Source organism: Diadema antillarum, unplaced genomic scaffold (assembly GCF_040938485.1).
Source record: "Diadema antillarum isolate AM-2024a unplaced genomic scaffold, OU_Dant_1.0 seq00000586_RagTag, whole genome shotgun sequence".
Taxonomy (NCBI): domain Eukaryota; kingdom Metazoa; phylum Echinodermata; class Echinoidea; order Diadematoida; family Diadematidae; genus Diadema; species Diadema antillarum.
In genome coordinates this window covers 2193908-2315803 of record NW_027271520.1, presented here as the reverse complement: position 1 = coordinate 2315803, position 121896 = coordinate 2193908, and the positions used below count along the sequence as shown (strand labels likewise).

At 38.7% G+C, this 121896-nt stretch overlaps 3 protein-coding genes across 3 annotated transcripts; 1 reads left to right on the top strand and 2 right to left on the bottom strand.

Annotated features, from left to right (window-relative positions):
• Window positions 1–16786: 16786 nt before the first annotated feature.
• Window positions 16787–40412, bottom strand: LOC139735598 (WSCD family member AAEL009094-like). The gene is made up of 4 exons (XM_071646354.1): window positions 40055–40412; window positions 21420–21599; window positions 17863–18066; window positions 16787–17157 (listed from the first exon to the last, which is right to left on the bottom strand). Exons 1-4 carry the CDS (start codon window positions 40410–40412, stop codon window positions 16787–16789), a joined length of 1113 nt encoding a protein of 370 aa, XP_071502455.1.
• A 10250-nt stretch (window positions 40413–50662) lies between these two features.
• LOC139735597 (PAS domain-containing serine/threonine-protein kinase-like) lies at window positions 50663–93594 on the bottom strand. Its single transcript, XM_071646353.1, has 21 exons — window positions 93569–93594; window positions 86211–86418; window positions 72173–72297; window positions 71537–71697; window positions 70636–70844; window positions 69524–69694; window positions 69112–69252; window positions 68243–68377; window positions 66937–67090; window positions 66454–66558; window positions 64021–64181; window positions 62698–62959; window positions 60820–61767; window positions 59785–59963; window positions 58627–58803; window positions 57806–57931; window positions 56729–56863; window positions 56029–56228; window positions 55366–55499; window positions 53962–54118; window positions 50663–50836 (listed from the first exon to the last, which is right to left on the bottom strand). The coding sequence occupies exons 1-21, from the start codon at window positions 93586–93588 to the stop codon at window positions 50665–50667; spliced, it is 4080 nt and encodes a 1359-aa protein (XP_071502454.1). The 5' UTR covers window positions 93589–93594; the 3' UTR covers window positions 50663–50664.
• Window positions 93595–98114: 4520 nt separating this feature from the next.
• On the top strand, window positions 98115–110730 carry LOC139735624 (uncharacterized). Its single transcript, XM_071646378.1, has 8 exons — window positions 98115–98293; window positions 99286–99418; window positions 101611–101683; window positions 104229–104322; window positions 104927–105045; window positions 105937–106127; window positions 107747–107823; window positions 109106–110730. The coding sequence occupies exons 1-8, from the start codon at window positions 98141–98143 to the stop codon at window positions 109334–109336; spliced, it is 1071 nt and encodes a 356-aa protein (XP_071502479.1). The 5' UTR covers window positions 98115–98140; the 3' UTR covers window positions 109337–110730.
• Window positions 110731–121896: the final 11166 nt, after the last annotated feature.

Sequence of the window (121896 nt, the reverse complement as noted above, 5' to 3'; positions counted from 1 at the left end):
TGGTTGAATAACTTCAGAATAGTGATCAGTTAAATACTGGGATTTTGAGCCTCGGGCATAATTGTGTTTGAATGAAAAACTGGAAATTTCATAATTTTACGTACAAACTATATGGCAAGTTGTGAGGGGATGACATGCTAATTTTGCTATTTGTTTATTCATATTGACCGTTCAAGAACTGTTTCCTAAAAAATTAGTGAAACTTCAAAATGTTCTATCTTCCTTATTTCTCACCCGATTTCGACCAAAATTTTACCATTAAACTCGTAATATTTTACTCTTTCTTATCAAACTAACTTATATTTGGACCGGATTTCCCCTTTTAATGGCGCGTGCCACTTTAAGATTTCAATTTTTCTTTTTGTGATTTCCTGGTTTCCATTCACAAATTTTTCCAGTTGTAATCTGCTTTCATTTTATGAAGTCGAAGGGGATGAACTGTGTTAATATGGGGGAGAAAATTCAGCACTCCAATGTACTCAAATCGAGTCGCAAAGAACATTCACAAGACTATAAAACTATGACGATAGTTTGGGGCATTGTGGCAGAGTGGATAAGTCTCCCGACTCCCAATCGTAGGACCCGAGTTCGATTCCCTCCCAGTGCTTACGTCCTTGGACAAGATGTTTTTGCCCACCATGTCCCTCTCGACCCAGGTGTACAAATGGGTACCTGGCAACGCTAGGGTAATTATAATAGCAGGGCCCTCTGGTAGAGCAGTAGCAACACTGAAGAGGTTACCCTGGATAAAGAAGATCATTAAGTGTTTACCTCCGCTAAGGGAGGAGGTTATGTTTTCGTTACCGTTGGTTTGTGTGTTCGGTAGTTAGTTAGTTAGTTAGTTGGTTTGTCCGTGTGCAAAATAACTCAAAAAGTAGTCAACGGATTTGGATGAAACTTGCAGGAAAGGTTTCTCCCCCATATTAACACAGTTCGTCCCCTTCGACTTCGTGAAATGAAAGCAAATTTAATGATAAAAGGCGACAGGCCACGCCTTTTTTTAGGATCTCTTTGTTTCACCTTGTTTTTGGATATCTCTTTCATTTCAAAACCGATTTTCATCAAATAAACTTTTGATTCCCCAAAGAATTGTATGCTCTTTGACATCTCATAGAGTGGTTTCTGAATATCTCGCAAAACATTAAAAGCTACATCCTCATCTCAACCAGAACTGTACGGTCCCTTTAATGTCCTTATACGCCCCGCAGATGCTCCGCGTGAGGGCGTGATATCAATAGAATTTTCTGAGCTCGGCGACGACGCAGATCTGCAGAAGAGTCTTCTTATCTCGTGCAGCGTGGACTCCAGCGACCAGCCCAATCCCCAAATAGACTCATACGTGATTGCCGTGGAGGATACTGTATTGTCGTCATCATCATCGAGATCGGCAGCGATTCTTCCTCGGGTTCCCAACCGATGCATAGACGTCAGCTGCTCTGGGACAAACGGCATTGGAACATCAACTACACACACGACTTTTTGTCCACAAGGTATGCTGATAACATAACACGCGCTCTCTCTCTCTCTCTCACACACACACACACACACCCGCACACACACACGTACACACGTTCTCAAATCACGTCCTGACTTTACGCGAGGACTCAAAAATAAGTGAAACAGGTCAAACTAGACAATCTTAACTTTTTTTTCATATTTTCTGAAAGAGAATTTCTTCCCCATAATTCTTACTCTACAGTATTTTAAAGTTTGGAATTATAAAACGAATGGGAAGTTGTTTTTTTAGCAGTTTTTCCAGGACTTTATTTATTTTTTTTTTTGGGGGGGGGGGGTAGAATAGTGTAATTAGGTATCTTTCAACTTTTGAAAGGATCGTGCTACTGCTTTGAACGTTGGTATTGTCATGAATAGAACGTGTTAGAGCACTAATTCGTTCATCGTTGTTTCCATGTCGTTTTATATCCTTTCTTTTTGTCACATTCATTGCTCAGTTAGCACCACTTGATTTAAGCACTTGAATCTTGATCTATGTATGAAATTGTGTTGGAAGAAAAATAAATCAAACAAACAAACCAAAAAAAAAAAAAAAAAACTTGAATAGACTCTATACGTCAAATCCCCTCTTGAATTAAGACTTTTGCAAAATGTGTACTTTCTTTCCATTATTTAGACAGGTTAGGAGCCAGGGTCCAGTTGTACTGAGTTAAAAAAACATTTTAAAGCTTAGAGTCTGCACGTTCTTTCAGAAACTGTCCTTAACTAAAAATCCATGTCTGGCGACTTTTTACTGGTTTTGTAATACACGGTCAGGATGTGATACATGTGATGTGCAGCTTGAGTCGTCTCTTTACTGTCATTAGGGCAAATTGCTATAGGGAGCTTTAGATTTGTGACGCGGACGTTCAAGACGACGATTGCGTTGGCCGTTCTCCTCTCTCCCTGCGTCGTGTTAGAAGGCCGTTCTTGCTCCCTGTATCGTTTTGGAAAGCAGCTTTATATAACCCTAGGACGCAAAAAACAAAATGGCGCTCCCATAATTGTGATCAGTGCATCAAGTATAGCTCTCTGCGTCGTAAATTGAGCAGACGTAAAAATAGCCCAGAACGCGTAGTGAAAACTTAGACGACGCGAGGAATAAATACAGTGGACTCCAGTTATAACGAAGTCCTCCGGATCCGCAATTTTCTGTCATTGTATCGAAATTTCGTTATAACCTAACAAAAAACAATAAAAGACATACAGCGGATAATAGTGCGACCTTTCTCTTCTTTTTTTTTTTTAACTTCGTTGTAACCAGAAATACGTTATAGTTAGTGTTCGTAATAATGGGGGTGCACTGTAGATCGATTTTGATAAGAGGTTTTGCGAATGCGCAGAACAGGTTTTTTTTTTCTTTGAACGTCCGCGCTGCGAAAATCAAAAGCTCCCTTATACTTCTTGCTTTAAAACAAATCTAGAAAGAACGAAGCACCTGCCACGAGTATTATAATTATTTAGAAAAAAAAAATCCTAATATTTCAGGTGAACCACCGGCACCCGGTATAATATCAGTCGGGATCGGAGAAGAGCTGCAGCAAGTAGACTCCCCAATCAACATATCTGTTACCTGTCACGTGGATCCTTCTGACCAACCACATCCTCGTATCGATGCTTACGAAGTGAAGGCGGATGAACTGACGTTACAGGCACCACGCGATCAACCTGTTGTCACGATAGCGGCACGCCGAAACATGTGTACCAATATCACGTGCATCGGTCGAAACCAGTACGGGTCGACGTCATCATTCGCAATCTACTGTCCGGGAGGTAAGGATAAGAGTACATGATAGCAATCAACACTCTGAGGTGTTTTCAAAACCTGTGCATATCTAATATTATAATGGACGGCACGACTTCAAGCATTATATAGTAAATGTATTACTTTACAGCGAATTATCTGCTTTCTGCTGAAATGTTGTTATCTAAATGTATTGTTTACCATTGGGAGCAGTGATTTTTGAAAAAAGTTCGAGTTATCACATTTGATGAATATGTAGGTCAGTTGTATCACAAAACACCCTGCCATATAAAAATTTCGCAATAAAGCCTAAAATATAAGGAGATGTCACTATTTTTCTCTCTAAACCATAATTATAGACGGTTTAGTCTAGAAACAATTTTGTGGTAACTATTGTTCACATTTTGTTTATTTAACAATACTCAGCATTGACTACGATGATTAAAATTTTAACATTGGTTGTTTCTATCCCTAACTCACATTTTAGAAGTATTTATAAGCCTAAAGCTGGTTTTTGTTCCATATACGAATGGTGAATAATGCCTTTAATTATGTTCGTGTGCGTATGCGCTTGTGTGTGTGTGTGTGTATGTGTGTGTATGTGTGTGTGTGTGTTTGCGTATGTGTGTTAGCTGCCCTATAAAGTTTTAAAGCGAATTATGCTTGAAGGATAATATTTATGAAACATGCCATGTACTCCACAGGTCCGCCAGCAGATAACATCACCGCGATCCAGTACGAATTCCAGAGAGAAGGAAACCAGACTTATAACATGACGATCACTTGCTATATCGATCCTAACGACCAACCAGCCCAACTCCCCGTCGATAGTTTTACTATCGAGGTCGATGATGTCATCGTTTCGTCATCACGTGATCCTTCGGTAGTACTGACGTCACACTCGGACAAGTGCATCAACGTGATGTGTGCAGGGAGCAACGAAATGGGTGTAACGACTGCAGCCGATATGTTTTGCCCAAGAGGTGAGTTACAACATTCGAGAGCATATTTATGTCTCCGCCAACGAAGTGGCCGGAGGCATTATGTTTTCGGGTCGTCCGTCCGTCCGTACGTCCGTCCCGTTTTCATTTTGTCGATATCTCAAGAACCGTGCGGTGGTTTTGCATCAAACTTGGTATGAGGGTATATCCTGGGGGGATTATACTTTGTTTGGATTTTAGGGTCACGGGGTCAAAGGTCAAAGGTCACAGGTTATTTTGTGAAAAAAAGGTTGAAATTTCATGTTTTTCTCCATATCTCGCAAATGGTTCAAGGTATCTTCATGGAACTTAGTATATATGCATGTACCGACGGGCAGTTATTATCTAGGGAAGTTGGGGGTCATGGGTCAAAGGTCAGGGGGTCAAAGGTCAAGGTCAACTCCTCAAAATATCACTACTTTCCTTATATTTATGCAATGCCTGAAGGATTTTTTTTTAAACTTGATGTACGCATGTATAACCCAATATATATTCTGTGGGAAGTTTCTTGCCAAAAGGTCAAAGGTCAAAACGTCAAAGGTCAAGTGAAAGTGCTAAATTGCCCTTCTTCCTCCATATCTCAAAAGTAACTCAAGGTATTATCATGAAACTTACATATTTATGCATGTTCTACCTAACAGTGATTCTCTTTGGAACTGTGAGGTCAAAGGTCAAAGGCCAGGTTTAGATAATACTATTTTACCATTTTATACTGAAATTATACTTTTTCTCAATACCATGAAAATTACTCAATGCATAAACTTATAAAAGGTTCAAAAGTCAAGTAAAAATCATCAGTTCCCCCAAATACCTGCACTCTGACGTTTTAATCATTCATCCAATTGAACCTAGTTCTAGGAAAGTGAACATTCAGCACATTTGTGGCAAACCTGTCATTTTAATATTTTGCCAATTGTGTGAAACTGTCATCACACATCGTCAAGACATTGTACTATAGACCTATTAGGAGAACCATGCGTTATGGCGGAGGCATACACCAGTCGCCGTAGCGACATTTCTAGTTTGTTGTTGCAGTCTTACTTGAAACAGAAACGAAGAACACTCATGATCATATTTTTTATACTGATGATCAAAGACAATAATCAGATTGAATATAAGGATTATCTCATCGTGAATGTCGTATTGTCTCTTTGAGTTCGATTTTCTTTCTCTGTTTCACAAACGAACACAAACATATGCACTCTCTCACTCTATTCCCCATCTATCTTACTTCTATACCTCCTCTCTTCCTGCCCCCTTCTCCTTTTTTTTCCCTACTATATTCTTCTTCTCCCTATCCATCCCTTTCTCCCTCCCTATTTGGTCTATCTGTCTATCGAATTCCTACTATCCTGTCTCTTTTCTCTCTCTTTCCTCTCTCATTTTCTTTAATTCTTACCTCCTATCCCCCCCTCCCCCCCCCCCCCCCCCACTCCCCTCTCATTCACCTGCTCTTTCTCCATTGTGCAGATGATGTCTTAGATATCGAGTTCGAGGAGCTGGTTGGTGAAGACTACCGGATCATCCTCACCATATCTTGTCACATCGACGAGCGGTACCAGCCACACCCACCAATCAATACCTTCTTCATCACAGCTAGTGATAGAGTACTGTCTGCATCAAACTCCTCTACAGTGACCTTTGACCCCTCTCCTGCGAGCTGCACAAACGTGACGTGTACAGGTCAAAATGAGTTCGGATCAACGGCCGTGTCACGAAGCTTTTGTCCACAAGGTAAAGACCCAAGTCAAGAGACGTTACATGTAGGGCAGGGGAGGGGGGGGGGGGGATTCGGGTTTCATGAGCTAACAAGCAAAACAAAACAAAACAAAACTAAACTAAACAACATAAAATCGTTATCATTCCACTTCCGGGTTTCTTCAGCTGACAAGCAAAAGCATAACCTTACCGCGCTCACACTTCAAGGCCTCTATCTATTTCTATCTAATGCCACTTACGCCCTTCCGGCAGAAAAAGTGGGGGCCCAAAGTGGTGACACCTTATGTATTCCTTTGTATGGTGAACAAAAAGTGAGGGAGGGGCCCGAGGCCCCGGTTCCCGGTTCTGCCTGCCATGTGTAGTTCAGATTGATGCTGTAACGTCACGTTCCATAGAATGTCTCTTTATGCAAAATGTTAAAGGGGCATTTCAGACAATTTATGTGATTTAATATTCCTGTAGTAATCTACCTGCATAATATCATGTCGATAGCTATACCATGTATGGATTTGTGAAAATAATTCATTGTCGCCCCCAATACTCTTATTTCCTTCTAGGGGCCAATGATTCTATTTTTAACATAAAGATTAATAATCCTGAATGAGGAATGAGCTTTCAAAACATGTAAGGATTTCGGGACTTTGATCCCGAGATTTGATACTCTTTTTGTTTCATTTTTAAGATATTTCACAATCCCTTTTTGGATAGTTCAAGATCAAAAGAGAAAGAGATATAGGAATAGAGAGAAAAAAACGCCTCCGGTTTAAAATGAATCTGTGGGCAAAAATTAAAGTACGCCCCCTGTTTTTATATTTCTCGGGCCGGATTTTGCCACGCAAATAGAACCTCTTTACTGGAGATTTAGGCAACTCACATGCGGTGGGGAAGAGGGTTGCTTGCTAAGAATGCGTTATAGAGTAGTAGATCAAAAAATAAGTGCTTCTTACCATAACCACGAGTATAGTTGAATATTATCCTTAGTTGAGTCATTTGTACAATCAAAATTTTGTGTTTCAATGATGAAAATATTTATCCCCTGAAAACCCATTAGGAAACACTTCCTACCAAAGTTTGTTCTTTTGGCCAATTAACCTAGTGTTGGATAATGTTTCCCTCTGATTGTTCGATCAGTTATATTTCTCCTCCAGAGTCTCTGACAGGTGAAAAACTTTTGACAAGATTTTCCTTTGCCATGGTAATTTCCACATTCCAAACTGTGATGGTAATTTTGTCTACCCACCGTATAATTCATCGTATCAATATGTTAGAGGGCTGGTTGTTGCTATATTTGAAGCATGATTTCATGTTTATTGGGTGTTTTTTTTTCAATCAAAATGTCACAGGCAAGACAGATCTCTTTCGGCAGACCAAGGGATTCATCACACGATTATCGACCACCACCACTTTGTGCATCATAGCGGTCATTCTCTCCGTACTCGTTTCAATTATGGCCTTCTTGAGGAAGAAACAACGTTTTCGGTACTTCGTCTAGCGAAGTCAATTGAGTGAATCCAAGTCAAATCCGCAGTTCACCGTAATCCAGTACACAGAGGAGTATCCAAAATTCCGAAATGCGATCAGAGACCATTGTGTTTAAAGTGGAAATCCAGTCCAAATATAAGTTAGTCTAATCTTACGAGTTCAACGGTACAAATTTGACTGAAATCGGATGAAAAATCAGAAAGTTATGACATTTTGAAGTATTGCTGATTTCTGCAAAACAGTTCTTGTACGGTGGATATGAATATGCAAATGAGTGAGCTAATATGTCATAACCTCATAATTTTCCATTGATCCTGTACAAAAATGACGAAAATTCAATGTTTCAGTCATTGAAGTCTGAAACATGATGTCATTCCTAATTGAATAACTTCAGAATAGTGAACAGTTGTGGATATACCAGGATTTGAGCCTTGGGCATAATTGCGTTTGAATGAAAAACTGGAAATTTCAAAATTGTATGCGCAAAATATAATATGGCAAGTTGTGAGGGTATGACATGCTCACTGTGCCATTTGCATAATTGACGTTCTAGAACTGTTTCCTGAAAAAATGAGCGAATCTTCAAAATCTCATAACTTCTTTATTTTTCACCCGATTTTGATCAAACGTTTATCGTTGAAATATTTGACTCTTTCTCATCAGACTAATTTATATTTGAACTGGATTTCCCTTTAATAGACAAAGACCACTTGAAATACATCATAGACCCCTCCATGGCGGACTAAGTTGTAGGTCAACGTGTCATTACTCAGAGATACCACTAGAATAACTTGCAAGCTCACATAGATTATGTACTTGCCGAGTTGCTGTCGTATCATCTACAATCATAACAACTTTTTATAAGTTGCTAATAAAGAGATAAGAATGCACTCTTTATGCATGAAATAGCCCCCAATGTGGATAAAGGTATAGGACGACCCTGTTTTATCCAGTGCACATTAGGATTTTGTTGAATTCCTACTGGGGCTTAGTGAATTGTCATGATAAATTGGTCATGATAAATCAGTCGTTTTTATAATTATCATAATAATATCTTTTCGGATACATGAAAAGACTACGACAGTAAAATGTGATTTTTTAAAGAAGAAATTCACCTCAAAAAAATAAGTAAATTTCAAAACAAAGGGAAAATGTTCTCTGCAGAATGATACAAAAATGACAAAAATCGGATAGGAAATAAGGAAGATATATTTTGAAATGTCCCTTTTTTTCGGAGAAATATTAAGTTTCTTGACCAGTCCTTATGAATATTCAAATGAGCGAGCAAACTTTGTCATATACTATATGCTATATATGAAATTAGGTACTACTATTATCTTTAGCTGATACAAGTATAGAAGCATGTTCACATACCAAAATAAATTATTTTGTTCTTTTTTTATTTTACGTGGTTTTAAGACAGGTTTTATATCTATACAGCTGAAATATGAGACTTTTGTCATTTATTATGGAATGAATAATCAGGGGCGGAACCAGGAATTCCGTAAAGAGTGGGCGCGTTTACAAAATTAAAGGGGGGCGCATCCACCCCTCCCTCCCCCATTTTTTTCTTTTTATTTCTTTTGTTTCGACAAAAAATAAAAGGGGGGGGGGGCGTGCGCCGGTTGCGGTCCTCCCTGGATCCGCCCCTGAATAATCAGTCAGACAAATGAGTTTCCCTTTTGATGCATGCAGCTTCAGCTGGTGTAAATAAAACATGGAAACAAATTTTGACCTCGTGCAGACAGACGTCCGTTGGTATTTAAATTTGGAACCTACATCTAAGCTGCTCTGTCTGGAGTTGTTCAAATGTTGCATGTGATTTAAAACAAACATGCCAACGATATTGTATATAATACGTCAAACAGATAGGTGCCAGGTAAGAATGTCAGAGGTAAAAATGTCAGAAGTAGAAATATCAGAAGTTACTTCTGACATTTTCACTTCTGACACTTTTACCTCTGACATTTTTACCTTTGACATTTTTACTTCTGAAATTTTTGCATCTGACATTTTTACCTCTGACATTTATACCTCTGACATTTTGACCTCTGACATTTTGACCTCTGACATTTTGACCTCTGACATTTTGACCTCTGACATTTTAACCTCTGACATTTTTACTTCTGACATTTTGACCTCTGACATGTTTACCTCTGACATTATTACACCGAACCAACAGATACGCCCATCTTCTGTGTCTGTTTTCTCTATCCTTTATTTTTAACCATGAACCATCAGATAATCTAACACGCCTGCAAGTTCTTGCTAGTCTCGAGTAGCACTGTTTGATCGTGGTAATAAGCAACAACAAATATTCCTCCCCTACTCCACCTCTCCAATTCTTCTATTTCGTTCTCTTTCACCCCATATCTGTCCCCCTCTCTTACTCTACTTGGCACCTATCTTCTTTAAACAAAATTAATCAGAGATTATCTGTTCTCATACTAGTTATGCCTTCCTTTTAAGCAGAGAATAGTTTTAATTAACCAGGAAACTAAGTGATCTTCGTGAGGTTAATATATGGTCAATAAAGAGTTTCTTATCAACAACAATTCTTATCATCCCGTTTGTGCTTATGTGTTGGTTTCCCATACTGAAAGCGTGATGATTTACTCTAATCATTATATTTATCATCATCAATCTATTGGACAGCAGAGAAAACCTCCTGTTAATCCTTTAAAAAAAAACTTTCAGCAATAAAGCTGGTTTTGATTTCACCAATCAGTCTTCAGACAATGTCCGACATTTATTCTCTATAGGTTTCAAATAACCACGCGGAAACACAAATAGGGCAGTAATCCTATAATAATTCATCTAATTAATTACGCCATCAGTCAGTTACCATTCAGTGACTGACTGGGGAAGCACAGGGTGCACGTCACGAGACAGACACCCACGAGTCACAAAGCCCATGAGTTCGACACTAGGCAAATAAAGCCCATGAGCTCGACACTAGGTAAAAACAGCCTGCGAGTTCGACAGACACAACACGGGCCTTAATGTGTGGGTTTCGTGGGCCTTGTTAGCTTTAATAGTGTCGAACTCATGCCATTGGCTTTATTTGCCTAGTGTCGAACTCATGGGCTGTATGACTCGTTGGCTGTATGACTCATGGACCAGTGTTTTCAATGTCGAACTCTTGGGCTGTACACGAAGCGAACCGGGTGCTCGGCCATTTGGTAAGATCAAATGCTCCATAAAGTGTCATATAAGACAGGCAGCACCATCCGTTTCGAAGACCTTTTATATCATTAGACAAACTCGTGATCATACGCCATCATTTCTCAATTGGCACCTGCCCATTCAGTAGTCAGAGATGGACACCTATTGAAAAAAAAAATGTCTGTTAAACCCATTGTTGGTTGCGTGATACAGGGAGTAGTAATTTAGCAACTATTAACTTATACTCAACACGCTGCGTGATTTATTTAGATGATATAATATGATATTATATACTATAGATATGTATGTATACATTATGTACATACAGGTATATATATATGTTGTTATGATATTTACAACTTGTACTGCGCCAAGTCCATATGAAATGCTAAAGACATACTGGAAGATAAAAACATATTTTAGGGTAACATAGAAAAAAATGGATTCTATATGCCCCATTATAATGAAACCCATACTGTGTAGTAATTTTGTCTCGATCATTTTATGCAGCTGTAGGAGACCACGAAGTTTTCATTCATGTTAACATTTCTGAAAAAACCCATGTATTTCAGAACTACAGGTGCCTCGAATAGATTATACAAGCAGAAGTACAATAATCCATACTGCGAGTATACATGCATCAAATTATCTAATAATGTTCCTAGAAATGCTCTATCAAATTTTCAAAAATATGATATACCAAATTACCGTAGTAAGTATTTGATACTGCTTCATTTCATCTATTAATTACGTTTCGATTTTTATGAGTTATGGTGTGCCTTCTGTGCTTTTGATTCGATTATACTTGTTTATACTGTCCCTATCCAATATCCCATTTCGGAAGTGTATCACATTATTTTTCACTCTGCTGTATGTTTTTTTTTTGTATCTAACGAATTATGTTTTATTTATTGGTAAATACCTTGTATTTTGACAGACTTATGTATTACACACACAAAACACACACACACACACACACACACACACACACACATATATATATATATATATATATATATATATATATATACATACATGCATGCATATAAACATACAGGATATACATTCAGTGTACTGGGAACGGCGACCAAAAACACTTCACCTTGTGCTGTTCTGTCTTGGGGCAGAAAATAATGGCCTCACACTTGATAACACGAAGAGCATAATCAGAAACATTATCATAGTTGAAAGGAAATATCACGTGTGATATCGCATCCTTGTTTTGATAGTAAATATCCAGAGACGAAAGGGGAAGAAAAAGAAAAGAGGAGAAAAAGGCAAGAAGAACATAAGGTTTCATATGCAGCCTAGTAAGCGTGGACAAGCAGGACCCTAGGTTCCTGATTGTGGTCGAGGTCCTTACGTCAGGCAGAAACGTGTGATGTCAGTCAGAAAAATCTTTCCGTTTTGCAGAGAATGTATATCGGCTATCAGATTCAAGAAAGAGTTTTTCTTCTTTTAATAATGCTGCAGTGGGCATATTAACAAAGAATTAAAATGGTATATCAACAATACAGAAAAGAAAAACGATACCACATACATGACATAAGGCTACAGGGTAAAAAGAAAAGATAATATAAAGATAATAGGCCTGCCCCAAACACCAGAGGTTGTCATTTCAAATGAATGCATTCTTACTGTACCCGATTGACAAATTGCCCTTCATCGACGTAAATTAGCATCAATTACACAGGTTTTATCAGTAGACAGGATAACAGAAATCATATTTGTATATACTATGTTTGATTATATTGATTAAAAAAAAAAGAATATCAAATGATGTCATACAGAGAATAAATCAAATCAAATCAAATCAACTCAAATCAAATGGGCATATACTTACTCAGATTTGACTCAAACCAAGGATCTCATATTACTAGACAGACGTCATATCTAAGCTTTCGCCCGAGGTCCAGTGCTGGTTTTTATGCCTTGTAGCAGAAAGTATCGCATGTAAAGTTAATTTTATTCAAATCGATAAATTCTTGAGTCGAATTGTTTTTACTGCAGCAACTGTCCTTCATTGCCGTAAATAATTGCCGACTATTCAGTGTTTTGATAGTAACCTTCATCGCATTGTGACTAGACTTTATTGTAACTAACTTTTCAGGGGCGGATCCAGGAATTCCGTAAAGAGGGGGCGCGTTTACAAAATCAAAGGGGGGCGCACGCACCCCTCCCCCATTTTTTCTTTTTATTTCTTTTGTTTCAACAAAAAATAAAGGGGGGCGTGCGCCGGTTGCGGTCCTCCCTGGATCCGCCCCTGCTTTTTATTGTAACTAACAAGAGACAGAATGAGAACCAAGGAATATTACATAAGCACGCCGAGGAGGAGAGAGAGGTTGCCCCGGTCAATTTCACATTCAGGACACTTCGAGGTCGGCAAGGTGGCTCAGTCGGAAGCGAATTTGACTGTCTTTCGATCGCATGGCTTGGGTTCGGACGCTGGTTCAAACCCAAGTGAGTCTCGTGTGTAACCATGCCGTCCCCTCTAGTAGAAACAAAACACACTTTCCCTTGGATAGGACATGGTTCCATAGTGGAGGTCCAATATGTGAGAGAGTCACAACCAACGCACGTTAGAGAAGAAATCCACACTAATAAGTAATCAATATCATAAGAAAGAGGAAAAAAAATACTGCAGAATGAGTAAAATTGGATAAAAATGAAATTATGAGATTCTGAAATTTCACAATTTTCGGAAAACACTTCTTGACCAGTGGTTCTGAGTATTCAAAACAGAAAGTTGATGATGTCATGTTCTCAAAATGCCTTATTCATGTCATGTGCAGAAATGACAAAAATCTCATGTTTCAGCATTGCCGTTTAAATAAACCTGCCTTAAAACCACCCAACATAAAAAAGAACGAATGCTACATCTGATATATTTGGTATGGGAATGTGCTTTTACCTGTATAAGCTAAAATTGAAAATTTTCCGAATTTCATATTTAATATACATGAAAAAAAAATGTAAGGGCATGACATCATCAACTCGCTCATTCGAATATTCATAAGGACTGGTCGATAAATGTTTTCCAAAAAAATGAGAAGTTTCAAGATGTCACAATTATCTTTTTTACCACTTATCATTCTTTGACATTCTTTTGTCCTCTTTTTTTCGGAGTTTATCGATTTTGGGGTGGATTTCCACTTTAAATTGTCCCCTTAACTAATTCATCGCAAATCAAGAGCAGGGTGTATAACCTGGCGAAGTGGCCTGCCCCAAGTAACTAACTCTCAACTACGATGTACCCCATGGAAGACGGGCTTATGCAGCTGAATATCACGCCATAAACAAACAAACAAACAAACAAACAAACAAACAAACAAATAGATGAATAAATAAATAGATAAACAAACTTCAATGTGAAAAAAACACACACACATTTTATTGAGCACGTTGAGGGCAATTAGCCGATATGATTTCCGCCACGTTCAGAAATGGAGCACGAGAACATCTCAGTGATCGAAGATGAGTAGTGATATAGCGCCATCTAGGTGGGAAATGCAGAACAATGTTGCCAAGAAACTTTTACTGCCCGCATGCGTCGATGTAAATGTAACTCTAGCAATTCTTTAAAATCTTCACAAAGATGAAAGGGTGGGCTAGTATTCGAAAGAGAGGTTAAGAGATGTTATTTGCCATAGATTTAGAAATAAGAACATGAAATAATAAACTCAAATAGGAATTAGATAAAGAAAAAAATATTGGAAGAGTTGTTCTCGATTAAAGACTAGACAAGTGTTTGCTAAAACTTCAGGTATATGGAAATCAAATTCCATTTATGCACAAATTCAAAACTTTATAAGCAATAAGAAGAGTGATTTGGATCTAGAAAACAAAAATTTACAAAAGAATATAATTTTATTCAAACAGAAAAAAACCAAACTCTGATAAACACATAACATTGGAGGTGTGAAGTAGACATACCCTGTGAGAGGTTTCTAAATAATATTCTACAAAGCTAATGAAGAATACTTCATACCAAAAGACTGCGATATCAACTCTGATAATGATATCCAATCGACAATTCATAACTTCCGTGTGCTGCGCTAATTTCTAGCTTTGTACGGAGGACGTTATGCAAGTAGAAGTAAACTGATCACCACACCATTTAGATTAAAAAAAGACAAACCTTGTCTTCACATTCATAATGGGATTGACAAGTTACGTCTAAATTACATTTACACATTCCACTGCATAAAGTTATCTTAATAATTAGACAATAAAGTGCATGCCTTTTAATTTCATTTTTCAAATCATTGGTCATTCTTTGTCAGCTAATTAGCGTTAGATATCTTAAGAACATAATTTATCGAGGACCACCACTATAAATTAACTTACACATCTGTTGTAGGGCAGTATTGTTACCAACAGTAATGACGGGGCTAACTGTATTTTGCTCATTAAAAAGACCAAAAACTTCAGCGTCGTAAAAGTATGCAGCATTCATTTTTAACATAAAATTATCTCATTGCGCATTGATTGTCACGACGCATTGTGAGGCAGCCATAATTGCAGTTTAAATATAGTTAAGAGCCTTCTCACGGCTTTTCGAGATTAAAAGCAGTGGTTGATGAAGCTCTGTCAACTCCTGCCACTTGGACTGTAGACACATGAAGTAGCTCCATCGTGGTAGAAAATCATGTGCGCGCTTCAGATGCTTGGCAAATTGACCGCTGCGAATTTGCGTAGAATGCAAAGAGATTTTACCCCTGTCAAAACTCTTTGGTATAATATCGCTGGAATAAAAATGGTGTGTCCACGCTATACTGTTGGATACGGATCGCAAGGGGAGCGATCAGCCGTTGCTATGGTTAAAGGCCTCTACAGACACCTCCTAAGTATTGACGATGCCTAGAAAGTCCACACCCATACAACACCCTTGACGCATCCCTTTCGTGTGTGCAGGGAGGTGTGTGAGAGACCATCCTGTTGTGTGTATGCCATGAAGCAAGCGAGAACATCACTTCAGTAAATTTTTGACCTTGTGACATAGCGGGTGTCCCAAAAAAAGCGGAACGGTGGATTTTCAGTACCTTGCGGTTTAAAAGTTATATATCTTTTGACATCATTAGAAAGAGCATCTTCCGCAGAAGACTATGATACCAAAATCATTTAATTTGGTTAAGTACTTTTTATTCTACGCCAATTTCTGAAAATGCAGTCATTGTCAAATTTCGCCGGATTTTTGCGACTTATGAGATAATAATTTGAGTGCGACACGCGATCCATACGGTGAATATTGTGTAAGCTCGGTGATCCATGTCAACAAAAGATACAGCTTTCACATTGGGCACGGGCCAGGAAAAAACAGTGCGTGTGTGTGTGTGTGTGTGTGTGTGCGCGCGCGCTCCCAATATGAAAGCGTTATCTTTTGTTGACATGGATCAACGAGCTTACACAATTCACCGTATGGAACGCGTGTCGCACCCAAATTATTATCTCATAAGTCGCAAAAAAATTGAAAATGACTGCATTTACAGAAATTGGCGTAGAATAAAAAGTGCTCAACCAAATTTAATGATTTTGGTATCATGGTCTTCTGCGGAAGATGCTCTTTCTAATGATGTCAAAAAATATATTACTTTTAGAACGCTACTAAGGTACTGAAAATCCACCGTTCCGCTTTTTTTGGGACACCCGGTATAGTGGTATAGAAGGAAGACAAAGAGGAAGAGGGGAAAAGCCCACGCCCCAAGTCTGTCAACGTAACATTCGGTCATGGTACCGGAAGCCACTGGATGTCGATAAAGAAAAAGGCGATTTGTCGCTGCTGCTCGTGATGAAACCACCACAAGTACCTTGTAGTGTCGCATTCAGCCATGTCAATGATTTTCATCAAACCCGACATTCCGGATTTGCCACAAGCAAACCGAGTTGGTCAAGTTTTCAAGACAAGAGATTCGATCAATGATTATAATGCACCCACGATGATGCAGTTATAATTGCTCAACATAAAGATGATGCAGAGCGTCCATAGTGAGCGAAAAACGAGCCAGCTTCTTTTTCCTCACGAATCTGTGGTCCGTGGAATCGAACGTACCGATGATTGGTCCGAACTATCCACCAACGCAGGTTCTCCTAGTACATCTGTTGGTCCGCCTACCGCTCCACGTTGTCTTAGCCGTTGCTATTGGTGACAGGAATGGAAGCGAGTTGTGATTATTGTATATCCAGAGGGTCACGAGGTCGAAGGTCACCTCTCTAACCCCGCATAGGACAGGTCATGGTCGATGAAGCCATATTTTCGCAGAGCATCAGAAGCCCGCTTCACGTGTTCATCGATGATTTCCCTATGTCTGTCCGAGAATAGGTCGAAGGTTGTCGGGTCGTTACCACCGAGGTACTTGGCCTTGCGATGGAAGTCACCCTCCGGATGGGCCTCCATGCAGTCCAGGCGATCGTGGTCGACGGGGAAGTCGAGGAAGCGGAGCAGCTGAATGATCTGGTTGCGGAGGTCCGACTTGAGGTCCTCGTAAAACAGCACGCGGACGTTGTTGCGCGGGAGCCATGATGTGATGCGGTCTTCCCAGGATATGGAAGCACTCTGAATGAATTTGTCCCATTCTGGAAGAGAACGGTGAAAGTAAACGTTGTAGAGAAAGATGCAAGCTTCAAAGAACGATGTCTAGGGTATGAATGTTATCAGCATGACTCCGCCTGCTTCGATATTTCCCTGTAAAACATACGAACATAACTAGTGTGCATTAAAGTTGAGGTATTCGGGAAGAATGAAGGTGATAATGGTGTTATTTACCCAGGGTAGTCTCTTCATAATTAAAACTGCTCTTCCAGAGGGCCCTGCTATTTTGTACTGTGAGTTCCCCAGCACTGCCAGGTACTCTTTTTTACACCTTTGTCACGAGGGGCATGATTGTGGACATAACTCTGTGAACACCTTGTAGATTTTGCGTGATCTTTAAACAATTCGTTACATGACATGTGATTGGTGTTACATAACAATGTTACTGTACCAAGAAATTCTTTGCTTGTTAAATTCCCCTCTAAAGGCCGCATCTTATCACCGATCATACCTACACTAATCAGTGAATTCTGCTTCTGCGGCAGCATATTACTGCAGCAAGGAGGCGACTTGTTAACACTCATCAAGGTTACTATTTATGATGGGAGGGCGAGAAGACCGGAATCCAAACCTTCGCGAATTTTAAGAAGCTGTCTTTTCGCCTTCGCGTTCAAGAAACGAGGCGCCACGGCGCGTTCAAACAAGTCCCCTTCTTGTAGTATCTTTGTAAATGTCAAATATTTACGTACTTTCGGACTTGAAGTAGGTCTCAGTTGCCCACCCCGTGTGTCCTGCGTTGATCAGGTTCGCGTAGGAGAGCAGCGTGTTGTATGGATTCCTCACAATCACAATGGCACCCTGGTAGTGAGCCGTGGATTTCGCTGAGCCCGTATCGTGCGTTTTGATCACCAGCGTGTTGCGCATGGCGGGGTTGGCGAACTCCCCTCTGAAGCCTTGAAAGAAAAGGATGAGTTGGGTTGGGTGAAAGGGGGGGGGGGGGTTGGAGAGGAAAATACATGTTATAAGGATAGTTGGTTTGTGAAAGAAACATATAATCAGGTATGTCGGTTCACAGTCAAGATATTTATATCGCTTTCTGAATTACGCTCATTAAAATACGTTTGGTTTGGGATTATTTATGTGTTTTTTAATCTATTTTATTTATTCATTTATTTATTTATTCAAGATTTCATGCGTGTTCACAAAATAGGAGTGCATACAAAATGTATGCAAGTACATCTCATATAGCCAAGACAGAATATATACGATAAGTACACATTGATAAGAAGCAGTTACAGAAATAGTATACAACTCTAAGAGAGCTACATTATTCAAGGTAACGAACACGCAAAGGAATTGCAACATAAGCTTAAAGCTTGAAAATCGTTGCAACCCCCGTGCACACAATCTATATGCTTGCAAATAGTTTAAATGATAAGTTGGGGGGGGGGGGGTATTTACAAAGAGAGGAATATGAGGGGGAAAGAAGAAGTGCATGTGTGGTGCCTATTTGTCCTGTCGGACATTGACAAGAGAGAACAAAAAAAAAGTTTAAAGTGTCAAGTCATTATAAGCATGATCAAGTCTGGTCTTTGCATTGACAGAGAGCTGTATCGGCAAGAGTGTGAGTCCTACTACAGCCACCTTGCCGACGCCAAGTCAAGGCACCTAAGAGAGGAGATTGCTGCTGCAGACACCAAACAACTTTTCAACATCATCAAAAGACTCACAATTGCACATCCAGATTCTTCTCTTCCTGACCATACTTCAAATCCTGCACTTGCCAATCAGTTTGCTGAGTTTTTCGACAACAAGATTAGTACCATTGCATCTTCATTCCCGGTGTCTCCTGAAATCTCTCTCTCTAATTCCTCTCGCATAAATATAAACACTGAGTGTGTATTTTCTGAGTTTGGTTTAATCACTGAGTCACAAATGAAACGTCTCATCAATTCTCTTCCGTCCAAGTCTTGTTCTCTTGATCCTCTCCCCACATGGCTACTAAAAGAGTGTCTGGATGAATTTCTTCCTGCAATAACTCACATTCTGAATCTCTCGTTGTCATCAGGCGTAGTTCCTAAGCACTTCAAAAGGTCGCTCATATTGCCCTTTCTAAAGAAACCCAGCTTAGACCGTAATGATTTGAATAATTTTCGCCCCATTGCTAATCTGTCTTTTCTTGGTAAAGTTCTTGAGAAAGTGGTTGCTCGCCAACTCAGAGATCATCTTGATGAACACCAGTTGTTTCCTAGTAATCAGTCTGCCTACAGGCACTTCCACTCCACCGAAACCGCCTTATTGAAGGTACTCAATGACCTCCTCTTAGCAGTAGACAAAGGCCATGAAGTTGCTCTTCTGCTTTTAGATTATTCTGCTGCGTTTGATACTATCAATCATGAAATTCTCCTTAACAGATTGGAGACTAATTTTGGTCTAACGGGAACAGTCTTGAGATGGATTGCATCTTACTTACACGACCGCCACCAGATGGTTACTGTGAACGGTGCATTTTCTCAGTCGTTCCCTCTTAGACATGGTGTCCCCCAGGGGTCTGTGGTTGGTCCTTTACTATTTCTTCTATACACAGCCCCTCTGTCTTCAGTAATCAACTCTCATAACGATATTTTACATGTTATGTATGCCGACGATACTCAAATCTACATAATCATACAACCAAATACCCAAGTCGAAGCACTCTGCAAGCTTAGTAGATGCGTTGATGATATCAAGCAATGGTCTCACGATAATTATTTGAAATTGAATTGTGTTAAATCGGAATTTTTATATGTTTATTCTCAGTTCAGGCGGGGTAGCTCTCTAACAGAATTTTTCTTTGAAGATAGTACTATCCCCATCTCTCAGTCCGTCAGAGATCTCGGAGTTATTGTAGATAAGCATCTGAACTTTCAACAATATATTAAGAATTCATGTCGTTCTGCTGCTTGGGGTATTTGTAAAATTGGTAAAATACGTAAATTATTGGATCAGTCTTCCACGGAACGTCTCATTCACGCATTTGTTTCCTCTCATCTTGACTACTGCAATTCCCTTCTTGTTGGTCTCCCTGCTTCAAGTACTGCACCACTTCAAAGAATTCAAAATACAGCTGCTAGGCTTGTGACCCTTACAAAAAGATCTGACCACATTACTCCAGTTTTCCAATCCCTCCACTGGCTCCCCATCCATCAACGTATCACTTTTAAAATCCTCCTTATTGTTTACAAGATATGTAATAATCTTGCCCCATCTTATCTTAAAGATTTAATTTCCTTCCGCTCCTCCACTTCAACCCGTTCTCTTCGTTCTTCCTCCGCTCTCCAATTATCACGTGGTCCCCGCACCTGTACACGTTATGGTGATAGGGCCTTTTCAGTTATTTCCCCACTTCTTTGGAATGAACTCTCTTTTTATATTCGTAACGCTGAAAATGTTGATAGGTTTAAGTCATTGTTGAAAACTCATCTGTTTACACAACCTTAATTTTGCTGCTGTTGTTGTTGCTGTCGTTATCATAATATGTACATAATGCTGTATTTTGTTTTTACGTTATATATATTATTTTTCCCCGATTTGATGCGCTTAGAAACATCAGTATTAAGCGCTATATAAATGTTATTCATTATCATTATCATTATAAGCAAATTATACTGATTAAATTTCTCATAAATCCCATACAATAACAAATTGATACAAAGTAAGGAAGAAAAACAAAAGAATAGGAAGCTACAATTGCCTATTTCTTAACAAGACCGTCACTGATAACATAACAATAAACTTGTGACATTGCGTTGCACCACTATAATCATAAGTACACAAAAGGTCGATACTGCAATAAAGGAGACCGCAATCATACAATCAATGCAAAGTTTGACTGTGGGGTTGCGAACATACCTTTAGGAACCACATTACTACGCCATTACTATAATATATCACCATGATATACGTTTACATACGTTTACCATTCTTTTGATACATTTATACGTAGTGACTGGGAGCAATCTGAAACATTCACGAAACACAAGCCAAGTTTGCAGAAAATCCCGTTATTGAAATTATTAGGGCTGCTGAAAAGTCTGCCAGCTACTCTCTAATAGCTACCGAGGCATGTTGCCGAAATTTTGAAACGTTTGCCGAGAACTCAATGCGGAAACAGGTGCATTTTGCAATGCCAAGGTATCAATGCCACAGATTGAAGGTCAAGGTCAAGTGTAGTTTAAGCAGAGAAACAGACTTGTACCTATAGTCAGTTACCCTTCCGATCACTACCCCCTCACTCTATAAACAGGTATTTCATGAGTCCTCTTACCTCCAGCTAAGAGGTGTTTGTCCCGATACACGCTTCCCGTCAGGACTCCCGACGCCCTCTCCAGCAGGTATCGCACCCAGGTATTCCCGGAGCCGGGAACGCTGGCCAGGGCGATCATTGGACGAGACATACGTTTCGTGAAGTCAGCCTTCCGGCAGATGTCAAAAGACACGTTCTTAACTACAGAGGTGGGGAAAAACACACGCACAGACAAAACAATGAATGGCGGGAATAGAGTCAACATTTTTTTTTTCTTATATGATGATATTTATCATCATGAATGGGAGTCTGATTTTTTTTTTTATTGATTCATTTCTTTATTCAAGAACGTAATGTTTAACATAGATAACAGGTCAATTATCCATTTAGATAATTGCAGGTATACATCGAAAATCAAAAATCACAATCTAAAAACATTGAATACATACGACATCCGTGAAATTAATGCGCAAATATCACCCATAATATTACTTCACACTAACAATCATTATAACAATTGTATCTATAATTCTATAAACAAACAAAAATATGTATTCATGCAAACATACAGTTGTACAAACTTTTGAACATTTCAAGGGAGACTAAACATATGGATATCCATGTGAGGTTTTCTTTCTCAATTAGTAATAACTGAAAATTTTCCTTGCAAAGGAGTGGCTCTCTCTAATTTCCTTCCATTGTCAATCAAAAGTGCTGATAAAGAATGCGTTCATTTGCCGTTGGAAGTTATAGACAACTTAGTAGGGCCTTCATATATTGACGCTTCGTTATTATGCAATGTACATCACAGGAAATGAAGTCCTCGTGGAGTTTGGACTGCGAAACCCACCCTTGCTATAAAGTAAATGATACATTATTGCAAATAATATGGAGGGGGGGGGGGGGGTAAAGAAAGAGAGTGAAATGAATCCACAATGGCTTGAATTAAACTGGTACGTAAAACGACTTGAGAAAAAATATGAAGCAGTGCTCGTCAACGCTATTGGTTGTCCCATGGACCTGCAACTATGCATTTACCTACAACCATGGTTTCCCTTGGTGTAACTTTGACCAACGTTTGAGTATAATTCTTCAGCAGGGAAAAGGACTTCAACTCTGCCACTGATAAATGCCTCATGGAATTAAATCCTTTGATGGCAAGACGTTTCCCTGAGTAGCTCTGTTCCCCAACGTCTTGTAACACCTTTACAATATCCTTTCACGTTGTTTGTATATCTCTTCACTAAACAAACACCCTTAAGGGTCATGTGTTTAGAGTCCAGGAGTCGGTGATTCTATTGACCCTTTCACTTAGTAACCCTGACGAAATGGACAGCAGTCAGGGTAACGCGTTTTCGATTCTCGTTCCAGTAGAATTGCGATCACAAAACATAGTCATAATCAATGATTTTGATTTGTACACAACAAACTTAAAGTATGATTTTTCTACAATTTGTCTCCCTCTGTACAAAATAACGTAGATCAGCAGCTGCCATCTTACAAATTTCAGTTGTACAAAGGGAAATGAATTAAATGAAAAATCATGCCCCATTATCTTCACCCCTCTGCTTAATAATCTCTTGCTTTTATAGCAAACTTGCTGGCACATGCTATATATCTATACTGAAGGAAAATAAAATGTCCGTATTTCTGAGGTGGATATAAATCCTTTATACTGGCACTGAATCAATACGTACAACAAGCCCCCGGGCAAACCAGCACAAAATGACAGTGCTGTACTCTCTAAAAAAAAATCGAGTGAAAATATTCACTCTTAAAAGAGTGAATTCAAAAAAGAGTGAAACTAGAGTGAAATTGGAGTGAATTTTGAGTGAAACTGTTCATTTTCACTCATTTTGGAGTGACCTCAAGGATCACTCGAAGATTTTGGAGTGATCCCTGAGGTCACTCTAAAACGAGTGAATATGAACATTTTCACTCAAAATTCACTCCAATTTCACTCTAAATTCACTCTTTTTTTAATTCACTCCTTTAAGAGTGAATATTTTCACTCGATTTTTTTTAGAGAGTATACATTTAATTAAGATGATGTCTGATATTTCCCTTTCCCGGAAAGGCTGGATTTAAAAGCTGACTTTTCTTTCCTTGCGTTTCATTTTTTATTGTATTGAAATCATATAGGCCTACAATTTTTGGAAACACTATCCAGGTTGTATACCTCAACAGTCGACTGCAGTATTCACAAATACTGTGTATCTTCAGGAGACAATCATGGACTTTGTGTATTAAACTGTAATGAACTTGCCATCACATGCCAAAGGCATCGCCAAATTCTTATCGATCTCTGCCTTTCAACTGCTAAGCATTGATTTTTTTTTTTTGGTGCCATTTCTTCTTTATCATATAGGCACTATTGTCGGATGGTCCATTTTCCCAATATTTCATGTACAACGCACGCAAATTCCATATAGTCATTTCGCATTGACCAGTACACTTTACACTGTCGAGCGAATTAAAGTGCGGACATAATGTCAACTGATAATGATGCGACCGCTCATAGCTTATTAGCCAATGTTTGTCGAAAGAAAACAGAAAGAAAAAACTCCAACAAATTATCTGCTGTAAGTTTATCAAACAAGCTGCCCTAAATTCCAAAGTCTGAACAAGGAGGGACGACCGCTGATAATCAATATTCGCTTTGGCTCTACAGTGTGTTCTGTGTTATGTGGACTTAATTGCTTGAATGTGAAGGAAACTGAAGGAGAAGATAATATTTTCTTCAAGACAGTCGAATCATAAGATTACACAGCCAGACGAAACCGTCTTTTGTTGTCGTATACCTCCCTATATATATCTAATTTATGTAAAACAAGCTGATCACTTAAAAATGGTACTTTTATATAGCACAATGCATTTATCTTACCTCATCTCATTTTTCACTAGACGCCGAGGTAAATAATTCATTATCATTCATCTGTCATGGTCATAATGTTAGCGCTATTACAATTATTGTCCGATATCGCGATTAATTCCACATCTTTATTTTCACCTTTGGCTATTTTTTATTTATTTATTTATTTATTCATTTATTTATCTATTTATTTATTTTTATTTTTATTTATTTTATTTTTTTTTTTTTGGGGGGGGATGGTCGTTGGTACAGTGCACTCCCGTTTTAACGAACACGGTTAAAACGAAATTCCGGTTACAACGAAGTAATAATTCAGGCTGTAACATTGTCCGGTCTATGTATTTTCATTGTTTATTTGTTCGGTTATGACGAAATTTCGATATAAAGACAGGAAATTGCCAGTCCCGAGGACTGCTTTATACTAACGGGAGTCCACTGTATAGAGATAATTCTACTTCCACAGTACCTCTTTCGCCTATACCACGCCTATTGCCATTTTATTGTAAAGTACGTTTAGTCACAGAGTGCCTTATAGCACACTTTCCCATATACATTTCTTTCTATTTATTCTGATTGCCCATTCCCCCACCTGTTTGTATGGCCCGATCACAGTGCTCAGAAGATCACTCATCATGATTTTGCTGATAATAAAGTGTATCAAGTTTCCCAATTATTCTACCCAAGGTTTGCGAGGGCACCATCTTCTTGATGTATCACGTGCGTATTAATTTCCCTCACCATCTCAGATGTCGGGTTATCAAAATAATGGTTTCACTCATATCGCAGTCTGCATGTTTCACTTTCTACTATTCCTTGCTTTACAGTAACAATCTAGGCATTGCAAAAGGGTCTCGTTCGCTTTTGCCTGTGATCATATATTTCCCCTGAAATCGACATTTGAATGGGATTTATGAGAAATTTAATCAGTATAATTTGCTTATAATGATTTGACACTTTAAACTTTTTTTTTGTTCTCTCTTGTCAATCATGTCCGACAGGACAAATAGGCACCACACGTGCATTTCTTCTACCCCCCCCCCATGTTCCTCTCTTTGTAAATACCCCCCCCCCCAACTCATCATTTAAACTATTTGCAAGCATATAGATTGTGTGCACGGGGGTTGCAACGATTTTCAAGCTTTAAGCTTATGTTGCAATTCCTTTGCGTGTTCGTTACCTTGAATAATGTAGCTCTCTTAGAGTTGTATACTATTTCTGTAACTGCTTCTTATCAATATATACTTATCGCATATATTCTGTCTTGGCTATATGAGATGTACTTGCATACATTTTGTATGCACTCCTATTTTGTGAACACGCATGAAATCTTGAATAGATAAATAAATAGATAAATAAATGCAATACAATCTCTCCCTTGCTCTATTCATTTCGTGTGTAGTCTTTTTTTGATGTTGCACATTTTTATGACATGCATGATATTATAAGCGATGAAAGACTTCGGGTAAAAGTGCAATTCCTCCAAATATTCAAGTCTGCTTTGCTATATTATTATTATAATTATTACTATTTTTATCATTGTTGTTATTATTATTATTAATATTATTATTATTATTATTATTATTATTATTATTATTATTATTATTATTATTATTATCATTAATTATCATTATTATCATCAGTCTTTATCTATAATCATCTTCCACGTACTCGTAATCTTTGGTCTGTTTCAATTTGGTCTGTTTCAAATCATTTCCGACCTCCATAATGTTCAGAACTCATAGGTCTATATGCAAATCCTAGAAGTTTTATAGATTTTCTTAGGTTTCCTTCATGTTTTTTTTTCTCTACAGTCTCTACATGTATGTCTCTCTGTCTCTCTCTGTCTGATTTGTTTTTTGTTTTTTTTTTTGTATTTGCAATATCAGCAAATGACCGAAAGTTAATGTACACGTTTTCCTGGATTATGCTCATGAAATGTGTTTTGTGCATGTTGTGTGATTTAGTTATACTCCAAAGTATTGTTTATTTTTTGAATGATATAAAAATAAACAAGATTAAAAACCGAAATAGAGTAACATCAAACATACCATACGGTAGATATGTTGTATCAAGCTCGGATGTTATAAGAAATTCATGTGAATGGTGTCTAAATCCAACAAGTCTTTGTGAAGCAGTGTTATGAGTAGCAACTACACACTAATCTTATGCAAATAAGGTAGATAAGGTGACGATAATGACGCGAAATCAAAGCGAAAAATTCTGACTTTCGCACCGAAATTGCGTTGTGCTGAATTGAGTTGTGTTGAGAGAAAAAGAAGGGGGGGGGGGGGGGGGTAAGGATGGGGGGCAGTGTTCTCTTGTCAACGTCAAGTAGACAAAAAATGTACGATGATAATAATTGTACTATTTATATCTATAATCTGGCCAACAATGTCATGATGATTTCCACTGGAGCCTTGATGCTTATGTCATCAAAACTTGAGGTTCCGTTGTGCGTTTGTAACTATGTGTGTGTGTGTGTGGGGGGGGGGGGGGGGTGAGTCGTGCTAAAGCTTTAAATTTCGAGTAGGCGGGATTTAGAAAGGATTGCTATAGAAACCGGATGAAGATCCCCTGCCATAAAGATCACCTATTTTTCGGTTTCATTCTTGCTACATGAACTGTATACCGTTGTGAAATAGAGATAGACTTGTGGGAAAATGTCTTGAAGAAGGAAATGATAACTCTATAACGATTCTGGGATAATTCCACAGTTCTTGCCTCCTAGGCTACGTCGACATCAAACAAAGACACATTAAGAAAATTACCGGAATTGAGAAAATAATAGGCTACGTCGACACGAATCAAGAAACGTTGAGAAAATGGCAGCAGTCGCTCAGATTCATGCCTCACTTTCTGTTACACTTTCAGTCTTTTCTCTCGGTGATTAATTTTAGCTCCAAATCTGACTATGTAGTTATGTTCAATTATCGTTATGTTGGCAAGAATTCTTCTCCTTTTCATTTCCCTTTCTTCTTCTTTTTTCCTTCATCATCTTCTTCTTCTTCTGCCTATAACCACTTCGTCTTCTTCTTTTTTTTCTTCTTCTTTCAACCTCTCCCTCTCCTTTTTCTATACTCTGACTATAGGCCCTGTATACTACTTATACATCTGTTATACTTTTATGACTGCTATAGAACCACTATTACGGCTAAACCAACACACTGTCATCACTATTCTGAAAATTTGTTGGTCGTATGGAAAATCTTCTATCTCATGTATGTTGATCATATTCTGCCACGTGCTTGATCGTGTAAACGACAAAACGCACTCAAAAAATAATGAAATCGTCTTTAAGATATAGCAAGATGAAATCACTCATATTGTCATGTCACTGGAGTTTTGTAGAATACAAACACACATCATTACAAGCATCCCAGTTACATGCACCGTGTACTCTTCTGCATTGAATTATGTAATAATAATGGCTATACCAGTATACTCTTTCATTACTGGGTTCGGGTTGCACTTTTGTTGATTCGCACATCGCCTTTAAAAGTAGCAAAGTACCATTAAATGTTCTGTTTATCTAACGCACCTATATTGAGACAAACAACATAAATATACCAGCCATATTGTTTAACTCCAATCAGAAAGTCTCTAGAAATACAAATTGCTCTCTCTCCCTCATTTATTCTTTGCCTTCTTCTTCTTCTTCTTCTTCTTCTTCTTCCTCTTCTTCTTCTAGTTCTTCTTCATTGTCGTCATCTTTTTCGTCATTATCTTTTCCTTCCTCTGGCCCTTCGATGGTCTGCTGACCACTTTTTGTGGTTCTTTTTTTTCCTCCCCTTTCACCTTCTTTTTCTTGTTCATCTTGTTCATCTTCTTCTTCTTCTTCTCCTTCTCCTTCTTATACTGCTTCTCTTGCCCTAACTTCTGTAAGTTCCTATTCCGTCTTCTTACTTTTATTCATCACAATCTCTTTCTTCTGCTTCTCATTTTCTACTGATCTTCAATACCTTCTCCGTCAGTACCCGTCTCCCAATGCCTCGGCATTCTTCGTTTCTCGATCACCCCTTGTCCCTTTGACCTTCTTCTTCATCCAACTCACTCTACCCTCTTCTCACCCTCCTCCCTTTCTCTCCCCTTTTCCCATTTCTTTCCCTCTCTTTTCATCCATCCCACCCTCTCTTTCTTTCTCTCCTGCACCCTTCTTATTTTCTTGTTTTCGATCGTCACATCCACTTCACAAGGCAGCTCACGTGTATCGAGTTCGACAGGTAGTAGCAGGGCGAGCTTTGACATCAAGCGATGGGTCACTGGTAGTGATCGCGGCGAGCCGAAGATGTCTTCAGTAGTTACCATAACAACGCGACATGGACGTGCTCCCTTCAATACGTGGTAGCCGGAAGTCGCAATAGTATCAGACTGGGAGACTTCACGAAGAGGATTGTGGCGAGATTAAAGGGAGAGTTCGAACTTTCATCGCAAGGGATTCGCTGTGTTTTGTCGGCAGTTCCATGACATTTGCTCCTGCGACAATTGCTCCAATGAAGTATCTGCATGCTTAGCCAAGTATAAATTCTACCCACAGAAATAACCCTAATCCTAATCCTCACATCAAACTACAAACCTAAATCCTATGACAAACTTAACCCTAACCCAAATATCGTATCACCATTGTCGGCTGGTTGTCGCGAGATATTTCACATCCAAGATACAGGAATTATCATGTCTGCATTCCTTTTCTCTTAAAGGCATTATTTACCATTAGCAGAAGAAACAAAAACCCAACTTTATTTCTTCAAAATAATTGTTAAGGGCGAGTTAGGAATAGAAACAACCAATGTAAATTTGTGAATCAGTATAGTCAATGCTAAGTATTGTTAAACATGCAAAATGTGAATATAAGTTATAATAAGAATGTTTCTAGACTAAACCGTCTTCAGTTATGGTTTAGTGGGAAAAATAGCGATATCTTCTTATATTTTAGGCTTTATCGCGAATTTTTTATTATTATATGGTAGGGTGCTTTGTGATATAACTGACCAGCACATATGCATCAAATATGATATCTACCTTGAACACTTTGGAAATCACTGTTCTCAATGGTAAACAGTACCTTTAAAGGAATGGCATCATCTTTAGTTTTTCGAGAGCTTTTATTTTATTTGTAAAGCTGACCTTAATTCTGTAAAAAAAAAGAAACCATTAAGATAAGGACGGAAAAGAAAAGAAAAACTTTGCCTTGCATTATCGATCACTTTGAAATATGATAGTTACACTGTACACAGCGTGTAATATCTTTAGTATATCTTTACACAAACCAACGAACTATTCATTCAGTTACTTACTTTAAGATCAATTTACAATTACCCAAATTAACACATAGGCCTATATCCTCGATAATTAATGGAATATATCAACTTCACTACACGAACAAAATGGAAAATGATGATTTCGATCACCCTTTTTCCTTCTCTTTTCAATGTCAGCTTCTGTTGATTCACGTTGATGTATCTTTACATTTAACATCAAATCCCCATGCGACTTGATGTAGCTCTAAAAGGTCGTGAGAATGACTTTTTTAACGTCTGGATTCTATCACAATCCAACTGACTCAATTCAATGTGAGCGTGTTAACATCGTTTTGCTGCTCAACTACGGCGGGTAAGGGAGAAAAACAACAAAAACACCTGTATGATCCCTCTGCTCTGTTCCTTCCTGGTTGACACGGTCAATAATGTTCACAAGGCCGTGGCATCTCCTATCTCACCCTCACCGACATTTTCTGCCTGGCTAAGCGATCAGAGCGCTTGGTTGCTGCACCGAATGACATGAATGGTGTCATTAAATTAGCCTGCAAAGCTAACACAATTTACATGATAGGCAACATCGAATTGATGATATTGCGGGTATACGTCGAGATCGGACGAGAGGCGGACGGGTGTATTCTGTCAGCGTGAAACGTTGGTGGAGAGGGGCGGGAGGACAAGCGTTGGCGACTGTTGTGCGAAAGACGGGCTGGGATCCTAGTTAACATGATTCGAGAGGAGTGGGTTTATGGGAGGAAGTCAAGGTGATGCTCGTTGAGAATATTGAATACAGGCATAATAACTTCTTTTTCACAAATTTTAAGTATTTGATTGTAATTGTTTAGTACGCATTCAAATTGTTTGTTTCCCCCTTACTCTCCCCATGTGGATCTCATTTCATAAAAGATGATAAAAGATGATGGCATTTCTTACTACAATGGCAACTCTTTGTAGCAACAGCCAATCTTGAGGCAGTATTCTTGTTATTACCAAAGCACTTGGCATTGCAGCAAGAGCTGCTATTGTAGCAACTTTTTTATGAAACAGACCCTCTGTGCATTCACTTGTAGTATTGCAAATATTATTTACATTACATGATGATCCTTAATATCTTTGGGATGCACATCATAACTCTGTAATCTGTGAGTTACACCAGTTCAGATGAAACGGTTAAAGGGATGGTATACTTTTGGTTGAGATGGAGGATTCAGATTTCAACTTGGTGCGAGATAGGCCGCAAATTAGAAACCATTTATGAAATATTAAAGAGCGTACAAGAGGAACTCAAAGTATATTTGGTGAAAATCGGTTTTGAAATAACTGAAACATATCAACAACAAAAAACCACCAAAGTAAAACAAAGTGATCTTAATAAAAGGTGGGTCCTACTTTTTAGTATAGGATCTCTTTGTTTTTTAGTATCTCAGCCATTGATTTTCAAAACCGATTTTTCATTAAAAATAAACAACCTTGAATTTCTCCTAGAATTGTATGCTCTTTCAAAGTTTGCAAGATGTTTCTCATTTCATCACAAAACAGCGGAAACCTGAAGCCGATCCCAACCACAACTAAACCGTCCCTTTGATGCTACTAAACCTCGCCTTAAGTCGACACACACGGGACCGGCGAAAGTATATTGACTTAGATGCGCTACACGTGCTTACGCTGAATTATTAGCGATACATAATAAGCTACCTCTATAGTGGCTGATGGACACATGATTGGTTGTAAAATGATTATGACCTTTGGACTAAAGAGAAAGGAAAGTTCAGCCACGAGTATCGTAAGTTGACATGGTTGATATTTTCACAGGCCGAATTGTGTGATCAGTTTCGTTGACGCTTTTTCTTAAAGGGATGGTATAGTTTTGTTTGAGATGAGGATTCAGGTTGTAACTTTTTGTGAGATGATTATAAACCACTCATCTAAAATGTTACACAGCTTACAAATCTAAAAGGAAACTAAAGTGTATTTGATGAAAATCGGTTTTGAAATGGCTAAGATATCTAGAACAAAGTGGTCCTAATAAAAGGTGGGACCCACCTTTTATTACAGACTACTTTGGTTTACTCTGTTTTTTGGATATCTCAGCCATTTCAAAACCAATTTTCATCAAATAAACTTTGAGTTCCTCTTAGAACTGTACGCTCTTTAATATTTTATAAAAAGTGGTTTCTAATTATCTCACAAAAAGTTAAGGCCCTAATCTCCACCTGAACCGAAATTACACTATCACTTTAATACATTGGTTCCACCAATGTGTTAAACCGGTGCGTTTCCGTTTCGATGTGGTTTACATCGAATCCGAAGTGGCATTGATATATCTTTACTCTGCATGCGTTTCCCATACCTTTTGCGGATATGGTTCGACAACACAAAGGACCTTGAAAAGTTTGGATACATTTAAAATGTCACATTTCCGCTGCGTCTCGGAGTGATATTGCCCCCCCCCCCTCCCCCATAATAAAAGAGAAAAGGTTAACCCACTGAAAATTCGATTTAACAACATATCTATCGAGACGGCATCGATTTCGTATTGGATGCTAAAAATGCAATGTATAGGGTAGAAACGTAAGGGAAACGCATGCATTTCAACATTGTTCGAAACTCGAGAATTGAACCGACATAGGACGAAGTTTTGTTGCGACCTACATAGGTATAACTTCTAACCTTAATTACCCCTTGTATCATCAATCACAACATATTGCTATAAATCATCATCATCATCATCATCACCATCATCATCATCATCATCACCATCATCATCATCATCATCATCAACATCATCATCATCATCATCATCATCAATCCTCATCATCATCATCATCATCAACATCATCATCATCATCATCATCAATCATCAATCATTATCATTATCATCATCATCATCATCAACATCATCATCAATCATCAATCATTATCATCATCATCATCATCATCATCATCATCATCAACATCATCATCAATCATCAATCATCATCATCATCATCATCATCATCATCATCATCATCATTTTCCCCCCACACTTCAGTTTGTCTGTAGGTTTCTGCAGCTCTTTCAACTTTATCACAGCGTAAAATTTCCCTTTAACGGAGTGGGTCTCGATTCGAGCACATTTTGTACGTATCGGAAGACTGATCGAATGACGGCTTCTGGGGAAAAAAAAGACGGCCATAAGTAACCATAGCAACGACAGAAACACGACTTATAGAGATGAAACGGAGACACAGCCCTGAGACAAGGTTAATGCAAAGCGACTTATAGCTAATCAAAGGGGACCAGAGAAACCGGTCAATCAAGGGGAACAGCCAATGACTAAAGCTGACTGGAGACGATTCTTCGGGATACAGCTTACGAGTTAAGAGTTCAGATTATCCATACACTTAAAGGGATGGTACAGTTTTGGTGGAGATGAGAATTGGGCTTTTAACTTTTTGCAAGATGCCAAGAAAACACTTATGATAAGTAGAGAAAATACCACTTTAAATGGAATTCAAAGTTTATTTCACGAAAATCGGGTTTGGAATGACTGAAACATTCAAAAACAAAGCTAAAACAAAGAGATCGTAGTAAAGTGTGGGTCCCACACTTTATTAGAATTGCTCTTTTTTATATCTCAGCCATTTCAATACCAATTTTCATCAAATAAACGTTGAATTCCCCATATAATTACATGCTCTTTCAATTTTATAAGAGGGTTCTCATTAACTCACCAAAAATGTTAGAAACCTGAAATTAGGTCTCAACCATAACTGTACGGTCCCTTTAAGGGCTTTTTACACTTGTAAATTTTTACTTAGTCCCGTACCAACGGTGGGGCTAGGGGGGGGGGGGGGAGGGGGGGGGCTTAGCCCCACCGTTGGTACGGGACTATCCTTAGCTCACTTTCTGTTTACACTCGTTTTTGCTAAAGTGGGCTAGCCCCACCGATAGTCCGGTACTATCTGGCCCTGTAAAATAGCAGGGTTAGCACCGCAATTGCGGTGCCAAGCAAGTGAGTGTAAATAGAACGAAAAAAAAAAAAATAATCCTGGGCTAAGCGACGGAGACGAAGTCCGACCCTCACTGACCAATCAGAAACGAGGTAATCAAGTGCTGCCGGTGCGTGCGTGTACGTGTACAGTACACAGCGTAATCATGAATATTCATGTGGTTTGGAAAGTCCGGGGCTAAGAAATACGAGTGTAAAAAGGTCAGTTCTCTCCTTAGCCCCGGACAAGAGATAGTACGGGACTAATTGGCCAGTGTAAAAAGCTGAAAAAATTGGTACGGGACTAACGATAGTCCTGGGTCAGAGAAAGTCCGGGGTTAAGAAACACAAGTGTAAAAAGGGCTATAGATAAAATGATAAGAAGCATCCAAGGGCCATGTTTGCTCTCAAAGTTGATGCGAAGAATGTTTGTTTGTTTGTCTTTTTATTTATTTTCCATCCGAGACATGTGAGAAGATGGCTGGATAGCCCATAATATTCATCGGTACTAGTGGTTTTCCATGGGGTCCAGTTGGATGAGAGGCATGGGACCATTACACTGGGTTTTGCACATAACTCCTCGCGATGAAAGAATGAAGTGGAATCTTTTACGCGCATGAGTTGTGACTCTCTCACACATGGGACCCCCAATTTATGTCCTATCCGAGGGACAGAGTGTTTTTGCCTCTTACTAGAGGGGACGGTATGATTACGCACAACATCGCTCAGTTATAGACTCGGGACTCGAACCCGTGTCCTTTGGATCTGGAAACTGACGCGCTAACGACTGAGCCAAATCACCGGCCTACCAACATACTAAAGATGCAACACAAAATGTCCCAAGAATGAATTGATTTTCTTTTTTCAAGGTCCGTTGAGACTTGAAAGATGATGACATCTCTTCTTCCGGCAGTCATTGTGCAAGGTTGCAACATGACTCACTGTTTCTAGAAAACTTGTGAGACTCATAAGTTCCACAACTTACTTTAGGTCTGATTCTGATGAAATCTCCGCCAAATCTGTTTGTCCAATTTATTCTGTACGTTTAAATCGAATTTCAATGTGTTGCGGGGTTGCACTTTGGCTCTGCAAGTTTATTATATTTGAAACAAATTTTAAATTTTGCTTAAGGGACTTCTCTCCAAGGATTTAATATAGGATTGAAATCGCAGATAGAAATTACATGTAGTTTTGTTCGTTTTCTTCTTTTTTTTCTCCGCAATATCATATCCTGTGTACTTTGCGCTATCTCAATCCATACTATATTGTTTACACGTGAATTGCATGGTGCGGCATAACATTGTGCTTAACGATCGTTTAATAATTAATTTGTCATTAGATAGTCTAATAGCACGTTCACGTAGGTGCCTGAGTATACGCCGAGCACGGGCATGCTAACCTATATCGGCACCTGAACCAAACTAGGGAGGTGAGACTCACCTCCCTGACAAAACATTGTGAAGTATATTATAGCACTAAACGATAATGGTGATAGTATACACTTTTTAAATGTGCTCAAAGGCAACCCTGCGTGACTAAGTAGCAGTCATCGATGATGATTAGGAGTGAAGGGGGAAGGTTGTAACCTGTCTTCCAGCACAGGTACCGCGTCGGACCAGGTGGTAAAATCGGCATCAAGGGAGACCTTCACTACGGTAAACGCTCCCAAGCGGATATAGGGGGGACTCCCTGATGACGGTCCTTGTTGAGTCGAGACGTGCCCGCATCCAGCGTCGAGAAAAGATGACTGTTTGTTGTCAATTGCCGCATTGTTAAACCGAGCGCGTGAACGATGTACCATATAAAGGAAACCGTGAGATAATCCGAGGTATCTCATTTTTTCTCCAGGTTATGTACAGCGCGGCCTCGCTTATCCGGCGGTATGTTTTTCCAGACTTCTCTATCATCAGGACGCATTCATGCAGTGAAGCAAAAACAAAACAAAAACAAAAACAAAAAACAAAAAAAACCCCCAAAACCCACAAACAAAACAAAACAAAACAAAGAAAAACAACAACAACCAACGATTTCAAACTCAATGAAACCTCCAACAAAACTCACAGAATTTACTTTCAAAATTCCGAATAGAAACATCTTTGTAATGTTTCAATTTCAGAAAAGGCCGATCATAATCTCAAGTAGACTATCATGACACCACTGTTGCATGTAGCTGCCACTGAGTCGGCAGCTACATGAACATGTACATAAACATAGTTACTCCCGTATCGGGCCAAATCCCTTATCCGGACGGGCGCAGGTGCTGGTCCCGACATGGCCGGATAACAAAGATTGGATTGTACTCGGATCGTTCGCCCCCTTCGGTTATTACGTCTTGGCATGTCTGTCGGATTGACTCATGAAAAACCTCATTGATTCCACCGTGTCAAATGAGAAATCACTTTATTTCAATTTTCACCATCTCTCGCTACACCCCAGTGAAATTAATTTCGAGCGAAAATTTTGGGCAAAACATCACGTTCTCTTTGGAGGGGGAGGGGACGGGAATTCATCAACAACCATCAGTAGGCCTACGCATACTATCTGACTATTGCATAGGACTGTCTGTCCCTTGCTCTGCTACGGAGCAGTCAGTCGTCTTCATTCGGTTCGTCCCTGGACTACAAGTTCGGCTTCTTCCAGGGGCATTATTTCAGCATCATTTTGTAACTGATTTCTCTAACAAAAGACGATGGTGGGCGGCCAATCAGGTGGCCGTCTTTTGGTGAAGTCGCTTTTATAGACTTAAAATGACCTCTCAGATTGACATGTGGCAAACGGACAATAATTATTGTCGAATCATCTTAGGCGCCGTTTGGACACTTCATCACAGACGAAGTTTATGCTAATATTGTAATTGGCAGCGGAACGGGGGCTGGGGGTGGGGCTGCAACTATCAAATAAAAAAAAGAAGAAGAAATCGAAGAAAGAAAAATGATTCCAAAAAAAATACAATATGACCCATGACTTTCGGAGGGTGTTATCCGGAGATTCTACCCTTCGAAGCGGGCAGATGGTTGGATGGGTGGGGAGGGACGAAGGCCCTATTATTATGTACTCTTGAGCCCTCCCAGACTGCAGTCACCCCTGCCCACGCACGCATACAAACTATGCGTGCATTATCAAAGGGAAACTAAAACCCAAAGAGCAATGTGGATTGAGTGAAAGCAACAACATTAGTAGAACACATCAGTGAAAATTTGAGGAAAGTCGGACAATCGATGCAAAAGTTATGAATTTTTAAAGTTTTGGTGTTGGAACCGCTGGATGAGGAGACTACTGGAGGTTATGACTTATATGTGGACAACACAAGAAAAATAAAATGGAAAGAAAAAAAAATCACTTTTCTAGCATTATGAAAGAGCACTTGACTAGCCGCTTTTAGAAAGTAGGGGGAATAATTGCTACCCTTAACATTTGTCAGTATATCATGTTGATGGAATGTGTAATTTTCATGAAAAATGAAATTTTGTGGAATTTTCTTTACATTTTCTTTATATTGTTGTCCACTCATACGTCATAATCTCTACGGTAGTAGTCTCCTCATCCAGCGGTTTTAAAAAGTCATAACTTTTGCATCGATCGTCCGATTTTCCTCAAACTTTCACTGTGTTCTACTAATGTTGCTGCTTTCACTCAATCCACATTGCTCTTTAGGTTTGGGATCCCTTTAAAACTAAAACGATTCCCCTGCGTCCTATTTCCTCATTCTTTCTCTTGTCAAGTAGACGTACCCCATGGATGGCTCGGAGACATCTCATTTCGAATACGTGTGTGGAGGCCTGTGCCGTTTATCCGTCTTGTTTTTTTTTTTTTTATGCAGTCGATGTTTCACCAGAACGATCTCAAAAACAATGATTAGTTTTTACTTTTCTGCAACCCAATCTTAAAAGGGAAGGCTAGTAACTGATCAGTGGGAATCAGTGGAAATGCTGGGAGATGATTGTTCCAATCCTTATGGGATTCATTCAAGAGTTCATTGTATATCTATTGTTGTGTGAAAATAATTTGCTTCAGAACGGTCTCATATTCAAGTAATGTGCAGATTAATGCTCCGTCACTGACCAGGGACGCTAACCTGGAAGCATTAAACTGCACATTACTTGAATATGAGAACATTCTGAAGCAAATCATTTTCACACAACAATAGATATACAATGAACTCTTGAATGAATCCCATAAGGATTGGAACAATCATCTCCCAGCATTTCCACTGATTCCCACTGATCACTTACTAGCCTTCCCCTTTAAGGAGATTGATTGTACTATTCATTTGACTGGATCTATACCATTGAACAACGATTACACATACCCCGTCTTTCCGTTTCTTTCATTATCAACAATGTATAGCGGACTCAGGTTATATAAACGAAGTCCTCGGCACTGGCAGTTTTCTTTCACTATATCGAAATTCCGTTGTAATCGAACAAATAAACAATAAAAATCATAGAGCAGATAATGTTGCGGCCTGAATTCTTACTTCGTTGTAACCTAAATTCCGTTATAACCGTGTCCGTTATAACAGGAGTGCACTGTACGCCATATCGCGTGTTTACACGTATAAGATTACACGATATGTGACATGGTTTGTGCTTGAGACTATCTTATTGATTTATGCGTCAACAGTACGTCTAATAGTTTACTCAGTATCTCAAAATCAGATATCTTTAGACCGCCTCTGTATACAACAGCAGCTGGTGTGATGACGAAACAACACAGCCAATTCGGGCGACATTTTTTTTCTAAGTTAGGTCGGTTTTGCTATATTATTTATTTTGTAAAAGATCAACTTCCCGCAGAATAGGATTCAATCTTATTCTACGGATATTACCGTTTTTTTGTAGCTTAAAAAAACAAACAACCAGCACAACTCAAATGCTTGGTTGCGATATCATTGTCAATCAGCATTACTCAATGCAAGAAGGCTTTTATGAACCCCTTCATGATATTCCTAAGAAAAATCTTGAAAAAGATAATTTCATAACATAAGCCACGTCAATGTATTTTTTCTCAGCCGCGCACCAGTAGAATGGCAGAGGTCTTCCAAGTACAACTTATAGCTTGTATCAACAAAAACAATCCATTTGATACAAGAAAGAAACTATGATAACTCTGAGATCGTCTTCACGTTTATTAAAAAACTATAATTAATACACCTGCTGAACATGCCTAACAACACTTTCTGGACCATAGCCAATGCAAAGCAATAAGAAAAAAAAAAGCAACACACTAACGATATGTTTGCGCGGTAGAAGCTATACAACACCAATAATGCATCAGGTTACGTAAAATTTGCGCAAGGGGATTGAGAGGACAATGAGTGATGTTTAGGCATGACAATGCCCTCGTCGGCAGCACGACCCTCACTGTACTGTTGTCATGATTGCGTACATTTATCTTCAAGCGTGATTCTAATCCGGTACCCCAGGCCTTTCACCTATAAGGTAGGCCTACTACAATAATCATACTCGGCGAGTAGTTAGCCCAGATACAATCTTTCATCACGCCATAGCGACGGCGTGGCGTTTTAGTTCGAAACGTATCATAATGATAGGGAGATGACGGACGATGAGGCAGATTACAAAGTAGACGGTACACAATGTCTGATGAGCTGAAAATACTGGCCTCCGTCGCCATTTAAAGGAAGCATGTTTTTTACGAAAACATCCAAGGACAGTGCTGGTCTCTTTTAAAGGGATCGTACAGTTTTGGTTGAGACCTAATTTCAGGTTTCTAATATTTTTGGTGAGATAACGAGAAACCTCTTGTGAAATATGAAAGAGCATGTAATTTTATGAGGAATTCAACGTTTATTTGATGAAAATTGGTTTTGAAATGGCTGAGATATAAAAAAAAAGAGCGATTCTAATAAAGTGTGGGACCCACACTTTATTACGATCGCTTTGTATTACTTTGTTTTTGGATATTTCAGTCATTCCAAACCCGATTTTCATCAAATAAACTTTTAATTCCTCTTAAAATGGTATGCTCTGTACTAAATCATAAGTGTGTTCTTGGTATCTTGCAAAAAGTTTAAAGCCCAATTCTCATCTCCACAAATACTGTACCATCCCTTTAACATAATTATTGCACGACGACAAACAAGAAGGAAGCAAATACGAATAGGATAATGATTTAATTGAGCAGACAGACTGTTCAAAGAAAGGGCTTTCGATGATATTTGTGATGACAATATTTTTTTTTAGAAAAACACAAATCAAAATAAAACCAAAAATCTTAGATAATAATAATGATAATATGCATACACTGCCAGACAAAATAGGCCTGGAACAAATGTCTTCTGCTACAAGATGAAGGCCTACTAATAAACAAATGGGTAGAACTTAAAAGGAGTAAGTCCTGGGAGGCATTTCATGAAGCATTTTGGTCGGATATTTTTCTGACAAACTGTTACAAGCTACTGAAATTCTTCCATCTTATTGGCTGAGAGCAAATTTGTCGGACAACTTTGTCGGACAAAATGCTTCATGAAATGCCCCCCTGGTCATATTGAGTAGATGGTGTCGACAGCAAGGTATCATACAAATAAAGTGATATTTACCTTTGCGAACTTGGTCGATTGCTTGGTCATTTCGAACTGCTTGGAATGCATGGCTTGCGAGAGAATGACTAAAATTAACTAGGAGAATATCTCCAGAGGCATTTGCCCCGACAAGAGAGTCATCATCACCCGGTGCGATGCGGTCGATGGGTTGGGCAAGACGGGGTACGTCCGCCTTCGCGACATCGTCCCTCCACTGACCAGGCCAAGGTAACTGCTGATGAGCGTTTCGCACGGCGTCGGCAATCAGAAACGGTGGTAGCGTCACAAATGGCGTCTTATGAAGGAGGAAAAGCAATAAAATCGAAGACACGACAATCAACAACCACTGTTTACACCCTCGCCGTAAGACTTTCATGGTAACGTTCCCTCCTGGTTAGTCGCTATACACGCGATTTCACGTCTGTACGATACGACTATAATTCCATACAGACACAGCGTCCTGCAGTCACGAGCGATCGATCGATCAGTCGATTCGCCAGCGCTATTATGATTATTCGTGACCGCCGCGCGCGACGGGATCACACTGCAGACGACGAAGCTGCTCGGAAATTGATCTGAATAATTACCGCTTTTATTTTTCGCCTTCAATGAGCTGAAACTCAGAGTAAACCAAAGGTCTGATTAAATCATTATTTATGACCACGCACGGAGGGTTGCAAATTAATCAGAACTAGATCTCCATATGATAGCGTAATGAACAGTCTTCGTGAAGTAGTTTGGACGCTTCCTATGCAAACATAGATAGATAGCTTCAGATAGATAGATATAGATAGACAGATAGATAGATAGATAGATAGATAGATGGACATATAGATAGATAGATAGATGGATGGATAGATAGATGGATAGATAGATACATAGACGGATGGACAGATAGATGGATAGATAGATACATAGATAGATAGATAGATAGATAGAGAGATAGATAGATAATGCGTGTATTATGTACATACGATATTTGTTTTTCTAGGATCGCCTTCGCGATCGTAACAATTAGACCTATAGATTATCCGACACAATTCTCTTCTCAAAATAGGACTACTTCTCTTTCAGTAGCATCATACTGTCAAATCATGGGGGGTGGGGGTTGGGGAGAGGAAACAGAAAATTGAAATGTCGACAACACTACATGTACTAGTGAAGGGAGGGGGGGGGGGGTCAATATCAAAATCGTACAGGACTATTTGCTTTGTCTAACATACAGTAAGTATTACATTTGTGTGCAATGATGTACATTGTTGGTACTTCAGTCTCCTCGGTATAGGTGACTTAAACTTAAGCCAAATACTTATCCAAATTTGGTCAGTTGAATACCGTTAAGAACTTTACTTAAGTATGTTACTTGGCAAAAATTTTCCGGCCAAGTCAGTTACTTAGCCGAAAAGGAATTGAAGTGAAAGTCTAAGCCAGATAATAAGTAAAATTTTGTCTTTAAGTATCGAATTGAACACAGACCCAGATAATCGAGTTTTACTAGGACAAAAGATTTCTGCATTATACATTATGTATTAATACACAAGTCTTTTATCCTAGTAAGCCTGATTTTAACCTTAAGAGATTGTGAGTGGGGGCCTAAAAGCCCTCCCTCCTTCGACATAAACTGAGATTATTTTGTAAAGCTTAACAGATTTTGCGTTGTCATTTCATGACTTTCTCTATTCAGAGTTTTGCGCAACGTTTGATACCAAATTTGCATGCCATGCATGTACCATTTCAGATTTACGACACGTGTTGACATGGCATATCAAGAAAAATTCGATATTTTTCATTCGCTTGTGTGTAATGTTAAAGGGAAATGGGATAGTACAGATACTGTCATCAAACTTTATTTTCACTGGATTCCTTTAACCCGAAAAGGGCGGGGGGGGGGGGGGGGGAGGGGAGGTTGAATCAACCCCCCCTCGACATTTTCCGCGACCATTCTGCCGCGCGAACATTTTTGACCGCGCCGCTCGCTGACTTTTTACTTTCAAGTCTCGTACATCTTTTGACACTATTTTCGCGAAAATCGGACTTACCGTTACGACGCTGCACGACCTTTTAGACATGCTTGTCAGACCGAAAATGGCTCAAAAACGTGAATTTGTGTACAAAGTCTATGCAAATAGAGTTTTTGTCACCTTAGTCAAAAAGATATGATTATTTTCACTTTCAATGGCTGAAATCAATTAATTTTAGCATAATTATGCTTGAAATGGGTTCTGTAATAAATTTTGTGGAAAAAACTCAAAAAAGGTCGAAATCAAAGAAATACATAAGAAATTCGTAAAACAATAGAATACATAAGAAATTCATTTGATACCAGATTTTTTTTTTTTCAAGTACACTGTTAGGAATGCTACAAGAAATAATGTCACCAAAAATTAGGATGACATTAGCTTTATTTTCTGAAGTAGATCAAAATCTATGATTTCACGCATGTTAATTAATATAAGATATAAAAATCAAAAAGTCAAATTTTCTTTTATAGTTTAATAGATTACGCGACAGGTAATCGTGTTATGTTTATGTTAGCAGAGCTCTTGTTTATACATGCATACATACATATATATATTATATACATATATAATCATTCAAGTTTGCTTTGAACCATTCCAAGACGAAATCTGAAATAAAAGGTGCCAAAACGTTACATTTGCCTACATAACGTGCACTTAATGAGTAATATGCACATTCATATTCATTAATCACTGTATCATATCGAGAAAAAAATAAGAAAACAGAAAGAACATTCAAATGTCAGAACTATCCCTATTGACATAATTAATCATACACTGCGACAGCTAACGGTGCTTGTGGACGGGCTACACGAGTTCATTATCAACGAAATGCTTAATCACCTTTTCATTTACCACGCTGTTGGATTACTTTCCCAAACGCTTTGTTTCGATTAGCATGGTGCTATTGTTTCGTACAATTTTCTCACGTCGGTCATTAACGTTAAGCGTTATCATTATGATCTCACTTTACACTCGGTATCTCATCACCCCCCCCCCCCCCCCCCCCCCCCCCCTCCTTTCTCCAAAAGACTGGAATCGAAACGCCCGCCACACGGGAAGTCGTAACAACGGCAATTCTAAACTGTACGCCCTAGGATAGCAATGATTTGACTGCATGCAGTATGATTTGGGGCTCTCTAGGCCTAGGGTTGCCCATATTGCCCATGAGATAATTTCGGCAAAGTCCTCGTATATCGAGGTATGAGATCTTCTGCCTTTGCGTGATATTGTCATTTCAAATCATCTTCCCCCTTTTTTTAGTCTTTACCTGTTATTCCTTCCATGTTTATCATTTCTATAAGAGAGCAGCCTCGTGTCTCTGTGTGCATTTCTTTCCTTTTTAGGTATTTTTGTCTTTGTCTTTGTTTTGTTTTGTTTTGTTTTGGTTTTTTTTTTTTTTTTTTTTGGGGGGGGGGGGGGTAATCTGCCTTAGTTTTGTCAGTTCAGTACAGTGTAGCTGCTTATTGTTCATGAGAGGACTGCGAATTACCAATCCTGCTTTTCAGCAGTCCCCTCCTTTTCCGACAATTTTGTTTTGATACCTTCGTAAAAGTCACAAAATATTACGCTTGTATTGATAGCACTTTACACAATGTCGATGGCAAGTCATAGATTGATATTAAACATGGCATAGTGCACTATACCACAAATGACGTCACAGTATAGCATCCATTTCTCCATCGGCATTTTGTTCTCATCATCATCTTCACAGCAATATTATGTTTGATAACATGACCCTTTATCGCTTATCACTGAACAAGATTTCATTACTAATTTTGCAAATGTAATTACACTGTATAATCATGATCATCAGTACCATATTGTTTTCACAAGAATGTAATTACACGTACATTATTATCACTACCCTATTATTATGACGATGATTACGATGAGAAGTGCATGAGAAAGTGACTATAGAAAGAGCAGTAAAAGTATGACGATTTAATAGCAGCGATAAAAGCAGTACATTGTACAAGTATCTTCAATGAAAATGTAAACTAGTCTCGGTGTTCAAACCAAGACACTTTTAAACCACAGAGGAACATTCAAACACTTTGGCACATCGTGTTTTCTGGTCTTTATGGGGGCAATGTTTAGAACATTGCACTTTTGTTTATTTCATTTCAAACAAATGACTTCACAAAGGAATCCGTCACAGCAAAACAACAGTCAATGTCATAAATAAGCAAATTTCTCCACATTGCAGAAGTCCATAATATTACGACAAATCAAAGCCATCATCACAATATTAATACAGCAAAAGTTGTGAAACAATTGTCAGCTTCTCAAGGAATGTAACGATACTTCCTCCACATTCTAGCCAGGATGACTTATGTCTTTACCGTCTACCTGCACTACATTGGTATTTTGTAAGTCTATTCCAGCATAGATTGCATATCATGAAAAGCAGCCATCAATTTCGATAATACAGCTAGTCACAGAGTAGTGAATCAGTTTGGTTATGGTTCATCTCTATCCGTATGAGTAATGCCAGCAGGCAAACGCGCAAAACCACGATTGGAATTTTAAAATTAAAAAGAAAAAAAAAATGAAGAAAAAAAAAATCTTTCACATTCAAAACACAGCTGGTATATTTAAAACCCTGGAAGAGTTTTGTTGTTTTCATTTTTTCTTTTTCTTTAAAGAGCGTTTGAATGGACAAATTTCGAAACTATGCACAGGATACACCCTTCATAAACATTGTGGAATGGAAGTACAACTTGTATTAAGATTTTGAGACACTTAACAAGGGTGAAATGTGCCATATAAAAACCAGCTATTATTATTATCACCAGTCATAAACGCCTGCTGAACTCAACTATCAAAAGAAAAATCTGAAAATAAAGTGGTTGTTTATGACAATTTTAACCACAATCACCGAAAAGTGGCCTATTGAAACTCAAAGTAAGTGCGCTGCTAAGTATTTTGCTTTCCTGAACAAATAAAAGAGGGGGAATACAGTACTAAAAATGACCTGCCCCATGGAATACTAGTCAGTGCTAGTGTAGACACGAACGTGTGGAAGCAGCAGGATCACTTCTGTTTGGAAAAAAGTCAACGTAGACAGGGAATGGTGCTTGACCTGAATACATGTTCAGTACTACCAACTGTCGGGACGCAGCCCTTTGAGTTCTGATTCTTTAACATCACAACAATGGCACTTACTACCTTTAATGTTAGCAATCCTCAAATCTTACCTGGACATTCAAGTAGGAAAAGGAGTTACAAGTACTCTCAAAAATAGAATGTCATTTCCTTTTAAACAAAATATCCCCATACTCTGCTACCTTCCTTCCGATACCAACAGACACTGCATTAAAAAAATCAAGACAAAGTTCAAATATATATCTGAGATCAACGCCAAAATCTACACATCATTTCATGTATTAAACAGTTGCAGGTTACTGTAAAACGAGAAATGTTCGCATGCATTTTAATTTCAATTTCGCGAGCGCCAAGATTCGCGAAATTAAAATGCACACGAAATTTCTTATCTACACTATATGCATTAAACGCAAGAGGCAATTCGCGAAAATTTCTTGCCACGAAAAAGGCCGACGGCTCCAATTCGCGAAAATTTCATGCCGCGAATATATCATGTTTTACAGTATGAGACAAAATACTCTGCAGTAAGAGATAAAAATCCCTAGACTTCTGAACAAGCTTTACAGCCTTCTTATACTGCATCATCTAAAATTTGATTCCACAAAAATCAGATATGAACATTTCATCACACAGCTAGCCAAATGGAATTCATCAATAACATTGTAATATCAAAATTTAAAGACTGGCATGAACAAATAATGGCACACACTTTAAGCAGTAGATGGACCTATGTCACAGAAACTTGTCAATAAATTAAGTACCATTTTTTTTTTCTTGTTTCAAAGTAGAACCAGCTACCAAGAGGTTACCAAGAGACTTATGTAAAAACATACACATATTTCCACCTGCCTTCTAAGATATTATACAGTATACATGGCACACAAATTAGCAATGTATAGTGAGCTACCTCTGATAGCTTCTGTAAATCAAGGAATGTTCGCATGCATTTAATTTCGTAACGTCTGTGAGAGCCAAGATTTGGGAAATCAGAAAGCATGTGAAAGTTCTCGTCTACACTATACGCATCAAATGTTAGAGGCAACTCGCGAAAATTTCATACTGCAAAAAAAGGCCGTCGGCTCCAATGCGTGAAAATTTCATGCCGCGGAAATATTGTGTTTTACAGTAACGGCCAGTGGCTTACAAGACAATGTAGATACATTGTAACAAAACGCATACACAGAAAAAAAAAAAGAGAGAGAGAAAAAAAGCACATACAGTTCACTCCCATTATAACGAACACGGTTATAACAAAATTATCATTACAACGAAGTAAATATTCAGGTCTCAAAGTGTTCTTACTATTCGGCTATAACAAAATTTTGATAAACCTCCTCTCACAAAATTTAGTTTTAACGGGAGTGCACTGTGGTTCATGTATATCTACACACCTCTTTATTAAATAACAATACAAAATTACATCTTGAGCAAAGAACTGTACAAAAAAAAAATGAATAAATTAAAAAGGCATATTCTCTCCTATTCAATCACGCCAACATGTCACGCTGACTTATAAAACTATAAATTATGATACATTTTGGCAACAGAACCCAGAGTCCTCCTCCACAACTTCATGATAAAGGTGGCACTGCTATTTTGGGGTTCTACTCCATAGCAGATGCATCGAAGCAGTATGCAAAACTCCTCTGTCAAACACTCTAGGAGATTTCAATGTGTACAAGGGACGTGTCCTCCACATCTATTAAAATAAATAAGTAAATGAAGGTACAGTGTATAAATAGCACAGCATTTCTAGAGCCCACTTTGCTACCTCAATCTGCGGACATGACAACACAGAAAATAGAAAGTAAATACGGGTTCAATCACATGTCATCAAACAAATTTTCATTTTGTTTTGTTTTTGCTTTCTTTCACTAAATTACGGCAGCATTTCTGCACTGCCATTATAGTCTCATATGCCAGCCATTTTCATTAAATTTTTTTACATCCATGCCACACATTGATGTATTTTTTTAAAATATGGCAAATTTGCAAAGGCTGGCTGCAATACAGTCATAAGATAAATACAGAGAATGCTCATATTATTTATATCAAAATTTTTAATGAGAGAGAACAGTTGAATGTTTGATGCACTTCTAAGACACAATGATAAAGTGATGGAATAGCACATCACATACATGAGAGTTAGCATCTGTATCTCCATCCCCATAGTTATATTGCCCATTCACCTGCCATAAAATTGGCAACCAATGTCTCACTCATTCTGTTGTCTCTTTCTTTTGATATGAACATAACTACCACACAAACATATCTATTGTGATGATACTATGAAAGCTGTAGCCAAAAAAGCATTATCAACCACAGATCTACGCTTGCACAGTTGTCATAGAAACATTGCATGCCTTCATAAGCATCTGACAAGGAGTGTATGGTAATATGTGACCCGCTACAACAAAAGGATCCTAACGTCGCTGATGGCTGAGCTAAGAAAATCGATAGAATAGATGCAATTCCAAAAGTTCAGATAAATGTCATTGATGGATAATGTGATATACAATAGCTGAAAGAACAGTGTACTACTAAGGCAACGGTGGACTGCAATATTATTGCTCCCTTGGTTGAATTGTGGTACAAGTACTTCCAAAACTGAGGCAGATATGAGTGTGGGATTATAAAGAACTGTACAACCCACTGAAACTGCTTTGATGTGGTCATTATTGGTTTTATAAAGAATTCTGAAGTGCTGTTGCAGTGTTAAGACACATAATTACGACTGGCCGGATCAGAGGTTAACTTGTACATACATGTTGTAGTCACTCAGTGTTGTACATAGTCACTTAGTGTTCTACATAGTCACTCAATGTTGTACATAGTCACTATTAAAGTGTTGTACATAGTCACTCAGTGTTGTACATAGTCACTCAGTGTTGTACATAGTCACTCAGTGTTCTACATAGTCACTCAGTGTTGTATATAGTCACTATTAAAGTGTTGTATATAGTCAATCAGTGTTGTACATACATGTAGTCACTCAGTGTTGTACATAGTCACTCAGTGACAAGTTTGAATTATGTGTGCATTCATCCCATGAAAAGCAAACAACCTGCTTTTTACCTGGGGTTACCTGGGTACCTTCAGGTAAGAATTTTGACACACTGGACCAAATAATTAGAAGCAACAATCATCTAATGTACATGTATCACCACAACACACACACAGGAAAGTCTCACACAGGATTTACATATGTGATAAATTCTATAAAAGCCATCCAATTGTTTCTTGGTGTCCTTTTCACAGAAATCATGGCTATGCAAGCAACACTTCAATGGCAGGTATATTTAGTTTTTAGTCTTTCGTAGACTTGAGGTCCCCTTTAACCATGATAGAATTGATGGAAAAAGTGGTGTGGAAAAAATAAATCTGTCGTTGACGCTTACTGTGCTTCCGCTTTGCAGTTTGCTCTTACACTGCATAACATCATCACATCCTGTATGATACAATCTATCATATTTTCATAAATTACGGAAATGCAGCATATCTCATGCCCACTTTAGTCAAGGTGTCCGGGGTAACACCACATCAAACTTTTTAGGCTCTTTGGTGGCTACAAGAAATTGGAGATGTTGTCGTCTCCCTAGAATTTGTCATGACTTTTTTTAAAAATATACATTGATAAGTACTACACTGTCTACAGGAATGTTGATACAAAAAACCCACCACCTATTGCTTTCAATGCTGGCAATGAAAAACTGTGTTTGGTCCAAGACACTATCCTTTACATCGAGAACTGCAGCCTGTGTTCATAGATATCTACTGAGCAAAGGCATCATCTTGCATAATCCCATCAATTGCAACATACTCATATACCACAACATTCAATTGTCAATCATGTTCCATTCCATCCATATATATAAATGTATGTATGCATGTACAGTATACACACTTGTAGGCCATGTATATAATATGAATGTAAGTACCTGTTATGTATACATATGCAATACGAATACCTATGGCTTTTAAAGACTCTGCCGTGATATAATTTCTCTCATATTGATCAGAAACGACTTTCTAATAACACTTAAGTGTCCATAATGATAAAGAGACAATAGTACACCTGTCTGGCAAGATACAGTACTTCCTTTGTTGAATAACCTTCACTTTCATGTGTGAACGAGAATTTTAACCCATTGACCGTGAAATATCATTATTCTGTATAGATTTAATACATGGCACGTCCGGTTACCATACGAGATGAGTACACTAAAGATTTTCAAACATCTGTATAACCAAGAGCACTTCACACATATGTACAAGACACACGAATTGCAGGGTGCAAAACCTGGTGAAGTGGTTTGCCTCAAATACACACAGGAAAATGCATACAGACCGGTCAATCAGTATGAGTACAATACGCCAGATGGCGGATTGTACTCCAAATGGGGAAAAAAAAGAGTGTAAACATTTAACAACCTCTGCATGTACATGGCTTCTTTTCGAAGATCTCATATGTGACCCTGCACCTAAAACAAACAAAAAGTCGCCAGACATGAATTTTTAGTTAAGACCATATTCTGAAAGAACAGACTCTAAGCTTTAAAGTGATGTATGACTCAGATCAAATGGACTCTCCTAACCTATCTGAATATTGGAAAGAAAGCACAAACTCAGGAAAAGTGTGAACTGAGAAAAGAGGATCTGAAGTACAGTGTCTATTCAAGTGCTTTAATAATCTTTACCAAACCGTGCTGGCTGTGCGATGAATGGGACAAAAAACAGGAAGTAAACCATTAGAGTAACAACAATGAAGGGATTGTTAGATTAAACTAATTAATAAAGATTAAAATAATTAATGCCAACTTTCAAAGCAGTAGCACTATTCTTTCAAAAGTTATTAGAGTTGAAAGTGAAGAGTGTGGACAAGGTTTCTCAGAAATGAAAAAGGGATTCTAAAGACACACCTAATCACACTATTCTACCAAAAATGTTCGAGATAAACTGCTAAAAAACACACTTTCCTGCCCGTTCTATGATACCAAATTTTAGCATAATGTACAAGAAGACCCGCTCTTTCAGAAAATATGAAAAAGTCAAGTTCGGCTAGGTTGACCCATTTCACTTATTTTCAGTCCTCACGCAAAATCAGTGTGTGCGACTTTTTGTTCATTTTGAGGTGCACGGTCACATATAGTTTCTGCATCATTTAAAACTAGAAAAAAATCACCACATGCCGATGACTGTGTATGCTATGGAGGGCACACGGCAAGGAATGACAAACAAGAGCGATCCTACAAAAAAAACCCAAACAACTTGTGGTGCTCGCATGGGACCTACAGGTGTAGCGTCATTCAGAACTGAATCTATCAGTCAAGCAATGTCACAAAGTTAAATGTCTGAACACTGACCATGACACTCGTTACGTGCATCTCAAATTGACTTCTGTCATCATCAAGAATGAGCGTAGTCCTGCACATCAAACCTTGCGTCTTCAGCACCTCTTGTCCTCTGGAGTTTGTCGGTCAACCCCCTGAAAGGACAGCACCCTCACACGCTAGCATTCAGGCCGCGCAGTCGGACCAGCTCCTCATACTCCTCGTCCAGCGCCAGACAACGTTCAAACTCTCGCCGCAGTTGGTCCGCTTCGGCTGAGCCCGCCGAGTCCTCCAAAATGTTCTGAAAAGCGTCCGAGGTGGAGTCTGGCACGTCCTTAGACTCACTAGGTCCTACGTTAAAAAGAAGTAACCAGACAAAACGATAACAGTATTGAATATTGTAAAAAAACAGACATTTTAGCATGTATGAAACTTTCACAAATTTTGCAAGGAGCCAAGATTTGTAAAACAAAAATGCAGGCAAAAGCTTTTATCTACGTACACTATGCACCAAGTGCCAGTTTTCAAATTCGCGGACGTTTAATGCTGCAATAAAGGCCATTGGAGCTAGTTCGCGAAAATTTTATGCCACAAATGTTTCTAGTTTTACATAATTATGATCATCATTTCTCACAGCGTCATTTCTATTTACACCCTGAAATCAGCAAAAGGAGGAAAATTTGGACCATCTTCACACCAGGTGGACCCTGTGTTTTTAAAGAACATCCAGTTTGGATAAGATACAGTCTGTATAATCATTTCAAAGTTAGGAAGCTCTGTATCATCATCTTGCCTAAACAGAAAAAGTTGTCTCTAGTGACTTTTTGCAAATCTCGTGGTGCAAGCCTATGAATCAAAATGAAAAAGTTGCATGGGTCAACTTTCCCTGTAGGCTTGAAACTACGTCTTAGGTCAGCAATGTTCATTTTCAATTTGAGTGTTGTCTGATGGGGTAATCCTATTCAACTTTGAGGTCTTCTCTTGTGACCTTTTTGTAGTTTTGTGATGCAAGGTTATGAATACTGATTAAATTTGCATGATGTTTGTCTGTAGGAGTACTCCTACAAAGTAAATGATGTTTTATGAGGATGTGGATAAAAACATAGTGTGAATAATTGCTACAGGAAGGGTAAAATGGTACAATGTACAAGGCCATGGCATAAACACATGCTGTAAAGGTCAACAGAATGATAAACGACTGAAATTGTAAAATGATCAGGTAATAATTATCAAGACCTCCTGAAGACTAGATGATATATCTGAAAGCAATTCAAAGTCCCTTGAAAGCACCTTTGACACTGGATATTACATTTTCTGTACATGATCTTGTACATTATAAGAAAGAGACCATTCAAAACAGCAAGCTACAATAATGAATAAAAATAAATCAAAAAGAGGACAGAACTTGAAGAACACAAAGGAGGAGAAGAACAAAAGGATGGGAGGCGTGGGGAAAAGATGAAGAAGATAACAAAATAATACAATAAGGCCATTCACATTAACAATAGAAAATTTTGACCTTTTTAAAGTTACAACATTACAGGAAAAGTTGCTGGGCAAGTGTGCTAAAACCCATCTGGAATGCTACTAGTAAAATATAAAAAAAGAAAGAAAGACCAAAAACAACACAAAATAACACATTGGAGTGTGATTGAGTTTGCTATAATTATTCAGTTGCAGCTTGCTCTCAAGATTTGCCGCGTAAACCCTCTCCACATAAAATTCATGACGCGTGTCACATGACTTCCACTTGATTAGATCACTTCCCGCAGCCACATGAAGAGGTATGTGCAACAAGCTGACCATGCTACCTTTGCATCAGTAGGATGTGACAGATTGGCGAGTGAAAATCGCTTGTGCAGATCACAGGCGGCTAGAACTCACAACTTTTTTGTGGTGCTACAACATCCCAATTTTTTTTTGAGATGGTGCAAATATGGAGGTAAAGCGGCTTAAATGCTTGCAATATCATCCAGTGGGCCAAGAGAATGGGCCAAGCGACAAAGAGGGATCAAGGATATCACATTGAAGTCGGTCATCCTGACCCATTATTTCCGAGATATTGAAAGATCCCACAAGGCTGCTATATGGCACAACTTGTCATGAGTGATGGGTTGAACTTGACATACACAAGCTGCACTCCCCTAATGCAGTAACAACTTCATGTTCTACACAAGTGACCTATTCCTGTCTCTATGGTGGCTAATACATGTATCTCATTCAGGGTGGTTCTGGCTTAACACACTGAACAATTAACAATGACTCAAACAAGATTTGAAGGCAAATACAACATTCTTCATGCAAAAATAGCCACACGGGAATGATGTGAAGATGCCAAACATGCCATTCATGCTGCTGAAAATGGTAGCTGCCTAAATCAATAAATGCATAAAACCAAACAACAAACAAAGTTGAAGTTCAAAAGGGAGAATAAAATATGAGGTACTGGTCTAATCAACGGAGTCAAACACTGGTGGCACACTGGCATGCAGTCCCACTCATTGCCTTACATGTTGGGCAAGCAGCCCTCAGGCTGATATAGAGAACTGCTTCTCATATTCCCCTCTGATAAGGGCTTCTAATGCGGGTTGGTCCTCGATGTCGCTCGAGCCGTGCTCTGACGAAGGCGGACTGGGATCGTAAATCTCCAGTCGCTTCCCTATTTCCCCACAGCAAGCGTTTAAAGAATAGTAATTAAAGGAAATAAATAAATAAATAATAGCTCTGTGAGGTGTAATACATTTGCACAACTGGATTTTCCCTTGGTACAGATCAGGACAGTATTGAAGTAGGATGTGTATACATGACTGCATTGCAATAATAATAAAAAAAAAACAGTTATCTGTTGCCTTCATGTGAAATAAAAAAATACAGAAACAATTGCAGCTGCTGTTCTTGGAGCCTCTAGCAATGTGAGCTAAACTGGTAATCCACCTGTGTGAAGAGTTCTGCAGTACATGTATTCCCTTTCCCATTTGTGATTAAAACTACAAAATACATCAAAAACACAAAGTAAATAATAATAAGGAAATATGGGATGTTTTTAATCAAAACTTCAACGATATTCCTTGCTTATAACTGAGATATAACTGGAAAGGTTTCTGTGAGATAATGAGAAACCTCTTTCAAATTAAGAAAGAGCATGTAATTCCATGATAGATACAATGTTTATTTGATGAAAATTAGTTTTGAAATGGCTGAGATACAGTATTTAAAACAGAGCAATCCTAATAAAGGTGGGACCCACCTTTTATTGAGATCGCTTTGTTTTACATTTTAACCTTGTTTTTCGGATGTCTCAGCCATTCCAAAAACGATTTTCATCAAATAACCTTTGAATTCCTCTTGGGATGGTATGCTTTGTACTATTTCACAAGTGGTTTCTTGGTATCTCACAAAAAGTTAAAAACCCACTCCTCATCTCCACCAATCAACTGTACCACCCCTTTAACCCATTTTGCAATCAAACTCTTCACAAAGTTTACCTTCAGGTGGCATGACCTCATTCCACTTGTAAATGTTGATGTCAACCGGCTGCTGGAGCCAACCACTGGACTGGAGCTGGGGCAGGGTGCACCGCCACTCTGGCTCTGGGTGGAGCAGCCAGGATATCAGCTGCATCAGGCCTGGAGGGTGGGAGGAGGAGGAGAAAGAGAAGAGGGGGAGGTAGAAGGGTAGGGGGCATGGGAGATTGAGACGGGGGGGGGGGGGGGGGGGAGGAGGGGTGGAAGGAAAGGAAAATGGGAGACAAAAGGGTTGGAGGGCAGATGCGGAAGGAAGGCAGAGAAGGGGGTAGAGGAAGGGGTGGTAGGAAGAAAGGGGAGGGGGCATGGGAAATTGAAGCGGGGGGGGGGGGGGGGAGGAGGAGAGATAAATGGGTGTGAAGAGGAGGGAGAAGGAAATGGTAGGGAAGGAAAATGGGAGATGGAAGGGGAGGGGGACGGCAGGTGCAGGAAGAAGGCAGGGAAGGGGGTGAAGGAAGGGGTGGTACAGAGGGGAGGGGGGTAGGAGATAGAGATGAAGGAGGGGCAAGGGGGTGGTAGGAAGGTGTGGCAGAAAAGGGAGAGGATTAGGAGATTGAGGTGGAGGAGGGGGAAGGGGATGGAAGGAAAGGAAAGTGGGAGATGGAAGGGGAGGGGATGGCAGGTGCAGGGGGAAGGCAGGGAAAGGGGTGGGAGAGATGGAAGGGGAGGAGATGGAGGGGGAAAGAGTGGGCAGGGGATGGGGATGGGGGAGATGAAGGTGAGTGGAAGGGGAGGCCAGGGGAGGGCAAGAGGAAAGGGGAGAAAGAGGGAGGGTGAAAGGAAAAGGGGGAAGGGAGGGGGCAGGACAGTATGGGGGTTATAAAAGGGCAGGGGAGGGAGTGAACAGGATGGGAGGGAGATTATGGAAGGGGAGGGGAGATGATTGGAAACAGGAAGGAAAAGGGGAGGAGAGGGGAAAAGAGGGGAACAAAATAAGAAACATATGAAAAATATGGATCTCATGGGCCCAAGTTTTACTTTAAATAGGCATCTTTAATAGACACTGAACACATGAGTGGACATGAGGAACAGAATGCCCTGTGAATGAATTAGAAAAAAAACCCAACCCTTATAAAAATGACTTTCCTTTTTTTTTTTTTTTAATTTGATGTGTACTCTGAACACTACTGACCAGAGTATATGAACAAAATGCTGTAAGCATCGAAAACCAGCATGCTCAGTGGATTACTCATCCATTTCATCTATCCAACCATTTATTCATCTACTGTATCTCTTCATTCATTCATCCATCAACACATCTATTTACCTTGCAGTAATGCACTCTTGAGCTTTTTTTTTTCAACATGAATTCAATTCTGGCTACGAGACAAAGTGCCCAGGAAACTTACTTGTTGAAACTGGGAAAGGCGGTTTGAGGATAGCTTCAATCGTCTCCTCCACATCATAAAAGGGATTCTCTCCAAAGACCAGTGTATACAGAGTGACTCCCAAGGCCCACAGCTCAAGCTCTGGTCCAGAATATCTGCAAAAGTTGATAACAAAGTATAATTGATGTAATAAATAAACTGCTTAAAGGGGATGGCTAGTAACTGATCAGTGGGAATCAGTGGGTACGCTGGGGGATGATTGGTCCAATTCTTGTGGGATTCATTTAAGAGTACATTATAAATCTTATTGTTCTGTGAAAATCATTTGCTTCAGAATGGTCTCATATTCAAGTAATGTGCAGTTTAATGTTTCCAGGTTTGCATGCTTGTACAGTGACGGGGCGATCGTTAATGGCCCTTTAATGACATACAACTGTACATGTGGTATCCTGTGAATATCATCCATCATATTCATCTCCTTTGATTTTCAGAAGTATCAACACTTGTTCAGAATTAGTATGGCCCAAAAGGAATACCAACACAAAGAAGATAACTGATGACATTTCACAATAAGGGGGGGGGGGGGAAATATTAAACTGTTAAAAAAAAAAAAACAAAGACACAAACAAACAAACAAACAAACAAACAACAAATCAAAGCTCATGACAAGATTTCTTTTCCCACCTATTTCCCAGTAGGACTTCTGGTGAGCAGTACTCCATGGTGCCACAGAAGGTGGAGAATTTCTTGCCGGGCTTGAAGTACGCCGCCGAGCCGAAGTCGATGAGCTTGATGTGGAAGCGCTCGTCCAGAATCACGTTCTCGTCCTTGACGTCGCGGTGGACGATACCGTGGTCATGCAGGTACTGGACTGCTGCCACCACCTATTAGCATTAAAAAACAAAAACAAAAAAATGTAATTAAGAACTGTCAAGAGGTATTGTCTCCTAAACAAGGCAACTGCATCAAATGCAGTTACTGGAGCTATTGTGATTTTCATTTACGTTTACAAGGCATTACTCAGAGGAATCACTTCATTATCGACTCTATTTACAAGTACAGCGGAGATCTTCAGCTGTACTTGTATATCCACAACATAACTTCTCATATAATTATTCCCTTCTTTTCTTTAAATTTCTGATCCAAAATATGTAACTAATATGCTCTGCCAAATCTAAGTTTCTGGTTAAAACTATGCGCCCTTAAATGCCTCTAATAGGGCTACTCACTTCCCCAGTGATTAGAACTAATTTGGAGTCACAGCTGTCCAAGCATAGTTTTAACCAGAAACTCTCTCAAGGCACAGTATATTTGTATACTGGCCGTGACTGTCCGTCTCCATAAGCTGTGGCTGGTTCTAGTGCTGATCAAGCCTACAATGTACCTGTCGGAACATGTAGCTGGCCAAAGGTTCGTCAAAGTTCGGTTGGCGGTCGATGAACTCAAAGAGATCGATGCCCGACCCATGTTTCTCCATCACCAGCTGAAGGAATTCGGTATTCTCAAAGTGGTCCAGGGCCTGTCAAATCAAAAGCATGTTGTGAGTGAGACAGAATGTTTCAGCCACGGCTTATTAAAACATAGCCGCAATGAAATGATTTCTCCTTGTGCTGCAATTGCATGTTTATACAACAAAACTCCAGCAACAAGCATTTACACAACAACAAAGAAACATGTACTGGGTTGTCACCATATTTTTCACCACAAAAAAATATATTTTTCTTGAAGCTTTGATGCAGAAAGAAAAAACATGACTGCTCAAACATTGTAAAAACACATAACTTTCTGTGAGCACAATTGCATGCCTGACCCAGTTGGTGGCTTACTAACTTGGCAAATTTTGCTCAAACACACAGCTGAGCAAAAACTGAACAATACATTCCAATTGTCATAGGATATTGATACAGTCACAGCCATAGCCATAGCCCTTGTCACAAAATTTTACATCAAAGCAAAGCATGAGACTTTCAAATTAGAGGTTGCATCACACTGGCAAAATTTTGTCACGTTCAAGTTCTCGATGTTTCGTCTGTGTGACTGCAAACTTCCAGAACACTTCTCAAGAAACTTGTTGTGAACCTTCCCACTATTAAAAACTAGAGAAATTTCCCAAACCCAAGCAAATCTTCTTGAAGTTTGTGCTGTCTAGACGCACACAACTGAAACTTTGGGAAGATTAATACATGACCAGTTCATTGTGGTGTCTCTGAGGCATCAAGGATTGGGATGTACAATGTACGTCCATGTGTGCATTTTCATGTCACAATCATTAGTTGTCAGATGGTGCATGCTTTTCTCTATCTTGCACATGCGCACCAGTGACCCTGACCTCAAGAACTGAAACTTTGAGAAATTTGGCTGCCAATGTGAATTGACCTGCAAAATTCGCAAAGAGTTCTTGAAGTTAAACTTTGAGAAGATTTGCCCATGTGACCGCGGCTAATGACTACCTCTCTCTCACCTTGACGATGTTGGGATGGTCCAACATCCTGAGGAAGGCCACCTCCAAGGGAACACCTCCCAGCTTGGGGTCATCCACCCAGTTCTCCTTCAGGACCTTGGCTCGACGGATGAACTTTACCACCACCTGAATACATCGTCATGACAACACCGAAAAAAAAGATTATCAAAATAAAGATACTATTTTCAAGATTATAAGAAACACAGAGAAGAAAAGAAAACAAACACATACATTGTACATGATTGTACAATCCCATGTAATGTACACATTAAAAAAAAACAAAAAAACAGGTCTCATCTCGTAGGCCAGATATCTAAAAGTACATAATTTCATGATATGAAGACATGTATTCTTTGTTTCCACGGAAACAGAACATTAACTGGTGGATGGCTGCTTGGCACACTATGCATTCTTTCTTGGATGTAAGTGTGGTCCTGTGGGGATTTCATGAAGCGTTTCGTCAAATATTTTTTTTCTGAAAAACTGTCATAAGCTACTGAAATCATCTGATTAGCTGAGAGCAAACATCTCAGACAAATTTGTCAGACAAATTGCTTCATAAAATGCCCCCCCCCTGGATTAGAGATCAAGTGAATACTTTTCAGGACAGAACCCACAGCGAAGCAAGAATACAAGGTGTATCATGATACCATCCACTACTAAAAATCCATATTAAGAAATTACACAATACAAACTTGAATACACCAAAGGTATACAATTACAACAGTAACAACTTAACCATCGCAGGGGAAAAAAAACTAAACAAAGATGAAAATAATGCCTCCGGCACCACTTCGTGGCGGAGGCATAAAAAGACTTGCCATTTTGTTGTCTGCAGTCCGGGTGGCCATCTTGACGAAGCCAAAAGCTCCCTTCCCGATGGACTGCAGGGTGGTGTAGTGCCTCTCGTATTCCCCCTGGCCTAGCCGCTTGTCATCCTGCTCCATCGACATCGACGACTCCAGGTTGACGTTCTTGCTGGCCACCTTGGCAACCATCTTTGTGTGGGGGGTGGGGGGGGGGGAGGGAGGGAAATAAGTGAGTTGAGTGAGGGACCTGAGTCAGCTCAGGTCATAGTAACCCAGTTTTTCTCACGTGGCAAAATCTATGCTTAGATTTCCATTTTGATGATTCTATGATCATCCATCACAGGAAGCTTTCTGTCTATTTGTTCTACATTGTACATCTACGCCAGAATCCTGTCTGTGAATCTTGCACTACTTTGTCATCAAGAGTCAACATTTCTTTAAAAGATAGTCCATTCATTCTTTGAGGCTGGATATTAATAGTCTGATTTAAGTTACTGTGAATGCCAAATATTTAGCGAGACAAAATTTTCACAAATCGGGATCTCAGGACAATTTCGCATGTGGTTGAATTCGTGATTGCTGAGTACAGTTCTGAACAGAGAATTTATGCAAGCATAACGCATTGATACTGAGATCAGAGTATAAAAATTGTGCATGTTTTTGATTTCGCAAATGGCTACAGAGTTGTAAAATTCACTAAAATAAAAAAAAATTGCAAAATATTTGACATATACAGTATTTGCCTCCAATAATCCCTAGCCCCCAGACCCCTTCTCAAGACGACTCTGTCTGTCCGTCTGTCTGTATCTCTCACTCAATCTCTCAATCTCTCATTTTTCTTTCTCCCTCTCTCTTGCAAAATCGGAGACCTAAACCCTTCAAGGGCTGGTTAGCACTTTAACATGGCACTTGTAATCATGCTTGCATGTAATCTGATTTTTATACAAAAGTAACGCACACACACTCCATACAGATTACTCCCATTATGATGAAGTTCTTGGGACTGATGGTTTTCTTTCGTTATTACGAAATTTCATTCAACAGTATAGTGTATAACGATATATATTATATAGATGATAATTTTGGGACCTGGATTTTGATTTTGTTGTAACAAGAATTTCATAACAACTGTGTCTGTTCTAACAGGAGTGCACAGTAGTGTACACATACCTCTCCCATGCTCTTGGTGTTGAATGAGCTGTTACAGGTGCTGTCTATGCTGGAGGCATGGGGGATACTGGTCGACATATGACCCCCGTCTGTCTGCTCGGCTGGGTCACGCGACATCCAGATGCAGTAGAGGGATCCGCCATCGTCGAGCTCAATCTGCTTGATCTGGAACATGATGCCTGCCAGACATATCGAGACGCCAGCAAATTGATGATGGTTGGGTGAGGTCAAAATAAGTTCAGGAAAAGGAAAAAGTTTCGTGACATGATCACCTTCTTAACTCTTTATTTGTCTAATTTACCAAACTTTTCTGCGAGCATTCAGTAATCCCTCCAGATTCCTCCTTCACTCGGGAGATTAACCCTATGCAGCTTGCGGGGAGAAGGGCTAAGTAAGTACCCCCATCGGCTTTTTTTTGCAACAATTTCAACAAGCCATTTTTTTCCCCTGAAATTTCATGACTTTTTTTTTCACATCTTGCCCACACTTTAAGATCCTATCCAGGAAAATTGGGGTATGCTTGATGAGATACAGTACATTTTCACGACCAATGACTTTTGTGTGTACAATGTACGACTTTTATAAGAAGTATTGTCAGATGATTTTTTTTTTTCCTGGTTTTTCTCAGATAACATCCATTTTGGTCATCATCAACTATTATTAATAAAAAGAAGCAATGAAAAAATATAAAACAAAGAAATACATAAGAAAAAATAAAACACATGAGAAACTCAATTTGACACTGCAATTTTATTCCCACAAATTTGTTTAAAATATTACACAAAATATTTACACCAAAGATTTAGCCCATTTGAAGATTTATCTTTTAATAGGGAATCAGTGTATAAAATCTGATGCTACACACACACACACACACACACACACAAATATGCATGTATTATCATAATCAAATGGCAAAAAATACTTCAGAAATCAGGGAGACTTTCATACTATTTTGACAGGACATAAAGAGAAGTTAAATTGTTTGTGGGAACCTTTGCAAAATAAGGGAGACTTGATAACTCTTGCACTTACCCAAGGCATTGCCGTCCCTGTGTCTGGCCATGCCCATGAAGCCTCCCTCTGGTATGGGACCGGAAGAGATTAAGGAGAAGGGTCTGCCCAGCTTGCCGGCTGGTGTGGAGGTGTACACGGCCTTGTTGATTTCCTGGTGGTCGCCAGTCACCGGTGTGGTGTCGTTGCTCCCTAGTATCGAGCTATCCTTGTCTACCTTCGAGTTCTCGCTGCTCGCACTGCAGCTCATGTTATTGTTTGCTTCATGCTCCTTCTCAGCATTGGGCGCGGTCGGAGGGCTAGACGCGGAGACTGACCCAGCCTCCGTCCAGCAAGTCCTGCGGCTACCGCTCTCCTCTGCAACCGCACCATCCTTCGGCGGCGTGCGGTCCTCTGGCTTCACCTCCCGCGCGGTCAGCACCTCACCCTCCTCGCTCCCGACCGAATTCAGATCCAGCTGAATCCCCGTCGCGACGTCGCTGCCACTGGACGAGCCTTCATCCCCCTCAGCCTTCTTACCCTCAACGTTCTCACTATTTGCACTTACCCGCTCCATCTCCCGACTACCAACATCCCCACCCCCCATCATCTTTGATGACTTGCCCTCCTCCTCCCCACCTAGCGACAGCCTCTCAAATCTCGCAATCTCTTCACGGACCTTTCCAAGACTCGTCTGCCCGGCGGACTTCACTTGGCGTTTCGGCGACGCTTCGCCTCCAAGCTCGCTAACCCTCCCGAGGGCGCTCTCACTCCCGATCTGGACCTCCGTGCTTTCATGTCTGCTGCCGTGGGCGCACGACGGCAGACCCAACAGGTCCACCCCTGCCTCCTCTTCCTGGGAGAGGTCTAAACCGTTGTCTCCCGCACACAGAAGTTCGTCTGTGGTGGCGCTCTCCGGGCGGGGCAATATGTCGGGAGTTTCCAGGCCGGCTGCAATCTCCCCAGCAGCTCGGATCAGATCAGCTGTGTCTGGCCTGGATATGATTTTGTTGTTTTCGAACAATAACAGTTTAATATCTCAAACACAATTTTAAATTTCTTCTTCTTCAGACACATTTTGAATTAAAACTGACTTTATTAGCAACAAAAAAAAAAAAAATCCTTTGCGAAAAAATACCCTTTAATGACCTGGTAATGTGGGCATACCATGGAATAGGAAGGCTGGCCAGGATCGGATATATTCCAGAAGACCTTTAATAAATTGTGTTCAGCTTTATCACTGATCTCTATGGAGGTACACACACAACCATAGAATCTCAACTGGAGTCAACCATCAACAATCAGCATACACTTTGTATTTGCTGACTGGAGCTATTTGAATTGTTTTTGCACTTTCTGGGTGGGCAGTAAATGAATTGGGCCACCCATGAATACCCATGCTACCAGGTCTTAAACTGATGAATGTACAGTTGTGATTAACAAACCTGATATGGAGCTATGGATGTATTCTTAGGCCCGAATTCACGAAGGCGCCCATACAAAACCATAGTTTTGTATGGGGCGCCAAATGTCGCACGGCCTTTTCGTAACAAAATCAGTCATTTCGTCGACGAAATGACCATTTCGCTTACGAAATAGGCAATGCGACATTTGGCGCCCCATACAAAACTACGGCTTTTGTCCACGGTTTAAACGATGGACAAAGATTGTACCACCTTCGCGAATTCAGGCTATAGTGCTTAACAAACACTAAAAACAAACAAACAAACAAATAAACAAACAAAACATAATATACACACAAGAACAGCTACATAAATTAACATACCTGTAACTGATATGGGGAATAAAGATAATTTGCTTACAGTCAAAAACACATACACAAACACACACTCACATAGTGGAAAATTCAAACATCAGCTTCTTAAGTCGAAAAAGTGACCAGCATCTTGTTTCACTCACCTCTCCAGGCCGACATGCGATGCTTCATCCACTGGATGCATGATGATGTCATCACCCTCCCCTTTGGGGAATCCCCGGTTTGACCCGAAGTGGGCGGGGCAGCAGGTTCGGGTACCTTGGAGGCCGGTCTGCTGGTTGGTAGGTTGAATTCCTCCTCTGACTCCTCTTCGTAGCTGTCGTCGTCCAGGGGCGGTAGCGGCATGGAGCTGTCATCCAGCATGTCGATGTGCTCGTAGAACTCGGGCACTATGCTGGTTATGTGCTGTGTATTGGATGTGAGGTTAAATTTTAGATTCATCCGTGTTGGCTAGGACATGAATATGGGCCTGTGCCCTGCAAATCAGCCAGTTTAGCTGCCTGCTACAGTAGATGCAGCTCTGCTGCTGCCTGCATCCCACTGCGCAGGAGCCTTGGTTTGAAAGAGTGAGGCAGGTGATAGAGAAAGCAAAGAAACTGATTATTTCTCTCAAATTCCCATTTGAAATACCAGGAACTGTAAAAATCCTTGATTGCAACTCTTAAAACTGCAGCAAAATGGCTAATTTTGGCACAAATCACATCAAATCAAAGGAACAAATCACCTTTTCTCATTTCAAGAACACAGCTGAGAACAGATTGAACATGTGCATGTGGGCGGCATCTCATATATTTTCATAACGCAGTTGTGTGTAGTCTTGAAAATAAAACTGCCCCTGTTTTCCATGTTACAGATAATAGTAATATTCACAATGCTTTTTACGGTGATATGTCTGAATATGCTGATCTTGGCTGATAAACAAAACAACACAAAACAAAACAAGCATGGCCTGGTATTTTAGCTGCATGTGATGTTTGCAATTCGTGTGACACTGTAATAACAGTCGGTAGGAGGAGGAGAAGAAAGAGAAGGTAGGAGAAGAGGAGGAGGAAGAGGAGAAGGAGGAAGAGGAAGAAAAGGAGAGAAAGGAGGAGGAGGACGAGGAGGAGGAGGAGGAGGAGGAAGGAGGAGGAAGAGAAGAAGGAGGAGGAGGAGGAGGAGAAGGAAGGAGGAGGAGGAAGAGGAGGAGGAGGAAGAAGAGAAGAGGAAGAAAGGGAGAGAAAGAGATGGAGGAGGAGGAGGAGGAGGAGAAGAGAAGAGGAAGAAAGGGAGAGAAAGGAGGAGGAGAAGGAGGATGAGGAGGAGGAGGAGAAGGAAGGAAGAGGAAGAAAGGGAGAGAAAGGAGGAGGAGGAGGAGGAGGAGGAAGAGGAGGAGGAGGAGAAGGAGGAGGAGGAGGAGGAGGAGGAGAAGGAAGAGAAGAGGAAGAAAGGGAGAGAAAGGAGGAGGAGGAGGAAGAGTCACTCACCTTCCCAATGAGGTCATCTTTTGGCTGACCAAACAGCATCACAGAGAAGGTAGAGTTGATGCTGTGAATTGTGCCGTCGGGCAATATCGTCACCAGGCCGCTGATGTTGGCAAACACCCACACACTGGCACAAAACAGCTGGTCTCCAAGGCTAACTGCTCCTGAACAAAACAAAACAAAACAAAACAAAGCAATATGTGAATATGAGATTGAATACATAGCAATATTTGGCAGAACACTGCAACTAATTAATGCAATTGCTGAGCCCAATAGCTTTCTCTATTGAAATAGTAACAAGGAAAAGTAGAAATTACGCGGTGCGTAATATATGTCCCCGCCGGAAGTAGCATTTTGTAGCAAAATGTGCAATACAGGTCAAAAATCAAGGTCAAAGGTCAAAGAAGTCAAAGGTCAAAATTCTGTGTAAAAGTTTTGAAGCCCTCACCTAGTGCCATCACATAAAGCAAACGGAATCGAAATCGGGTTAGAAATGGCGAAGGAGTAGCATTTTGTAGCCAATGTACAATACAGGTCAAAAATCAAGGTCAAAGGTCAAAGAAGGCAAAGGTCAAAATTCTGTGTAAAGTTTTGAAGCCCTCACCTAGTGCCATCACATAAAGCAAACGGAATCGAAATCGGGTTAGAAATGGCGAAGGAGTAGCATTTTGTAGCCAATGTACAATACAGGTCAAAAATCAAGGTCAAAGGTCAAAGAAGGCAAAGGTCAAAATTCTGAGTACAAGTTTTGAAGCCCTCACCTAGTGCCATCACATAAAGCAAACGGAATCGAAATCGGGTTAGAAATGGCGAAGGAGTAGCATTTTGTAGCAAAATGTACAATATAGGTCAAAAATCAAGGTCAATGGTCAAAGAAGTCAAAGGTCAAAATTCTGTGTAGAAGTTTTGAAGCCCTCACCTAGTGCCATCACATAAAGCAAACGGAATCGAAATTGGGTTAGAAATGGCGAAGGAGTAGCATTTTGTAGCAAAATGTACAATATAGGTCAAAAATCAAGGTCAAAGGTCAAAGAAGTCAAAGGTCAAAATTCTGTGTAGAAGTTTTGAAGCCCTCACCTAGTGCCATCACATAAAGCAAACGGAATCGAAATCGGGTTAGAAATGGCGAAGGAGTAGCATTTTGTAGCAAAATGTACAATACAGGTCAAAAATCAAGGTCAAAGGTCAAAGAAGGCAAAGGTCAAAATTCTGTGTGGAAGTTTTGAAGCCCTCACCTAGTGCCATCATATAAAGCAAACGGAATCGAAATCGGGTTAGAAATGGCGAAGGAGTAGCATTTTGTAGCAAAATGTACAATATAGGTCAAAGGTCAAGGTCAAAGGTCACGACTGAAATTCTGTGTACAAGTTTCAAAGCTCCCATGTAGTGCTATCATATAAAGCAAACAGAATCAAAATTGGCTCATAAATGACAGAGAAGTAGCAAATTGAAGATTTTGATCACACACGGACGCACACACGGACACACGACCTTACGGTGATATACTTGTGTGTCTACCCCTTTGTTCTCCCTTTTGTTAAAATAGACACACAAGCAAAAATTTTAGCCACACAAGCCTGACGGAATAAAGGCCATCTATTGTGCACTATTGTTCTCCTAGCCACACAAGCACTCTCGTTAGCACGGACACACGGACGGACGGACACACGGACGGACACACGGACACACACACGTACGGAGCCCGTTTCATAGTCCCCTGCTCGAACTCGTTCGGCGGGGACAACTAATGTTATGCAGACAGTTCATTAGTTTTAAAGAGAGTTTATGCATCTGGAATTCAGAATATCCCAAAGTCTTCATTTATTTGTATTTGCATAGCAGTTTGGAGAGTTATTATGGGTCACAGTTTCAAGTGCCCAGAGACAACAACTGCCGGTCTGCCAACATTCCCACATCCAAATCAGGGAGATTCCACACAGCAATCAAGGAGATATCTGTGTGCTAGATGTACATGCATTTCAATGGGCAAAAATAATTGCCAAATCAGGGAGATTTTAATATTCTCTTATTCAGACATGAGCAGATTTTGACATTTTCAGGAAGACTCTTAGGAAGACTCCTGCAGAATCAGGGAGACTTGGCAGCTCTGCAATTGTATATAAGAGAAGAAATCAAGGGTCACTGAAAGGCTGTTTCACAGCCACAGCGTAGTCCCATTGCATGACACTACAGTAACTTTAAAGTTATCTGTAACTCAACGACACTCAATGGTAGCCATCATTGATTTCTTGGCTTTGACAGCGGATGAAATAACGTTGCTATCCCAGTTACCATCAATTGCAGAGTTGCCATTTATATAATGTAGAGTCCCCATAATTCCATGCAAGAGGGCCCATGTCACAAGTGAGTGTGAGAAATACACGTGTATCATGCTGAAGTTCTTTTCTTGCTATGTGGGTTTGAGATGCTTGTTACCTTCTGCCTTTTCTGGAGGCCTGGACAGGTCGTAGTCAGCCCAGGAGCCCCCTGTGGACTGGAGGTCTGGAGTGCCCCGATGATTGGCAAGGGAGAAGTTGGAAGCTGTGAATGAGAAAAGAAGCAAAGGTAAAAGTTTACTAATAAACATACCCTATTACATCACCACGCTCTTCAAATCAGTCCAGAAAAGAACTTCATATGGAATTTGGATCTACGTGTATCTTACATGGCCACTGAGGAAGCATTTAAGTGCCTATGAGCAAGCAACCAATTTCAGAAATGTTCAGTTCTCTTCAAAGGTCAAGACAATGTGGATAAAATGCTTTATTATCAAAGGGCACAACAGCTGCTGCCAGTGGACTTGAACCCCTAACCTCAACATTGAGTGCAAATGGTCTTAACCACTGGGCCACTATGCCTTTCTCTCTCTCTGGCCCTTGCAGAGTTGTTTGTGTCTTCTTTATTAAACTGGGAGTTCACTCCCATCAGGGAAGTGAAGGAACTCACCTTGCCCAGTATCATCCAGCGATGCGTTGTCGAGAAGCTGTTGTGGCTCAAACTTCTTGACGTGGACAGAGGCGGGGAAGGAGGACCCGTCCCTGGTCCTCCCCGTCACCTGTTGCTTCTTCACCGCCTGCACAGGAAAATTATGGATGAATTTCATTTTAAAGGCAATGGGAGACTTGTAAGACTTGGAGATTTGTGCTTACTCCTAATATCACCATTTTGTATTGAAAGGAAATTGTGAGAATTTAAAATCTCAGAATTTTCTTATCATTACAAGGATGGTAAAGTACTGATGGATACAAAAAAAATAATAAATAAAAAGATTGGGCTTTTAACTTTTTGCGAGAAACCAAGAAATCACTTCTGAAATAGTACAGAGCATACCATTCTTCTATTCAAAGAGGAATTCAAAGTTTGTTTGATGAAAATCTGTTTTGGAATGGCTGAGACATCCAAAAACAAAGTGAAACATAGCTATCATAATAAATGGTTGGCCCCACCTTTTATTCGGATCGCTCTATTTTGGATATCTTTGCCATTTCAAAACCAATTTTCATCAAATAAGCGTTGAATTTCTCTTGGAATTACATGCTCTTTCGCATTTCATAAGAGCTTTCTCATCATCTCACACACAAAAAAAAATGCTAGAAACCTGAAGTTAGGTCTTAATCAAAAAACTCCATAATCCCTTTAAAGGCATGATTTGCTATTTGCAGATGAAACAAAAACCCAGCATTAGTGATTCAAAATAGTTCTAAAATGTGAGTTAGGGATAGAAACAAACAATGTAAAAATTTGAACTAGTGTAATCAATGTTAAATTATTGTAAGATATACAAAATGTGAACAATAGTTACAATATAAATGTTTCGTGACTAAATCGTCCACAGTTAGGGTTTAATGAGAAAACTAGTGATATCTCCTTGTATTTTAGGCTTTATTGCAAAAAATTCATATGGTAGGCTGTCTTGTGATACAACTGACCTACACATATGCATTAAGAGCGATATCTTGAACATTTTTAAATCACTGCTCCCAAACGTAAACAGGACCTTTAAGTCCAACTTTTAACTTGTGAACACATAAAGGGTTAACCCTTTGTGTGCTTTGAATGCTGATTGGCAAAGAAAAACCCATAGCAATGTACACACTGTCCAACGTCCCTGAAACAGAAAGGGTTAGGAGTCCCACAGAGCCATTCATGCACTCTGCCACAGTTCTCAAATATGGATGTGAGGTGAAGGGGTGGGGGTGGGCGAAGTTTCTAGCGTGGTACTCACAGCGTCCATGTTGCCATTGATTGGCGGTAGGCTCAGATGCGGGAGAATCTGCTTGACGCTCATTCCAACCAGCTCGGATTCCGAGGTGAAGCCATGGAGGTGGACGATCTCTTCACTCGCCCTCACTATTGCACCCTAATGCAAACAAAAAGGACAAAGATTCACCTGCTGGCAGCAAACTCCTATATACAATGTTTACTGCATATGTATCATATATTTATTATCATTTAACTTTTTTTTTTGGGGGGGGGGTCTTATGTCATACAGTCTCTCTGTGTTGAGAGGCTACATGGTTTATCAATTCTGTGAGTATAAATATATCCACTCCATTTGAAAATAAAAAGCTCAGAAGAAAAGCTTAAAACCTTATGAAAGAAGAGGCAGCAAACTTCTATATATATTTTTTATTTATTTTATTTTATTCTATTTTCGGGGGGGGGGGGGGGGGTGGTGAAGTCATAGCCCCTACAGTCTCCATGAGTTTATACGTTACACATTCAGTTAATTGATTTTATGAGTATAAGTATGCCTACCCGATTTTTAATAAAGAAAGTAAGAAAAAAGCCGTAAAATTATGAAAGATGAGGCACAATAGCTGCAAGACAAATAGTCACGCTAGTTCACTCACGTTCTTGACTCAGGAGAGCTAAAAAGAATGAATGAAAGTTATCCTCTTCTTCCTCATTTACAAACATTTAAACTTGAAAACATTGCCAGAACACAAATTGGTACATTGTTCAAAAGTTGTACCTAAAAAGGAAAGTCAAAACTATGCCAGGTACAAAAATAGACCATGCATATATAAGTCCTAATGTTCTTGATCTTGAACTTAATTAAAGAAATGTTCAATTTTAGGGAGCCTGTCTTACTGTGATGTCAAAGACAACAGAACCTGACGTCCTCTCCACGGGTTCCATGACGACAAGACACTTGGGGTTCTCTTCATCGGTCAGTTTCTTCATCCAGAGAGACACTGGGATGGACAGACCACTGGTGTCCACCACATCAAACTAGATCACAATGGGACATGTGACAGAATTAAATCATTGCAGAAATCATAAAGCAACAGATATTCGGACTATTTTAAATCTCATGTAATTCAATTCAATGCAAAATATTCATTATAGTGAAAATAAGCATCATTTCTTCATCATATCCTTGGTCACAGAAGTCAAACAATTTGCTGCATACATTGTATTTAGATGCTGTAGCTGTCACACTGGCATACCAATGCCTTCATAGACAAAGGGGGACTTGAACCAGCGACCTGTCGACACTCACCACTTTGCCAGACACCATGACCACCTGACCACTGGTCTCTAGGTGTTCCTCCATGAGGGCCTGTGGCCCCTCCCGGTTCTGCAAGGACAGGAGGTCCGTCATCTTCTTCCCGATCATCTCCTCTGGGTTGTAGCCGAAGAGCTCCCCCGCCATCTTGCTTGCAACAAGGATCTTTAGGAAGAGAAAGGTTTAAAGATCGCACAGGCATGAAAACTTGAAGTGTCATTTAATTATTTCTTATTATGCCAGCAGATATTTGAATTTTGCTCATTGATATTTTTAGACAAAATTGGATACGAAAAGGCAAGGAATGATAACTGATATATGGAGATAATAAACAGAGATTGAAAAAAAAAGATGTTTCTCATTGTAGTACCGCAGAGGAAAATATATTATATTCAATATCAAGAGAAAAATATAAGAGATACAGTGTAAAGCTCAGATTGCATAAAACGCTCGGAATGACAAGTACCGGAAAGTAGATCTACAAGGGGGAGAAATATAACAGAGGAGAGAGTGAAATAAAACATCTATTGACTTTAAATTACGGAAAATAAAACACACAGTATTGGGCGTATTCATATGATCTATGTGAGTTGAGGGCCACTGTGTGATCAGGACCTTTAAAACATAAAAGATTTGGAGGAATAAAGACAAAATCTCTGTACCAGGAAGAAAAGACATTGTACATACACTTGTAGAAGAAAGAAAGCTTTTAAGAACCAGGGAGGTATAAGAGAAAAAGACAGGAACAAAAGAGCAAGGGGGAGGGGGCAAAAACAAACTGTGAATCTGACTTACTACAGGATACTTGGAAAAAAAAGAGAGGAAGATATACATTCTGATGATTAAAAAAAAGTAATGAAAACAAAAGCAAGTATCATAGAAGAAAGGAAGATGGATATCCATGGTAAAAGTAGTAAGATTTTGCATGTGAAAATGAATAAGAGTGCAAAAACAAAAAATAAAATCTGAAGGAACAAATGGTTCAAGATTAACCCGATGAGGATGGACTAATTTTGCTCCAACACGTTTCCCATAGACACCTGCCTGAGTATGCTCGGGATTCGTCCTCAACGGGTTAATACATGTAGTTCATAGGAGATGCTCACCTTGGTGGAGCGAGCCTCGATGGTCAGCATGGCCTTGTTTGGGTTTCTCACAGTAGTGGGCAGTACCATGCCCGTCTGTGCCCCGCCCACAAAGTTATAGAAGGACCACGACCTCCCCAGCGAGATGTTGAGTGGGGGCGGGGTGGGGGTAGGGGCGAAGGAGCCCTTGGAGAGACCGCCAGCGAAGCTGAGGGAGTGGAGTTCATCACCTGTGCAGGGGTTGGGGTTGGGGTATGATGTGATAAATTCGATACTTTACTGACAGTTGGTTTTTTTCTTGTACACTGCATTAGTAACCCTTTCGTCAACACTTGATTTGACACTTGTCAAGACCTAGTAAACCTAACACTGCCCCTTTCTACCACGTTACAATAGCAAGATAATTAGCTTGTGAATAAATGATGAGAAACTAAACTCAGCATTTTACTCTCTTCATTGCGTCACCATGTAAGGAGAACTACTTCGATATCTCTAAAAGAGCTTTCAGTGTGGGGTGTTGTGGTCTGTCCACAGGTTGGCCTGATTTACACAGAAAAAAAAGGCTAAAAAAACGTGATACAGAACTTTTGTTAACGGATGACAAAGAACATTTTTCAAATCCTAAAAGCATAGAACTGAGTGGCATATAACAAGAAGACAAAATGCAGTCTAAATGGAAAACTACATGGAAAATAATGCGCTAAGACTGGTGCTTTGGTGAAAGATTATAAGAAAACACCAGAAAATAAACCTAGCAGGAGAGAGCTCACACAACAGCATATTATCCGTTCAAAAGCACATCACAAACAAACTTTAAATTACAGATTGAATACAGTTTCCCTCTAGAGCATGTTGTTGCAGGAAGATTGTTAATCACTGCCTCTACTAAAAAAAAAAAAAAGATTGGTTTTGACATAATGACCTTTGAACTTGTCTAGGGTGCAGCCAGCCGGTGCCATGTCCTGGGTGGAGGCAAGCTCAGTGGCCTGGGCGCTGGACGGCGGCTCTGTCAGAGGGAAGGTCTGGTTGAAGTCCAGTGAAGTGTTGAAGGACGTACTCAGACCTAGCTGGGCTGCCCGCTCTCTGCACGCAATCACACATGAACATTTTATTCAACTCTTGAAATAAAACAAACCAGACAGCAAGCAAACAAACAAATAAACAAAGAGAGGCACACTTCGCCTTCATGACATTTCACCTGTGGAATCTTGAGATTCGGGGATTGCTACAGGCCTCTTTAGGCAACACCTTCCTAATTTGGAGGTTGTTGGGTCTTGAACTTGCACCCTTTGAGTACCATGATCTTGTCCCAAACATTTAAATAATAAGTAATAAGCATAATGATGATGATGATAGTAGAAACAAACACTACAACAACAACAATAATAATAACAATAATAACAATCATAATAACAATAATGATAACAATAATGATAATGATAATAATATTAAATGTCTTTAGTGCTATATCTAGTTACAAACTACTCAGAGCGCAATAATTTCAAAATCAAAATGTGCTACTTTTGATCCATGGAGGCTCACTGCGCTCCACCCTAACCTTTTGCCTGTCCGGATCCTGTCCAGAGGAGAGGGGTAGGAGGGGGACCCAAACTGGTCCTTCCGTCTCATGGTCCCTCCAAAGGACTGCGAGCAGCTCTGGGGCCCCGACGGGATCTTTCCCACCTGCAGGACCAGAGAGACCAATGAGAACACACTCCCGTCAGAAACAAAATACAGATGCACTCAAACAAAGACTACAGGCACCAAATTGTTTTGCTTTTATTGTTTTCACATAATTCTACTGTTCACAGATGAGAATACATTTGAATCAAGGCGAAAAGATTGTACACATTGAAAAATGCAGAGGGAGCTATTTTTTGTTTTTGTTCATTTGTTCGAGTTTTGTTTTTTACGTATCCAAATAGTTATACAGATTCTTGTCTGTAAAATGTGTTAAAACAGGTGAAGTTCACTATTAAGTTGGCCCTGCATAAAGGTCCTAACAATCTTGCAAGAGTTTAGACGTTTACAGTTCTTCAAATGCATAAATCTCATGCAATTTTGTGAGATTTGCATGACAAATTTAATGTGCTGTTAAGATACAAAAGTGTAGACCAGAGAAGCTACTCTGGATTTTCACAACACATGGAAATTGTCTTTTGAAAGAGATTGGTTTAGCAGCTGGCTTTAAAGAAATTGTTGAAGAAATTTGTTGTCACTGTTTAAAATTCCAGTCAACTTTTTGGTGTAGGCTTACATGTATATTAAATGCATTTTATAACTATCAATAAATTGTGCCTATAATGCGCACTATGTATGGAACCCTGTATCAAATGTTTGTAATTTTTTTCCTATCTCCAAACTCAGAAAAAGCAGACAATGTCAGACCTTTGCTTCAAAAATACTGGCAATCCATCTGCAGTTTGTGATCTTATTTTTCTGGTTTGCATTGACTTCAGCGAGTGTAGGAAGCCTGGCAGGTGTGGCCTATATTCTCAAGCCTTTCATTCCCTGTTCAGGTGCACTTTTGGCTGGGTCGGCTCAATATTATTAAAAAGAGAGTTGATATCGCCAGACTGCACAGTATAATGAACAGCATTTTGCACACAGCACCATGAGTCTTTGAATGAGCTCTCCCCACCCCTCCCCCTCTCTCTAACTCCTTCTCTATGCCTGAAACCAAGGCAAATTTAATCAATTTCCCAAGGGTGGCATTATTTAAAGATGACGGTCGAGGGGGAGGGATAAACTGGAAGAAATTGCAATCAGTGTGTGCAGTCTGTATGAAATTGATACGGATTGCATATTGGTTGTTTTATAGTACACATACGGCGTAGATAGAATTAGAATCATGACTTGCATACACTGTCAAAGGCAGAGTCAATGACATACAATGTAGTTAAAGACAGCTTAGTATAGAAAGATTATGGGTTACACACACCCGGTTCCTATACAGTGCACTCCAGTTAAAGTGGTTAAAACAAAAAATTTGTTAATACAACGAAGGCAGTAAAACTTCAGGTCCCAGAATATATCTTTATGTCATTGTGTACATCATGATTTTTTCATGGCTTCTACTAAAACACTGATCGATTCAGTGCTCATTCATGTCAATGTACAATGTACATTGTAGGGCAATTTGTCAATCAGTTGCAAAGTACTCCATTTGTTCTGTTATAATGAAATTTTGATATAATGAAAAACCAGACAAAGGCCATGGCATCACACAGAGAAAACAGAGGAAGGTTTGTTCTTGTCAAGGAACATGTATGGTAATCTGAGTGTGAGTGTTGAGTGTGAGTGTGTGTGCATGTGTGTGTGTGTGTGTGTGTGTGTGTGTGTGTGTGTGTGTGTGTGTACAGTATGTTTGTGTGTTTGTTTGGTATGCACAAATTTTGAATACCTGGAAATTCCAAAGTAACAATTTGCACATGCAGAATTTGCAAACCAATACTTCACTATTAAAAAACAAGGTCTACAAAATCCTGGTAGTATTTGTTTCCTGTCAAAGATTTTCTTTGTATTAAAGCCAAAGAAGAAGAAGGAAAGAAAAAAAAAGAGGATATGACATTGCTACATTGTATTTCCTTCCTCTTGATTACCAGCAGGAAACAAAAATCATAAAAGCAACATTTTCTACTATCACAAGCAATCCATTTGTAAATTTGTGTACTTGTGGTTGACCAAGTCATACACATATTGTACCTTGACCTAGAACTCTGTCCGCTTTTTCCGAATAAACCAGCAGGATCTATTATCTGGCCTTGCCTATAATTTACAAAACAAAATCCACACACTTCATTCAATGCTTTGATGTTGTTTTGTTTGTTTGTTTGTTTTTTTACCAAAATATCTTACAGTCTTCATAACACATTTTAGGCCGACATCTTTGTTTGCTAAACAACAGAAATTCATCAACTGGTACTGTACACAAAGATGACATTTAAAAAAAATCACAAGCAACAAAATGTATATTTTTATATATGGAAACTAAGTTTTGTCCTTCAATATTTCTTGACTTAAAAATGCATCACATCTGATGCACATGTTACATATTTCTAACAAATTACTGGTGCATATTAAACAGATTGTTCATGTTAAAGCACCATAAATTTGTAATAAAGTCAAAAGACACAAACAATATGTATGGCATGGAAAAAAAAACGGTTGGCATGATGTACGATGCAAGAGAGAAAAAAACAGGAAAACAGAAACAGAAAGTGAGAGATACAGTAGTTGTAGACAGGACATCTCATCAAATATTTGCTGAGCAAATTATACCAGAGGGACGCTTTCCTAGCAGAGTACATTAATTGCAACTAATTAGCACAAGTCTCCGATCCACAGAGTGCCTGATTGACTGGCTGGCTGGCTGGCAAGAGACGGGAAGCAGCGCTCGGAAGTCAGGAAGGAGGAGAGACCATCATTCATTCATCCCGAAAGATGTGGCAGTTTCATTAATAGCGCAAATGGACGCTGCCCGATATTACCAGATGTCGCACGCTCTGCCTCTGCTAAATGCTCCTGGACAGTACACTGCCAGCGCTGTCAAAAATCACACAATCATACTGTAAAAGCGTGTTCGTATTAAAGCGATTGACAGATGAAGCAACTGGAATCTGCTGGCCTGTTGTAAATGGTGTCACGCCATTCTAATAAACCAGAAACGCATTGTCAGCGTGATATCAACATAAACACTCGAGTTTTCAAATTAGATTTTTCAAGATACTTTTGTCGAAAGTATAGGCCTGTATGAAAACGAAACGAAAAAGTACACAGTCGCTACATCATGTACAGTGTACACAGTGTTGTACAAGGAAGTGTGTTTGCTTAAATCTATTTGATACCGTATTACGCATACAAATAATTTTTTAGCAATACAATAAACAGGATATTTATGAACATAGAGATTTGATCACATGACATTAATGAATTCTGATTCATGAAGAAAAAAAAATGTTGCACCCAATACATCACACACACACACACACACAGTCTTGAACTTGAGTGTATAAAGTGAAACATACACACACATACACACACACACACACACACACACAAATTACTTCTCAAATACCAAACAAAGACAGTTCCCAAGTCCTATCAAGATTACATACCCCCCCCCCCCCCCCCCCCCCCCCCCACTCCTAGCAGATGCCAATTGTGTGTCCCTCACTGTGTGTGATCATCATCTGTTACCTTTCTCTGGCAATTTGCTCACCCCATAAATTGGAAGCATAAAAAGAATCCTTGACAGACACTCAGGAAAAACGTAATAATGTATGATATCAGTGCCATTAGCACATGGCAGTTCAGCCTTCATCACATCATGAAGAACTCTGCATTCCTTTCCTGACTACCAGTACCAAGTACATACATAAAATTCACGTTGATGCACAGCTCTGTTGACTCAGTTACCATGACGACCACCATACAGGAGGACCTGCTGAAGCCAGTATCCTTCTCAGTACACCTGTCTGTATGAGATGTGCAAGCATAGTGTGCACTAAAAATAAGGATGGCGGACAGTATTGGCTTTTCACACACACTGTTGTACCTGTATGGCTTTAGAATTCCATCACTAAATCACTATGCTATTGCTCATGTAAAAATTTCCACCTTATTCCATGCAATGCAGAAGCACTTCACTGAGCAGGTTACAAACCAAATGTACAATTTACAATTTGTATTTCAGATGAATGACTGCATCGTGTATACATGCAGTAAATAAATGGGCCTTCACTGCATGTTTGTACAATATTTGTCAATAAAAATAAGATGCAATATTTTAAATGTACTTCATATGTTGCACATTACATGAGAAGTAAACATACACTTGTATACATAATGGAGAATTACATTAAAGACTCCAAGATCAAAGGACTACAACTGTGCATCAGTAAATATGTATTGTATAATGAACAATGTATACGATTGTCCCTTACATTTTCCCTCTCATATTCATGTGTAAAAATTATATTTCATTCCAACTAAATTACATAAGTAACAAAAGAAAAAAATGACACCCGGTCTATCAAAATAATCCTACGCTAGTGATCATGCAATGTAAGAAAGAGCAAAAAGCAAAAAGCAAAAAAAAAAAAAACACTTACAGCTTGTACAGTACAACATACAGTTGTACGTAGAATGCATCTAAAATGATACACAGTACCTTGGGCGAATAATTTTTATAGCCGTGAGCATCTCAAAATGATTTATGCTACAATTGTATAAGAAGGAAAAAGAATGCTACAGCAACACCAGTGCCTAGTTCACCATGGAGTGAGCGTTAGGAAATGTATCCAGAAAGGAGAAGGGGGGGGGGGGGGGGGCGATGACATGGCGGTGCTTTCTTTCATTACAGCCCCTTTGGCAACCCTTATTGAAAAATGCATCTGCCCCATATTCTCGGTAGGTTGCCTTGCAATGATTTCTTCTTACAGTTGTAGATTGTCAGAACTACCAAATGGCTGAATAATTTGTACAGGGAATACTCAAAGTATACATGGGACCTATTCGTGGGGGGGGGGGGGGGAAGCATGGCTTGCGATATGAAATGAAACTCCACAAATGCAAACTGCACGTTAGAGTATTAAAGAATCTGATTGCTCAGCCTCTCTGCATCATATCATTTCTCAACAGATACAAAAACTTTTGTATTTTGTTTTATTCATCACTTCATCGCAAATGTCAAACATCAAGCAAATATAAAGAATATTGAACTGTTCATTGTGCAATGGGATTTAGTGTTTATCACAATTGTACAAGTACAACTCTATCAAATATAATGGCAGTACATTCCAAGTTTATGAATATTCACAAACTAGCCCACCATATTCTCTCTTTTGTTGTTTAAATTATTTGTTATTGTCTGTATGTATTCATGATATACGTATGTATTCATTATATTTTGTATTACTTTCTATGTTTGATGTACATGTACTGTACTATCACTCATAGGCCTTTTTAGGCCAGCCGTCCGTGTGACAGGTGTGATTTTTAAATAAGAATAAACTAAACTATACAGTGTATAGTTTAGTTTACATACAAATATACATGTGTATGTATGTTTTGTCCAGTGATCTACATTCACATTGTACATATTGGGAACTAAAAGTACATTGATTATCCTATATCAATAGTCTGAAAGGCAAGTTATGATACAGTGTATCGAGCGAGCTGAGCAATATTTGTTGGTCTGAATCGGGGCGGTGGATGAAAAAGGTAGTTTATTCCGACATCATTTCATACTGCCTTCACTCTCAATATCTCCTCCAGATCTGAAAGTGATTTATCGGAGGTGTCGCAATATTGAGAGGATGCAAACAATCTAAGTCTGCCTTGGGTGACACTTCCAACACTGGAGAGACCAGAGAAAATTTATTGTAGGGGACTGTTTGGTGTGCTACATATTAAAGCCTCACCGACTTATGGGGGATATAAACCCTATGCCATATTTTTTTAGGATATACTGCTTCTTTTGGGAATGCCAACACATGTAGCTGGCAAGGAACTGTTAAACAGTCGTAAAACTGCACCATCAGCATCTGGTGTGTGGCTTATTTCCTGCCTCGTGCGTGCATTCATTATATAGCATTTCTCTCAGTCTGTTTGGGATTGAAATGTTAACCCATTGAATACGAGTCCCAAGTATACTCAGACAAGTGTCTACGGCAATGTTACATGCGTGTTGTAGCAAAATCAAGGGATAGTACAATGTATAGTATTGGTTGAGGTGAGGATTCAACTTGTAACTTTTTGCAAGATACTACTTGTAGAAACCACTGTATAGAGCAAACAATTCTAAGAGGAATTCACAGTTTATTCAATCAAAATTGATTTTGAAATGGCTGAGATATCCAAAAACAAAGTAAAACAAAGCAATCTTAATAAAAGGTGGGTTCCACCTTTTTATTAGGCTCACTCTGTTTTTGCATAATGTATATATATCTCAGCTATTTCAAAACCAATTTTCATTGAATAAACTTTGAATTCCTCTTAAAATTACGCTTGTTCATATTTCATGAAAGGTTTCTCATTACCTCAAAAAAATCCTCATATAATAAAAAGATAATGGGAACCTCCAGCTCCATCTCAAACAAAACTGTACCATCCCTTTACATATCAGGACTGCCAACTCCACAGACCAAAATGACATACAACGTACATGTACATGTACATTGTACAGTATAAAGTGATGTGTGGTAGAGAGAATGCTATACAGTACTTTGGAGGCAATAATCCTATTATGGATAGAATAACTGTAAGGAATGAACATTCCATATTTCTTATCATAGTTCCATTCATTCTAAATCTTACTTCCAGATACATTGTACACTGTACATTCACGTAGATATCAATTTTTGCTTGCTCTGAGGGAATGAAAAAAAAAAAACATCAAGAAACACAGTAATTTGCAGCTCTGCACGTTGGCAATTCTTCCTTCCACTCCTAACCCTCCACAAAATATGGCACTTCCGCGAAATATCAGAATTTTAATAGTACACAATGTAATGACAGCAGTTTTGCTTACACTTGCAGATCTCATACTCTAAAAGGGGAAACTTTTGCTGTATTGAATTTTTTTTTTGCACATTATGCCAATAGATACCAGAAACCAGTGCAAAAATAAAAGCACACAAACACTTTTGCTTGCTAACTAACAATTCAGTAGTTCATGTCTTAATTCCAAGGAATTAAAGACACACAAAACTCATCTTACCTAGCCAAGCGCAAAATTTACTCACATAAAAATATCCCCTTCCACAGTAGATCATCAAAACAAAACATGCTCTACTTGTGCGCAAGTATCTCTGTGTGTGTGTGCACATCAAAATGTCAAATTTTCCTACGATGGCAAAGACTAAATCCTTGTAAATCTTTTTCTTTTAACAAGTTTGAAATCAATTACTGTCCCTGGGCTCCAGTGCTAAAGCTGACACCATGATGAATTTATGAATGTTGTTCCCTTGATGAAAATATAAATTATAGATATCAAAATGAACAAAATATGCAGCTGCCTTTTTTTTCCCCTCAACTTCCAAGTTTGCAAAAAAAGATTGATTACTCTCTAACAGAGATGAGCAAACATCCACCTGCTCTGTTGTCATGGTAACCAGAGCATCAAGGATAACTTCTCTCTCTCTTACTCTGACTCTCTCTGGGCCTTATAGGTAAAATGACTGCTGCTCTGCCAGATTTCAATGCGATGGTTTGGTACAGTAGTTACATGTACTGTAGTAAGGGCGAAAACGGAGCATAATCAATTTTTCTGAGTACACGTACATCAAAGTCAATGAAAAAAAAAAATCTCAGAGTATCGCTAAGTATTTCCCCAAAACGCATTATGTTGGAGAGAAATGTATATTCCCGAGGGCATATCACAGAAATGTGGCCCTTTTGTATAACAACATGCAGCGAAAGAACTCACTTTAAAGCAAATTTCTTACTATTCTACTGATATTCATAAGTCTGTCAACACCTGAATCCCCTTTACACCTCAAGTGTATGTGGCCAATATACAATGCACACAAATTTAAAGCGCGTTTATGATGGAGTTTCGCCTGATTCTGGGAGTGTCTTTGTAAATCTGAACAGACTTTTCGAACATGACAGAGGTTGTGGAGTTCAGCTCAAAACCTCGTACTCACATCCACGATGGTGCATTTAATTCATAAATTCTGGATGGCAGTACCTGTACATGTTTTAGACAGGCCATAGTGATTGTGACACAACTCTTGCTTGAGATGTAATCTGCAGTTGACGGTCAGCATGGAGAAAGATACCCAGGGTCTGAACATGCTGTACAGTCATGTGACTCATTTAAACATGTTTCTAATTGCATTTCAGAATCATCACTATGATAAAAACACATGTTCTCTTGCAAGTCTGAAACCCCTTCAAATGAGATTGCTTTGCAAATGAAGTGCTGGTAAATTATGCAAGTGCATAATGACATCCCCTGCATTACACACTTGGCATGACAAGAAGAGATTGGCACAAATTGGATAGCAGCTACAGCACCTGAGCTTCTGTGCATATACATGTACAATGTACCTTTGATATAACCGTGTATGCACTCAGTGAGTTCCTTTCTCAATCAGTCTCAGAAATATGTCCCCCCCCCCCCCTTGCAATGCATGTACAGCTATATGTACTGTAAAGCAAGAAATGTTCGCAAATTGGTGCCAATGGCCTTTTTTTTTGCGGCATGAAATTTTTGCGAACTGCCACTGGCATCCAATGCATCTACAGCTGTATAGTATAGACAAGAACTTTCTCAGCATTTTAATTTCATGAACCATGGCTCTCGCAAAATTCACGAAATTAAAATGCACGCAATTTTTTTTTTAGTTCTACAGTAAAATATTGATGTGTACAAATACTGTACACATTCTCCCTCGGCAGAAATATTGAATCTAACATGAGTGAGTGTGTGCATGTCTGTTTGAACATTCCTACCATAAAAGGGACAATTTGACTTTATCCACTTTTAGTACACAAGTGCATACAATGTACATTACATGAAAATGAAATAGACTGGTACATTTTGTCTACAAACTGTATGTAACTGTTTAAAATAAATTTTTGTATGATATTAGTATAGTTTGATCTCTTTTCCTTCCTTTCTATTGTGCTATTACATGTGGATGTACAACTGTACATTGTACTCCTCTTTCTTCCCTTTCTTTTTCATCTTCTTCCTTCCTTCTCCCCTTCCAACCTCCTTTCTCTTTCTGCTCACGTTCTGGATGACAACGAAGTTGCATTTGATATGATTCATAATTTGCAGGTTCGGCCTTCAACTTTATTGGAACACGACTACAAACTAATACTCTGCCGAACCCTGTGCTTATCCCTCCCCACCAACCTCCTGCTTACTGTGTAAGATGCTCTTCAGAAACTGCTCTTTCTTACTACACTGAACCTCAAGAATTTGATCCTACCTGAATCACCCATCCCTTCCATGACAAAGAAGAATGCATAGAATTATGAATCATGCAGCTTCATTTGTTACACCACTCAGGGATACCAGGGATACTCATAAGCAGGAAAACCACACAAAGTGTACGTTCATTCCGCCCACTCATTACGCTGTTTCCCCGTAACTCCCCTTTGACGCACCAGAATTTAACCCAACAGACGATAGACGAGATGATGAAATCTGTTGAGAAACTCCCTCATACAATGTAGACTAATGACATCTACATGTATGAGACATGAGGTACAAATGTACAAATGTATGTACTGTACCCTGTATCAATGCATAAACTAGAAGCGCAGTATAAAAAGGGTTGATGCATGATAACAAGAGAATATGTGACACAGCGTACTTGTACACTGTAGCAATTGACGCAATTGCCTACTGTACCCCTCAAATTTCCTGCAGCAGCTAGGGCTCAATAGCTAATGGTCATAATCAGGTTGTAGTGTTCATTAGCAGCGTGGCAACCCATTCTGCACTGTAAAAGCTTAATATTTTCATGTGTACAATGTATGTGCAATTGTACACTATAATGTAAAGTTTCTTCATAAGAATCTCAACACTGGCTTTATGTTCCTTGTACTTTTAGGTCTGGATTCTTTGTTCTAGAGGATAACACTTTGCTGCTCATTAGAACTTCATTTACACACTGGTAATTGAAACATCACTTTGTACATTGTACAGTATTGTTTTCATACACTGTAAATCATGCTCCCACGCTTGACACAGTCATGTGTATGAAATGAGAAGGGTAGTTTGAAAGTTTAATATGAAATGTTCCAACATTTCTTCATAACAAACTCTGACAAGTAATGAATCATACGTTTTACAAGGTGAGAGCAAAAGAAGGAAATACTTTAAAATTTTCTCGATGCAGATTTTGAAATGTTTACAAAAATTTCAAGAGTGATTCCAAAGATAAAGGACGTAAATTACACTCTGCTGCTTCAACGTTTGTTTGATTGTTCATTTCTGTGCCTGGCATGAAACAAACATCACTTCTTGCGCTGATTCATTTTGTTGTTGTTAATGCTCTGCCGAGAAGCGATGGGGCGATTTGACGATCAACAGCCCGAGTCACGTCATACCCACAAAACATTAATCACAGTTACGGGCATGACAAGAATTTCAAGGAATTCCAAAATTGATACTCTAAAGTCCATCCTCTCACACTCCCTTGTGGCAATCTGGCACAGATTGCCTTTTACAAGTAATCTCAGGCTGCCTTTAATGCCTGATGACTAATGGAATGACTGCCCAGTAGATTACCATCTACCCAAGACAACAAGGACAATGCATAGTCATTGGAGCATCATCATGGCGTGCCTCTGTACCCCCAAGAGAACTTTGCACACAAGTGTGTGTACTACAGTTGCATGTGTGTGTGTGTGTGTGTGTGTGTATGTGTCTATCATTTAATATTTTGATAAAACTGATTCCATTCCTCAAAAGATCCATGCATCGCATACACTGTTTCATCAGCCCCTTTAAGTTTTTAATACATTGAAATTTTCAATTACAAATTGTACCTGTTTGTCCATCACATTTCATAAAATGCAATTATTCAAAAGGTACGCTGAATGAAATCAAACATGTAAATATTTCTGAAAAGAAAATTTCATATTTTTATTCTTTAATACCTGTAATGACTTCATTCTTCAGAAAAACCCTTACAAGTACATTGTATCATGAGCTACACAGTGTATAGATCTCGATGTTTGTTTATAATTTGTTTGTAAAAAAAAGAATGAAATTTTCATTTGCCTGTTTCCATACATGTACGTGTGTACAGTGTACACATGTCAAGTGAATGCTATCAATTGTGCACACTGTAGGAATAGACTCCAAAAACAAAATCTACTGTACACTGTTGACTCCAAACATCTGTAAAAATTTAATCCACTCACAGAATATCACGGTATGGTTTTTCTTTTTTCTTTTTCCTTGGAGGATTCCCCATTTCCTGCGGCCTTGTTTTTGTCTATCATCAGGCTTTCAAACATCCTTCACCATTTGTTTCCTGGGTTTAATCTCTCTATCAATCTCACACTGTACAACATGTATTCTATTTTCATGCTTGCATCCTGTCCTCCTATTTCATTTTCCTTGAGCAGTCTTCCTCCCATTACAAAGCCATCCTTTTCTGAAGGTTCTTTTCTGATTCCTGTCACCTGCGCCTGTGGATTGCATAATTTCCCCCCCCCCCCTTCCCTACATGTATCCTTTCTTTTTTCTTTTTCTTCTTTTTTTATTCTCCAAGACAATTCTCTTTCATACATTGGTGCATACTCAGTACAAATTTGACAAAATCCAAAATGATCACTTTATATTCCAAATGTGACATGGACATAATTTCAATTTTAAAGGGATCGTATGGTTTTGGTTGAGACCAAATTTCAAGTTTTTAACATTTTTTTGTGAGATAATGAGAAACCTCTTATGAAATATGAAAGAGCATGTAATTCCATGAGGAATACAATGTTTATTTGATGAAAATTGGTTTTGAAATGGCCGAGTTATCCAAAACAGAGCAATTCTAATAAAGTATGTGACCCACCTTTAATTACGATCACTTTGTTTTACCTCGTTTTTGGATGTTTCAGTCATTCCAAACCCGATTTTCATCAAATAAACTTTGAATTCCTCTAAAAATGGTATGCTCTGTACTATTTCGTAAGTGTTTTCTTGGTATCTCGCAAAAAGTTAAAAGCCCAATTCTCATCTCCACCAATACTGTACCATCCCTTTAACACCATCATATTCAAATGATCACACATGAAATGAGTAAAAGATCTGGATTATCACAAGTCAAGGAGAACAAAATACATAAAATCTAATACTTGATGAGATGGAGTGTTCATTTAGCTGACTGGAATGGAAATGTCTATCAGCTACACGTACAATGTACATGTTTTACAGCAAAATTCTATCTGTGGAGAACTGAAGAAAGGCAATACCATAACTACAGTCTTTTTTCTCTCTCTCTCCCTCCCCCCCCCCCCATTTCTCCCCCTCTCTCTCTAATATCTTCCCTTCAACTCCCATCTCTCCCTCTCTCATATCTTTCCTAGAATTATCATCTCTCCCTCTCTCATATCTTTCCTAGAATTATCATCTCTCCCTCTCTATATCTTCCCTAGAATTCTTATCTCTCCCTCTCTAATATATTCCTAAATAGAACTCTCATCTCTCCCTCTCTCACATCTTGCCTAAAACTCTCATCTCTCCATCTATCTCACATCTCTCCCTCTCTCATATCTGCCTTAGAACTCTCATCTCTCCCTCTCTATATCTTCCCTAGAATTCTCATCTCTCCCTCTCTAATATATTCCTAAATAGAACTCTCATCTCTCCCTCTCTCACATCTTGCCTAAAACTCTCATCTCTCCATCTATCTCACATCTTGCCTAAAACTCTCATCTCTCCATCTATCTCACATCTCTCCCTCTCTCATACATGTATCTGCCTTAGAACTCTCATCTCTCCATCTCTCCATCTCTCTCATCTCCCCCTCTCACATCTCTCCCTCTCTTATATCTTTCCCTTTCTACCACATCTCTCTCTATCTCATCTCTTTCCCTCCCTCATATTCCCCCTCTCTCATCTTTTTCTTCTCTCACATCCCTCACTATCTCACCTTTATCTCATATATTTCCTTCTGTTACTGTACATCTCTCAATCACTTATCCCATCTATCTCTCTGTCTGTATGTCTGTCTGTCTCTTTCCCTCTTTCTCTTCTTTCTCTCCCTTTATATAATGGCAAAGTTTCAACATCTGTTCTCTGGAATCAACATCACCCTGATTACAAAGTCTTGAGTTTAATCAGCTAATACATGTACATTGTACTTATCTGATTCTCAAGTTACAATATCATGCCTTCTTAGCACACTCTCAGATTCCAACATGATGAGTTAATTACTTTACAAGCTGTCATGTGTTATATATTCAGTCGCATAAGCAATATGCTGGTGTACAATGTCAATATTAGTATTCTAAGATTGTGATCCTCAGGAGCTTAATATGAGATGCAAGTGTACAAATAAAAGATGAGATTACTCTTTAAACTCTTATTTTTTTTCAAGACTCTGTTACATCAAGCCCAGAGAGCAGGAAATGGCAAGCCATAGCCATTTTATGAACCCATGTACATTCATTACACTTTCATTTTAACATCAGAATTCTTCTGGTACACATAAGTGATCAGATTGACAAATGTATTGCTATTCAAGTGATACATTGTATGTTCACTGATGTGATAATATAAATTGCTCTCATACCTCGATGGTATACAAAATACATGTGAACAAAATAAAGGGTTTTTTTTTTTGTGAGACTGAAATTGTGTGTGTGAGAGAGAGGGAAAGAGATTTAATAGATCAAAAACACACGCTATATTTCTACAACAACTTGCGAGCAAAACAGATGTACACCTGTACATGTACTTGTGCAGCAATGCATTTTAGTAAAAATATCAATAAGTCGCATGGACTTTGACTAGTCTGCTAAACTTTGGCAATAGACATGTAGCAGGCAGATATTCAGCTTCTTCAAGGGAGCAGACAGACTCTCCGTAACAAGTGGTATCACATCAGAATAAATATCAAACTCACCGGGTACGACAAAATATTCCGGTTGATGAGGTGGTGCATATTTGCTGGAGAGTTGGCCCTGTTTGGGAGGGAGCTCTGACGAGGGACGGTGGACTTTGCAGCCCGCATCCGCAGCGGAGACGGGGTCCTCGGCGCGCCACCTGTTCCTTCTTTCGTTGCCGCGGCGAGAGCTTCCCCCGCTGTTCTGGTAGCCATGGCAGCGGCAGATCTGTTAGGACAAGTGTTGAATATTTGATGGAAGAAATAAATCATTGTCCTCTGTGATGGTTGGAGGTACACATTTGTTGTTTGTAGGCAACAAAACACAACTGAGAAGCAAAACACACTGTACATAATTTATTAAAACCCCTTGATGTCTGGAATGCATTATTGTGTGTATGTATCATAACCTATTCAAGAGATGGACAAATGAAATTGGACTGCAATACATACCTGTACAGTACAGTTTCACGGACTTTTCTGGCTTCACACATTACAGTACAGTACAACTTGAGAAAATGCAAATTGACAATACCAAAAATGACATTTTTCCTACAATCATGTACGGAAATTGTTCTAAAAGGCAAAAAAATGTCCATCAAACAACCAAAAAACAAAAAACAGCTCAACGACTTGTTCCATGTTGAAAATTTACATGTATCTATAAATCAGTATTAAAATCATTTGTTTGATTGCAGATAATAACACGACAACAAACTACCATCACTCTACATACAACACTACTCTGTACTATGTAAATGATACAATAGACACTCAAAGACATCCTCTAAGAACAAGACACAGTATACAACTGATGTACTGTTTACAGTAATACAATATGTAGCTCTCAAGTACAACATTTCGTACGATTTAAAAATATCACAGTTATTTTCATTAACTGTGGACATGCGATGGCAAAAATAGGGCTATGGTGTACATTGTACACCCAGCGGTTCTTGCATTTTCAATACTGTGAAGGCACTGCACTTTGACAACTTTAGGGCCATTCTCCGAAAAGTGGCGCCAAAGGGCATTTTTGTGTCTCCACCCTTCTCTAGGCCATAAAGCACGATTTTTTTATCAGGAAACCATTTTTTAAAGTTTTATTTATACTAGAGAATATAATGAGTAAAATTAAAATCAATTCAGGTCACAGCACCTCATGAAAAAATTATATTCGACAGCATGACATATGTATATGTTGATTTTACCCATGTCTCCAGCGAACTCTGTGATTATATTTCACGCTCCCGCTCTTTACTGTAATATCAGAACTTTATGTTTTGCTCACTAATCTATAGTGCCTTCGGTGCCCAAATAAAAAAGCATAATGCTTAGCGAACGAAGATTGGTATATTTTTTTCTGCGATCTTAGCGAAGGTGTCTCCAAATCTCCGTAAGATACGTTACTTTTTGTATGACGCCCTAAAAAATAATGAAGACAATAAAGCAGTGGTATGTATTTCGGTGTAGTGAATGAAGTCCATTTCAAGATTATATAAATACAAACAGTGTATTCTGAAACTCCATAATAATAAATATATTCAGACACAAAGTTTGCAATTGTGTATGTTACGATAAGCGAAAATAAGATACGTTACTGAAACTTTGCTCTATTACAGAAAAAGTACTTTGTTGACAAAGTTATAATGCATTTTTCTTTAAAGCACCATACATTGCTTGTATTCATACACGGGAGTTATGAAAGAAAAGGTTGTTATTTCGTGAAAACATAAGGTTGACCATTAAGGCCGTCAAATACGTTACCGTCATATACGTTACCGTATGAAGTCACAGATAATTATGTATATAATATATCTATGCAAAGTACATCAACTAGGCGCAACGCTCTTTGCGCTCATTCTTTAATTTTGTAAATGGTTCTCCGCTCTTCAAAGCATGGCGGCCACTTTGAGCGTGATGTTGCATTACATTTAGTACGGAGAGTCTGAGGGAGATGTAAGGCTTCTCGCCGTTTGTTATTCGTCCCAGATACGTGGTTGGTATAGAATTTTCATTTTTGAATATTTATCTATTTGACTACTCACAATGACACATTTAAGAGTTATTTAATGTTGATGGAACAGTTATACGGCTTAAAGACATATTGCGTATGCATGATATTGTTTCATGTGTTGTGATAGCTCGCATGTACGTTTGAATAATTACCCAGCATTGGCACGGTAACGTATCTTACCCGACTCGTAACGAATCTTATTGGATGATAATGTCCTGTTCTTACGTACACGACGACTATATAATATCATATATATATATATATATATATATATATATATATATATTATATATATATATATATATATATATATACATATTATTTACTATTATTAAACAATGAACATTGATTATAAAACTCCCATGCTGATATTTTCCTTCTCTGTCTGTCTCTCGTGTATTTTAGAAAGAAAAAGACATGGGTAAAACGCTTGCTGAGGTATACAGAAGGCCTACAGAGAGAGAAAGAAAAAGAGTGACCCCACGTTTCTAGCAAAGGAGCGGAAAAGACAAATCCAATATCGCGTTCCTGTTTCTGAGCACGACATGTCGACTCTGGAAAAAGGAAAATATTGACGTGTTTAAATTTCATTTTTTTTTTCAGAAAACATTTCTTTTTTTAAATGAACAAATTAATGACATAATCTCACACTTTTCTACACATTTTTTTTTTCAGACATCCTCAAAATGTCATATATCAGATATCATACAGGATAAAGCTTTCCTTCTATTAATCCAGAATGTATGAGAGATATTTGTTCTGACATATCTTAATATAAGCGTATGGTTTTTGCCTGTATTCTGCAAAAAAGTAAGAATTTCCAAAATATCATGTATAACATATAATGACAAATTATGAGCGGATGACATCAACGACTTGCTCATTAGAATATTCATAAAGACTGGTCAAGAAATGTTTTCTGAAAATGTGAAATTTAGAAATATAATGTATTATCTTCTCTACTTGTTACTCGGTATGTATTTTTTGTTCCTCTTCGTTCTTAAATCATATTAATTTCTGACCCGGATTTTTCCTTAAATACTTGCCACATTATTGTACAGGGGCAACGTAATGTTAATTGTCAACTGATGTACGTGGAAGGAGAATATTTACGATTCCTTAATCTAGTTGTTTTGTCCTGGCTCTCTATGAATGTACAAAAATATGAAAATGTGGAATACGTCAATATAGTGTAAGCTTTAATAAATATACCAAAATATTTGAGTGGATGATGAATCAGATGTGTTAATGCAAAGAAGTTTTACTTGAGAGTTGTGTCGGTTACGTTATTACCACCATTACCTAAAGTATTGCTCCGTGGTTTCTTTTTAAAACAAATTTCATGACAGGACATGTGGAAATACATTAATACATTATACAAAGCTTCTGACACCTATATGCAACATGACTACTTGCTAGGAATGAAATCTTTTATACTATTTTAGAAAGTTCTTTTGGGTCTTTTTGTTAGGAGCAGAGCCGAAACACAATGTAGCCCAAGTGAAATAACATTGTATTTATAAGATTAAACTGTCAGCAGTCAAATACGTTACCTTTATACGTTGGAAGTTATATATTTGTCTGTACACTCGGAGCTAATCAATTTCATCATGTTGTTCCAAAATGAATGATGTTGCATATCTAATCATGAGTTAACAGAGGGACAGAGCTACATAATAGGCTGTACATTGTCCATTAGAAATCAAAAGTTTCGGTCATTATATTTGAAACAGAATTATAATTACGTTTCGAGATAACTTTGTTTGCGTATGTTATCAATTAATAATTTTACTAACAGAACTATGTCAAATAGATTATCCGGGGTTATTATATGTTCTAGGTGGCTATAACATTTTGATGTAAGACAATAATTATGCAAGGGTGAGTTTATCATCATGTTACTTTATAAGTCACAGTAACAAAATTTCGTATGGTATAGATGTCTGTCAGATACGTTACCATATCGACATTACCGTATATATCTTCTTTGCACTCGTATAGGTATGAATTTGATGATATTGTTCCCCCTTAATAATGTCAGATATCTAATCAATGAGTTAATAGAAGGGAATGGACTATTATACATTTTAAATCAAATTTCAGTCATACATTTCAAACAGAACATGATTATGTTATTGCGTTGATTTTGTTTAATGCATGCACATAATGCTATTGATGAATATATATGACCTTGTATTACTGAGCAGTGTTAAGACTATTAACTAGGGTTATAAATATGAATGTTCAAGGTTTGTAATTCATTTGGGTGTAAGATATAATGCAAGATTGAGTTTATCGTCATCTTGAGATAGAAATCACAGTAACGAAATTTTGTGGAATCGAAGTATGTCAGATACGTTACCATTTTTCTCTTTCCTTGTGATTCAAAATGTATGAAATCTGCTGTAAAGTTTGCTTGCAATTAGCTTTCTTTGATAATTTCAGTACTTACGTATGATTTGTATTACTGTTTCAAAGCAATATAATATCAAAGTGTATTAGAGATATTAATTGCAATTTATGGTTGTGTATTTTCTACGAAAAAATATATATATTTTTGAGCTGATTTTGACTTACAGGCTTCAAACGTCAATCGTTTTTTACATCTGGACCGATCAAAGTTCAAGAATTACTTTTTAATCATGTGCGCATATTAGTTACGGTTACATTGAAATAGATATTTACATTAACGGTCCACAGATGATACATCCACAGCCATTTTCTTGTCTAAAGCCTAATGGTAACGTATCTGACGGGTGGTAAAAACTATGAAAAAATGTGTTCAAGTTCAATGCTATTTCTTGAAAAATGTGTTGGTGTCAAAAATCACCCGTTGGTTGTTATGTGTTCTCAAAGTATTAAAGTTTCTGAATTCAAATGAGTTTCACGACTTTTTTAATGTCGAAATTTTATAGTTTGTCCAACCCTGTTGGTGCCCTTTTGTGGAGAACGGCCCTTTAATACATTACATGTATACTCATAACTTGTGAGCACAAAACAACACACAATGTTTCCTGAATATGTCACTTCTGTACTAACTACTAGTATACTAAATACATTGTAACACTTGGTTTCATTGTTTGATCATGCAGTAAATATGCGTCTTAGAGGACCAATTGTATACAATCATTTTCATTTTGTTTTTAATAGTTTTGTTTTTGTTTTTCTGTGATTTCTATTTGCAATCTCCAAATATAACACATGGCATATATATTTTGTTCAATGACATCATTTCCTGGCCAATGGTTGTACTTTGTAGTCCACACATGGCATCAAATGTTTTTATCACACATATTCCAAGGTTGCACAGTAACCAATTTTCTCTACTGGTCTGATCTTCTGTTGAAGCAGTGGGCACCAAGTTTTTTTCCCATTTTTTATTGAGCACCATTCCTGAAAGAGTTACTGGCCCAACAGTGACTGTTATTGGTCAGGGACTGTTGGCTGGTTTCCCTGTTGAATTTCATTAGACCAATCACCACTCACTCTAAATAATCATTAATTTTCACAAAATATTAAATTCCATTGCTACACATGTATCTATTTTATCCTGTATTATCACTGGCTACATGAAAAAAGTCTCTAAAATCTTCATTTTCATTACAAAGTTGAGCAACATTGAAGACACACACTGCACAGCAAAAGTTTTATAGTCAAGTTCAACTTAAATTCTTTGTGAAACACCCCACTGATGAGACATCTGCACTACTTCCTGTATGTAAAACTGAGTGAGAGTATGAAGTGTACACATGTAGCTAGTAACCAAAAGCAGCTTTGATGTTGTGTATCACGATATCAGCTGCATACCATCCAGCATCGTGGCATGCAAAAAAAAAAAAGAAAAAAAAATCAGCAGACGATTTTTGGAGCGACGTTCCTGCAGTGAAGGCCACTTGAGATGATCCAGCATGGCTGTGACACTGCTGCTAGATCTTTCGAAGTCGCCCATGACAAAACGAGCTGCACTTCTCTGAACCTGCTCAAGCATGTTTATGTTCCGTTGTGTGTGCGGATCCCATGAAGTCGCTGCGTATTCGACAGTTGGTCGGATGAATGTTGTCAATGTTGTGTACACAGCTTCTTTGACTTTTTGGCTGCTATGATGTCAGTCCGGGAAACCCGCTCATGAGGACCGCTCCCGCGTACGAGGAGTGCCCCGCCTCATGAGGACCGCCCCCACACCTCATGAGGACCGCCCCCATGCCTCACGAGGCCCGGGGGGAACGCCTCATGAGGCCCCCTATATTCACTTCTATTCATCTCACATCTGACGTATAAATTGTCGCAACTTTGCACGGTGATTTTTTGTTACACACACATGTCCACTATCCATGATGAAAAGAAGAAAAAATCCTATCTGGTTTTTTTTTTCAAAAATCGAGTTTTAATCAACCGATGCAGAGCGCCCATTAAAACAGACGTGTTTTAATGAGCAAAAAATCACCGTGCAAAGTTGCGACAATTTATACGTCAGATGTGAGATGAATAGAAGTGAATAGGGGGCCTCATGAGGCGTTCCCCCCGGGCCTCATGAGGCATGGGGGCGGTCCTCATGAGGCGTGGGGGCGGTCCTCATGAGGCGGGGCAGTCCTCGTACGCAGGAGCGGTCCTCATGAGCGGGTTTCCCGGACTGATGTAGGTTGCGTGAGAAGTATAACATACAGTGTAATACTAATAGATTAGGGAATTTTACTTACGTTTAATAAAGAAAATACTCTGAATGCACAAGCACGTAATGCTTTTCCAATGTGCATTTAATCCACAGTATCATTGTTTTGCTGTTGATCTTGTTTATTATCGGGTTTTTCAGTACACATTTGGACACCTTACGCATAAAATCCTCAGAACAAGTGTAGTTAGAACAAAATAAAGTTACTCTAACGTTTAATGTCCTGTCTTCTGATGTAGGATCTAGAATAGAATAGTCAGTCTAGTCTGTTCTTTGAATAATCTGACAAATAAGCGAGAGCATAACATGTAAACTTAGCTGCCAACTGAAATTTTGTAGACGTGACCGCTTCGCTTCCGTGAGCTTCCTACCCGAGCCCGAGGAGACAGCCAGCTGCAGCGGCTAGTCGCAACGCCAACACGGTAGCGGTCGGTCCGTCTCGCCAGCAGCAGCGCAGCGGCTTTGCGCGTTGCAAGAATCGACCGCTCGAACAAGACTGGTCAAGAGATTATAATGGTGGTGACTGGTGATTGCAGCAGTGCGATCGAAGCCGACACACTTAAACAAATTCCCGGGAATAAAGTAGCACCACAAAATTCAGTGTTATCAGGTTCAAGCTGAAGTAAGTAAAACATTACATAAAAACCTCCTCTTTGAACATGTCGATGTTATAACGGTTTCACAAATGCTCACCTGTTTGAGTCTTCCGCCATTTTCACATGAACACAGCACGAGAAATATTCCCCTCGATAAAAATGTAAAGCGTGTGTAGTAATGCTACGCAACCGCCGAAATGAAGTAAGCGACTATTTTCTTTCAAACAACACTGCTCGCCGAGATCAGCTGCAGTGTACATTGTATCGTGTACAATCTGTAAGCTGCCCTGTGCACTTTTTAAAATTTAAATACCGGTACTGGAACAAAGCTGTCACCATTTTCTTCAATAACATTGGCGGATGCAGGGGGAGCACACTGGGCTCCCCCTTTATCTTATTGTTAAAACAAAAGAAATAAAAAGAAACAAAAATGGAGAGGGGGTGCGTGCGACCACGACCCCCTTTAGTCAGCCTTTAGATTTGTAAAGGCGCCCCCTCTTTACGGAATTCATGAATCCCGGCGCCCCTGCTTCACGAGATTTATAACACGATTCTCAACAAAGGAAAATACTCTGAGACCGTCACCCATCAACTTGTACACGCGTATTTGAAAGGGGGTAACTGATATTATGATTGCTGCCATTTCTACAATAATTTTTTTCTCCGCCAGTTTAAAAGCAATCAAAAGAAATCTACCTATTGAAGCAGAGTTTAAAATCCGAACTTCGATTTATATGCATACACTCACTATAGACAATGCATAAAATCAATGTTTATAGGACCCCGTTAACTTGTTCTTTGCAAAGCGCATTGTCTGTTATACAGTTGTGTTGATTTCAATATCATTGTGTAATGTCCGATACGCTTACATCTCGAAACATAACACTGCAAAAAGTCCGGTCGGTGTTAAATATGAAACACCGAGCTGGTGTTCAATTTCCGGTGCTCATTCATGGTGTTAAATTAACACCTCCGGGTGTCATTTCAAAATTTAAAATTGCTTTTTGAATAGGTTCTAGTATAGTTACTGCACTTCTTGTTAATTTTGAACTTCAACAAGACGATAAAGAATTTTCCGATAAAGTACTTGATTTTTGAAAAAAAAGATGTGTAAACACATTTCACAATAACACCAGTTGGTGTGGTCCCCTATTGAAGCTGGACGGATGTTATGCCATTGAAATTAACACCACCAATATCATCATGCAAATCAACACCAATGAGGTGTCATTATTGAATTAACTCTAGCGCAGTGTCAAAAATATCACCAGCCACAGGCAAATGAACACCATGAAGTGCCAGGTGAATACTTTTTAACACCGTCACAATACATTTTCTACACCTGTGGGTGTGGTCCTCTATTGAAGTTTGATCGGTGTTAGATTTAACCCATGGTGTTAAATCTAACACCGATGTTTTTACAGTGTATAGTGTAGCTTAATGATCGTGTGGTTTAATATTTTTGGAAAGAAGGAGAACGAGAGGAAGGGAGAAAATTGTACAAGGTATACAGCTTGTGTGATATGCATGAAAGAAAATACTGCATGCACTGTAAAGCGCTGTTGTGAAATATCTTTTTGTATATACCCGGCATCAAAAGGTACAAGGTACGTTGTTATTTCAAAGCTATAGCTACGTGCAACTTCCTAAGTAAAAGAGTACGAGTTTTTCATGAACATGGGAAAAATCGAAACGTAGATTACACCAATCGTTTACTTCCTTGTTTTTTTTTTTCTCGAGTATTCTGTTTTCAATGTTATTTAGTTCTTAGATTTCCGTATTATCCGAAAGTGCCGCATCAGGGTTAGATTTCCACACCATGCATATATAGGTTTCATTGGTTTCATGTAAAATGCCGTATGGCGACCACGGCAGAGAACTCACACGTCTTTTATAATTTATGAGCAATCGTTCATGCATAAGTATATAACAAATGGAACTCGATTGCTCATTGGGTATACAATACTCGCAGTGGCGTATATAGGGAAAACGGCTCCCGAGGCAAGCGCGAAAATTGCGCTCCTATATTTATTTCTGAAAAAGAGTTCAACCCCAAACCCATCCCGGTAGGTATGATCCACATGATATGCTTTTTCAAGCACTTAAAAGGGGTCTTTTGAGGGTGATTCAAATGTAATAAATTTAGATACATTTTGGCAAGCGAGATGAACATTTTTTTATATTTTCGCGTCATCATCACGTTTTGTTCTTATCTTCTTCTCTTTTTTTTTTTGATAAATTTAGGCGAGCGAGCGTAGCGAGCGAGCCGAAAATTTTTGTATTTCAGCTTAAAAAACATGAAATTCTTGTCATTTTTTTTGCCTATTAAATCTTACAATTCTAATCAAGATATATAGTGACGGCCCTATAGATAACAATACCACCAACAAACTGAAGACTTGAAAAATACTCCAAATTAGTACGCACGAGTGAGCCGAAATTTTGTATATTTCCGCGCCATCATCACGTTTTGTTCTTATCTTCTTCTTTTTTAAAGTTGTTTGGATAAATTTCTGTATTTCAGCTTACAAAACATGGAATTCTTGTCATTTTTTCTTTGCTTATCAATTCTTACAATTCTAATCAAGATATAGTGACGGCCTTATAGATAACGATTTATACCAACAAACTGAGGACCTGAAAAAATACTCTAAATTAGTATACGCGCGAGTGAGCCGAAATTTGTATATTTCCGCGTCATCATTACGTTTTGTTCTTATCTTGTTTGATTTGGTTTTTTGCCCCCCCCCGTATGTTCGACACCTTTGGCGCCCTCGTTTGATCCAATGGGCGATCGCTTCAGAACGAAAGAAATAAAATTGCAGCCGCTGCTCCGTGTAACATTTTGCCTTCTAACGATAGCATGTGTGAACACAATAAACACTGTCATTTTTTTAAAATCTTGTTTGATTTGGTTTTCCCTCCCCCCCCCCCCCACCTCCCGGTCCGGGTGAGTTTTTTTTTTTTTTTTTTTTTTTTTTTGGGGGGGGGGTCTTCTTCTTCTTCTTTTTTCTTTTTTTCTTTTTTTTTCTTTTTCTTCTTCCTTTCTTTTTTTTCGTTTTTCGTTTTCGGCGCCCCCCAAGAAGTGGCGCCCGGGGCACGTGCCCCCCTCCCCCCCCCCCCCCGATACGCCACTGGGTACTCGATCATTATCTTACCATGGACCTACTACACCTTGACGTTCATCGCTCGTTAATTAATTCATGTACCTATTTCTGTCAAAAGAGGCGCAAAAGCATTTAAAACATGCTTTCCTGCTTTGATCTTACCATCACCGCCGACAGCCAGACTGGATAAAAACGTGACGACGCTTTGAGAAATCTATAAACTACCACATGCGCAGAAGATAAGCAGTTTTTTAAATCCAGAAAAATGCATGTGCAGTTGTAGTGTACATTGGGACAGGGATCCATTATCGCTCAAGTGACTTCATTTGCGAAATAAGCTTACTTTACAAGATTAATAATTTTGGCAGGTTGGTTGTGATTTATAATCTAATTTTTCTCATTTTTCGCACATTGTTCCAGAGTAAACATGGACAGATGACATGTAAGTTATATGTTACATGCATGTCCACAAGTGTCCACTTCAGTAATTTTAATTTTTGTGACGGGAAAACTGTCATGTTTCGGGTATGCTGCTCGATTTCATTGGTGTTTATTCAAAGGCAGTCGAGTCTGAAAAGGCACCTCAGCAAAATAAGTCTGCAATGAGGGAAACGGTTCTTTTGTCAGTGCGATGCACGATTGCACGATCGTCATTGTCCAAACATCTAAATGTACTCTTGTAGATGCACATAATAGGGTGGCGGCGGTGATGATGAAGTCAAAGAAAGACCTTCGTTCTAGTCCATGTGTAGTAGGTCCATGATCTCGCAAAAAATAGTTGAAAGCCCATCCTCATTTCCACCGATACTATTATTGCAATACACCACACGGTGCACCGTTATTACTTTTATTATTGTAAAGCCATTGATAGCCTACTACCATAACTATCATCATCATCACCACCACCATCATCGCCGTCGTGGTCGTGGTCGTCATCATCATCATCATCATCATCATCATCATCATCATCATCATCATCATCATCATCATCATCATCATCATCATCATCATCATCATCATCATCATCATCTCCACCATTGTCATCCAAATTAATTACTGAAAACGACACGGTTTGTTTATAATACCCCAGCATACCAGTACGTTCCAAGGACAACGCCAGAGAGTTCCGATCTAAACCAAGAGTAGTCGATAACTTCAACCTGGGCACTACATTTCTTTAAAGGGTGATCTTTATTCAATAAATGATTTTAGAAAACCTGATTTCCTAAAAACTCCCAAATTATCCAAAATTAACATTATATTTTGACTAATTTGCGATTTATTTATACATATTTTGACCAGTAGTAAAACTGAATTGCATATACATCGTTTGCTTGTGACTTTTACACCCCTGTAAAAAATCGACGAAGCTACCATTTCTGACTGTCGACGAGCAATCGAGCGTTTTGTCCCAGGGATCAAAACTCGATTAAAAAATCATCAAAACAGAAAATGCCCATTGGATGTAATTATGTATCTCCACACACCCATCTCCATGTTCGCACATCATTACTAACCATTCCTATTTCAGTTTTCACAGCTGCTAGGAAAAACGCAGCATAATGGCGTCTGCCTCTAATGTGAGATCGGCTCTACTCTTTTGTCATCCATCGATGGAAAATTTAGCCGAAGCTATTGCTGCAAAATGCTGTGCTGCTAACAATGAGCCATTCTTTCCGACTGTAACACCAGTTTCACCGTTTTCGTTCGCCGAGGTATGTAGCCGTAGCCAGTGCCGTTCAGTCCGACACATTGTATATTTTGCTGGTTGCTTCCAAACTAAAATAAATTGACTAGAACTCTAGTCTAGGTCTAGAATAGGCTAGTCACAAATTCATTGTTAAGATGTTTTTTTTTTTTTCATTTAGTATAAATTAAAGGTGTAAAATAGAGCCCGCAGTTTACTAGCCAAATGACACATCCATTCTACCCAGGTTGTTGTTCTCCTCCTCCTCCTCCTCACTTCAGTCCACTCCTGGCGACTATTCATACCTTATTAAACGGCTTGTGCTTGTCATGTGCTGGGTCACTGGGTGTACAGTTATGAATTAGCCTATGTTTCTATGAATTACTCAATCAGCAAAAATGCTAGTGACAGCAAAAAACACTTAACAGAAAAAAAGAAACAAGAAAAAAGAAGAAAGAGGACTCTCAGCAATCTTGTTTGTTAATACTTTAAGATCATTTTTTTTTGTTCTGCCATGAAGTCAGAAAGGTTAGTTAAGTTAGGTCTGTGGTGATGATGTGGAACCTTATTTGTTTGTTTGTTTGTTTGCTTTTATTTCTGCATTCAATTAGATGCAATTTGAGTACAAACTTCAAAAAGTACAAAGACAAAGAATAACAAGTGCAGTGAAATAAATCGATAACAGTACATAAATAGATACACATATAGGTGATTGCATTGAGCAATGTAGATACACAGTAAACATAAAATAAGATATACAGTATTTTTCAGTAAACAACAGAGATCATTGAATGCAGGAGACCACCATCATAAGCGATTAAGCTTGAAATGGATGGAGGCCTCATTATTATCCCATATCCAGGTATGAATCAACTTTGATGCCAAGAACAGCAAACCTAATGTGGTATACCTCTTGTATGTGTACTGTTTGTCGTAAAATCATTATGACTGTGTTTTTGCTTTAATTGTTTTGTTTTGTTTTTTGTTTTTTTGTTTTCCCTCTCACCACCGGCAATGCAGTCACTGTCAGCCAACAGGCCGATGAGGAAATTCCAGCAAGTTCAGTTTGTCCGGTCGATCGAGTGGAAGAAATTCAAAGATGGCTGGCCAAACCTGTTCATCAACAACGTCAGGGAGTGCGCTGGCAGAGATGGTAGGTATACATTTAGGTTTTGTATAACATAGGGTGTGTGTGTGTGTGAGAGTGTGTGTGCCCTACAAGTGTGTGCTAGAAATACAGCATTGTAAGATGTTGTATATAGTTGTATACACCTCGTATAATGAAAAGGTTCAACAAACAAATAGATAAAATGCAACAGTCCACTCCAAACTTTGGTGATGCCAGCATCGAGGGCGTACATGCATACGTGTAAATGCTATCTGTGGATAAACTTAAAGACAGGATAGTAATGAAGGCTTGCCATAAGTGTCCTGTACAATTATATCTCTTTTGTATTCTACTTTACTTCTTTTCTTTTTTTTAATAAACTTAAGTCTGTTCAATGCTTGGTGGTACAGAAGAGAAGGAGCTGCTAACAGAAGGAAATGGAGAGACTGTGATAGAATTTGAGGCAACTAAACAAAAACAATAATAATTAGAACTTCATCTCAACCATCGCCTTACAATTTATTGTCTGCTGCATTTTTCCCTGCATGGATATTCCTCTTATTTGACATTGATTAGTCATTGTTTGCAAGTTCTGTTTACAGTGTACAGGTTGCTACATACAGTAACTTTTTTTTTCTGGTTACCCCTTGCCATGTCGGGCAAGCAGGTTTTCACATTATTGCAGAACACTTGCCCAAACATGAATTTTACTTGCTGTAAAAGAAAGTCCTAAGATATAAGAAAATGATAGAGAACATAATAGAAAATTTGAAAGTCAAGATAGAGCAGGATAAAACACAATCAATTGAATCTAAACAGCACATCTTGGTTGCACGCTTAAACACATTGGAGTAACAAACTTGGTTCGATGGAGTGTTGGTGCGCTGCATTGTATTGGGACTTTTTCAAGTAAGTGTTTGTTTGAAAGTTGCTGAAATGAAATTAAAGTGCATTGCATCACTACACAGTCATTATCTTTGGGCTTCTATGTGGTTGACTTCATGGGTTTGAAGGGCAAAAAGTGAAAAAAAAAAGATGGCATCAAAACTTTTTTCACTTGCCCATTTTTTTTTTTCAGCCGTATCACATATTTGCAATTTTCTTGGTGTCAATGTCTGTTCCTTTATTAGGGCAATAAGTAATATTTCAAGGAATGTCTTTCCATTTGTGACCCTGCACCTCAAAACAAACAAAAAGTCGCCAGACATGAATTTTTAGTTAAGACCATATTCTGAAAGAGCAGACTTTAAGCTTTAAAATGATGTATAACTCAAATCAAATGAACTCTCCTAACCTATCTAAATATTGGAAAGAAAGCACAAACTCAGGAAAAGTGAGAACTGAGAAAAGAGGCTCTGAAGTACAGTGTCTATTCAAGCACTTAATCTTTACCAAACCGTGCTGGCTGTGCGATGAATGGGACAAAAAACAGGAAGTAAACCACCAGAGTAACAACAATGAAGGGATTATCAGATTAAACTGAAATTAAACATGCCTCATTAACACATTCTGTCCATAAATAATGCCATCTTTCAAAGGAGTACTATCCTTTCAAAAGTTATTAGAGTTGAAAGTGAAGAGTGTGGACAAGGTTTTTCAGAAATGAAAAGGGGATTCTAAAGACACACCTAATCGCACTATTCTACCAAAAATGTTCAAGATAAAATGCAAAAAAAACCCCACACTTTCCTGCCTGTTTTATAATATCAAATTTTAGCATTTAATGTAAAAGAAGACCCGTTCTTTCAGAAAATACGAAAAAGTCAAGTTCGGCTAGGTTGACCCATTTCACTTATTTTCAGTCCTCACACAAAATCAGTGTGTGCGACTTTATGTTCGTTTTGAGGTGCACGGTCACATTTTGTTTAAATTCCTGTATTTGTTTTGATACTTACACTGTTAATTTATAACTTCTAACACTATGTTCATAACTATATAATCCTCACTGGGGAGACAAGACCTTGTATCTCAAATTTTGGTGAAAGTGACTTTCTTAATGGCAAGATTATTAGTTCAGTGATATCCTGTCCAAATCCTAGCTGTCTTACCCCAAAAGTGAAGTCATTACGGCATGTCAAAGGAAAGGCTTTCCCCATTTGTTTTCCCCATTTGATGTGGTGCTTTGGCTGCCATGTTTTTTGCTCTCGTTGACATTTGACATTTTGTAGATTACAGGGTCTTGTAGCCCCTGAAACAATTATATAATTCTTTTTTTTTTTCATGTTTGTATCATGCAGTCATTTTTCTTGGAAGTTTTCACTCTCCTGAAGTGATATTTGAGCAGCTCTCCATAATATACAACATGCCAAGGTACCAAGCACTCAGCGGTCTTTTATAGCATGCAGTGTGAAAGAACCTGGTAGCTACTTGTATGCCTTCCATATCCTAGACCGCGTACTCTTCCTCACTGCTTGCCTTTACTCTTCTCTTGCATTACTTCATTGCTGTAGCTTTGCCCCTCTTTCACCCATTAACTTTGCACCCATACATTTTTTTCTAGAATTGCCATTTTTGGCATTATACTGTACTCTGTAGAATAACCATTCAGAATGAAAATAAAGATATCACAACCCCATCTTTCCTGCTTGAAGTGCAAATTGATCATCCAGTTTGTGTGTGACAATTAGTACTGTGCAGTACCTCATAGTATCTTATGTGTTCTTCATACTGCTGTTTTTATTCCCCTTGTAAGTTTTATATACATTGTATCATGGTTTCTTTCTTTCAATTTCATTACACTCTTTTGCACAATATATCAGCATTTAAGCTTTGTTGGCCCCTAATGATTTATCTGTTTTTTCTTCATAAAGTCACAGCTCACTAGAACTTACAGATGTTTTGTGTATGCAATAATTTATTCAAAGATCATCATAATTTGGTATTCTTGTTTACCAAACATTTTTGTTCTTTAACTGCTGAATTTTCACTTGTCATAAAACAATATATTGTGTGTTATTTACTAGTGTTTGCATCCTTGAAATTGACCCACAATTTTGTAATAAGATCATGATTAAAAGAGAAATCATGCACATTTTAGGTTCCTGATGTGATTATGAAAATGCCTTAGAAACTACAATATTATGTGGTCATTGCAATCTCTTAAAGCTTGATAGATTTGCAATAGATGTTACTTTCTCCTACTGATTTCCATACTTGTACTTCTACAAGCTACCGGTATTTGTAGCATTTTTTTCTTACTACACGTGTATCTCTCTCAAGTGAAATGCGTAACATGTGCATTAAATGCTCAAATCACGCAATTTTACCCCTTGGTTGTAGTTTTGACATCCTATTGCACACTTATTAAAAAGGGATGACTTGTCATAAGATAAGAATACATTACAACATTACCTAAGCTTTGCTGTTTGTCTTCTGATAGCAATTGCAAGAATAAGATAATATTAGGGCTTAACAGAGCTTTTATTTCAAATGTAAATAAACTTTACCTGTACTGTACTTCTTTCTATTTCACTATTGATTTGCTGTGTTTTGTATTTTAGCTGCTTAATTTTTGCCTATCCTTAAACTTGCTTTTATGGTGGTTGCAATTGGTTTGTGTTCTTACTGCTTTAAAATGCATTAAACCCTGCGTGCGACAAGCACAAATGTAATTGTGTCTCATGTTTCTGAAGACTAATACCTGTGTGTGAGTGTGTGAGTGTGTGTGTGTGTGTGTGCATTAGCATGGTACAATGTAAGTTGAATCGCAGGCTTTAACACTGGTTCACTCGCTTTGAATGGAGCATCAAAATTTATTTCCTCAGCAAAGAAGAGAACAGATTAGATGAATGCAATGTATTATCAAGGAGGGAAATATCCTTCAAAGATACATTAGAAGAGGATGCTATCCAGCTGGGCCCTGTTTCCTAAAGCTGATCTTAAAGTTACAAACAACTTACACGTAAGATCGACTGGTGATTAGTTCTGATGTGAGCGAATAATTCAGCACAACAACTGATCACCAGTCGTTTGTAAGTCATTCGTAACTTTATGAACAGCTTTGTTAAATACCCCCAGGTTGTTACTGCCAATTGCCTGTCGAAAATGCAAGGATGTAGAGAAAGTAATGAGGTCCTTGCTGCGTAACAGCTGACTTGACTACTAATCTGTGCCATGGTGCGTGGTGTTCTACATGGCCATTGATTCATACTGTATTCTGTGTAGCTGATTTGGATTTCTGCAAACAGTGCGTTCACTGTGATGTACCAGTACTGTGCTTCACTGCTATTGATTTATAAATACATTGTATGCAGCACAGCTAATTTTGATCTGTTTAAACAGTGCATTCAGTATGCAAACTCCTCTTTCCACTCATCGTATGTACATGTATTTATGTTCTGCTTTCATCTGAGGATAGTAGAACAGGGTACTACATTGGATGAATAATGTATGAACTTTAATGAACTGAGATGGAAACTGATGCACAACAAAGTCAGTGCAGCTTGAGTGCAGATTAATTTTACACTGAAGCCAATAATATCAGTATTTTGATAATGCATGAGGACTAATCATATGATTATGTTAGAATGCACATGACCATGCAAAATTGTAGCCTTGAATAGTAATAGTAACAGACACAGTGTATACATGTACCATGTACCATGTACAGTAATAGCAGTTAAGTGCAGCCATATAAAAGCAATCATTCTCAAAACAAGAAATCCTGTTATTAGAGCATGACTGTACACCATAATTGAAAATGCTGTTAATTAAAGTGTTTATCCCCTGATGTTTTCACGTGCACTATGTACTATAAACATGATAATTGCAGACAGCTGGCCCTTTGTGTCAGGAATAGACTGGGTGGTGTTACTATTAAACCATCGTTTCTTCAATATCCCACTTTGCTCAACAGGTACCTGGCCAGATCCTTCAAGTTCATACTGCCATACTTTCCCACAGGAACAATGGAAAGGGTGGACATGGAGGGGCAGATAGCAACAGCAAAGGTAGTCTTCAATGGCACCTCTTACAGAACTTCTTAACATGCAGCTTGAATACTGAAAGAGCAAACAACCCCCCCCCCCCCAAAAAAAAAAAAAAAAAAAAAAAAAAAGACAACACAAAGTTTGATTCTGTGTACACGTTATGATGGAAGACACAAAGCATTTTGGTTTAGGAAAAGATTAAGGTTCTGTGAAGATCACAGTGTTTTATTGTGAATAGCTTTGATTCATGACTGGTAACAGCCACAGATGCAAATTTACATTCAGATCACAGATATTCCACAGTAAGATCTATCATCTGTATTTTGTGACTGCAAAATTACATGGTGACGAATTCTAGGTAAATTCTAATGACACTGCTCATTATATCATCTTGCTAGTTGTGCAAACTTACATATTTTATGTTGCAGTGCATTCCGTTTTTAAAAAAATTATTTGTTTTTGTTGAAAATAGAAAATGAAATGAATGAGTTCACGAATGAATAAATCTTCTATGTCACAGTGTATGTTACAAGGTAGAGATACCCAATGGCAAATGTCCCAAGATTTGAGTGTCTCTACATTTTACATGTATTTCCACTGTATTGTACTATGCCACCGTACGTAGGTACTGGCCATGCTACTGTCAGCCATTCCGTCTACTGCCAGGGGACCGGCCCAGATCGTCATGTTTGACATCCACGCCCTTCCGGAGAGATTCTACTTCTCTGATCAAGTCATTCCAAGGTGAATATGATTTGATAATTATGTTGTTGTTCCACAAAAAATTGGCATTTGGTCAACATCTAAGCTTATAGGCCTTGGTAGATTGCATCGGACAATCCATTGCATACAGTTGTATCGGGAATTCTTCATCATCATTCTGATTTGTCATGTTTTCTTGTATTAACCTGTTCCTTGTGGGAAGAACATACATCTATGTACATAGCAATCCTAACTATACACAGCCCAGTCTCTGTTTTTTTAAATTTTTTTTATTTATTCTTTTTTTACAGCGACTGGGCTATGTATAGTGAGTAGCAATCCGTGCTGAGGTCATTAGATTTTGACTTTTGCTGACCCGTTCTGGTGCCCTTATAGTGTATAACAAAAGAGTGTCTAAGCCCATCAGCACACGCTCTATTCATATTTCACATCTGATTGATGTTTCCGATTGTTTGATGGCACATGCAGTTGACCCTGACAAGGGGATACACGTACCCCTTGCCTACCTTCACACAAGCTTATTACCAACCTGTCTGTTCTTTCTTGATGGGCAAAGAGAATTTTGTTTGGGGGCCACGAAGATTCTTAGAGAATTGCGGAAGGAATGGGTTAAAATTGTTACATCTTGGTTGGAGAAAACTGCAATAAGTTACTATTACCCATGACTTACCATGAGTGTCACAATGAGAGAGTGCATAGAATTTGCCTAAATTCAGATACATTGTAGATGTTCTGAGCCCCATTTCATGAAAAGTTGACTTGACGGCAACTCCTCCTGGAGTGGCAAATGTAATAACATGAATCCAGCTTCCTGATTAGCTGTTGCTGGGAAGTTGCTATTCTACTTAGCAAGACTTGCGATCCTAACATCTTGGAAATGGGACACTGATCACGTGATATTCTTCATTCCAGACTCGAGTCAGCCATCCCGCTCCTCATCAAGGAGATCATGGCCATGCCGGACGACATCCAGGCCAACCTCAGCATCGCCTTCCCAGACGAGGGCGCCTACAAGCGATTCCACCCAATGTTTGAGGACTTCCCCTTCATCCTCTGCACCAAGATTCGTGACGGGGACAAGCGGATAGTGTCTGTAAAAGAAGGTGAATTTGCAGGCCTGCATTGCTGTAAACGTGGTCATTTTTGTGTTGTGGAAATTTTCAGGCATAAACTAGTATATGACAGTAAAAGCATACATGTGAATATTTTGCTTGCCAAATGTTCCAGTAATTCGTATCTTGAGTCCAAGGGATTGAAAACATGTGAAATTCATCTTACCTGACCAGGCGCAAAAAAAAAATTACTCACACGAAAATCTCCACTTTTACTGTAACTTCTGTCCTCACACACCCCCCCCCCTCCCCCCCATACACCCACCCACACACACACACATACACAGAAACTCACCTTGTCTTTATCTTGAAAGAAAAAAGGACTAGAGCAGTACAGTAGGAGAAAGCCACTGTAGAAGAAATATGTATTGAATTATCATTATGCCTTACTGCGCTATGTTCATCAATGGCACACTTGGGAGCTTTCTTTGAAAAATGGCATGGATGTCTAGATACTCACTATCAGTGGTCAGACCTATTTGCCAAATCGCTCTTTTTTCACATTGCCCTCCTCTTGGACTGAGGCAAGCTACTACACCTGAGTGGGCTTGGTAACTTTACAGATGTGTCAAGTTTGGATGGATTACAGAATGTTGACGAACGAGCATGGCAAGTTAAGCTAACTGCCAGGGTACATACAACTGTAAAGGGTTACTGTAAAAGTGGAAATTTTCGTGGTGTTGAAATTGGTACGCATTTTGCGCAACCAGAAACTAGCGCGAAAATAAAAGCTCACAAATATTTTTGCTTGCCATATGTTCCTGTGCGTGCTGTCTTGATTCGGCGGAATTAAAAACACGCGAAACTCTTCTGACCCGCCCAAGCGTGAAAAATTAGTCGCGCAAAAATATCAATTTTTACAGTAACAAGGAGTCCAATGGTAATGCAGGCTAGTGCAGGTGAATCTTGCCATTCTGTGGGTTCAAGTGGCTGATATATAAAGCATTCAGTAATAATGTATAAATTGTTGTTTTTGCGAGAGTTTAATTTCATGAATTTCACAAATAACAGTTGGACTGAGAATGTAAGAACACATGAAAATGTTGCCAATGCGCTAGGGTAAGAGTGCACTTTCGGTAGCCTTGGTGTCCATTCGAGATACGTCATCTCGCGAAAATGTGCGTGACCTCCTCATTCGCAAAACGGTGCACTATTTATCTATTCCATGTGGTAACTATAATAATTTTCCAAGAGCTTGAAAAGCCTTTATGCTGACATTGTCGTCTGTGGGTCACTTTGTTTGCAATTGCTGGCACTAGTAACAATGAGACGGTCATGTCAGCAGGCCCCAACTTTCCTAAAACAACCCAAACTCCAACTCCTATGCTCATCATTTATGTGTGTGTGATGTATTCTGATAGACTTTGTCTGTCAAGATCTCATTCTACCTACAATGGAACTTCATTATAAACAGGGCAATATAACAAAAACCCTCTCATAACAAGGTGATTTTGCAGGTCCTAACTCTTTATATTTTTTGAGAAATCTGATAAAGAAGATAACTGTTATTGCTTCCCTGTCCTTGTTTTTAAATGATGTACAAGTGTCCCTTTTACATGTGTATCAGCAAATTGTATGTGCTCTCATGCTTGTCTATTGCAATATGTCAGGTGACACATTTGGCCGTCATGTGATCATCATCGATGACCTCATTCAGACTGGAGGAACACTGAGGCACTGTGCACAGGTGAGATGTTTGAGAGCAGGTGAATGAATGGGTGAATGAATGAATGAATGAATGAATGAATGAATGAATGAATGAATGAATGATTGAATGAATGAATGAATGATTGAATGAATGAATGAATGAATGAATGAATGAATGATTGAATGAATGAATGAATGATTGAATGAATGAATGAATGAATGAATGAATGAATGAATGAATGAATGAATGATTGAATGAATGAATGAATGAATGAATGAATGAATGATTGAATGAATGAATGATTGAATGAATGAATGAATGAATGAATGAATGAATGAATGAAGGAAGGAAGGAAGAAATGAATGAATGAATGAATGAATGAATGAAGGAAGGAAGGAAGGAAGGAAGGAAGGAAGGAAGGAAGGAAGGAAGGAAGGAAGAAATGAAGAAATGAATGAATAAATGAATAAATGAAAGCCAGAAGAAGAATCAGCTGTTCCCGTGAACTGTATCTTTGTTTTTTGCTTACCGAAACAGTGATAAGGTCTTCTGAGGGCTAGGAAGTTCATACCAAGGCAGCACAATAATCAAATATGTTATTATAACTTAGAATTGTGTGATCATTTCCTGTAGGAGATTTAATACAGGAGTGGAAACTTGTACCACCAGTATTGCACAAGTGGTAATCTTTGGTAGTGAAAGGAAGGGGAAAAAAGAAAGAATTGAAATTTGATACATGCAGGCAGTCAATACCGTGATTTTTTTCCAAGTGTTATGAAGACTTTGAACAGGTGAGGCTATTAGAAGTACAATGTAGTTGAGTATGGGGATTCTGTGGCTACAACAGAGGAAAGTATGAGAAGACAATATCATCTGCAGTTGATCTTGTGATTGTTCTTTTTTTTGGATAAATAATGCGTACAAATGTAATTTGAGCATAACTGACAATTTGTTGTGTATTTTGTCTTTCAATTCTTCAAAGATTCTTGTGATACATTGCACAACATCAATATTCAGAGAATGTTAATCAAAAATGTTAAACGAAAATGTTATCACAAGTACTTAATGTGAATTTCATTCATCTCAGTTTCTTCAAAAAGGCTACAAGTATTAATCTCTGTATTTCACTTCACGTCTACTTTATTCAAAATACCAAGTCCAAAACTGGCAGTTTTCTTTGGACATATTGAAATATTGTTATGGCAGAACAGTGAAATTGTATATAAAGACATATAGATGATGATATTCGGACATGAATTTTACTGTGCTGTAATAAAGAATTTTGTCATAAAAGGAGTGCATTGTATGTTCTTTTACGTAGGTCCTTCAGCATAAGGGTGCACTGTCCGTCAATGCATTCGTAACACACGCCGTGTTCCCGGAGGGATCCTGGAAGCTGTTCACGGAGGGTGGGCCGGTGAAGTTTGACAACTTCTGGATCACGGACTCCATTCCCCACGCAGTCGGCATTGCCCGGCACCCTCCCTTCAAGCTCCTGTCCCTCCGCGACGCCATCTCTGAGACACTCCTCAGCTATGACTTGAAGGAGTAGACCCAACCCCTCTGCGCCCCGTGGACCTCCTGTGCCCCTGATTCAAACTTTAGCTCCTCATGTTAGTACCCATGTTGTAGGTTATAATGCTGAAATTCACAAGGTGACATGTTTGACATTCCTGCGATATAACTGCCACGTAAGGAAGAGACTGAAATATTGGGATCTATATTATGATCTATCAGTGGGATAGTCTCACCCAACACCATTTTGTTTCTATAGTGATGGGAATATTCATGTGTTTCGTTTGAATCTTTGCCAATTGGCAAACCAGTGCACAGAAGATGTGACCTCGTTGCATGCCATATTTACACCACCCATCTCAGGTGATAGAGCTGCTCGCCAATTTTGCATACTTTGCTTGAACCCCAAACTGCGCTCAATGCAATTGATGTTTTGAGTTCTAGCTGTATGCCAGAGAATTAGCCGTAGCTTTGTCATATTAACATCACAGAAAAGCATGCAATTTTCTCTACAACTCTGCTGTACTGCATTTCTCGTAGAAATGCTTCTTCAGAACGTACATGTTTTCCAAGAGCTCTCACGCTTTCAATCCCTGAATGATATGGCATACAGGGATTTGCTCCGTAGCAATTAATAGAGTTAAAGCACATGGATATCCCAAAGTTCCTCATTTAACCTTTCTTGATCCGTATTCAGAGGATCCTTTCCTGCACATATAAACCCTTCTCTTTAAAGATCTATCTCTCTCTCTCTCTCTCCGTTTCCTCATTTCTCTAGCTCAATTAGAAAGGTGATGATAATTTTACAAATAATACACAGGTGAGAGTGCGTTAGTGGGGTTGCAGCGCACTTTAGGGTATATGCGATGACTTAGCATGCATGAGGCGCAGCGGAGTGAATGTTGCACAACATTGTAAACACTTGAGAGTGACCTGCATCCCCACTAACGTCACAAACTCAAACTTGTGCATTATTTGTTTTATGCACTAACTCACTCTTTCCTTTCCCACATTGATTTATTTGAACCCCATCGGTTGTTTTCCAGCTTCTACCATCATAAATGCAATGGTTGCACCTGACAATAAAAGGAAAACTCTCTATGAAACACCGTCTGTGTCCTTTCACCTCGGCTGCTGTCAGATCCTATCCTAATACTACTGCATCTTTGTGCTCAGTGATGGGAAACTCTTTACAGTTCATTTTAGAAAGAAAATTCATTCCAGGGTCTACACTTTGCCCTTCACGATCATTATTTCCAGAGGAACAAGTACTTGCAGAACAATATTTTGAAATCTTGGGCTCACATTCTGCTATCAACTGAAACCAAGTTTAAACAGAAGTTTTATCTGAAATGGGTTTAAAAACGGTTTAAAACACCTTTAAACCTGCTTTAGTCTGAGGTTTAATTTGTATACTACTAACCCAGCTGTGGTCTAGATTGGGCTTAAATTAAACCTGGGGGGCGTTTCATGAAGGAACTTGTCGGATAAAATGTCCGACAAGTCAATTATATCCGACAAGTTCAGAGAAATCAGCCAATTAGACTAAAGAATTTCTCAAAACTTGTCGGATATAACTGACTTGTCAGATATTTTATCCGACAAGTTCCTTCATGAAATGCCCCCCTGGTGGGTGTTTCATCAACGTTTGTCAGCGCTGACAATTTCAGCAAAATCCTTGGTTTTGATTGGCTGAGATGCGCTGGTCACTGACTGTTACTGTAGTGATTGTCAGTGCTGACAAACGTTGATGAAACACCCCCCTGATATAGACGTTGGTTTTACAAAACCTCTCGCAGAATACAAATTTAGACTTTACGTTAAGGTAAACAACGAGAAATCTAAATTGGGTTGAAACCATGGTCTGCAGTAGAATACGAGCCTTGCTGTCCATATTCCTAAGTTTCCAGACTAACATACTACTAACTGGAATTTCTCTTCGCCATTTGAATCCTAGCAACCACCATAACATGCAACTTACGTACCTCAGCAAATACGGACAAATCAGAAGCATACAGCTTTAAAGGACAAGTTCACCTTCATTTACATGTGGAATGAGTGAAGGCAACAATATTAGTAGAACACATCAGTGAGAGTATGGGGAAGATCCGACAATCCGTTCAAAAGTTATGAATTTTTTTAAATATCTGTGCAATCACTGCTGGAGGAGAAGACTACTACAGTGTATGATGTCACATGCGTACAACGATATAAGGAAAATAAAAAGAGAATTTCACAAAACTTTGCTTTTTGAATAAAGTGCACATTTCCTCGACTTGTTACTGACTTATGTCAGAGGTAATAGTATTCCCCTGACCTCTGAAAGAGAGAAGTCGAGTGTTCCTTTATTATGTCAGAAAAGTAAGAATATATTGAATTTTCTTTATACTTTCTTTATATAGTTGTATTCATATGACATCACAGGCCATAGTAGTCTTCTCATCCAGCCGTGACTGAGCAGAAACTTCAAAAATTCATAACTTTTGAACAGATTGTCCGATTTTCCTCAAACTCTTATTGATGTGTTCTACTACAGTAATATTGCTGCATTCACTCAACCCACATGTCTATGAAGGTGAAGTTGTCCTTTAATACTTCATATCAAGTGGCAGTACAATTCTAACCTACTCATGGCAGAAATAGAAATTACTTCATAGGTGAAACTCCTTCGAGTTGATCAGTGATTTGTTGAAATGACTTCAAATTTGAAGGACATTTTGCACTGTGACAAGTAGTATGTGCATTCAGTCGATGGAAGTATGCAGAAAAGAAAAAGTTGGTGAGTGTAGTGAACAGATGCATGAAAAGATCAGTGATTTATATTCTGACCTTTTGATAGGAAGAATTCTGACAGTGTTTAGTCAGAACTATATCATACTAAAGCATATAATAATTCCGGTAGTTAGGCGTGGTTGATAGTACCGTAAGATCAGAAAATATTGTATTGGCCATTGATCACATGCGTACTTACAATTATCTGAAACGGCAAATTAATCACATGGTTGTGTAACTGATGACAAATTGCATTGATGTAGGGCAATTTGTCAATCAGTTGCATTGAAAACGTCTTGACAGAAGAATTTCATGAATTTTAATAATTACGCAGTACCCGCTGCATGATATAAGGATTAGAACCAACACTTGCCGTTGGGCCGAAGCTCAGTGGTCTAGTGGAAATGACGCCTGTCCGGTGATCAGGAGGTCGTAGGTTCGAATCCTGCTCAAGTACAACGTACGGCTATGATTTCTTTTATCATGACTACTACTAAAAACACTGATCAATTCAGTGCTTATTTACGTTGATGTAGGGCCATTTGTCAGTCAGTTGCAATGAAAACATCTTGACAGAAGAATTTCATGAATTTGAATAATCACATGTGTACTTAGTGATCTGGAACAGCAACAAGCTTAATCCCATTGGACTAAAACCTTTTGCTTTGTATTCCAATGAGCTTCTATTTGACATGGTACACATATGACTTTTGGCCGTGAGGATAAGATCAATATATAGAATTGAGATACTTGTATTGCAATATTTCATGTAGAATTTAGAATGATTAGAGACATGTGCATTTACAAAATTTGTATCTGTGACATTAACTCATCTTTGATGTTAGTAATCAAGTGATTTGCACAAGAGCCAGTATCATAAAAGGCTATAGTGTAAGTGTGTGACTGCATGTATGCTTATCCTAATCTTTTCGTGAATGTGCAACTGGATCTGTATGTGACAATCTGATTTAAGTAATCTCTTGTTTTTCTAAATTTCATGTTTGTGATGAAAATGAATGCATATTCAAATATTTAAAGAGTTCCTTTCTGTAAGTAGAAGTTCTCCATGGCTTCTTTCTCCATTGGATTTAAAAATGATGGTGATTTATGATAATCTTTAGAATGCCGATTTACAGTCGTTGCTAGATGTAAATACTCTGAAATTTATAAACCGATTACAGCTTATAATGATCACATTGGCAAACAAAAAATCTTATAACTGTACATCTGATTTGTAAAGGTGATGTACAAGTGTTTCTTTGTGTATGCATTGCATTCACGTAAATTAAAAAACTTAAAAGTTAAAAGGAAAACGTAAGGTTGAACACTTCCCAACACTCCTTCAATATTACTCCATAATGACATTCATGATTGAGGTAATGTTTTTATTCATTTTGGATTGTCATCAGGTTCTTATAGGGGGAGTCATCTATTCATCTTCATCCGTTGGATACCACAATCATTCAAAGTGGCATTTTCAAGCAGACTTTAATTATGGCTTGAATCATTTGTTATCTTAATGCTACCGAGTTGCCTCAAGCATTCTCTTTTTATTGCCAGTATTTTGCCTTTGCCAAGATAAGAATTTCTTGTGAACTCAGCTGGACTGATAACTTGTTAAGGATTTGTAATACTGTACTGTACCTGTACTTTCATCTCAACCCTGTACATTACATGTAGGCTGTGAATAGACCCACTCGAGTTGCAACTCTCACTGGGATTACAGGTTCTCAGTTACAGAAGTGTAACTCTAAAAACCTGAATGCAATAGTAGACAATGAGTGTATGTGTGTGTATGTGTGTGTGTATGTGTGTGTGTGTGTGTGTGTGCATGTTTGTGTGTGTGCATGAATGGGTGTAAGAGAGAGGGAGCGAGTGAGTGAGTGTGAGTGTATGTTCATGTAAGCCTACACGTTGGAGTGTGGTTACAGCCCTTATTTGCATACATAATCATGTTGTACATGTATATTCTATTCTATCTACTTTGTAGACATCGTAATAACCAGTACTATACTATTGGACACGTGTTTGATAATTGTACGAAATTTTTACTACATGTACATTGTTTACAGTGTAAGCAAACATGAAACTTGGTTCCATCACTGTAATTGGAATTGTATGTTTTTGTATAATCTTTCCATTTTTTGAGCGCATAGGGACATTATCGCTATGTGTTGTGCGCTATGTAAGCACTGTCAATTATTATCATTATTATTACATGGCCACTCTTGAACATTATCCATGTGAATAATCTGAATCATGTTTTTCCCTTGAAAACACATTGAGTTCAACCAAAAACTAAAAAAAAAAAAAAATGCAGGTCCCGTTACACACAGAGATGAAAGGCACCAACAGGAGCACCTATTTTTGATGAATAATAAACACAAGCAAAATCCCACCTCATTGAAATTCTAAATAATATGAGAGCTAATCACCATAACAGTCAAAACAAGGCGCAGTCTTGTGGCCGTCTCTATAGCTATAAAAATTTTAACAACCGCATTGCATTTCTGTGATTTTTGAATGTCCCCTTTTATACTTGATCAATACTCAATATATGGGATGCATTATTATGTATTTCATTAATAGATGATGGTTGGATTATGATAGTTGTCAATGCCATGCGAGGCATGCCCTCCCTTTCCCGCCAAAGTGAATCAATTTTGACAGTGGATGGATTCATACCTGATTGACACAAGTAACCAACTACCTGTTTGTTTGTTTGTTTTTCTTATGGGAAAGCATGGAGTGAAATTAATGGTGTTATACCTATTTATAAAGTGTGTTGACCTTGGCAGTTGACTAACTCAAGGAAGGTACTCTACGACTTCACAGATGTTTAACATGAAGAACAGAATTTTTTCTAAATAAACCATCTCCTTCACCCTAACTCCTTCACTTTTGTGAACTGTCCAAAGAATATAACAGTTTGCAGGTGTATTGGACTCCCCCCCCCCCCCCAGTTTTTGATAATTGTGCAATATAGCATTCACACTAATTAGTGTTTATACTTTGTTTCATATTTTGATGACTTATCTCTGTCCAATATTATGTTTTGTATCTTCGAATTTGGAATGCATGAATAAAGCCTTCTCTATCGTATCTAGCGTACATACAGAATAAATGAAATGAGTGCTGTAGTATTTTGTTGTTCACTTGTCAGTGTGCGATGTGAACTTTAACCCCAACGACGCCTGGCTTTTTGGCGGTTCAATCGCCATGAAAATTGGCACATACATAACCTTTGGTGTAATCTACCAAAATATATATTTTTTTTAATGGACATTTTCATTATACATGTATTGATTATTTAAGCTGATATGCATAAAATCATAAATTTTGCTCTAAGTCCGACAATATAGCTCCTACAATCGTAGTTTTTGGTGATTATATCCTTTGTAGCATTCCAAACAATGTACTTGAAAAAAAATTCTGGTATCAAAATCATTTTCTTATATATTGTATTGTTTCATTTATTTCTTATGAAGGTCCTATTTCTTTGTTTTTCGACCTTTATCTTCTTCTTTTTTTGCAAAATCTATGACAGAACCTGCGTCAAGCATAATTATGCTAGAACTAATTGATTTCAGCCAATGAATGCCAAAATAATCATATCTTTTTGAATAAGGTGAGAAAACTCCATTTGCTTGGACTTTATACACAAAATCACGTTTTTGAGCCATTTTTCGGTCTGACAAGCATGTATAGTCCCTACATGGTAGTGTAGCGTCGTAACGGAATGTCCGATTTTCGCGAAAATGGTGTCATAAGATGTACGAGACTTGAAAGTAAAGAGTCAGCTTGCGGCGCGGTCCCCCCCCCCCCCAAAAAAAAAAAAAAAAAAAGTCGTGGAAAATGTCGGGGTGGGGTTGATTCAACCCCCCCCCCCCTTTCCGGCCGTTTTAGGATTAATGATAGTGCTGTAAGTCCAGCAAAATTACTTTCCGTCCTTTCGTGCAAATACCCACCCCCTGTTTTTCCGATGCCGTGTGCTCCTAAATATTTGGTCAATCGGTAGCTGAATTGTGCTTTGCGATGCGCAGTACTGTTATGATACAGGTACATTTTGGGTTAAACCCACTCTATTATAGACCCTACCTGTACGCAGGGGGGGGGGGGGGGGGTGAGGTATCCAGGAATTCCGTAGAGGGGATGCGCCTTTACAAAATTAAAAGGGGCGCACCCCCCCCCCCCCACCCGCCATTTTCTCTTTTTACTTCTTTTGTTTTCTCTTACAAAAAATAAAGGGACCCTATATGCATGCCCTCCTGGATCTAATTTCCAAACGTCATCGGGACAGGAAGTACAGCTATAAAGTTTCGATCTTGTAAGAAGTAAATATTGTACCTTTTATTAACGGAAAAATGAGCAAAGAAAATGGGATGCCATCAGGATGTATCCATTACATTGTGCCAAACTTGTCATTTTCCATCCACGCAAATCATCGCGTCATTTTGCCGTTTCTTGGCTTGTAGAGTCTGCAAGTTTAATACCAGAGCAATCTGATGACGGGTCACAGTAATTTGGTAATGTACATCTAATAGCCTTTAATTGGACCATGTTTTCAAGAAGAAAATGAAAATGTGGATTTTGGACACCACCTTCAAATCGGTCTCCCACAGAAAGAGTCCCGAGAATTGTTCCCTAGGATCATCTCTTTAACAAACTTAAAACCGGATTCATAAACGAACATTCTGATAATATTCCAGTTTTGTCATCTCTAGTTTTAAAGAAGATATTTCTGTTGAGATTCTCTATTTCTGGAGTTTTGGGACCCTTGCGCCTCCTACCCCCCCCCCCCCCCCCCCCCAGTTCGGACATAATTGATTATTTTGATGCCCATTTGTACGTACAAAAAAAAAACACTGTAGCGATAGTAGCCTACTAGCCGAGTTTGGTGTAATTTTGACCATGCGTTTTCAAAGGGAGGATGAAAATGTGAAATTTGGGTCCCATATTGGTCTCCCTGCATATGGAGAGAGCAATTATTAAATTTTTCTTGCCCTTCTTTTTGAGCCATACTATTATACTTTGCTCCACCGAGTACGTACTCCCCTCAATGCTATGCTGGCTGGCAATTCTAATTCTGATTCTTCTTTGAATGTTAGTACAGCTGTACTTACTTGTATGTTCACTCTTTAGGATTTCCCGTATCTCTTCCGAGGACTCACACGTCGAGTTGTTCTCTTTTCATCATTATTCAAATCATATTAGTACACTATTGTCAACATTGTTAAATCAACTGTTCTTACATCTGCAGAATGTAGTTGTCTGTATATCACTATTTATATTGAGAAGGTTCTGTTAGTGCCCCAGGATATTTCTCATTTCATTTTTTTTTCTTTATTTTGGTCCTACGTTGCATCCGTGCTCCTCATCTTAAACTCTGTTCAGAATTTGGGACCTATACGCTTAACAAGCTATATAGCTTTTAAGTAGGTTCCATCATATTTCTTTAGCGTTATACGTAGAACCAAACGTACTATGATTGACCGCTATGTTTTACATGCTTACATTGATTTACTGTGCAGCCAAGCCGGATATTATGATTCACTATGTTTTTATCATATTTGATGTACATTCCTACATTGAGAAATATGAAAATAAATTGAATTGAATTGAATTGAGTATTTTCCTGCTGAAAGCGGGGTAGGGGGAGGGGAGGGGAGGGTTATGATGGATCACAAATCATAACTCTTTGCCATGTGTATTAGGTATGCATGTATGTATTGTATGTATTTCGTTTGTTATGGAATGTAATATTTTAATGTTCAAAACTGTTCTAAATCTTAAATTGTATTTTACAGTGTATAGTTGTTATTCGTAACGCAGCAAGGCTCTCCTATACTCCAGTCGTATAAGAGGCTACCCGGTATAAAGAACACATGATAAATACATGTACATTAATAAAACTTAACCATGGCACTATTCAACTTAACTCTGTCAATTTTGGTTCCTCAGAAAAGAAGATATTAAAAGATTTCTTGATTGTGAGGCTTTGCCCCCCCCCCCCCCTCCCAAAAAAAAGAAACCCCGAATTTTCCAGTTGAATCCGGTTATCAATTTATTGTTTGAATTTGTCACGTCAGAATTTCTAAATCTGCTCTTTACAGCATGTCAGTCTACATGTGTGCCGAATTGTGTGCTTTTAAACAAATTTGAACAAGAAAAATTTTCACTATGCCACTGAAGTTGGCACAAGGGTGTTTAATTATAAGCATTCTACATTTTCACATAAAATGCGTTCTACGAAAAAAAAAATCCAAGTACCTCACACTGTTAGCAGATAGTCAAATCCCATCCTATCTCCTTTGATATTCCATTACTATTTGTATGATGCGAAAACCAGAGTCCTAGCAATACGTCGGGCCTATACGTACTCTGATACGAGGTGAATGATCTTGCAATCGCATGCTTGCCTGGTATGACCGATTACTCGTATGATGTGAATAGCTAGCAATCTTACGTCTGATACAACTTGATTACAAGATACACTGTATTATAATCATCTTGCATGTTTGACTGGTACACTTATATGACGTTTATGAATAACCCGTTTCATGCGAACATCTATGAGCAATACGCCGGGCCTACGTCCGGTACGGCAAATATCATCAAGTGGTGCCTGGGAGGTGGGACGGGCACTTCCGGTGAAACGACAGTAAGTTCGCTCGTATGTCATGCCAGCATGCACGTTTTAATATAAGGCGAACACACCACAAAAGAAACACAACGCAAGATACAAGTGCAGTCTGGGGTCACACCCTGCTATACAGTCCATACAGAAGTGTAACCAAGTAAAGAGGCAAGTAAGCAATACAGTGTAATGTAAAGATATACAGTTAGATTTAGATTTAGATTTAGATTTTATTCGACTCTTCCGACCCCATTCCGGGGTATGAGAGTACAACACATAAATACAAGATATGGTTATAACAATATCATAGAATACATGTTTGTGATATATTACAATGATGTATATAAAATAGTCTATACCTACTAAACATATATACAGTGATATATACAAATTGGCAAGCAAGGTTAACTAATCGTATGAACCATACGACCAAACAATCGTGACATACAACTACAAAATATGTACTAGAGATCGAGTATCACTGGATGCTTAATTTTTCTACCACTACGAGTTACAATATTTTCTTTCTTGACTACAGTACACTCAACTTGTTCAGGCTTCTGCAAATTTGCAAAATATGACATGATCAGCCTCACAAATAACACTAATCTTTTAAGCTGTCCTAATTGCGAGCATGAAAATAATCTGGACATGTGTAATGAGCAAGGACGTTTAACCAAATAATGATTGCTTAAATATAACTGCCTTTCCTTTTCAAAGAAGGGGCATACGAAAACATAGTGAAATTCATCACCCGTTTCATGCCTATCACAACAAGGGCATTGAACATCCCTTTCATCAAATGACTGCACAAATCTTCTATTATTAGCTGGCAACTGATTTGACCTACATCTAAAACGGCTCAATGAAATTCTATCCCTCTTACTCAACTGGACTAAATACCTTTCAAAGAGACTATTCGTCTTAAAAATCCTATAATTTAAACATACTCTGTTTGACCAAACATTTGCCATCAAATCCTGTTTAGACATATCACTTAATCTCAGCTTCAAGGTGCTCAATATCCAGTTATTACTAAATCCTTCCCCTTTTCTTAACCATACAACACCAAGACCAGCATTGTTTAAAATTTCCTCAATATGAGATATCCACTTAGATACAAAAGTCGTGTCCTGTTGACTTATTAATCTTTGGAGTGTATAAAACCTGAATGAATATTTAGCAGAAGAACCCTTTATGATCCTCAGCCAAAAGCTAACCATACAATATTTAACAGTATTAGCCAGTCGTGTTCTCCCGGTTTCTGCATATACCATACAATCTGGTGTGAATTTATTTACACATAACAACGATTTCAAGAATTTCCTATGAAAATTTTCGATTTGACTCAAATCCATAAAACCCCAAACTTCACACCCGTACAATAGTATTGGTAACACTAACTGATCAAACAGTGTAAATGCAGGGATGCCAAGTTCAAAAAAATTTTATGAGTGAGATTTTCATGACTCGGCATCTCGGCGCGCGAATGTGCGTGAGAATAATGGGCGCCATGCGTGAGATCGTGAGACGGACCCTAAATGCTTGAGTCTCACGCAGAATGCGTGAGACTTGGTAGCTCTGTAAATGGAGGGTATCGCCATAGCAACCACTGATCTTACAATATTACCAGATATACATTGTATATAGCTGATGCTAAACAGTATACTAGTATAATTATGACGTTTTGAAGCCCGACCAGACGCTGCCGCGCTACGTACAGCGACTGGGCTGTGTATACTATAGTTATGATGGGGGGGGGGGGGGGGGGGGGGTAACAATTCCCCCTGAAAACTCGAGTGGTGATGATCCAAGGGGGCGCACATCGCTAGAATTTTTGGAATGCCGGCCAGGGGCGTGGTCAGAGCTCTGGGAGCGCATCCCTCTGCTACATGGGTACTGGATGAACGCCGCGTGATATACACTTGTGACGGATTCGAGGACAGCTCATAACGCGAATATCCAAGGTGAGCGCTGAGAAGTCATCATGTTATGATATACCTGACTGACGGGAATCTCACTTTAGGATTACATAAGGGGTAAAAATCGAACAGAATATTGAGTGAAAAACATCACGAGGCAGATACTGTATTCATGCTCTCAGACATGGTGAGTATTCATACAGGACCAGTAGGATGGAGAGGAGCTCGGAGCGGAGATGTATGGCTCCATGCAGCTTGGGATATATTCCCTATACAGGACGGCGGGGGGGGGGGGGGGAGCAGGTTCCGCCCCCTTCCTCAATGTTGTTGTTTGGTGACTTAGATTTACTTTATACTTTACCGTAAGGTTTAAGTCAGAATACTAACTTTGTATAGATCTTATACATACATACATACATACATAATTACATAAATACATCCTGTACATACATAGCTGAATAGTCATGATAGTGTACCATTTTGTTGGAGGTAATTTCAAAATGAAAGCATAAATTAAATTTTGTTAAATTCCATATTGATTCTTAAGTTAGTGTTCAGATTTTATTCTATTTTCAACCTTCTGTACAAATTCTAACTTTGCACAAGGTCAATTTGTGTGTGTGTGTGTGTATGTGTGTGTGTGTGTGTGGGAGTGTGTGGTTGGTGGTGAACACCCAGACAATTGCCATACAGTGTTTGGATTCTTCATTATTTATTTATGAGGAATTCCACTATGACAGTTCGTCTTTATTCATACTGAAATGTGCCTACTTTGTTCATGTGCATGTATTTCACCCTTTACCATAAAATCAGACTAGCAGTGCCAAGGGCAATCCATCATGAGTTTATTGATGAAACATTCATGTGCCTTCCCCTTGGAGCAAGAGAACAGACGGCTAGTCAGCTGAGCTCTTAAAAGGTGATATCCACGTGCCAAATTATTCAGGGCTATTGCAAGCGCACACTTACATACACATCATTGGTTCTTGTATAAAGTTCAAGTTTTGTACTGATGGTTGTTTGACCAAAATCTTGAGCCTAAATTTAACATTAATCATGGATGATAAAATTGATTTATGCTTTTAATGTACACTATTCAGTTATACTCATATCTATATCAATGACAGTGTTATCTGGTGTATAATTTTGAACTATTAGGGATCAAAAGTGGGTTTTTTTTATACCTTGTATATAAATACCTGTATATATAATAAAAGTTATTCAGATGTGTACGTACAAGAGTGCTGTTTGTCGACCATTTGTAAG

Bases quoted from the DNA above. Each gene is read 5' to 3' on its own strand.
- LOC139735597 (XM_071646353.1), bottom strand. From the start codon at position 93,588: ATGGCGGAAGACTCAAACAG. The intron at 66,559-66,936 runs GTGAACTCCCAG...TCTCATTCACAG, and splicing joins CCTTCACTTCCCTGATGGGA to CTTCCAACTTCTCCCTTGCC. The intron at 62,960-64,020 runs GTGAGTGACTCT...TCCAATACACAG, and splicing joins AAGATGACCTCATTGGGAAG to CACATAACCAGCATAGTGCC.
- LOC139735624 (XM_071646378.1), top strand. From the start codon at position 98,141: ATGGCGTCTGCCTCTAATGTGAGATCGGCTCTACTCTTTTGTCATCCA. The intron at 98,294-99,285 runs GTATGTAGCCGT...CCGGCAATGCAG, and splicing joins CACCGTTTTCGTTCGCCGAG to TCACTGTCAGCCAACAGGCC. The intron at 106,128-107,746 runs GTGAATTTGCAG...GCAATATGTCAG, and splicing joins GATAGTGTCTGTAAAAGAAG to GTGACACATTTGGCCGTCAT.
- LOC139735598 (XM_071646354.1), bottom strand. From the start codon at position 40,412: ATGAAAGTCTTACGGCGAGGGTGTAAACAGTGGTTGTTGATTGTCGTG. The intron at 21,600-40,054 runs GTAAATATCACT...CCACCTCTGTAG, and splicing joins AATCGACCAAGTTCGCAAAG to TTAAGAACGTGTCTTTTGAC. The intron at 18,067-21,419 runs GTAAGAGGACTC...TTTTCTTTCAAG, and splicing joins CAAACACCTCTTAGCTGGAG to GCTTCAGAGGGGAGTTCGCC.